Genomic DNA, 136,807 nt, shown 5'->3' with positions numbered 1-136,807 from the left:
TACCAATCGTGATTATTATCTTGACTGTTAGAATTAATGAACTTTTACAGAACCTTGCATCATACCTCCTGAGCTATATCATTTTGTCACATTGCCAACACAAACTTTAATGTCTTTTAATGAAACTATAACATTATTGTAAAGCGGAAGGAAAATTATACATTATTTTATGTATAATACAAATCTGAAAAGTGTAGGGTGCATTTGTATTCAGTCCTCATTTTATGGGTACATTGACTAGTTGATGCATTGATACTAGTGGCGTTTGCTCTAAGACTGCAAGGAAAGCTCAGCTTCCCCTAAAATGTCAAAAAATAAGTGATCAAATATATACTGCTGTGTGTACATGTCATTGACTAAATATGCGCTACTCCCCCTCCATCGGACCCTCAGTGTCTCTGGGGGTCTATGGGACAGTGGGCTGGCCTCGACTGGCCCGGACGCTCAGCTTCTGCATGATGATTGGATGATCTGTCTGAGGATGAATTCCTTTTTGATTGACAACGAAATGAGCGAATCAGCGATCTTGAAATTGAGCTTCCCCTCCTTGAAAGGCCAGCATCCGCCACTGATTGATACCCATAAAAAGATGAAATCCGTTGCAACCAACTGCCTTCAGAAGTCACCCTTGTCTAATTTTAGATGTAGTCTAAATCCATTAGTTTTTTGAAGGCCTCAGAGGTTTTGTTAGTGAACAAACTGTTACAGTCCTGAGGTGTTTGGGTTTTGATTTTCTTTTGTGTGTGTATTTTTTACTATTTCCTTACTGTTTACTTTGCTCTTTAGGTCCTGCTTTCCTTAATTAATATCCATATTCTTGTCATTTGTATGTTTTTTCCTTATTAATTCATTCTTTTGTGTTTGCTTCCTCTAATGAAGTTGGTACATTTAGAGTTATTTTTTGTTAGATCTCTGTTAGATTTTTTCTTGTATTTCTGTTTCGACTCTGCCCTGGTAATTAATCATTCAATCCTCAGCCATAGCCACCTTGCAATTGATGCTCACCTGCACAACCTCATTTTGTCCACAACCTGTACCTGTTTCTTTTCCATTTTAAGCTCCCTGTTTGTCTTTGTTCACTGCTGGATTCTTCTGTTTACCTGCCTGCTCCATGTCCGTTACTCTGGCTCATTCCCGGTTTCTCTCCATGCCTGTTGCTGCCTGTTACTCTGCCCATGCTCAATGTCATGTTCTATGGGCAACTCTTGTAAGTCTTTATTTGTTTTCATATGTAAGAACTCTTTATTCACCTCAGCCAAGCTCTGCATTTGGGTCCTTCACAAACCGAATCATGACACAAACTATATCTTGATGACCAAGAAGCAAAGCAGACATGTCAGGGAGGAAGTTGTGGAGAGCTTTAAGGCAGGGTTTGGTTATAAAACAATATTCCAAGCTTTGGACACCTTACAAAGCACTGATCAGTCTATCATCTAATAATGGAAAGACTGTGGCATAACCGCCAACCTACAAAGACATGGTGCTCCACCTAAATTGACAGATTAGGCAAGAAGAGCATTTATCAGAGAAGGAGCATGCTAACTTTGGAGGAGTAGAAGAGATCCAAAGCTCAGGTGGGATAATTGGTTGACATGACAACTAATTGCCCTACAGTCCATAAATCTGTTCTTCATGGAAGAGTAAAAAGAAAGCCAATGTTCAACTAAAACACAAAAAAATACTGTTTGCGGGTTGTCACAAGTCATGTGGGGGGTAAAAGTGGTGAAGTTTTTCAACCTATGAAAAACACTATTTTGGGTGAAAAACTACCACAGTCACCCTGAACACACTATGCCCACAGTGACACTTGAACATCCCCATAGCATCATGTTGATGACTTAAGACAAATAAAACACATTGAAGTTTGTGGTTGTAATCAGTGGTGGAAATTTGCACCTGCCAATGGCCAAATGCTAGTACACTTATGAAGTGGCAGGGAAAATTTGAACAACGCACAAGATACAGAGGCAGGTTTGCAATTTGAACAGAAAAAAACTGTGTTCAATTTGCTGACTTGTCGGGTGCAGCAATAAGCCTGAGTTGCTGAGTTGCCGCTAGTCTGCTTTAAATGCCATTATAAGTAAAAGAGGAAAAACTGAACAGTAACTTTAGTTACATGTAGAGGATTTTGCCATGGGTGGCAAAACCAGTTATTAGCTTTATTGACCAGTTACGTTTTCACATTAAACTGGTTGGTTTGGATCAGGGCTGCACAATATCAGGAAATATATTACATGTGATTCTGTAAGAAAAAAGTACAATTGATAAAGGATATGTTCAGTTGTGCAAACATTGACAGACATGTAAACGGGCGGTTGTACGCATGTTGGATATGAATTGAGAGTCATTGAGTGTCTTTTGGATGAATGCCCATGTATATTGAATTGTGTTATACCCCTGCTAACAATAACATACACTTCAAAAATGATACTGAAACTGAGCTTAAATTGCTCTGTGCATTACTCTTCCTGCTGTTGTGATTTAAACAGCTAAAAGACTTCAACTTTGAAAATTCACTGACAAAGGCTACAATACAGACTACAGAATAAAACAGCTGGCAATTTTACATGATCTATTTTACTCAAAAGCACCTTGTAGAGCAGGCGTACATTTTCCTTAGAAGGTCTGCCCACCCTTGTTGCTTTTTTTTTGCTTCTCAATGACAGTTTTCTGCTGTTTAAAGCAGAAACTACAGGGTGATGTCCTTGTAGGACCAATAATTTAAACTGGTGCTGCCTCCGTCACAGACCCAAGTTTAACCTGCAGGCGACGGCCAGATTATCAGTGGGAGGAAGAGGACCCCAGGGCATAGCACTACATGCTCCAAAGCACAGGTTTAATGCATTAATTAAATCCATCCGCATTAGTGAGACAGTCTGGCCTGTTTATGATGTGACTTTTCATTCGGCGTGGCATGAAGGTGTGTTCTTTCTGCAAACGCAAAGAACCGAGATTGACAAGGATTTTAATTGGATTAGAGTCTGTTCTGCTCTTAAAGGGCTTCTTAAAAGATAGAGAAACGGGTTGTGTACAATGAGCATGAATATTCTTTTCATGATACCAAAAGAAAAAAGATTAATTACCCAAAACCTTTTTTTGATGATTTAATCCTGTTGCAGCAGAGTTTGGAAGAGGAAAAAACACTTGCTTTAAATGATGCAAAATATTTAAATGAGTAATAAATAGTACAGTAAATGTGACACATTTTCACAAGTAGCCATAATTGAAATGTGTTCTTTCTGTCCTGTTTCCTCTGTATCCTTTTCTGTAGCTGTTCTCTTGTTTTTAAAAACATATTTTGTACAGTGGGGAGAACAAGTATTTGATACACTGCCGATTGGGCAGGTTTTCCCACTTGCAAAGCATGTAGAAGTCTTTAATATTTATCATAGGTATCACGGAATCTAAAACTAAAATCCAGAAAATCACATTGTATGATTTTTAAGTAATTAATTTGCATTTTATTGCATGATGTAAGTATTTGATCACTTAACAACCAGTAAGAATCCCAGTTCTTCTTTAAGATGCCCTCCTGTTCTCCACTCATTACCTGTAACTTTTTGAAAATTATGTATCCCTTTTTTCACATCACAACTAAGTGTTGGTTTAACACATACAAAAACAATAAATACATTTAGGTTTTTTGGTTGTTTTATGTACATAGACATCCACCTTGTAGTTTTTTTTGTACCTCTTATAGATTAGAACAAATTGAACCAACATTTTTCTCAAAATCTAGTAATGTTCCAAGCTCACATTTCTTGCAGTCTTTGAATGACCTTTTTCAAAATTCTCTTTGTTCTTTCTTCTTTTAACTCTCATTGTTAAAAAAACAAAAGATTATTTCTCTGTTCTGTTTGACTCAAATGTGTGTTTTTTTTTTGTTTTTTTTGTGAGATCAAATCATTTCACCTCAGGCTGTTGAAGAGCTCATGTAAACAGTCTTTATTCACCCAATATGAACTTTAAGATTAGCGAAGTTATTTTTGATAAAGTATCTGAGTGAAGGCTGTATTTATTTGTCACTAAAAGAGTTTATTGTCTCAGTTAAAAACCCAATTCTATTCCTCTGCCTGCCAGCAGACAAACCAAAGGCCTATACCATGAAATCCATCCTGCTACAGTATTGATTTCTCCAGCCACCTCCTAATTTGTTTCCTCTGGTAGATTAAGTCTTCAGCGTTGCTAATGTCCTCTTTCTCAAAGACCTTTGCTTGAAATTCGTGTTTGTCTGATCTTTCCTCCACTCCTTTAACTTCAGTGTCTGCCTAAGATGTTTAGTAACCCAGAGAAAGCATAAAGCCCTTTTTTGGCTTTCTGTGAAGGGATATATGTTGTATTGATGAGCGATATTAATTACACGAATAGCTCAGTGTCATAATGAGTCTCATAAGCTATCAAAACCATTTAAAGGATAAATTATTTAACTTGCTTCCTTTTCCTGGATTTAACCAAGCACAGCATCACATTTTGCATCAGTTTAAAATAATTACACAATATTTAAAAAAATCTAAGTGAACTTATAATTAAGATAATGAATAAAGGATTAACTAATACATGTAATTAATTTGATCAATAATCTCACTAAGGTCTGTCTAGCGATGATTTAATTATGTACAAAGAGAAACGTATAAATAAATCTAAAGAACAAACGTTGTAGTATTGATTTTAAAATATTCACTATAACTCAAAGACAAACGGAGGAAGTTTTGTGAGAAGAAAACAAATAAAATTTTAACTATTGTAAGAAAGTTTACCAGTCTCTTAGGAGTTTAAAACGGACAGAATCCAGATTTCTGAATTCTAACATAATAGTATCAGGCGTAAATGTTAGGAGAAAAAAAGGTTAAAAGTTATGGAACCACCCTTTGATGTGTCATCTTCAAGCACCAGAACCACCAGGGACAGAACTGGCAAACAGAACCGACTTCTGTTTATGCTCCCAGGTTCCATCAGCGTCTCGACAGAAGGCAATAATGACTTAATAAAAAAGTACACTACTGATCAAAAGTTTTAGATACACCTTCTCACTCAATGGGTCTCTTTATTTTCATGACTATTTACATTGCAGATTCTCACCAAAGGCATCAAAGCTATCAATGAACACATTGAATTATGTCGTAAATAAAAAACCTTAAATTAACTCTAAACATTTTTATATTTTAGATTCTTCCAAATAGCCACCCTTTGCTTTGATTACTGCTTTACTCTCTTTAGTATTCTCTCCATGAGCTTCATGAGGTGGTCACCTGAAATAGTTTTCCAAAGAGTCTTGAAAGAACTTCCCAGAGGTTCATTGAGAGACGGCCAAAGGTAAATTTTTCAGTCATCATAGCAAAAGGCGGCTACTTTAATGAATCTATAATATAACATTTAAAGTTTTTTTTTACAATTTTCTGTTTGCTATGTAATTCCATATATGTTCATTTACTGTTTTGATGCCTTCAGTGAGAATCTACGTACAATTTAAATAGTCAAAAACATAAAGAAAACCATTAAATGAGAAAGGCGTTCTAAAACTTGTGACTGGTAGTGTAGATTTTAGGCTCTACTTAATGTTTATTCGTAACTATGCAACATTTTATACCTTTTACTTTTGTGCATTTTTTATACCGTAAAACTATATATTTATATATAGTATATCTATATATTTAGTCAGTCAGTCATTTGCTACCGCTTATTCCATAGTGGGTGACGGGGGAGCTGGTGCCTATCTCCACACACTCATTCATACACCTAAGGGCAATTTAGAGTTACCAATTAACCTAACAGGCATGTCTTTGGACTGTGGGAGGAAGCCGGAATACCCGGTGAGAACCCACGCATGCACGGGGAGAACATGCAAACTCCATGCAGAAAGACCCCAGGCCGGGAATCGAACCCAGGACCTTCTTGCTGCAAGGCAACAGTGCTACCAACTGCACCCCCTATCTATATATTTATTTTATTTTATAGTTTTTATCATTTACCCAACAGTTTGCTCCTGATACGCTGAAATTTCACCACTGAGGGACCAATAAAATACTTCTATTCTATTCTATTCTATTCTATTCCATTCTATTCTATAAAAACAGGAACAAAAAATATATACAGAAATAAAAATTATTGGTTCTCAGTCTCAGAATTCAGCTGGCTTTGGTGGCAGAGGGGTTTTTATGATTCAAAGTCTCAAACATGAGAACATTCCTTTAAATGAATGCATTAGAAAGGATGATTCATATATGAAGGACTTTGACATGTATTGCATGTGTTTTATGTCTTGCATGCTTTCACAATGAACTCCTTAGAGCTTGCTGAGGTCATACAAACATTTAAATTTGAAAGATTCTGGGATGCCTTCTGCAGGACAAGCTGTGATTGTTGCTAAATCTAAAATGTTCACATGGGCACTTTAGAATGGACTGGGAGGAAAACAGTTATTGCATGTGAAAGATCAAATATATGTGCTGCTTGCTCTACATACCTAATCAGGAAGTTTTTCACCAAAAATCAGTTAACCTGAGATGTTTCAACTTTAATTTGACAGTGCCCCGACAATTTGCCTGGAGGACAGCATCACCAATAACAGGAACATATGGTTCATGTTACATGAAGACAATAACCTTGTTATGGGTGACATTGCTGCATCAATGTGCCATACTACCCAAATATTATGTTAATGGCAGAGCAACAAAAAGGTAATGGTGTTGTAAGACACAGATAGAAGCCATAACATATTCTTTATGTGTCTGTGGCTTTAACTGTATCAAAGGAAGCACCGTTCTGTTTTATTGTTAAAGTTTATGTTATCTTGAACATCAGCAGGATTATCTGAGTGTGCTGATCTGATTCCAAAATGTTGTAGCTATTTATTTTTTAGCAAGCCCTCATGGGCAAAACCTACCGTATGTGCATTTCGGTAACAGATGATTCAATAAAAACCCAAAATCCTGCCGTTATTGTTTTCTGCACGAATGCAAGGTTTCTTGAAAAATTATCGCACCATTATCTTGTCAAAACCTGACAGGAGCATTGTTGTTCAGAAAGTTGAGGAAGCAGATGAACCACAACATCAGCAAAGAAAACTTCTTCAGGTTTTATTTGTTTATACATTTTTATGGCAAGCCTGCATTGACTCCAGGGATTCGATGCTGGAAAAGTGATTTACTGCTGAATCTAACTGAATCATTTCTGCAGAGGTTGCTCTTTACACATCCTGCAGAAAATTATCAGCAAATCCACAATGTCAGGTGCTCTATAGAGCATGTCGTACGTATTTCTAGATTATTAGATTAAAATGATTTAACCTCCACTACAGATTTATTGGCAAAATTCTGACAGATTACACATGAACAGTTTAAATACCCAAATACAATCATATTATCAAGACTGTATCGAAAGGTTATGCTAAATCTTGCTTCCCTTAACTACTGCAATCTCGAAATTATTCAACTCCTTGGTAGAAGTGTGTAAAAGCACACATCTGTTTAGATTGTTTAAGGCTTTTCCCTTCAGGTCGGCTACAGTGCACCATTTGCAAAACCCAGCCGCCCATAGAGACAGTTTCTTCCCCCAGGCTGTCTCTCTGATCAACTGATCAACACTCAACAGTCAGATGGCCCAGATCCATACTATGCATATTCACACTAATTCAACATTGTCTTCCCCTTGTGTAATAACACAGTATATAAAATCCTTCTTATTTCCCACCAAATTTATGTTTATATTTAAAATGAGCATACATTGAAGCAAAGTGGAACCAAAGTCAAATTCCTGGTTTCTGTGCACAAACCTGACCAGTAAAGCTGATTCTAATTCTAATTCTAATTCTGATTCTAATTCTGATTTTGACCTGCAAATATAGCGTGATCTCAGACACACAGGATGTAATGAAACAAGAGCTTTATCAGTTAGATCAGGTGTTCTTGAAAAATAACTCCATAAATACCTAGACTGTTTATGGTGACATTTCATTGCATGTTAGAAATATTGCTTAGTCAACAGAATTGTTTAATAAGGTCAGAGAAGAGGTCATTGTCCTGCACAGACATGGTAAATGTTAGGAAAAAATAGCAAAGACCCTGCAGTTTCCTATTGGATGCATAACTTTGTCACCTGGAGGTGGTCAAAATCACTCAAGTGACTGCAAAAGGCCTGCAGTAAAACTTGGTTGTAGCATCCACTGAGAATTCGGTTTCTACTTTAAGGTACATACAAAACACTGAGGAGCTCCATGCCTGAACCCTAAGACATACACCACTACTGACCCAAAAGCTCTTCTGTAGTGCAGTGAAACTGAAGGTTTTAAACCTATGGATCAGTGGTATCTCTGGAGGACATGAATAGACTTAAAAACAGGACAATTGTTTCAAGCATATCAAAGTCCACCAAGGCCTGATTTCTTCCTGGAGATTTTTATGAGTTAATCTAATTTACAGTGGTGCAAATCTCTTTAAAAATAGTTTAATGTAGAATACACATTAAATATCTGTAAGCAGCAACACAAGTTGCATTGTGCAAAACGTTCCTCAACCCTTGCGCTTTAGTGCTCCCCATTAATTACATGATCTTTCCACAGTGGGTTTGATTGAAATGCACAGTTGGCACTCTGATGGAAAGAGCTTCAGTATCTGATGTTGGTTGTTTGTTAGCTGCACTCTTGTCTGGCAGTTCAAGTTAGTAGTTCTTGAGAAGTAAGCTATTTTGCTCGTATAAACAATGGAGTTTTTCAGTTGTTGCATACTAATGAAAATCCATCAAAGACAGTAATGAAGCAAACTGAAAACATTCTCGGTCTAGGGTTTGCATGAACATATTCCCAGTGGTACTGGGTTTTTGAAAGCCTGGAGGCCAGGGGAAGAAATTTCCCTGCAGTTTTATCTGACAATCTGTGGAAAATAGGCATACACATACACTATATTGCCAAAGGTTTTGGGTCACACCACCAAATCAATTGATTCTGGTATTCCAAACACCCCCATGGCTGCAGGTGTATAATGTTTGGTGTGGAGAAACATAACTGGCCTGGAAGGTTGAGTCCTGACCTCAACCTTCAACCTCAACCGAGTTAAAGTTGCTATTGCTGGCAACGATGGGTCCATCAACAAACTGGAGCTTATAGATTAAGAACAGGAAGTCATCAAAGTTCGTGCACATGTAAAGGTAAACAGACAAATATTTCTGGCAATTTTGTGTAGTAATAACAAATTAACCCATTCTGTTTCTTACGAAATATCCAGATTATTAAACTTTATTGTAGTTAGCTGGAACCAGGTGACAAAAATAGTTCAGTCAAAACTGATGGCTTTACAGAAAATAATGTTAAAACTAAAAGGAATTTGCCTCCGAGCTCTGTTAACTGCTGACACTCTGATCACTCCTGGGGCTACAAAATTACAATAAAATGACTTATTTCAGTTTGTCTGTCCAATGTCATGGTTGACTGAGCCATGGTCAGCAGAGCTACTGGTTTGCTTGATGTTTGTTTTTTTTAAACAAAAATTGGCCACTTTTTACAAAAATGTTTATAATTTGCCATGGATAACTAATTTGAATTGTAGTTCATAATGATAAAAGAAATAGGATGAAAGCATTTAATATAAATGCTTTCAGTGCCAAACTTTACAACTTCTTCAATTAAATACTTTAGACTTGTCTAATATTGTTCCTTTCTTCCAGTTTATTTTCTAGAACATGTCTGAGAGCTTTGACCTTTTGATATTTCATCTGCTCCTTTGTACCAACATTGTTCAGCTTTTGATGAAGGAAAAGGTTGATTTTCTGTCCCATTGTTCTTTACCACCCACTGAAATGTCTATGTCACCCAACCTACCATACTAACTGTGGTACACCTCAGCAGTGGGGTTTAATTAGGATTTATGCGAGTCCTGACAGGGAGCCCTGCTGACTGAGTTGGAACCGGTTTCATGATGCAATCTGGTTAGAGAAGATCATCGCAGGCTTGTTGATAGAGGCACAATGACATGACGTATTATCATTGTGTAATTTATTGGATGGAACTAAGTCTATAAAACTAAAATATTAATGCTGTTCACCTGATGCATCTTCAAACAGAAACTTTAATCCCATCTGCCACACAGGAGATTTGACTGAACTTTCCTTGGGAGAGGGACATGTTGCCTTGGTTGTTTCTAAGCTTTTCCAAGCTCTTATTATGTTAAAGAGGTAAAAGCACAGTAGAAACTGAAAGTGTATCGAGATCTATAGAAATTATTTAGACCAAACAAAAACAGTTTTGAAATAGGATTTTATCAGTTAACTTTTTCATTAAGTGAAAAAAAGACTATAACTGATAAAATTGCTCAATGAATTTACCAGTCAGAGCATATTATTTGTCAGCCATATAAACGCCAGCAGCATCAGTGCTGGTAATAATCAACAGACTAGACTCAGACTTTTCCCTGCTTTATTCAAAATAAAAAATATGAAAAGCATGGCATGCTTTTGCATTCTGCCTCCCTGGGTCAATACTTTGTAGAACCACCTTTAACTGCAGTTGAAACTGCAAATCGTATGAACTCTTCATCAGCTTTTCAAATCTTCATCCATTCTTCTTCAACACATTTGTTCAAAGTTTTCTGCCTTTCTGATGATAATGCAAACCTCCTTTATGCTGCTACCTGCTACAAAAGATCAAACTGCTTAATCTGAATATTATATACTTAGTTTATTGTTGAGCGGATAAAAATGGACAGTGAGTGCTTTCAATCTGATGATTTTGGCCCATGTAGCAAAACGTTTGGACATCAAACCATGAACCTCTGCCTCAGTCTCACGCCTTGTGCAGCCTCCAACAGGTTTTATTCCAGGATTGCTCTGTTTTATCCCATCAACTCGGACCAGCTTCCCACCCTTGCTTAAGAAAATCATCCCCACAGAATGATGCTGCCACCACCGTGTTTTGTTGTGATATGCCGTATTAGATTTCTTGCATACATACATTCTCATTCCAATAAAGTACGGTTGTGGTTTTAATACAACGTGTTTAAGGGGTATGGATATTTTTGAAAGGCGCTGAATGTATGAACCATATGTATATATGAGAAATTATTTTAATTGTTCACCACATACAACCTAGAGATAAACATTTTAAATCAGGTTATTTTGTGTGATTATCCATAATTAACACTGAAATCCACTGAATGTCACTGTTTCAGGATTTTGCCTGCCTGTTTAACAGTAGTCAGACACAACAACAACAGATCAATCAGGAATCAATACATGTGTGAGAACAGACTGAAGAATCCATGAAAAAGAACATGAATGTTTAAGGTTCCTTCTTAAGAGCAGAACATAGTCGGGTGTACTGTGAGCAGCACGTACTCTGTGTGCACTTCATAGTTGAGCGAACCAATTTCCTATACAGGTCCTTCTCAAAATATTAGCATATTGTGATAAAGTTCATTATTTTCCATAATGTAATGATGAAAATTTAACATTCATATATTTTAGATTCATTGCACTCTAACTGACATATTTCAGGTCTTTTATTGTCTTAATACGGATGATTTTGGCATACAGCTCATGAAAACCCAAAATTCCTATCTCACAAAATTAGCATATTATTAAAAGGGTCTCTAAACGAGCTATGAACCTAATCATCTGAATCAACGAGTTAACTCTAAACACCTGCAAAAGATTCCTGAGGCCTTTAAAACTCCCAGCCTGGTTCATCACTCAAAACCCCAATCATGGGTAAGACTGCCGATCAGACTGCTGTCCAGAAGGCCACTATTGACACCCTCAAGCAAGAGGGTAAGACACAGAAAGACATTTCTGAATGAATAGGCTGTTCCCAGAGTGCTGTATCAAGGCACCTCAGTGGGAAGTCTGTGGGAAGGAAAAAGTGTGGCAGAAAACACTGCACAACGAGAAGAGGTGACCGGACCCTGAGGAAGATTGTGGAGAAGGGCCGATTCCAGACCTTGGGGGACCTGCGGAAGCAGTGGACTGAGTCTGGAGTAGAAACATCCAGAGCCACCGTGCACAGGCGTGTGCAGGAAATGGGCTACAGGTGCCACATTCCCCAGGTCAAGCCACTTTTGAACCAGAAACAGCGGCAGAAGCGCCTGACCTGGGCTACAGAGAAGCAGCACTGGACTGTTGCTCAGTGGTCCAAAGTACTTTTTTCGGATGAAAGCAAATTCTGCATGTCATTCAGAAATCAAGGTGCCAGAGTCTGGAGGAAGACTGGGGAGAAGGAAATGCCAAAATGCCAGAAGTCCAGTGTCAAGTACCCACAGTCAGTGATGGTCTGGGGTGCCGTGTCAGCTGCTGGTGTTGGTCCACTGTGTTTTATCAAGGGCAGGGTCAATGCAGCTAGCTATCAGGAGATTTTGGAGCACTTCATGCTTCCATCTGCTGAAAAGCTTTATGGAGATGAAGATTTCATTTTTCAGCACGACCTGGCACCTGCTCACAGTGCCAAAACCACTGGTAAATGGTTTACTGACCATGGTATCACTGTGCTCAATTGGCCTGCCAACTCTCCTGACCTGAACCCCATAGAGAATCTGTGGGATATTGTGAAGAGAACGTTGAGAGACTCAAGACCCAACACTCTGGATGAGCTAAAGGCCGCTATCGAAGCATCCTGGGCCTCCATAAGACCTCAGCAGTGCCACAGGCTGATTGCCTCCATGCCACGCCGCATTGAAGCAGTCATTTCTGCAAAAGGATTCCCGACCAAGTATTGAGTGCATAACTGTACATGATTATTTGAAGGTTGACGTTTTTTGTATTAAAAACACTTTTCTTTTATTGGTCGGATGAAATATGCTTATTTTGTGTGATAGGAATTTTGGGTTTTTATGAGCTGTATGCCACAATCATCCGTATTAAGACAATAAAAGACCTGAAATATTTCAGTTAGTGTGCAATGAATCTAAAATATATGAATGTTCAATTTTCATCATGACATTATGGAAAATAATGAACTTTATCACAATATGCTAATATTTTGAGAAGAACCTGTATTTCCGGTGACAAATTCCTACATTTTCCACACTTTTTGTCTTCATTGGATGGGGAGGCAGAACTAATTTGCTGTGTAGCTTTGGAAAAACAAAAATAAAAGAAAGTGGTGTTAAAGACCCTTAAACCACACAGGGACGAAGAAGAGGAATACACTTGTCAGTGCGAGGCAGAGTGGCCGTGAAGCTGTGCATACTTGCTGCTCGGAGCTACAGGGGTTGGACAATGAAACTGAAACACCTGGTTTTAGACCACAATAATTTAATAGTATGGTGTAGGGCCTCCTTTTGCGGCCAATACAGCGTCAATTCGTCTTGGGAATGACATATACAAGTCCTGCACAGTGGTCAGAGGGATTTTAAGCCATTCTTCTTGCAGGATAGTGGCCAGGTCACTACGTGATACTGGTGGAGGAAAACGTTTCCTGACACCCCAAAGTGGCTCAATAATATTTAGATCTGGTGACTGTGCAGGCCATGGGAGATGTTCAACTTCACTTTCATGTTCATCAAATCAATCTTTCACCAGTCTTGCTGTGTGTATTGGTGCATTGTCATCCTGATACACGGCACAGCCTTCAGGATACAATGTTTGAACCATTGGATGCACATGGTCCTCAAGAATGGTTCGGTAGTCCTTGGCAGTGCCCATCTAGCACAAGTATTGGGCCAAGGGAATGCCATGATATGGCAGTCCAAACATCACTGATCCACCCCCATGCTTCACTCTGGGCATGCAACAGTCTGGGTGGTACGCTTCTTTGGGGCTTCTCTACACCGTAACTCTCCCAGATGTGGAGAAAACAGTAAAGGTGGACTCATCAGAGAACAATACATGTTTCACATTGTCCACAGCCCAAGATTTGCGCTCCTTGCACCATTGAAACCGACGTTTGGCATTGGCATGAGTGACCAAAGGTTTGGCTATAGCAGCCTGGCCGTGTATATTGACCCTGTGGAGCTCCCAACGGACAGTTCTGGTGGAAACAGGAGAGTTGAGGTGCACATTTAATTCTACCGTGATTTGGGCAGCCGTGGTTTTATGTTTTTTGGATACAATCCGGGTTAGCACCCGAACATCCCTTTCAGACAGCTTCCTCTTGCGTCCACAGTTAATCCTGTTGGATGTGGTTCGTCCTTCTTGGTGGTATGCTGACATTACCCTGGATACCGTGGCTCTTGATACATCACAAAGACTTGCTGTCTTGGTCACAGATGCGCCAGCAAGACGTGCACCAACAATTTGTCCTCTTTTGAACTCTTGTATGTCACCCATAATGTTGTGTGCATTTCAATATTTTTAGCAAAACTGTGCTCTTACCCTGCTAATTGAACCTTCACACTCTGCTCTTACTGGTGCAATGTGCAATCAATGAAGACTGGCTACCAGGTTGGTCCAATTTAGCCATGAAACCTCCCACACTAAAATGACAGGTGTTTCAGTTTCATTGTCCAACCCCTGTATGTCTCACATATAAAACAGTTTGAAGTAGAGACTTTTTCCCATCGAGCATTTTATTGTGCACACTTCCACCCTTGTGTCCCACAATTGTGCATTCCTGTTGATGGGTTTGTGTGCGTAGTGTGTCCCAATTTTCCAGAATGGTCTTTCCCTCCGCCCCCTTTGTTCCCTCGATCCACACTTTGGTTAAGCGCGCATTTAAGCAGACAGAATACTACCTGCAATTCATTGCTGCATGTGACGTTTTGAGCAAAAAACAATCACAACCATCAATGTAATCAACCATCAAATCTGAATAATAAGAACTGCGTAAACTTTAGACAACAAACCAATGATATATATTTTTTTACTGTTTTTCCAGGCTCAACATTTTAAGACGCTACTAGCTTCAAGGTGATTCTGGGCAGTAAGTAACCCATAACACTGAAAATGCCTTTTGAACAAACACTGGCAAAAGTCTGGTGTATAAGCCTCCTTCGATTCCTGCACTTTCTTCTCCTCAAAACAATTGCTTGTTGCAGTTTTAAAATATTTTTTAGCAGCAAGACCACAAAAACAGCAATGGGTCCCGCCATTTTTGATGTCGCAGTTACAGGGCAGAGGTGCAAGTCGATGACATAACCCCTACTGTCCCAATTCTCCAATTTTGCATGCTTGTACCCTGCGCACATCAACCCCTTCATGCACTTTTACAAAGTACCGTACATACTTCATAGATGGGCGCAGGCTGTGGTATAGGTATTGGGACAGGGCCAAAATTGAGCACGACTATGTTTTGCCCCTCATGCTTCCTAAAAATCAGTAGTGACATTTAAATGAAGAATCTGTGAAATTTTAGTAATATTAACAGTTATCAAAAAACAGATATAATGATTGTTACCTAGACACCTTTCATTGTATATCAGTGCTTTTTGTATAATGATCTCTTTCCCCAGGATATTACCAAGTGGTTTGCCCTGAACAGAAAAGCCCACTTAAAAGTCCTCCCCCTCTTGCAATCACTTGACTTTGTCGTTGTTCTTTCCCTTTGAGACTTCAACTTACAGCAACCCAACTGCTCATTATCTGTTGAATAACCCAGTCCTTTTCTGCTGCTTGCAGTATGCTATACTGGGGAGTCAGCTCTATTGTTATGTTTTCTGAAAGTATTTGAACCATCCAGATCATACAGACTTGTGACGGGGAAAGAGGGAGAAGAAGTTGGAGGGTTTAGTCCACAGACCCTCAGATGTTAAAATGTCCTCATTTGAAAAAAAAAAACTACAACCCTTCAAAAAATGTAATTTCTGTTAAAGCTTTTGTAATAAAAAAGAACAGCACTTTTTTTTCTGCCACTTACAGTATCGGTTATATGAAAAGATTTTGTAAAGCGCTTTCTGTTCCCAACTTAAGCTGCTGCACAGACCAGACATTATGTTATAGGGCTAATTATGTGGATGCAAGATCACAGCATCCACTGGTGTGTAGGTTACAGCAGACATGTCTTACTCTGATCACAGGAGCACAGACAATGGTCAGAAATAGCTAAATCATATTTGGTTGCAGTTCATCTCCAGCGTTCTCCACTATCTACTGCATCCACATCAGGAAGGAGGCGCCATCTGGGTGGAAATTAAATTGACAGTGAGCAGATGCAGGCGAACCAGATGTTACTCCATACTGTTAACCTTGAATACTCTCAGAATCAACAATCATCTCTGTTCTGTTCTCTTCATATAGCAGATCACTACAGAGATTAATGTCTGGTAATGAATCATATGTTGCAAGAAATTGAAACCTACAGCTTAAACCTGTGCAGTTATGTTGATTTTTGAATAAATCTAAGTTAAAAAGAAGTTCAAAATCCAAAATAACTAAGTCTCGAATTTGTTTCATTTTTTCTTGTAAGGCAATTTGAGTCAGATGACCTCATTATGCCTCTGCATGCCAGCAGCAAAGGAAAATCTACTGTTTTACATTGTAACAATATTTAATGTCTTCTGTTTCATGTTTTAATGTGTAATACATGGTGTAAACATAGTAAATCTCAAGTAATCATGTATTATAATATTTAAACTTGGTACTTTTGACTCTTTGGAGGATTTTCTTGTTCAGTAATTGACTAAAATGTTAGAAGTTAGAAACATATGCCAGCATTGACTTAATACATCACTGATGTACGCTCATTTAGCTTATTTTCAAATAAATCACCTCATTTCATTTGCCACCAGAATCCATTAAAGTGCCTGTGACACGCTTTTCCCCCAAATGCAGAAACTGATAGAAAACATCTTAATATTGAAGGAATTGGGCAGTAATTGACATGATATGAGGATTAAAGACGCAATAAAAGACAATTGTGACACAAAATAAGCATATTTTGATGTTAAATTTTACAAGTTGAAAGTCATCCAGAAAGTATCTGGTCATTCAATGTTTGAGCGTCAATAATAAACGGTTCAGGTAGAAGCCAAGTTGCGTTAAAAACAGCATTAATATGGTCAAACGGTGCATTGCTGGTGGTGGCAGCAATACTGCGACAGCAGCCGTTAGTCTGTACCACTTTCCTGAAGTGAAGAGGATTAGAGCGAGCAGGAAAACTGACAAGGGACAGATGGGCTGGTCCCACCAAGCACAGCCAGTTGTGATCGGAGGCCTTTTCGGCAAACTGCTTCTGAACTTCTGAATTTGCAAGAGAAACTATGTCAGAGGTCGGGATATTCGACAGACGAAGGAGAATGTTAAAGCAGATGCTATCGCCTCGATCATCAGTGCATCTGACAGGAAAAGATCACCAAAGAAAAGGTCGTTGCTGCTGTTGCTAAACGGATCAAAGCTCACCATTTAAGAAAACTTCCTTGTTGCAAAGTACATTTAGATATTGGCAGTTATTGTTAATAATTAGAAATCCAAAATGATTATTTTTATTAAAATAAGATATAAGATATATTACATGTGCAAATGATATATATAAATAATTGCTTCTCTAAAGATTCTAATATAAAGTTAAAAAAAATGACACCAGGTAGTGTCTTCAGATCTTGAATCATCTCTTGTGTCTGCTACTGCTGCTCCATGCTGCTGAGGTTCACCTCCGGTTGTTTCACTCAGTGCCGTATTTACTGTAACCCTGGATTTATACTGTTTCTGCTCTGGTCCGGTCCACTGCAAAGCCCGGAGGAGCTCCAAGAACCATACGCAGATCATGCAATATAAGCCAGAGATAAATGCAGTAGCAAACACAAAACAACTCATTCTGTGAAAGTTAAACCAGTTAAACTGCTTCATTTTTTGTTTTAAGCATCCAGATATTTTCATGTATTTTGTTCTGCAATGGGTGAGTACACTGAGTGCAGCGAAACTATCTTTGCTGTTTAATTTGGTGCATTTAATGTTTAATTGCTCGGTTTATAATACCTTACTTAAGGTAACTGACCCAGTAACTGATCCAATTAAATTTAATTTGGGAAATTTATGACCGCATATCTCAATAACTGTTCATTTCAGTGGCATAAATTTACTTTTTAAAATATTTGATCAATGTTTCCTTTCCATAAATGTAATTTAATTCATCATGATAATTTGATGTCACAGGCACTTTAAAGTTAAACAAAGTAAGTACAATAAAATTGTCTACAACAACAATCTTTAGGATTATGTTCATTTCAATCAGGAACAAAAGAACAATGTATCCTCTTTTTACCACTCTATCTAATATTCCATTGAAATAAGCAAAATATAGAATAAAAAAAATAAATATAATTGAATTTAAATAAATAAAAAGATTACCAGGGTTGTATTAACATTTAGAGTATTTGGGGGCCAAAGTTATGGATCTATAGCATTTACAAAATAATGATGATAAGCCTAATATAACAGTCAGTCATTTTCTACCGCTTATTCCATGGTGGGTCACGGGGGAGCTGGTGCCCATCTCCAGCAGTCTATGAGGCAATGTTTTCTTTAAAATTTGGATCTCAGGTATAAGTTTTTAGACAATTGGGGAAGCAGCAAGTGAAAATGATCTACATTAATAAGAGAGCCACAGAAAACAATCAGTCAGCAGACATACCATTTTTTGTTGAACTGTTTAATGCTTTCCCTGGTAAAGTACTGTTACTCTATGCTTGACATCCTCTCAGTCCATTATACCTTGTTGCTGCATTTGGCAGATGGAAAGCAGCTCTTGTTGTCAGTGCAGAACAGAGCCAAAGATACACTTCACAAAACTCTTTTCCAAGTTGCATCACAATAAATATACTATAGTACATGAAATTCCTTGGCCCGTTTGCATTTTTGCTGCTTGTGACACAAGCAGGATGGCAGAACATGCGTTAAAAACTACAGCTTGTGTTGCTGGGCAACTGGACTGGAACTCCCCTTTGCTCCCACACTGCACACACACACACACACACACACACACACACACACACACCAGAAACAGTTACTGTTTATGAACTCTCCACATTTCACTTTCTGCCACTTTCCATAACTCATGGTCCTTAACAGCAACCTGCCCTAGAGGAAACAAGAAATTGTCCCACTACTGCTTCTATGAAAAGAGATTTCAGCAGAAGATCACGTTGTAACAATCTCACTTAGGTTTAAGGTGAAGTGGTGCACAAGAAAAGTATTGGAGACAACCTCTGAGTCAATATATTTTTTAGTTTGGGTTTAGATGTTTGTCACTTTGAAGCATTCTGATACAGAAACTGATATGAAAAAAGCACCATATCTTCCTGCTGGTGGCTTCCTTCTACAACAATACATTTCTTATCGATAAAAAAATGAATTCCTGGCTTACTGTCTCTCATGATATCTTTACAATGTTGGGCTGAAGTTGTGCATCCCTTCTAAAGGCGCATCATGCTGCTGTTAACTTGAAGAGGGGGTAGTAACCAGTTGGCTACAAACTAGACATTACAGGTATAGGAGATGCTTGGAAAGATTTCTCCTTACAAACAAGAACTCTATGAAGACATTGTGAAGGACATCATCTCAATCTTGAATTATTCATTAACAAAACAAAAATAGCTTATAATGTGTAAGTTCTTTAAACGTTTGTCACAAATGAAAACTAACCATGGAGCAGGGCTTTTCCAACTGTTTAGGTCAAGCCCCCTTTAGAGCAACAACATTAATAATTCTTTCTTGTCTGTGTTGAAAATGAGAGGTTGTCACTCAATGAGACTATATGTTTTGAAAATGTTTAAAGCTGAAAAATACATAAGTAAGATACTAGAAAAGCCCTCCACCAAGGCCACTGCATCTCAGCTCGTGACGGGACGACGAACCATGTGGGATTTCCAAGTTTTCCCACCATGGTCTGGCAAGGATAAAAAATCCTTCAAAAATATCCTGAATACAGATGGTGCTCCACATCACCATCAAAATCTAATGATGTGTCCCTTGTCCTAATTCACACCTTGTCTGAAAAGTTCATCCAAATCCGTTCATACCTTTTTGAGATACAAACACACAGATGGACAGACAGCACCGACAAAAACATAACCTCCTTGGGGGAGGTAATCAGCAAAGTCCAATAAGTCCTAAGATTTTCACAATTATTATATTATTCAGACACTGACAGTATTGTGAACAAAATTAGTCAATTTTTATTTTAGCTAAGAAAAAAAAACAAAAAAAAAACACTACATTTCTGATTCTTTTGTATTCCTTTTGTTTTTCTGTAAAGTTTTAATGTTGTTTTGTCCAAGGAGTGTTTCTTTATTATAAAATAAGAAGCATAACGGAAGGACTATCCTTTTGTAAAAATAAAAGGTTGACTGATTTAGCAGACTTTAGTTACTCAAAAAATAATAAGAATAAATAATACAATTTAAAAAACGGTGCGATATTTGAAAATACATAATATTAATGCTTGGAAAAAAAAACAAAAGTTCAGTGTGTTTCTTTTTATCTTCCAAACAGCTAGTATAAGAAAGCTCATATATGACTGAAAACAAAGTGCAGTCACAGCCTTTTGTTGGTGATACAAAAAATTCATTGTTCAAACATGCACTCACCTTCCACTTTATTAGGCACACCCTACTAGAACAGGGTTGGACCTTTATTTTGTCTTCAGAGCTGCCATAATTCATCACTGCAAGGAGTCAATGTGTTTAAACATTCCTCAGAGATACTGGTTAACATTAACATGATAACATCACACAGGTGCAGTAGATTTGTCGGCTGACATCCATGATGGTATCTTTGCGTCCAACGGAAGCCAATCGGGCTTGAGATTTGGTGACTGTGGAGGCTGATGGAGTAGAGTGAACTTGTTTGCCATGTTCCCTGCTGGGGTTCTCAGGTAATATCAGAAAGCCATCGACTTTAATTTGAAAACCTTATAGTTTAGGCAGAGACTTCCAATAATTTACAAAAGCTGCTAAAAGTACATAAGTGAAGCATATTAAAAAAAAAACCTATTAATATAAGGTAAGATAACATATCTACATTAAATGAATATGCGATTAAAAAAATATCAGCTACTTTGTGTCTTCTTTGTGACTTGCATGATGCTAATTGCATTAGGAATGAGTTCGGAATAACAAAAGCCATTGTTTCACAGTCTGAACTGGTGTTAGTCATACACCTCTGACATTTGATAGAGCTAAAAGTTGCATACATTTGATGATAAAAATCCAGCCTCCATTGTTCTTCTGTCTGAACCAGTGGTTTTATAATCCAGATTCATAATGGTTGTTCCCATGGGGTGGGCATAAAGTTTGAAATTATTTAATACATCAAAGTTGTATCTCTTTATACATCTCTTCAATATCTACAGACAAAAAAAGGCCTAGAATGTTCCATTCTTTTAAAACTACTCAATCTTTTCTAATATGCCAACACACTGCAGCGTATAATTAGGCAGCCAGAATGGGAAGACAAATACTGTCTTAAAAATGGAGTAACTCTGGTATTTTGAAAACATTGCCTGGCATCAAAACACATTTGAACCTAGTTTTTAACTCTGTGTTACATAATCTTCCATGCACAAACACATTGGTTTCTCATTAGCAGCTCTGCATTTTTCTTTTTACCACAAATGACTCCTACAATTGGAGACACTAAATCACCTTTTTTTGATGTATTAAATAATTTCAAACTTTATGCCCACCCCATGGGAACAACCATTATGAATCTGGATTATGAAACCACTGGTTCAGACAGGAGAACAATGGAGGCTGGATTTTTATCATCAAATGTATGCAACTTTTAGCTCTATCAAATGTCAGAGGTGTATGACTAACACCAGTTCAGACTGTGAAACAATGGCTTTTGTAGAATTTTGTAGAATTTCATATACATTTCAGAGGTTTCTGCTCCTTCACTGCCAGTTTGAGTTTTTCCGTACAGGATCTTTTGTATTTTTTAATCATCATGGGCGGGATGCAGCTGAGAGTGTTTTCAGTAAAGTGAAAAATACTGAACAAAAAGGTTATGAGTTGTAATTTTATTCCAACTAAACTCTCTGTGCAAACATCTTGGTGAAAATAAAATTCTAAATCTGTCTGTTTTTCTGTGATTATTGTTGTATTTAGTTGCATTTATAAGTTGTGACTACTATAACCCCTATTGTCCATTGCTCAAGCTTCCTCCTCCTCTTCTTGTTCTTCATAACTGAATATGATGCCAGGGCTTTTCTTTGTTGCATTAAACATTATAGATATATTGCATGTAATCTGCCACCCCTAAAAACTCAAACGTACTTTAACCATACAGTAACCAGGAAAGCAGAACATCTGTGCAATTTGGAAGTGTGTACACTTCTCTCCAGCTGGAATACGTATGTTATGGGGAAGCCCAGTGCCTACCAATTACTCTGTGCAACTTGGTTGAGCATAGTGTATTTGTTTGGGTGTTAATATCAAAGATTGTTCCTTGAAGCTGCTTGCTGAGATTTGTTTAGTTGACAATTGCTGGAATTTTGGGTTTCAACAGTGATTAAATAGGAAACATACATTGGAGCTAACCTCGTCCTAGATGTGGATCAGATAACAGAGCTAAGCGCCCCTGGAAAAAACTCTCATCCTTGAAATTCACAATAAGATTGTGAAATCATGTTGCAAAAACCTAAAGTCACCAGATAAAAGATATATTAAATAATAGAAAAAAAATGATAGGGCAGAAAATGTTTTTTTTTTAAGAAGCCAATGCATTTTTAAAAGGGATTGCATTAAATTGTTGGTTGTGAGCCCTCACCTCGTAATTTTCAGAGGTATTTTTGCAATAGCTTTACTTCTCTGGCCAGGGTCCCTTTTTAATTTTGTAGTATATGTTTTGCTAAAAGAAGAGGAGCTTTTTAAAAAACAACTTTTTATCCAGGGAAACCGAGGTTTGCTCCCATTAGGCGATGGAAACATATTTTCTTCTGATTATTTCACTCTTGGGACATGAGCTTAATGCAAACCGAAAATAAGAAATGTATAGATACTGATAAGAAATTGGGGATGATCTCTTTTTTTGTATTTGAAAGAACTGCAACATGTTCCTGAATTTTAACCAAGTCCCTGAAACAATGGGCTTTCATTATGTCTGATTGCACAGACTGGATATATATATATATATATATATATATATATATCTTTGATCTTCATGCTGCTCAAACATTATATACGCAGAAGGAATGTAGGGCTTATTTGTTTGGACAGAGCTATAATTAACAAGAACATTCAAACTCATCCATCATAGATGAACCTGCTGCTCTTATATGAGTTGCATTAACATTAGATTTGACAATTTGTATATGAGCTCAGACTTTGTGAGAGTTGTAGTCCTTGTGGGATTTGTAGAGGATTCCTCATTTTATTATTTTTGTATGTTTAAAAAGGGTACAGTATTACATGCAAATATGCAACAATACCAATTTGGAAGATCAATTATTGACTTTTATCTAGACCAAAATGTTGCTATTATTGGCAAAAGTTTGTTATAGTCAAGTATCACCTTTACACGAGCCACAACGTCTTTGAAAGTATTGTTCCAAATTTGGGAACAGTTAATATCTAGAAACACAAAATGCTAAAACATTCAATTCAATTCAATTCAAAAATACTTTATTAATCCCAAAGGGAAATTAAATGTTGTTGTAGCTCATATTATGTCGGTTTCTTCAAAGAGTCGTTGTAGATGCTGATGGCTGTGGGCAGGAAGGATCTCCTGTAGCGCTCCGTCTTACAGCAGATCTGAAGAAGCCTCTGACTGAAGACACTCTGTTGTTGTAGGACAGTCTGATGAAGAGGATGCTCAGAGTTCTCCATAATGTTCTTCATTTTATGAAGAATCCGTCTTTCCACAATGATCTCCAGAGGTTCTAGAGGAGTCCCCCGAACAGAGCCAGCCTTTTTTAAAACATGGTTTATATTTTACACTCTTGTCTTCACCAGAGTCACCACGCTGGTAACTTTGTCTTGTGGTTAAACCTGCAATAGGCCTACATTTTGCACATAAAGCAATATCAGTGTATGAGTGCTGACTTTCTTCCTAAAATAGCTCCACCTGCTTCTTACACACTCACAAGTGATCCAAGAAACTGAAAAAAACGTAGCCTTTCGTTACCAAAGACCGAACGTAAAGTATGTCTGATGTTATGATTTGAACATGAGCGTACTGCATTATCATGGTCATTGTTACCATTTTGCCCTGTTCTGATTTTACCTGAACAAAAATGGTTTTCTTTGCTGTCCTAGTTGAGCACGCTATACGCTGAATCCCGTAGGAAGAGGTTCTTGCACTTGATGGTGGTAATTTAAGGACGTTGTTTTCTTTGTGTTGGTATTGCATTCCTGTGGTTTTGTTTCTATATTTTGCGCAGCTCTTGTGTGGCGTTTTAAATTCAATAAGTCACCCTTGGACATCGTTGAAGCTCTTTATCATCTTGAAAACTGTTCGGTGTGGAGCAGTACTCTCAAGTCTAATGATCCCTCCTTGTCTCTGTGCGTCACTCTACTGTCCGCTTGATCCCAAAGCCTGCGTGATGTCACTTTGGTCATGTGTAACCTCCTACCAGGTCCACTAGGGCAGAGGTTCCCAAAGTGGGGGTCGGGACCCCCTGGGGGGTCACAAGAAACCAAGTGGGGAGTTGCGAGATGATTTTCAGAATCATTGTGATGTAACCCCTGAGGTGTATGGAAGGACAAATGAGACAGATTTGATAAATATATAAATATATCATGAAGTAAATAAATTTACCATTAAATGTCCTATTAAATTATTTAATTGCACCATTTAATTATTTATTTATTTATATAATTAAATATACCATTCAATTATAAAACTATATTTATAATATATTATATTTGATATTTAATTTCCCTTTGGGATGAGTAAAGTTTTTTTTGAACTGAATTGAATTTATTTATTAAATAGATATATATAGAGTGAATTAATTATATGTCTTTTTAGGGGATCGATAGTTCGCCGATCAGGAGACATCAGTCTCTGGTACTGTTATTTTGGGAGGTCACGGGCTGAAATGTTTGGGAACCCCTGCACTATGGGTCTCAGTGGACAGCCAGATTCTAAGAAAATGGTTATGTTTTGTGAGGTAAGAACTGGACCAAATTGCAGACAGGTACTCGGGAGCAGCATGATGAAAGGGAAAATGTTGAATATATAACAAAATAATACAAAGACTTACAGTCTGGCACGAGGCAAACTGGGAGTGGAGCATAAGAGTCAATGAACTTAAGGCTGCACTAGAAGATCTCTTTTCATTTAAGAGGAAATTTCTGGCTTGCAATTTCAATCTCTAAGTTTATTCTTATGATATGTAAGTTTAGTTGGACTTTCTTTTTTTGAAGTATGTTTTTGTCACTTAGACAACGAGTGCGTCTTTGTATAATAAATTTGTTGTTTACTGATACCAATGATACCACCACCACTAAGTCTTTTGTGGGATTCCCATGTTTAACACAGTAATTAATTGCTCTCCTGCTGTGAGGAAAGGGAAAACCCAATTACTGCACAGTGCTGACAGATAAAGGCACCAGAATCCTTTTTATTACATATTACAATATAAAGCTGCTGAATGGAGACAAGCACGCCTGCACACAGAAGCAGACATTCCTCTACTCATTAACATTATGTTAATAAAAGAAGAGAGTGCATTGCTGTGATTAAAGCAGGCAGAAGGAGCTTTAAGTTAAAAAGCCTAAGTGGGAGGATATGCATACATGCACAGTCTGAGTGATTATGACAATTTATTACTCACTGTCAGTCATCGAAACTGCAGTATTCTGCAGCCTGATACAAGCATCCATTCTAGTTTCCTACTTTATTTATTATCTCACCTTCAACAGAGCTAGAAGGGGACTCTCTCCTCTCTGCAAATGCATGTGTTGTTGCCATGGAGACCGGGTCAAATCAAGCTGGATGCAATATGTGGCTGCATGTTGCATTTTTGGCATTAACTCACAGCAAATGTTTTTGTGCCTAAATGTTCCTTGGCTGTATTTTTACTTACTTTATATTTGTGACACTATGAGCCACAGCTTCCTATTTATTTATCATTATTTATTTCTTCATTATACATAGATTATCACTATTTTTATGTTAGAGTTTAAGCATCAAGTCAACTAAGTTTAATAACCCTTATCTTGCATATATGGCTGCCAATCAAAGGTAATTAATTTGCCAGTCAACAGAAACTGCAATAATAAAAGACTGACAACACAGAATACTTTGTACATGTTATTAAAATAGTGCTAACTGAAAGAAAATGTGACATGTTGAGCTGGTATCATGTTGCACTCTCCTCTTTTTGTATTAGCCTTAATAATATGTAAAACAAAATTGTACAGTTTGTTATTCTTATGTTAGGAGGCTATGAAGACCACTAAAGACACAAACATGGCTGTTAATTTTTTTTAATGCGTTCTAACAAATAAAGAGATCAATTGCAACATGTCATTTGTCAAAACATCTTTTTTTTTTTTGCAGAAATACATATTTTGGAGTAAATAAATTCATCACAACGTAATAAGGGCGTCAATAAAGTAGTTCTTTATTTTCTGTACATGATTCATATATATTCTGAATTTCCTCTTTTCTATTTGACAGTTTATGATTTACAACAAATCCTGTTTGAGAGAAAAACTGAATAACATGATATTCTGTTGCTCATCACAGGACATTTGTTCACTCTCACTCCTTGTTAATCAGTATAGAAGCCCTGAAAGTGAAAACAAATTTGACCTTAAAGCACCATATATGGAGTTGGTCCTTTACGGCCTGATTTTAAATTCACTATGGTGGTTTCGCAGACGTAAAGAAGATGCATGCTACAGCGGAAGTTGGAGCTCTCTCACCCGGTGGAGTACTCCCTGATCTCGGGATAGCGCATCATCATTTTTCTCATCATTTTACCGCTACTTGTTTGTTGTTTATAGTTGGTATATGTGAGAAATAAGGCTTTTGTGATTGATAATTACAGGTAGCTGAATTTAAAAACTACTTCTTTGGTGTATATTGATTTGGACAGAGTTAGCTATATTGTATGATAATCGAATGATCCTGAATGCTGTTGTGCTGCAACAATTATTTTGAAGGACACTGTCCATCTCTGCTAACAGGAAGTAGAATATTTATTAGCTTGACAGCTTGAGTTTGCAGTGCTCAAGATAGTCTAGGTGTGCTGTGAATAAATCAAGTTCTATTAATAATCAATCAGAGTAGTTTCTATGTTTCGTGTAAAGGAACATAAAAATGTTTTATGAAGGACAGCTGAGGGCAATTCCAGCATGGATCCAGTTTCTAGACAGCTCCCATTGATCTCCTCAGCTTCATTTCCAACTTCATTGTCTCCTTGCCTTCTTTTAAAGTTTAACACTTGTCAATTGAGTAGATTTTAATATATTTCATTGTTTTAATATATTTCATTTACAGATAATCTTGAGAATCCACCAATAAAGCAAAATGTCCATATATCTTCTGGCTGTTGTTTTTCCAAGTCAGAAAAATGAACTAAAATGAACTAAAAGAAAGTCAAATTTCAAATGAAAAATGTTGGGGTTTCTAATCCACCCTGATCAAAAAATCAAATATGGCTGTGGTGCGTATAAAACATGGTGATTGTAGCAGTAATAAACGTTTTCTGTCATTAAATCAGACAGCAAACCCTCTGATTTTCCTAACCCTTTCCAACTGCAACATGGTTAAGTTGAGAGTAAATTCAATCCCAGATCTGAATTCCAGCTTTTAAGCGACATGGAAGGCAGCAAAGCTCCTCTGAGCTGAGGCCTAATTTCACTCATCGATCTTCATTTAACTCTCTAGTCCAGAAGGTGGCATTAATGAGCTGGTTAAGTGACTGTCAATTAAAAAGAAGAGCAATTTGAATGCCTTCTTTACAAATATTTGGGTTTTCTTTAGTCTTTGAGCCAAATTGTACAAGATAACAAATTTCTTCACATAAAAGCGTCTTAAAATTGACATACTAGCTGTTTTCCTCTCTAAAATGAGATTTTGTTTGCAAGGTCTTTGAATCTGAGGTTTGTCATGGTTTTATGTTGGTGCATGTGTTTTTGTTGCATGAAGTCGACCACATGAAGAAATTGCAGGTGGGTATAGATAAAGAAACTTCAACACAGAGAGGGTGCAGTCAAACTAATGGTAGAACCATCAGCGATAAGGAAGAGCAACTGAATACCATTTCCAGTCTGACGATATAATTCACTTTTGGGGCATGTTCTTTTCTTTTCCTTTATAAATAAATATCAAACAGTAGTTTAGATTTTCAGCAGCCATTAAGTTTTCCACTCAGCTTAAGAGTTTCATGAAAGATATTGAACTGAAATGTTTTCATAATCTGGTGCTTGTAAATGCAGCAGGTTCCTATGGCTCTGAAAATGAAGACTGCTGATAAAAACTGTCTCTCTCTAATTATTTAAGTCAATGTTTTTGTAGGGGGTTATGACCTTAACCTTTTTTATGCTTCCTTTAAATTTGCACGCCTCTCTATGTTTTTTTCCCTGGCTTTTAATGTCAGTTCTGCAACAAGATGACCCAGAAAAACAAAATTACCCACACACTGTGCATGGTAAGCTCTGTGGCCAGGTACAGCTGAAGTTGTTGCTTTGGGGCAAAGGGTGACTGGACGCAGTCTCAATTACAAATCGTTCAGTACTGATTCCTTTCTCTCAATTGTATAAGTATGGAGTTCTTTCACTCTCACAATGCTGTTATAATTAGCAGGATCTTCAGTTGTTTGCCAAGGCCCTGCAGAGAAGCCATGGTTGCTAATGCAGCTATTATAATTCAGTGTGAAAACCCCTGAATGTGATTGAGTACATTCAGTGTGTGATTAAGCATTTCCTCCACAATAAATACAAATACTTGATAGCATGAAACTCCTCTAATTGGACTGGTTTCCTATGCCTGGGTTTAGCACCATGCCGCCACCATTTTTCAATCATTTAACAATCTTTACTGTATAAAAGAATTACATCTGGAATCCCATTTTATTTATTCTATTGCTGAATTATAAAAAAACCTTACTCCAGTGTAATGGATTGAGGGTTTTGTACTGGTCCAAGGTGCAGACAAACTCCCCAAAGCAGCATGATGGATTAGAGAAGATTTTAATAAAAAAGCAAAGACTTATAGAAGAGCTTAAAAAGGTCAGAGGATGAAGTATGGACCAGAAACAGGTATGGAGACAAACATGGGCATAGCACAAAATAACAGGACATAAGAATAAACTAGGAACCTTAAACACAAATCAGTGACTAATATAGAAATTATCTATCGATAATGAGCACAGGAAAATGAGCTGAACAATGCAAGACCTAAAGAAGATAAACAAGGAAATACATGAAGTATAAACTCAAAAGCAAAACAAAACCCAACATCTAGAGATCGTGACAGTCAGGGGATGGCAGGGATTACATTACATTAAAAGTTATTTACAAAGAAAAGGTTTATAGCAAAGTTTGCAATAAGGACTTTCTTTGCCTTTGAAAAACTGAGGCCAAATATTCTGTCATTTTTCACACACAGACTGTTGCTTTAAAGCCATATTTTGGTTAACTATGATGATTTTCCGCTTACATCTAATGAAAAAATGACATTTTAGATTAGAATATAACATCAGACCAATAAAAAAAAACATTTTTAGTACAGAAATGTGCTCTTAACTAATTTTACGTTTATTGACTGCTTCAAGAAAGTTTTATTCAAAAGGAACTTTTAGACCTCATCAAAACGCGTTCTAATTAATCTAATACAACTGTAGATTCTTTAATAAAAACACAAATCACAACCAATTTCTTTACATGTAAGGTAAAAGGCAAAATGCTGAGAGTTGCCTTACTTTTAGGCTTACAAAATCTGAAAGTTTTATTATTATCTTGTTTTAATTTGAACAGTTTACTTACTCTGACATTATTTTGTGTAATCAATTGACCATGTCTAAAGATTTGCCCAACAAAAATCATTCAGCATACACAATCCCGCTCTACTAACAAACAATCTTTGAAAGCAAAGAAAATGAATACTTAAATAAGGTAATAATACAAAGACTGAAAGTAATCACTTTTATTTATAGTCTAATGCATTGCTCCAGACAAAGTCTTTCTTACTTTTTTCTTTTAAATTAAGGAGAAAAAAAATCAGCATTAACCTTTTACACTAAATCTATTTCTTTATCTCCAGCCAGAAAACAATTATTTAAAGACATGCATCTGGCTCAAACCCAGCTGGAGGGGTTCTGCAGTTTCTTAAATACTGTTTCTTAATAAAAATACAATTAGACTATTCACAGGACAAATAACACCAGAAGGAAAATCCACTCCACTGTCCACTAGACCTGTAAAAAAATCTAAAAAAATCTAAAAAAATAGTTCATGATTGTTGTTTTTTTTTTTTTTCTCATGTAAACCACAAAGCATCGAAAAGCTGGATTTCTGCTCTGGTAAATAACAGAACTTTTTTTCATCAGTAGATCATAACTGATTCTATTGCTGACATTAGGTATAAGTTAATCTTTCCTCATGTGTTGAGTAATAATTGACTTTCTGCAATTAACACATTTATTCATGGTGTTTCTACCAGTAGGCAGTGTGAGGGGTGCATTTCCTTCTAACTGCCTGCAGTTATGTATGCTGGGATTTTCTCTGGTTGCTTCTGTTTCCTCCCACACTTGAATTATTGCGGATGCTAGCATTGGATGTCAGAATAGATGTCAGCGTCTGTGCATCCCCCTGAGAACTGAGAAAAGCTGCAACATTCCCTTCACCCCAAGCAACACGATATACAACGAATAAATAAATACCCGAATCAGACTGAAAATATGCATTTTCCTTAATTAAATTGAGACTGTACGTCCAACTAATGCATTTTTTAACCATTTATTGCTTTCTCGTTTTCTGTACAGTGCGTGGAGGCATTCAAAAGCAAGCACAGACTGTGGTTTGATGTGTAAAATGTTTTTTTTTACTGCAAAGGGAAAGGTATTTCCTCTGGAGACACATTTACAGTCCTATTCTAATGAGGCTCATTTCTCCAAAGCACCTTTTGAAAATAACAACGTTTAAGCAAGTATTAAACATACTTTTCATTAATTCCCCATTTCTGTATTAAAATGTGTTTTTATTGCTCTGATGTCAAGTCAGGTCAAGTTTATTTATAGCGCTTTTCTGCAACAAGGCACTCAAGGCGCTGTACATAAGGAAAAACATTACAATGATACAGAAAATCAAACAACATAGGTAATTAAAAAAAATAAAGAGAATAGAATGATGGATAAGAAAATGAAAGGAAAGTTGGACTGAAAACTTAACTAATAATGTTAAGATAACACATTCAAAGGCCACTCTAAACAATAAGTTTTTTATCTTGATTTAAAGCAACTTAGGGTTTTGGCACTTTTACAGTTTTCTGGGAGTTTATTCCAGATTAGTGGAGCATAAGAACATAAGAACTAAAAGCTGCTTCTCCATGTTTGGAGTAATATAGTAATATTTGGAGTAATATTCTGGTCTTAATGGTTTTAATTGTCGTGTTTTTATTAGCTATGAGCAGAAAATCATCAAAATTAACAAAAACAAAGGCTTTAAAACATCAGTCTGTGTGTTATTAATCTATATAATGTGTTTCACTTAGTGAATTGAGTTACTGGAATAATTGTAATTTTCAATAATAGTGTAATTTATTGAATAGGACTCTATATTCCAGGAAAAGAAGATTCAGAGCAGGCTGGACTTTATGTGAGTTTGCCATCGTATACAAGCAGGTGGTGATGCACACTTACCTTGTTGAATTCTGTGTAAACAATATAAGCCTAATATATTAAAATACATTAGATATCTACAGATAATGAGACAAAGGAGAAGGCGTGGCTAATTATTTTAAAAGCATACGAAGGAGATGTGTGCCACAGAACAGTCTATCAAATTAAAGTTTGCAGGAGAAATCATGTTCAGTGCTTGGTTTTCCCCACCTCTTATGGCTTTCTTTCAGTTCATCCTCTCAAGACAAATACATCTCTGTTCAGCACTGGGGTAATAAGGTTTACATGAGACCAAGGGGAGCAGAGTGATGAATAGAGCAGATTAAGAGTCCTGTCTCTCAGAATTTATTACAGTGAAGCGTACTCACAAACAAACATCCATCCGCAAATGGTGCAAGAGAAGCTTATGACTATAGATACTCGAAGCTTTATGAGTCTGTTTTGATTTCATCTGTGTAAAACGTTTTCACTACAACAGGATTCACAAATATAATTCAGTTTTTGCATCTTTTTAAGACTTTTAATTGAAATCCATTCCAGCGTTGATCGGTTGATAAAAGCAAAACCACTCAGTTCAGGTCTGACCTGCATTTTAAGCCCTTTGTGTCTAATTTGGTGAAGAATCTTTTCTCTCTGTGCTTAATAGGCACCTTTCTGTTTTTTGTTTCCACTCATGAAAATGTCAACCTTTAAAGCACTTCTCAGATCAGACACTTTATTGTGCAACTGCTTCAGAAGGCAGTGAAACAACAGCTTATTTCTGGAAAAAAAAAAATGGCCTGGCAAGCCGTGATTCATTTATGATATTCATCCTTCATTGTTCAGATGGGTCTTACCATAAATTAGTTTTTATATTTAGTCAGTTGTCATATATAAGCAGGAGCTGAATGCATGCTAATTATTGCACTAATTAGCAGATTGTAACTAAATTGAGTCATTGTTGAAGACCAAAACAGGCTGTCTGCAAGAGTTACAAAACGACCTCAAACTTTGTTGAATCATGCTTTTTTGCCATGTAGAGTCAGTATAAGAGCCATAACATCCATGTCGAGGCAGGAAGATTTTTCAAGCGCAAAGATTTGAGCAAGTTTAGCAAGAGCTATACTGAGATTGCAGCATCAGATCATCTACAAAACTGCAGCTTTTGTTGCATGTTCCCGGTCTGGAGTGGTCAGGATCTATTAAAAGTGGACCAAGAAATGAACAGTGGTGAACTGACGACAAGCTCGGTCCAAGATGCATGGGATGAGCAAAGGCGAACCCACCTGGTCTGATTCCAAAGAGAACATATCTCAGATTGATGAAGAAAGCAATGCTGGTCCTGGGAGAAATGTGTCAGAATACAAAGTGCATTGCAGTTTGTTGCAAACATAACCACAGACCAGTCAGGGGGTGGAAACTGTATCCCCTGAAAACTTAAGCCTCTGTCAGCAGAATAGTATGCCTTGCCAATGAAGCAAAAATAGTTCAGAAATGTTGTGAGATACACGAGTTTGAGGTGTTGACTTGGCTTCAGAGCCTCCAGGTCTGAGCCCAACTGACCACCTGTGGGATGTGCTGGACAGACAAAAATCAGACAGATTGATGCCTAATCTCCAACTTACAAGATCTACAGCTATTGCCTTGGTGCCATATTCCACATCACACCTTCATGGTTCCAATGAAATATATGCCTCAACGGATTTGGGTGAGTGTGACAGTAAAACTGGGGAATACACTATGCAGCTGGTCATAATTTTCTGCTAGATTGGTTTAAACTGTTTTCTAAATTCATAGGTCTTACACTATCAAATTGTTCATTTAAAAGGAACGTGCAAACACAGGCAGGTCGCAGCTAGAACTATGTGAAGAGCATGTTTATTAATGAATAAACCGAGTCCTAAACACTTACGTCATGAAAGAACCAATGCACAAAAAGAAACAAAAGGCAAACACAGGGAACAGGTTAACAAGGCGAGAGGAGAGGAGAGGAGAGGAGAGGAGAGGAGAGGAGAGGAGAGGAGAGGAGAGGAGAGGAGAGGAGAGGAGAGGAGAGGAGAGGAGAGGAGGAAAACAGCGAGCAGAGTAATCTCTAGAACAATGAACAGATTAACCTGACTGACTGAAAGTGTAGCAGCTGTGGGAGAACCTGAACTAGGCCAACTGAGGAAGGCTGACTGAAGACACAGAATAAACACAGATAGATATCAGGGAAATAACTGAAAGTGAACACAAAGAGTGAATACCTAAGCTTATTATTACATATACCCAGATTTTGAGTATGGTGAGTTAAAATAAGTTTTGCAAAGTAATTATTCAGACGGTAGACATTTTTTTTTACATTTGTCAAGCCAGTTTGGGGTTCCTTTGTGAGATGTAGAGTAGTACATTATTCGACATTTCTTTTTAAACATTTACAGGTAACATGAAGGACATGGAAAAAATATTCTAAATTTACAGACATTAGATATTTTTTATTAATAAAACAACAGTTTCTGTAATTCATGCAGTAAAGGACCAGCAAAAGTGATGTCTTGCAAGAACCAAGCTTAAACCAAGATGCATACACAATACAAATGTTCATAAATTAAAACGTCATCAAGGTCAACAAACAAAATATTTTCGCTTCACCTAAATAAAGATAGTCAGATCCCCTAATAAACAAACATACCAGAATCAGAAAAAAACACATATTCTTTAGTTAGAGTATCTAAAACAAGCCCTGTTTTAATGGGCTTTTGTTACAAACAAGTGTTTAGAAGAATCGATGCTCTCTTCTAGCTTGTCAACATGAAGATCTCTCTGTGCTTTTTTACAATCTATGAAAAATTCTGTGAAAAAAAGTTACATTTTAGTAGCTTAGTCCAGAAATCAGGCAAAGATGATACATTTACAGCCAAAAAAACAATAAAAAAGAAATTCTGTGGTGTTTATCTTGGTGACATTAACATTTTAAAAACTCTTTCATGTTTAATTCCTTTTTCTGTAATAAATACATGATGGAATCTGCGGTTTGACGTGATGTTGAAATCATTTTTGAAGTTTAAATGCTGAAACTGTCATGATCCTTGACTATTAATTTATTTATGGATGTGTTTGTCATGATCTGTTAGTGTTAGGTGTTTGAATTTCTTTCTTGTTTCTGTTTCTTTATTTAACCATTGTTTATAGTCCTTTAGTCTATTTCTGTGTTTTGGTACATTTAGATATTTCTGTTAGATTTCTTCCTGTGCGTTTCTCTGCTCTGATCCTGCTCATTTCTATTTTCCCCTCCCCTTCATTGGTCTCAGCTATTCCTCACTTCCAGCTGATCACTCTCACCTGGTTGCCATGTCTTTCTCCACACTTCCTCTCAGTATTTAAGCTCTCTACATTCATCTCTCACTGCTGGTTTCTTCTGGTACTCTGTTTCTTCGTCTGTTTTTCTGGTACTGCATTTCTTGGATTCTGTGTGTAGTCCTGTCTGTATGTGTTTTTTTTTTACCTTTCATTAAACTGCCATGATGCCCATCCCAAGTGTCTGTCTGGAGTTTGGTCCAGATATTAACAAACAAAGCCTGACATTGTCTCTCTTGGCAGTTCATGTTAATTTAATTGCTTAGTATTAGGATTTCTAGCGCTTGGTACTGTAAGCATTTTTTCTGAACCTATCTTTAATTGAAGTCTGTGTTCTACTTCCTGCTTCCCTGTTTTTTATGTTTCTAGTTTTTTTGCCTTCAGGTTGATATCTTAAGTCATTCTTGTGTCTGGTTTCTGTGTCCCTGTCTATCCTGTTTTTGCATCCAGTTTCCCTCAGCCTATAGATTGTCAGAGAAAGATATATTTATCGAGGCAGCAATGTGACACAAATACATCTTCACTGGTCTCAGAAAATTCTATCAATATTTTTTAAGCATTATGTCTGTGTTTTAAAACGCTGAAGGTTAAGAGGAAATTAGCTAAATGCAAACCAGGTCATCTTCACACATTCTCCTATTTTAACTTTTCTACATTGAAATAAGAAACAGAACATTAGCATGGATGTTCTTACCTTTATATCACCTGAGGCCTGTAAAGAGTGCCCATTATACAAGCTCAGTCATCAGACTATGACCAATGGGTTCCTGGAGTGCTTTTCCTGATATAGTTATTTCTATATAAAGTGAAATTACATCTGTTGGAAGTGAACAAAATTCCTTGTATTTTTAGTCAGAAGAGAGCTTAAATAGTGCTTTCCTTATGAAGCCTGCTCCTGTATTTCCACACATCCAGCAACACACCTCCAACTCTTATCCTTCCTTCATGAATCTTGTTCCTTAACCGTCTCTACCTGCACTGCGTCTGTCAAACTGTCACATCAGTCAACCTGAACTTTTTAGTTTCTTGTCAACATGCAGGAATCAGCCTTTCTATCCTATGACAAATGACAAACTGAGCTTTATTTTATGAATAATTCAGCAATAGGAAAAAGTGACTTTCCTATGTTGTCTCTGACAGAATATAATTCAAAAAGGTTGTGAAAGGAGAGGTAAACATTTCCCGTCGGATAGCTGCTGTCAAAGGTGTTATGGCCTGTCTCTGCAGTAAACTGCATAACTTTATGATGAGCTTTAGTTCATTGCTAAGATGTAAGCCTCTTAGTTATTTCAGACACTTTCGTAGCTCTGTTTTTACACTCCAGAGAGCTGTTTCCTTTGATTTAAAGTAAGAGACTCACATCCCTAGTTACCAAAGATGAAGAGGGGCTGAAATGAATAAAAACAGAAAGGTGGCCCAAAAACACAGCTTCAATTTAATTTATGAAGGTGTAAGTAGATATCTGTTTATTTTAACCTTGTTAGCACGAGTATGGAAATGTTCACTTGCTTTAGACAATATTTGGTTTTCGCAATAGATTTTCTTTTTACTGTTTTTGATATATAATAGCTTGTCGTCGAGGAGAAGATGCACAATAATCTTCTGAGGAGGCATCCAGCTGATTGAGTGACGTTGTATGGAACGCAGTGAGACTGGAGGCTGGACAACAGAACCATTTGCTTGGCATGACTTAGAGATAACCTGAATTAAGCAACAACACTGCTTTGTTTTTACACAAATGTATACTCCCTGGATAATGCAGTTGATTATTTACAGCTGCCAGTTCACCGTAGACCTGTAAGAGACTGTTTTTATTTTTTTGACCAGCTGTTCAGCAACATCTCTGAATCCACCTGGATGCACAAGCTGGCCAACCGCTAGATTCCTTCCTTGCAGTTGGCAAAGCAGCGAGTCTGCTACAAAATCTTTGTATTTCCCCACCTGCTGTGGAGAAATTCTGAGCTAAATCAAATCAAAAATCGAAGCTGTCCGCACTATCGCCATGAATAAATCAGTGCAGGAGTTGGTTACCATGGAGACTGCATGCAGGCTGTTGGAGAGATATTGCTGACGAAGGACTTAAGCTGATCTGTTAGTTCTCCTACTGTTTGGGCTTATAAACATATATCAGAGATGCTGCTCAACTCTGGGCTCGATGTCCTGCATATGAAGGACTATCGTACTTCAACTCCATCCTTCTTACAAGAAAAACACTATGTAATTATTCATATATAGAAAAAGACAAATAACTTTTTATCGCAACATTGAAGACAAAGTAATTCCCACATATAACTGCTCAAATATTTACAATTAAATATGGCTTTTCAAGTGAATTACAATTACTTTATAACGACCATTTGAAGAAACTTGATAGTTACATCTGGACTTTTACTGCAACACTGTATGCAGTTTTTTGCACCATCTGCATCTATTGATCTTGAAGTTAATTCCAGCCCGAAAAGTAGTTCATCAAATGTTGCATTCTTGCTGATACTTTGTCAATGAAGATGAAAGAAACTATATATTGATTCTGACACTGTGATCAATGACTGCCATGAAAAAGAAAATTGACCATCAGTACTGTATGAATGGGGGGGGGGGTCTTTAATAGATATGTTTTTGTATTTTATGCAGTGGCTTAGAGAAAGAAATTGGAGTAAATATATATTTCCTGCCTTCCAGGTAATGAATCAATACTTGAACTTATAACAGAAATACCCAGGTTTATTTTGGGACTGTGGTTAATGTGGATAATAGGTGAAAACCATAAACACTGTCTTAATATCCTATAGTTCTCTGTCAGCTCTGATTTCTTTAAACTAAGACTTGAATATTATTTTAAACTAAAAAAAAAAACAGACTTTTAAGTTGCAGTTTGTACAGCTACTGATAATCCATCAAAGTTTAGTTAGAAACAGCCTAAAAAACAGGACAGGAATGAAGGACTGTGATTGATAAGTAAAATCTAATTTTACACCTCACCTTTCCCCTCTGACCTTGTATATTTCAAAGAGCAGGACACAGATGAGGTAAGTAATTGCAGACCCCTTAAACCCCCACCATGATACACCAGAAGCAACTGTTCATCTGCCTTCATGTACAGGGGTTGGACAATGAAACTGAAACACCTGGTTTTAGACCACAATAATTTATTAGTATGGTGTAGGGCCTCCTTTTGCGGCAAATACAGCATCAATTCGTCTTGGGAATGACATATACAAGTCCTGCACAGTGGTCAGAGGGATGTTAAGCCATTCTTCTTGCAGGATAGTGGCCAGGTCACTACGTGATACTGGTGGAGGAAAATGTTTCCTGACTCGCTCCTCCAAAACACCCCAAAGTGGCTCAAAAATATTTAGATCTGGTGACTGTGCAGGCCATGGGAGATGTTCAACTTCACTTTCATGTTCATCAAACCAATCTTTCACCAGTCTTGCTGTGTGTATTGGTGCATTGTCATCCTGATACACGGCACCGCCTTCAGGATACAATGTTTGAACCATTGGATGCACATGGTCCTCAAGAATGGTTCGGTAGTCCTTGGCAGTGACGCGCCCATCTAGCACAAGTATTGGGCCGAGGGAATGCCATGATATGGCAGCCCAAACCATCACTGATCCACCCCCATGCTTCACTCTGGGCATGCAACAGTCTGGGTGGTACGCTTCTTTGGGGCTTCTCCACACCGTAACTCTCCTGGATGTGGGGAAAACAATAAAGGTGGACTCATCAGAGAACAATACATGTTTCACATTGTCCACAGCCCAAGATTTGCGCTCCTTGCACCATTGAAACCAACATTTGGCATTGGCATGAGTGACCAAAGGTTTGGCTATAGCAGCCCGGCCCGCTTCCTCTTGCATCCACAGTTAATCCTGTTGGATGTGGTTCGTCCTTCTTGGTGGTATGCTGACATTACCCTGGATACCGTGGCTCTTGATACATCACAAAGACTTGCTGTCTTGGTCACAGATGCGCCAGCAAGACGTGCACCAACAATTTGTCCTGTTTTGAACTCCGGTATGTCACCCATAATGTTGTGTGCATTTCAATATTTTGAGCAAAACTGTGTTCTTACCCTGCTAATTGAACCTTCACACTCTGCTCTTACTGGTGCAATGTGCAATCAATGAAGACTGGCTACCAGGCTGGTCCAATTTAGCCATGAAACCTCCCACACTAAAATGACAGGTGTTTCAGTTTCATTGTCCAACCCCTGTACATATATACTGTTCTTGAGTGACATCCAATTCTTAATCTATAGGGTTTAATATAATGCCGGCTCACCCTTTGCAGTTATAACAGCTTTAGCTCTTCTGGGAAGGCCTTCTACAAGGTTTAGGAGCATGTTTATGGATGTTTTTATTCTTCCAGAAGCTCATTTGTGAGGTCAAACACAATTGTTGGATGAGAAGGCCTGGCTTGCAGTCACTGCTCCAGTTCATCCCAAATGTGATCTTTCAGATTGAATTCAGGAGCAAACTTGCTCATCTATGTCTTTATAGACCTTTCTTTGTGTACTGGTGTGTCCATCCCCAAACTGTTTCCACAAAGATAGGAGCATAAAATTGTCCAAAATGTTTTGAAAGATTTCCTTTCACTGGAACCAAGGAGCTGAGCCCAACAATAATCCCCCTTTCACCCAACTTCACACTGGACAAACAACAATTACTTGACATACAGTCAAGTAATTGTTGTTTTTCTGGCAACTGAGGCATGGATGATTACTTCAGAGAACAAATATCCACTGCTCTAATGGTGGAGTAATTTTTACCACTGCATCAACGCTTCGAACTTGGAAACCCATTCAATGAAGCTCTCCACACATTGTTTATGAACTAATCTGAAGTAAATTAGGGTTGAAGGCACATTACCTATCAACTCTACATAAAGTTGGTGACCTCTGCACACTCTTTGCCTAATTTTCTTTGTGGCCGTCCACTTTGATCCTGAAATTTCCACATGGTTATAAAACTACCAACAGTTGACTGTGGAATACATAGAGAGAAAATTTCACAACTGGACGGCATTCTATCATGTCACCACGCTGGAGTTCACTAATCTCCTAAAATTGACCCATTCTTTCACAAACGTTTTAAGAAGCAGTCTGCATGCATAGATGCTGGATTTTATGCACCTGTCATCATGGAAGTGATTGGAACACCAGGATTCAATGATATGGAAAGTTGAGTGAATACTTCTAGCAATATAGCGTATTTATTTATTTATAGTCACACTACACACCCCTGACAATAAACAAAGTCCTATACATAGATTAAGCTTGAATTTCTGAAAGCTTTCGAATTTGCGTCGTTCCTGTAGAAGTGAGGAATTTCACAATTACAGTCAAACCCAATAGATCAGTAAATAGTAACATTGCGCCCCCCTGTGGCGTTGCACCAACATGCGCGCCCACACACACGCACACACACTTCTCTCAGATGCACCCAGCACAGTTATAACTTATTTATGAAACTTTATGTGTTTCATTTAGTTTGCATGCGGCACATTTGCAATTCACTAGAAAATGAAATGAGGTCATCAGTTTTACTCAACAGGAAGTGAAAAACAGAGATGCCAAATTTACAAATTACCATCACTCAAAGTTGGGTGATAGACCCCCATCTTAATTTCAAGGTGGGGGTCTAGCACAAACTCCATTTAATGTGCTTTTTTGAACTCTTTGATTATTATTAACAAAATGAATTTTAATCTATTGTTTCTATCAGTGTTTGTCAAATGTAGAAATTTTAAGGATTTAGTAGTTTAAATTTTACCACTTAAACTTGTAGAGTAGTTTGAAGGCTTCCCCCTTATTTTTCAGTTTAAACCAATGACATTGTATTTGTATTGGTTTATGCTAAAGAATTAACCACATCATTGGCTCAAGCACTGTTTCAGGACTATTGTGGCCGTTTTGATCCTACAAAACCCCCAGACCCAATAACACATATTATGGTTTTGAGGTCCTTTCCAGGAAAATGTTTGCAGCATGTTAATGAACCAGAGTCAAGGACAGAAAAATGTAAAGCGCAGCTTGGATACTATAATTGGATCAGCACCCCTCATACTCCTTCATTACCTCTAGCTTAGTGTAGGATTACTGTGCTTGTGCAGTAGGGTATGTTTATTCACTGAATGTGCTGATGTGGGAGTTTTGCTGATGGTGTTCCAGATAAACAAAAACTGTGTAAACACGTTTCACGATCTCCACTGTATTATTCTTACAATTCACTATTTAATCTCTTCTTTCGTGTTGTTGTTTCAACCATTTTTCCCATCTATATCCAGTGAAAGCAGTAAAATAATAAGCAATAAACAGAGGTGGTACATGGTTGCAGTGTGTGACATTTGAAAAAATAAAAAAATAGAAATTACTTTTTTCAGAACAATTTACATTTCTGAAGAAGGGCTAGCTTGCTTTTATACATACATGCATGATTTTAGGTTAACAGGGTTATTTAAAGGTGTAATTAAAAAGAAAATTACTTTTTCATTGTGTTTCTATGCTTCTCACTTTACGTCAGAATTTTATCACCCTCTTTGTCATGCTCCCTGCCTTTTCTCAGTTGCAGTGAATCCTCTTAGAGGTGGATTATTGGACTAGGATCTCTACACCGACAGGGAATGAGGAAGACATGGACTAAGAAAGCAACTCAGAAGGAGATAAAGACAAGGAGAATTCAAAAATAAAAATGGAGAAAACCCCCTGGCCCAAACAGAGCCATGAGTGGGGTAGAAGGTGCTGTGTAGCTGGGGTGAGTCCTGCATAGTTTCCATAGCTTTAGGCTGAATAATTTCTTATTTGTACTCTGATACTGGTTAATATGATGTTATGTTACCTGAGCCTATATTTATTAAACCTTTTCACAGCAACTTCTTAAAATATAAGCAGATTTTAAATTTGGGTTAAAGTGTTGCTGGTTAAACTCCCCTTTTCCTGTTTCAGGAAGAGCCAGCAGCGCATCACATGCTGAAGCGTATACTACCACATCCTAAGCCCACCCTCAGTGAAAAGGCAGGGAACAGACTAACCCTGTGACAGCGATGGGTTTGACCTCAATTGACCTCCTCAGCTGGAGCGTGGGCTTCGCTCTCTGCTTCTTCATGTTGTTACTTCCAGAGGCCAAAGCAGACAACCTGAACACTTCCACATCACGCAACGGTGGAGGTTCACAGTGTGGGGAGTACACAAACCAGGTACTGGTGCCTAAAAACATCATGGTCTCGGAACACATTTATTGTTGTTTATTAGTTTATTAGGAACTCCATGCGGGAGTATCTAACAATGCAGCATTTAGCTACCAAATACAATTGTTGTGCAATTAAATTATTTAGTGGGTCACTTATAGAAATGATGTGAAACCATGATTCCACAACCAAAGAGCTGTTATAAACCCTTAAACATTTAAAGTAGACGCACTACGGTTAGAAAAAGCATCACATAAAGAGTTTAACCTGTGCAAAAACAGGATATTAGGGTGAAGCCTTATAACCCTCACCTGAGATGGATTCACAAAATTGTTTCAGACAATTTTCCTTTTACCTGCACAAATCACTTGAACAAAAATTCTAGTGTTTTAAGGGATAAAATAAACTTAAATAATTTAATTACATATATGTGCATATCCTGTTATATCTGGGAATGTGGCTGGGTTCAGAATTACTCAGCATATTCACACTCATGTTAAAAAGGAGTCAGCTCACAGTTTGCAATTTAGCTGTTCCAATAAGCCATGGAGCATCCAAAGCATTAGAGGGATCTCACTGTCAAAAGGTATCAGCCAGGAGCACAGCATCAAATAAAATAATAGGCATTAGATATACCATGGAACACATGAAGACAGTCATCATCAAGTGGAGAAAATCTGGTGCAACAGTGATATTATCAAGAACTGGACATCCTTCCAAGATTGATTAAAAGACAAGAAAAAAAGTGGTCAGGGAGTCTCCTAAGATGCCTAAAGCAACATTAGAGGAGCTGCAGTAATTCCTGGCTAGTACTGGCTGTACATGGTAATCATAGACCGGGAGCAAGGATTAACATGGCAAAAAACATTCAAAACTAGCAATACATATCAGTACAAGAACATCATACCCACAGAGATCCGGTGATCTGGGGCTGTGTTGCCAGTGGTGCCACAAAACCTTCCGGGTTTCTGCCAGAAAGCTGGGGATGAAGAGGCACTTCATCTTTCAGCACGACAACGGCCTAAAGACTACATCCAAATCCACAAAAGAACCTGACAGAAATTCTGTAGTCTGATCCGAAGAGGGCTGTGATAATGACACACCCTTGCAGAGTGGGCAAGCATTGTCAGGATGATAAGACTCCTAGCCAAATAGACTGAGCGGGATAATACATTGCACACTTGTGCAACCATGGTATTTAAAATATTTTCACATTTGAATTTTGGATCCAAAAGGTTTCAGTTCATTTTTCAAAGTTGTATAGGTTATATGCCAAATTAAAAGTTTAAAAAGTCCTGAAAAGATTGATCTTGTCCAGATTTGTTACATCACAAAATCCTGGCATTTGAACAGGGGTGTCTGGACTTTTTATATCTACTGTATGTCAACCAGCAGTGGCTAAAACACAAACATTTACACATATCAGCTTCACAAATGTGTGCACATCTAACAAAATCGGATTATGGTAGCTCCTGTTCGCTGATTGGTGTGGTTTAAAATTATGCATCTGCTTGTTTGGGCTGCATTCAACACAGAATAGAATAGAATAGATTTCTCTGTCAAGCACGGGATCCCATTCCAGTCATTGCTTGGGGTTCTTATGGAAATATTGATTTGACGTGAATCAAAGAACCTAGAGGTCAAACAAACTGACCTTCCAATGTTTTACCGAAGCCTCAGCCCCTCACTGATTTTGCCCGTCACCATACAATATTCTCTTCCAGACCTGTTACCTAAAATAGCTTCATTGTTTTCTGTTTTTTGTATTTCTGTAAATTGGGATATTTGTGAATTTGCTAATCAATTACGATTTATTACAATAATTAATTTTAATGCATTATGAATGAAATGTATGCGTTTTAAATGTGTGCGAACAAAAATATAAAAAAAAAATACTTTTATAGCAAACAAATCTTTTCAGAAGGAGATTAAAGGTTAATTGATCTTGCCACAGGTCAATCAGATGAGCTGAGACATGAGATTTCTTATCTCTAAGATAGAAATAAGGGATGTTTGTTCCAGCTAGGGAAAGACATTGCAAATTAGCCCTGTACAAAAAAATTCAAGTCAGATCTCTGAAGATAAATTCATCACTTTTTTCATCATTTTTTATGGATATTTAGTAACTTCCCAGAATGTTAGAACTTTCTTTCTTATAAATGGCTGCAATCCAGACAAAAGTAATATGACCTCTGGCCAATTTAACAGCAGGGAAATATTCAGAAATAACTGTTTACTTGCAACCTCTGCATGTGACTTTAAATTTTCTTAGTGCTAATTTCAGCCCAGTCCAGTAAAGAAAAATGACAGATAAAAGTCTTTGGATTATACTTTCATCAATAACAAGAACAGAGAGCATTCTTCAAGTCAGCAGCACAGGGTTCCTTCAGGATTTTGCCTTGACCTCTTTAACAGATAATTTATTGACTTATTATTGAAAACCCCCAATAAAAAAATGTTGAGGGGTTCTTTCATAGGAATCTTCTTCTCTGACAGCTGATGGAGGATGGGATGTGTCGGCTGGTGGCCACGCTGCCTCAGCTGGACGAGAGGAGCTGCCCGGATATGTTCCGCTGCTCTGATGAGGTTTCCTACTGGCTGCACGAAAACGAGGAGAGGAAGCAGCAGATTGTGGCCCTGAAGGAGATCATCTCTGAGCTGCAGGAGGAACTCAGAAACCACCGGCATCGCATCAATGTCCTCGAGCTGCAGGTGACTAAAGCAGACGTGGGTCAGCTGTCAGGATTCATCCTTTTAAGTGCTTTGAGTTTGTCTGTAGTGACGTATGTAATAAAAATGTGACAATAATGATATTAGTGTGAGACATTAAAATAGGTCTTTGGGTAGGATGTTTGTTCTTTTCCAATATTTGATTAAATAAGATTTGATATATAATTGATTAGTTTAACATTTTAAGTTCATCCATCCTAAGATTTGTAGACCAGTTATGGTTGTAGGCTTCCCTCCCAGCATGTCCTTGACCTTAGTCACTAACAGGATTAGCGTCCTACTGCTCCACGTGTTGCCTCATGTGCTCTCAGGTGATGAGCTTATACAGAAACAGATGCTCAGCTGGATCAGTTAGTGACTGTAGGTGGATGGTAGAAAGAACTAGTGTGCAGAGGTAGAGCTCCAGGGTTTGTTGCAGAGAAACTTGGTAAATCAAATCAAGGGCATGGTGATACAGGGATTCAGAAGGACTGGTGAAACGTAGGTCTTTACTTTACAAGGACTGCAGCACAGCTAGCTGCCATAATAAGTTAGAATGAATGAATGCAAGTTTTTATTTAAGTGTCATGCACCCCATGTGCCCAGCCCATACAGGCTTTTATGACAGTGTTAGCAATAGAAGTATCCATACATTAACAGTACAAAAAAGAAGCAATATTTTAGACACGATAAAGTGCTGTTTGTCTGAGCATCCATGCTCTCTCTATAAATTTTGTCAACATAAACATCTCTTTCTCAAAAATCCTCCTCAACATATAACTCCTCAACTGCAAGAGGCAGAACACCCGCTCTCAGCTGAGCACAAAGAAATCTCTGTCTTTGTCTTGTTACCGTTAACATAAGGCTCTGTCTCAAAATTGTCTTTAAATTGGGTACCACTTCTTAGCTTGGGTTTATTGAGCACATTAAATTTCCACTGGTCTTTATATAGGTGCAAAGAGGATTGGATGGCGGACGAAGGTGGAGACCTCAGCAGCCCGATCCCTGGATGCTTAGGCTGGCTCTAGGGACGTGGAATGTCACCTCGCTGGGGGGGAAGGAGCCTGAGCTTGTGCGGGAGGTCGAGAGATATCGACTAGAAATAGTCGGGCTCGCCTCCACGCACAGCGTGGGCTCTGGAACCCATCTCCTTGAGAGGGGTTGGACTCTCTTCTACTCTGGAGTGGCCCACGGGGAGAGGCGGCGGGCTGGTGTGGGTTTGCTTGTTGCCCCCCAGCTCAGCCGTCTCGTGTTGGGGTTTACCCCAGTGGATGAGAGGGTCGTATCCCTGCGCCTTCGGGTTGGGGATAGGTCTCTGACTATCATTTCAGCCTACGGGCCGAGTGGTAGTGCGGAGTACCCGGCCTTCTTGGCGTTCCTGTCGGGGGTGCAAGATAGTGCCCCTCCCGGGGACTCCATTATTCTGCTGGGGGAACGACAGTGACACCTGGAGAGGCGTGATCGGGAGGAATGGCCTCCCCGATCTGAATCCAAGCGGTGTTTTGTTATTGGACTTCTGTGCTAGTCACGGATTGTCCATAATGAACACCATGTTCAAACATAAGGGTGTCCATCAGTGCACTTGTCGTATCATCAGACCTTCGGCCGTATGTTTTGGACACTCGGGTGAAGAGGGGCTGAGCTGTCCACTGATCACCACCTGGTGGTGATTTGGATCCGCTGGAGGAGGAGAAAGCCAGACAGACTTGGCAGGCCCAAGCGCATAGTGAGGGTCTGCTGGGAACGCCTGGCGGAGCCCTCGGCCAGGGATGTATTCAACTCCCACCTCCGGGAGAGCTTCGACCAGATCCCGGGGGATGTTGGAGACATAGAGTCCGAGTGGACCATGTTCTCCGCATCTATTGTCGATGCTGCTGCCCGTAGCTGCAGCCATAAGGCCTGCGGTGCCTGTCGCGGCGGCAATCCCAGAACCCGGTGGTGGACACCGGCAGTAAGGGATGCTGTCAAGCTGAAGAAGGAGTCCTATTGGCTGTGGTTGGCTTGTGGGACTCCTGAGGCGGCTGACGGGTACCGTGAGGCCAAGCGTGCTGTGGCCCGGGCTGTGGCAGAGGCAAAAACTCGGGCCTGGGAGGAGTTCGGTGAGGCCATGGAGAAGGACTACCGGTTGGCCTCGAAGCGATTCTGGCAAACCGTCCGGCGCCTCAGGAGGGGGAAGCAGTGCTTCGCCAACACTGTTTATAGTGGGGTTGGGAGACTGCTGACCTCGACTGAGGACATTATCGGGCGGTGGAAGGAGTACTTCGAGGATCTCCTCAATCCTGCCATCACGCATTCCGTGGTGGAAACAGAGGCTGGGGACTCGGGGTTAGACTCTTTCATCACCAAGGCTGATGTCACCGAGGTCGTTAAAAAGCTCAGCGGTGGCAAGGCTTCAGGGGTGGATGAGATCCGCCCTGAGTACCTCAAGTCTCTGGATGTTGTAGGGCTGTCATGGTTGACACGCCTCTTCAACATTGCGTGGCGGTCGGGGACAGTGCCTCTGGACTGGCAGACTGGGGTGGTGGTCCCCCTTCATAAGAAGGGGGACCGGAGGGTGTGTTCCAACTACAAGGGGATCACACTCCTCAGCCTCCCTGGTAAGGCCTACGCCAGGGTATTGGAGAGGAGAGTCCGACCGATAGTCGAACCTCACCTTCAGGAGGAGCAGTGTGGTTTTCGTCCCGGCCATGGAACACTGGACCAGCTCTATACCCTCTACAGGGTGCTCGAGGGTTCATGGGAGTTTGCCCAACTGGTTCACATGTGTTTTGTGGTCCTGGAGAAAGCATTCGACTGTGTCCCTTGTGATGCCCTGTGGGGGGTGCTCCAGGAGTATGGAATCGGGGGGCCTTTATTAGGGGCCATCCGGTCCCTGTACGAGCGGAGCAGGAGTTTGGTCCGCATTGCCGGCACTAAATCGGACCTGTTCCCGGTGCATGTTGGACTCCGGCAGGGCTGCCCTTTGTCACCGGTCCTGTTCATAACTTTTATGGACAGGATTTCTAGACGCAGCCAAGGGCCGGAGGGGTCTGGTTTGGGGACCAGTGGATTTCGTCTCTTCTTTTTGCAGATGACATGGTCCTGCTGGCCCCCTCTAGCCAAGACCTGCAGCATGCGCTGGGGTGGTTCGCAGCCGAGTGTGAAGCGGCTGGGATGAAGATCAGCTCCTTCAAGTCCGAGGCCATGGTTCTCAACCGGGAAAGGGTGGCTTGTCCTCTTCAGGTTGGAGGGGAGTTCCTGCCTCAAGTGGAGGAGTTTAAGTATTTCGGAGTCTTGTTCACGAGTGAGGGAAGAATGGAGCAGGAGATTGACAGACGGATCGGTGCGGCTGCCACAGTAATGGGGGCGCTGTGCCGGTCCGTTGTGGTGAAGAGAGAGCTGAGCCGATAAGCAAAGCTCTCAATTTACTGGTCGGTCTACGTTCCTACCCTCACCTATGGCCATGAACTTTGGGTCATGACCGAAAGAACGAGATCCCGGATACAAGCGGCTGAAATGAGCTTCCTCCGTAGGGTGGCCGGGCACTCCCTTAGAGATAGGGTGAGGAACTCGGCCATCCGGGAGGGGCTCGGAGTAGAGCCGCTGCTCCTCCACATCGAGAGGAGCCAGTTGAGGTGGCTCGGGCATCCATACCGGATGCCTCCTGGACACCTTCCTCGGGAGGTGTTCCAGGCACCCACCGGGAGGAGGCCCAGGGGACGGCCCAGGACACGCTGGAGGGACTATGTCTCTCGGCTGGCCTGGGAACGCCTTGGGCTCCCCCTGGAGGAGCTGGAGGAGGTGTCTGGGGAGAGGGACGTCTGGGCGTCTCTGCTGAGTCTGCTGCCCCCGCGACCCGGTCCGGATAAGCGGAAGACGACGAGTACGAGTACGAGTGGTCTTTATATATCTGAAACAAATCTCCTTAAGTGTTGTAATTTTGCATTGCAAATTATTAAAAAATAAAAATTGACTGTTTGTTAAAGAAAATAGTGCTAGAACATTGTTTGACCAGTACGGAGCCCGCGTTCGTTCGCAATAGTCTTTGCATTATCTCGCAATACTTTGTGGGAGACCCGTTTTTTAGATTTATTGAGTTTTATTTTGAAATCGGCCTTAATAAAATGATCTTCAATCAGACTTAAAGACAGTTATTATCCACAAGCTGTCAAACTGCTGAACTCTGGACAATATTGCTGCACGAAACCACATCTGTGACACTTTATTTGCTTATTACTGCTGCATGATGTGTACTTTTTTTGCACGCCACTTTTGTTTTTATAGTGAGTTGAACGGTTCTTCTTATCCTAAGCATTTAATCGCATTGTTGACTGCATGTTAACCTGCATATGACAAATAAACCATATCAATGCCATATCAGTGCTGTTTGTTTTGTGAGCAGTTTGTCATCTGTGCTGCTGTTCCAAATTGCACAGCTTTCTCAAGGTGATTAACAACTTTTGCGAGCAAAAGCATTGCGAGCGAACGCGAAAGAAAAACATTTCCCCCATGTCCCCTCGCGGGCTCCATAGACCAGGGATATTTACAAGATTTGTCCCAATTAAAATGTTTTCTTGTGGACCCTGCCTTCAGGTAAACGTATTAGGCGGTTCCAAAATCGAATGACAAGGCTCCCACCCCATGTCACCCTTTATAGCAGCCCTTGTGATGTGCTTATGAGCCCCTAAGAAGTATCTCATAGCTCTGTTGTGTATGATGTTACACTCAGGTGCATCTCCAAAGCCCCAAACACCTGCAGCATACAATAATACAGGAGCAACCATGGAGTGGTATGCTATAGTATGTGTATAGTATGTGGCAAAACCCAAATTTGGACACAACTTGATTTTATTAATCACACTTTCCAATGCCATCTCTGCCGATTCAGACAATACTCCTCTACCTTCAACAAATGTTATGTTCTCATGAAAAACAAAACCAAGACACTTAAAAGCAACAGAATGCATCAACCGTATTTCACCGAAGCCAAATACAGTGACTTCTGCACAGTTAGAAATGTCTTCATAACTAAAACATTTAGGCAGTTTGTAGTGACAGTGTATAGTAATTTCTTTACCTGTTAGTCTTGCTGATTGCCTGGTTTTTAAGTTGCCACTTACGCTGTTTTAATTGTCTCAGAAGTCAGAGGTCAGATCTGGGAATATAATTTTTGATTAGGGTGTGACATTATAAGTTTCCAATATTTATCTTTTCACAGTATTCAAATTTTCTGAGACACTGAACTTTGGGTTTTCATTATCTGTGTAATGAATCTATATATTTGTTTCACTTTCTGAAATGAGCGACAAAAAATATGGAACTTTTTCATGATAATTTGAGTTTTTAAGATGTACCTGTATATATGTCTGGCAGCCAAACTGGATACTGATCTTAGGGCTGCTCCATGGGCTCCAGCTTTCCCAGTTGGAAATTAACTACAGGGGACATTCTTGTTTTATTCTTGGCTGGCAATTTAAGAAATCTTACTTCCCAGGACAGAGGGAAGACACCATAATAAAAAATACTTGTTAAGAGAATCCACCTAATAAAAATGAGTGATTTGCTGCAAATGCTTGTAGTCAAAAATCATAAAGGTCCGCCACGCACAGGTCATGGTCCTGCCATGACTTTAAACTGTGGCTTCTTGTCATGAAATAGGAAATTGCTAAAACTCACACATTAAATGTCTGAACCACAGCATGATCAATACTAGCCCTAAGTTTTGATAACCTTTGATCTCCCATGTTGTTCTGGAGAAACAACATGCGTAAACATGGATGATCTGTCCATTATATTTGGATATAGAATGGCTTTTATTTTGTTTTTATTTTTATATAAAAATAAATATAGCTTGTTTTATTGTAAATGGACAATGTCACTTGTTCACTTACTGAGAAAAATGTCCAAATTGGAAAAATAAAGTATGTGTTCTACAGCTTTGAAACCTGCAATAAGGAAAAGGTCCACACATAATTACAATTTAAACCTAACATTAAAAAGATTTAAACCTAAAATTCCCCCCCCAAAAAAATCAAACTTGTAAACACAGGAAGATTCTATTAAAACATAATTTTAGGTATTTTTATCTAACAGTTAATACCTAATATTTTTGGCTTCTTTAGAGCCAGCAAATTTTTATATATATGTTTTATTTTATTTTAATTTAATTTGAGGTTGTCTTTTTCACAGCAGTATCTATTAATGGTATTCATAGCCTTATTATCAAGTATTCATAATTTTTTACATTGTTTTTAGATTCATGAAGTAATCAAATGAGAAAATAGGTTTAAAATACCAGACATTAGAATGTTAACAAAATGTTAATGTTTGTCCATAAGTCTATCTATTTCAACAATGCCTCATTCCACATTCAAACATACCGATTTAACACAATAATCTGACTTTAGTGAGGTTCAACTGTTGTATAAATTCAGTAACAACATTTATTCTTCCTACTTACAGTTTGTCTTTGTTAATCTAATCTGCTAAAGTTGTATCACTGTGTTTTTGTGTGCCTTTGTCCAATATCGACACATACTCCATCAGAGTGAGGAGAAGCTCCACCTGAACATCTCTTTGGAGCAGCGCTTCCATGATCTAGAGGTTCATTATGCTGAAGCCAGCTCTCTGCTGCATCTGCAGGGCACTCTGATCCTAGACCTGCAGGTACGCCTCCTTTCTGATGCTGCCTTGTATTATTTTAGATCATTTTTCTTAATGGTTTGGATGAGAACAGGTTTTAAATGTTAACAAATGATCTTTCTGCCTAGAATAAGCTACATAACCTGACTCTCTTAATGGATAAAGTAAAAAGAAGCTCAGACTGTTCCATCAATATTGTCCGGCCCAATCATTTACAGAATACTCAAGAAGTCCTGCACCCAGGTTTGTGTTAATGCAGTGAAATGTCACCAGGGGGAGCCAAAGGTCACTGTTTGTCTTGAGTCTTGACACACATCCTATTCCTGCAGAGATCCAGCATATGGGGAACTGTCCCATTGACTGTGCTTCCATCTACTACAACGGTGTGAGAAGATCAGGTCTTTACACTGTGGTGCCATTACTGGCAAGCATGCCTGTAGAGGTTTACTGTGACATGGACACGGACGGTGAGCGACGCCTTTTTAAAATCTGCAAAGCTGATTCTTAAATGATGTTTACTCCACATAAATAGTACATTTGAAAAAATCATTGCTCTTTGCAGTCTTTGAATCTATCAAGTGTTGGGATAAACTTGCCAAAGTTTCCCCTTTTGCAGCTTCACTGAGCTGCAGACTGAACTGATGTGGAATTAAAGACTCTTTGGAGATCTTGACCTTTGCTCGACTCCATTTCTTAAGGTGGTGGCTGGACCATGATCCAACGGCGAGTTGACGGCTCTGTGAGCTTTGACCGCAGCTGGAGGGAATACAGGGATGGATTTGGTGACCTGCATTCAGAGTTCTGGTTGGGTAACAACCACATCCATGACCTGAGCACCCAGGGAGACTACAGTCTCCGCATCGAACTGGAAGACTGGAGCATCCAGCACAAACATGCCCTGTATCAGAGCTTCAGGTGAAAGCTCTAAATTGTACACTGCCTTGCTAAAGTATTCAAACCTATAACATTTTGTTACATAAAGACCACACACCTTAATGTTTTTTGGGGAATTTATATTATAGACCAACACAAAACAGTGCATGGAAGTAAATGCGAAAGCCCTGTTTACGCTGACTCCCCTGAATAAAATCTACTGCACCCAAATGTCTTCAGAAGTCACAACCTTAGTATATAAAAGTGTGTGTAATTTAAGAAAGACTCAGAGGTTTGTTAGAGAATATTAGTAAAGAAACAGCATCATGAACACCAAGACACCCACCAGGCAGGCCAAGGATAGTTATGGAGAGATTTTAGGCAGGTTTAGGTTAAAACCTTGGGATATTGTTTTCTAACCTATAAAATTTCACTGTTCCATCAAGTGTGGCACAGCTACAAACCTACCAAGCCACTGCTGTACATAAACTGCAAGATTAATCACAGAAGCAGCCCCAGGTTAGCTCTGCAGGAGAGATGCACAGCTCAGAGGGAGAAGCTGCTGAGAATCATGCAATCTATAAACCTGGTCTTTAAGATAGAGGCACAAAGAAAAACACTGTTAAAGGAAAGAATAGGGAGGTATTATTTCAGGTTTGCCATAAGGCATGTAGGGGACACAGCAAACATGATCAAGAAGGTGCTCTGGTCAGATGAGACCAAAACTTAACATTTTGGTCTATGAAAAGAAGGCAGTGTGTAGTGAAAAACTGGCACTGCATGTCATCCTGGACATACCATATCCACGGTAAAACATGGTGGTGGCAGCATCATGATGTGGGGAAACTGTTCATGAGGGGCTGGGTGGAGCTAAAAACAGGGTAATCCTAAAAGTAACATTTTTAGAGGCTGCAAGAAACTTGAGACCTGGGTGAAGGTTCACCTTCCAGCAGGACAAACATACCCTAAAATTACAGCCAGAGCTAAATCATTTTACTACCTCTCCGGTTTTTATTTTTAAGCATTTTGAAATGCATATATCCTTTTCCTTCCGCTTCACAAATATGTGCTGCGTTATGTTGGTCTATCACATAAAATACTACCAAATATATTAATGTTTGTGATTATGTTACCATACTTAAATAGGTTTGCAAAAACTTCTATAATTCTTGTGTTACTTCTTGCTGCAGCGTGGAAGATGAGGAACATCAGTACCGTCTTCATGTATCAGGTTTCAGTGGCACAGTGCAGGACTCCTTCGGCTGGTACCATGACAAGCAGCACTTCAGTACTCCAGACACTGGGAACATCTGTGCTGAGATCTCTCACGGTGGCTGGTGGTACAACCAGTGCTTCTACGCCAACCTTAATGGAGTCTACTACCGGGTAAGCACACATAGAAAACTCCTACTATTACACTTTCAAAAACACAGGTGTTTACTTCATTTTGCCGATTCTACAGGGAGGCCATTACTCTCCAAAAGGTCGTGGCTCACTGGGTCCTGACGGGATCGTCTGGTACTCCTGGAAAGACTCGGATTATTACTCTCTACGCAAAGTCAGCATGATGATCCGACCGCGCAGCTTCCACACACGTTCATCACCCTGATCGACTGTCGCCATGACAAAGGTGCAGACAGAGGAATTAAGCCTCTCTCTGAGCAGAAAGGATGGGATTGAGAAAAACTGAACATCACTTTGCTGATTTTATTCAGCATTTTTTTTTCCCTTCGGTAGTTGAACCCAAGGAGTGAGTTCTGGAAAAGGGACATTATTTGGAATCGTTTACACTTTGCAAATGAAAAAAAGACCCATATTATAAACTTTATTATAGAGATGACTGATTTTTCCACAGTCAAGGAAAGTGTTTTTTTCTTTTATACAGTTTTATATGTTAGTTTGGTACAATTTGTCAGTTTTTGACCTTGCCAAGTAGATGTATGTAAGGTATGTATGATGTGCTGAAAAATATTCATCCTGTAAAGCTGATCACTCTCCTGAATGCAGATGGGTGTCTGAGCAGGTTTATGACTACTTTTTTCTGTTTAGTTGTTTCTGAAGCATATACAGTTAATCCATCAACTTTAAGTGAGTGTGACAAATAAACTCCTTTTAATTTGGAACTAAAGACAATTTAGTCACATTTATAATTTTAAGGACAAGACAAATTATAATTAGTTTTAAAAGAAGCATGAATTTTACAATATTTCCAATTTAGCTGAAGTTTGATTTTTCTTTTTTTTTTTTTGTAGGATCCAGACAATGAAAATGCATATACACACACATTTTTGTCAAATGTCCCTCATTTAGAGCTAGATTACACACTTCTGGTAGTCATCAACTAGCTTGGAGCCTACAATAATATGATACTACCATGACCATGCTTGATAGTAGGTACTTTTAAGATCTGAATCTCTCTCGTTGATTCCATTCTTGTCATTGTTGCCAAACAGCTCAATCTTTTTGTTCTTTAAAAAAATAGCCGAGCTTTAAGGTGGTGTTTTATGAGAAGCTATTTCTTTCTTGTCAGCACCTTCTCAGTGCATGGCCATTTAAAACTCAGTGCAGACAGCAGTGCAGGTGTTTTGTTTTTGGTTACCTAACATCCTAAAGTATTTACTTTTTTTCTGAGGGTGACAGTTTGGGTCAGATGGTTTAAACTTTTGGGCACCCCTGAGTATTTCAAAAGGACCATCATCCCAAACGCTGGTATGGATGAAGAGGCCCAACATCAACCTTGTTAAAAGGGTAAGGACTTTGCTGGAAAGCCTAGCCCAGACAGAGCGCCACCCAATAACTGATGAGAAGAGTCGTCAGATATCCAATTCTGCCAGGAACTTGTTGGTCGTTAAAAAAGTTGTGGTAAAGTTGCAGCTTTAATAAAAGCCATTTAAACAACATTTAGTGGTGCTCTATATACATGTACAGTGCTCTGAAAAAGTATTTGACCCATTATAGATTTATTCTTTTGTTTTTTCAATCGCACTAAATTGTTTTAGCATATCTTATGAAGCTTAATATCAGACATAGAGTAAATATACTAAGCAGTTTTCAAATGATCTTATTGAGCGAAAATGCTTAATAAGCTATAAATAAATTGCTCATATAGAACCTGTCTGACAACATGAAGTAGGCTAAAAGGGCTTGAAAAACAACCTAACATCCCTTGATATAAAAAAACTCAAGAACCGATGCGAAACAAAGTCACTGGCATCCATCAGTCTAGAAAGGGTCACTAAGCCGTTTCTAGGGCTTTGAGTCTTCAGTTATCCCCAGTGTCAACCATTATTCACAAATGGAGAAAACAGAGTGAAATATTTCAAGCCTTTATTTCTGGTCATTTGAGGATTATGATTTACAGATAAACACTCAAATTTCAGTGAATGTTACATAAGATTAATAAAAGGTATATTTTAAGCAGAAATGTCAGGCTTCTGAAAAGTATGTTCATTTCTATGTACTCCATACTTGGTTGAGCCTCCTTTTGCATGATTTACTGCATCACTATGGCGTGGCATGGAGACGACCAGCCTGTGGTTCTGCTGAGGTGTTCAGGAAGCCCAGGTTGCTTTCATAGCTGCCTTCAGGTCATCTGTATTGTTGGTTCTGGTGTTTCGTATCTTCTTCTTAATAACTCATAGATCTCTATGGGATTCAGGTCAGGACAGTTTACTGGCCAATCAAGCACAGTAATACCATGGTCATTGGACCAGTTTATGGTACCTGTGGAAGAGTGGACAAGTGCCAAATCCTGCTAGAAAATATAACCAGCATCTCCATAAAACCTATAAACAGAAGGAAGCATCAAGTGCCCTAAGACTTCGTGGTAGATGGCTGCATTGACTGTGGACTGTAGAAAACATGGTGTACCAACACCAGCAGATGACATGGTGCCCCAAACCATCACTGACTGTGGAACCTTCACACTGGACTTCTGTGCTTCTCCACTTTCTGCAGGCTCTGAGACCTTGATTTCCAAATTAAATACAAACATTGCTTTCATGTGAAAAGAGGACTTCGGACCACTGGGCAACAGTCCAGTCTCTAGTTGAGGAGGGGCTTGACACGAGGAGAGCAATATTTGTAGCCAATTTGTAAGATTCGTCTATGCGTAATGGCTCTCTGACACCAGCAACAGTCCACTCCTTGTGAAGCTCCACCAAGTTCTTGAATGGATTTTGTTCAACACTCCTCTCAATGCTGCCAGTATCCCTGTTGCTGGCGCACCTTTTCCTAGCATATTTTTCCTTCCACTCAACTTTCTATGAATATGTTTGGATACTGCAGTCTGTGAATATCCAGCTTCTTTAGCAATAACAATTTGTGGCCTACCCTCCTTGTGGAGCGTGTCACTAACTTCTTCTGGACATTTGTCAAGTCAGCAGTCTCCCCCATGATCATGTAGCCTACTGACCCGGACCGGGAGGCCATTCAGAGGCCTGTTGAGGTAATTAGCTGCTTAGGGTGTCGCACCACGAGTTTCCAATATTTAACTTTTTCACAATATTCTAATTTTCTGAGACACTGAATGAAGGGTTTTAAATTTATCTATTAGCAGTAAACATCAAAATTACAAGAAATAAATTCACTGTGTGTAATGAATCTACATATTTCAAAAATAAATTAAGTTATTTGTTGTATACTTATTCCACCTTGTAATCAAAATGGATGAAATACAACTTGAATCAAAAATATTTTGACATTCATGCAAAGAATGAGAATGTATGTCAAAATCTCGCCAGAACTGTATAGAACTGAAACCCATATTTACAAGAGATGTCTCAAAACCCGTTTTGAACCGATAAACATCAGAATTTCCATCTTACAGTTTGACTTTATTTTTGTCAAACCACTCTTTGATCTACGCATCAAGCTGCACCTGATGGCAGTGTCAGCCGAGGATGGGGGTGGGAAAAAGGGCCCTTTCACTTCCGCTACTAGAAGAGCACAAAAACACACTTTTCACACGGGCTACCAGCTCATTTTTATGCTCCAGCACGCCTCCGCAAGAATTTCCTGAAGTGAACAAGGACCTCAGTGTGGAGTTTCGTAAACCAATCACAAAGCAACGTAGGAATTCATTCAAACACATTCACAAATATGAATACAAATCATTGTTTAATAAATCAAACAAATTTCGCTATGCTTTTAATGACACTAAGTAGCAAATACTTCTATACATAAAATATAATGACAAGAAGCACCTGACAGGTCAAATATATATATAGATATATATATATTTATGTATGTTTACATAACATGATGTGACAAAAGTACAAAGAGTGAACAAGTTTAGATTAGAAGCTGATTGAAAACTTGACCGTGAAAAGCAAAGAAACTCTATACGTGATATAATCTCTTCAAATGAGGACACATTCTCTTCAGAGCTACAGTTGAACAGAGAAATCATTTTGCAACATCAGAAGACTGAAACATGACTTACACTTCAATAATTAAAGAAGAATTTAAAAGAATAATGAACCACACCTTTGTTTTTATTTTTCTCAATGCACATTTTGTTTCTTGACAGAGTGTGAAGTGAGGCATAAAAGTAAGGTCCAAACAGCATGTCTAGTATCTGGAAGAGTAAAAAAAAAAAAAAATGTGTGCAAAGCAGGAAGAAGGTGGAGTTTCCTGTTAGCTTTTGAGGAAGCTCAGGATGAAATCGAGTAAGGCACTGCCAGCAGTGGAAACGTAGAGGATGTACAATCTGCCTTTGGCTTTCCTGCACCTTTGTTTTAGCTAACAAAGCTGATGAAGGTTTACATGCAGCAGAAGCAAAAAATTAAATACACCTGCTGTTGGCTGAGAAATATGCAGTAAAGCTTTTATATGTGATTGTGAAAGTAGAGAACAATTTTGGTTTTTGTAGTTAGAACGTCAATGTATGACTGCAGATTGCAAAGTTGTCAGTGGTGTTTAACTCATGCAATGAAAGAATTCATGATTGCTCAAAGTGCAGCTAGGACGTTGACATCCTGTGTTACAAGCTGTGGACCTTGGACAGAGGGAAAGGCTTACGTAAGTTGTGTGTCGTATTCTATCCGTCAGAACTGCTTATCCTAAAAACCTAAACATTGAAGCAACAAAACAAGCTGGAACTGTTAGCATGGGCAGTAAAAGTAGAGAAGGGATCCAAGTACAAAAAAATGCAGAAGTGAAATTTAAATTATAACGAGCATAAAGGATGCAAAGCGAGCAAAAGCGTTTTGGCCAGGATCTGGTTTAACTTTGTGTCTAGTAGTGTGAGACTGCTCTCACATTGTAGCGAACTGACCGTGAGCTTGTCTCAACTTTGCAGCAATCTGGGGATTCAGAGAAAAAAAAGAAATTGCATTGGTAAAAACAGTCATTTATTATTTGTTTCTTTTTATTTTTGGACTCAAGCAAACTGCTTTCCAGTTAACGTGACAATGTAAAGGTAAAAGTGTAACAGACTCAAAATGAAAAGCCTTTACCGTCTCGTAAAACTTGACTTGCTCCTCTAGATACTGCTGCATGACCCTGTTGTAGTCGTAGATACGGTTGTTATGGAAGTGATTCATCTCAGCTGTGCCGCAAAACAAAAGAAAAAAAAAAAGAAAGAGGGGAAACCAGTTAGTTCAGAGAGCAGAAGATGATAAACTGCACTGTTGCAGTTTTGATGACAAACATGGAGCAGTACCTTGTAATGTGTAAGACATGGTGCTGAGACGTTTCGCCATGGTTACTTTGTCCTGAGTGGTAATTTTGTTGGCAGCCACTAGCTTGTCCCCCTCCTTCACCTTGTCTATCGCTGCCTGAGGGAATTAAATATAGAATACACACATTCAACAAAAAGAGATTATATCACGTTTAAAGTTTGTCTTTTTTTGCTTTTCACGGTCAAGTTTTCAATCAGTTCTAATCTAAACTTGTTCACTCTTTGTACTTTTATCACATCATGTTAAAAACATACATATATATATATATATATATATATGTATGAAAGATGAAGCTTTCGGACTTTAATAACTTATCGTACTGTCTCTCGGTATCTAAAAATGCCTAGTAATTTAATGATCAACACCGATCGGTATCAGGTACAAAAAAATGCCTATCAGACCATCTCTATTTTTTTGCTGGATATACTTTTGAAATAATCTTCCAAATGCTTTTAATTTAAAGACATCCAAACCAGTGGTTCCTGGTTCTGGAGAGATGCTCCAGTTTAATTTATATATATAAAAAGAAACAACTACACTGAAAAACCTATGTGGATACTACTTTTTTTGTGGTACAGGGATTATGGGGAAATATTTACCTTATGGACCCCAATGGTATCTGGGAAGCATCCAAGAAGGCCCTTATATTCATTGTTGGTCTCCATGAGGAAGTGAAGATCTTTCTTTGGCTAAAAAAATGACAAAAACAAGCGAGGATAAATGTCAAAAGGAAAGATCCTCATGGAAGAGCCTGAAATATCAGCAAAATCACCAAACACTGACTTTAGAGCAGGAAATTAGGGAATAACATGACAGGAGATAAGATAGGGAAAGTCTCTCAGATAACAACAACATGGATTCAGATTGAAATTCAGCTGGCTGAGAAGTTTTATGGTCTGCATAACAAATAAAGCAAATACCCAGCAGAATGATCTGGTTATTCTGTTCATGTAGGTCTGACAACTACATTTCTTGCCAATCCTTGACCATGTAAGGTATGTGTCTTTGTCGACAACAGATCAACTTCAGTGTCTTGGATCCTGGGATATATCCAAGTACAGCTGTAAAATATGTCTCCACACTACAGCCAGCAATTCTACAAGACGATTGGCTGGAGCAAAACAAGCTTACCAAATGAATTCCTCCTCTGAAAGCTGCCGGGACATCAAAAAAAGCCAAGAATTGACTTTATTACACAGAACATCGAACAGCCTTTACAGAAACCCAACCAGATTTGATTTTCTGCCTTCTTTAATATTTGCTTCATTATGATCTGACAACAAGGTATAAAAATGCATTCAGGAAATTTTGATAGATTATGATCAGAAATGTTTCGACCACTTCCACATCCTTGTTCATGATGAAAAAATATCCACCAATATAATCGTGACATAAGTGATGGAATGCAACATAAATAGATAATAGGAACTAGAACTGAGGTAATGACTGTCATTTATTTTTCTATTTTTACTTGTTCAACGGAAAGCAGAAGATAAAAGGTTGTGGACGCTGCTGTGGTGTTGATTGAAACTCTACCAGCTGCAGCGTGAAGAAGTCCTTCTATGTTAGAGAAGCACGCCCAGCCTGGTGACCTATTTTTTCAATTTAATCAATATGACAGACATTTTTTAAACAGCAGCTTAAGAGCTTACCTGCTCCGCCACCATCTGGGCAATCTCCTCGTACGTCTTCCCCGCCGCTGTCAGGGCATCAGTTAAAGTCGACTCACCTGCAGCAGAAGAGAGTTAAAATATGTCTGCCCACCGCAGCTGGCCACCATCTGCGTGGCAATATGCACCACATTATTTTATTACAGTTACTGGTTTACGAAAAGGAATCTGAAAATTGTAGCGGGAAAAAAAAGACCATACTGGCAAGCATCTATTGGAAAACACGAGTATGCCGCCACAGTGTGAGAGTATACCTTGGTATCCACTGCTGGTGAAGACAGAGGAGAGGTTCTGAAAGGCTTTTCCTATTCTCTGGTATTCCTTTGGCAGAGCTGCAGCAGTCAGGGAAAATCGTTCAGGACAATAAGATTTTTATGAAAACAGTCATTTCAAAAGGCGTGGCTTGTTAGTCGCAAACACTGATTAAGATTCAGAGCTGTGGGAACGTACGTCCTGTGCATCTCTTCCAATGCTCGTTTCCCACAGTGAGGACTTCCTTCACGCTGTCGTCCATGGCTTTGGTAAACTTACTGAACTGCTCGCATTTCTGCTCCCTGGGTAAGAGAAACGCACGTGGCATGCGTTACTACATGCACAGCAGACACATCAGCAACGGCTTCTGTGAACTTTTCTTTTCAGTTGGGTTTAACTCACACTTCTAAAGGATCCAGGTCTGCAGCTTCAGGCTCGATTGTGGAGAAGATCATCACGCCGACTGTCTCGTCTTTCTCCGCTTTTCTCTTACCCATCTTCCAGTCCTGTCACAAACAAACACTTATATAGTGCTTTGCAAATTTATTAGTATCCCTTTAACTTGTTCACATCACAACCACACACTTGAGCGTATTTTACAAGGATTTTATGTAATAGACCGACAGAAAGATGTGTATAATCAAAAATGAGTCACGACATGATTTTCAACTTTTTTAACAAATAATCTGAAAAGTGCGGCACGCATTTGTATTCTGTCCCCTTTAGCTTGATACCCCTAAATAAAATTTAGTGCAAGTGCCTTCAGAATTCACCAAATGTGTAAATTTGAGTCATTATTGTAAAAATACAGGTAAGGTCTCAGAGGATCGTCAAAGAACATTAACTGACAGCACCATGAAGAATGAGGAACAGAGCAGACAAGTCAGGGAGAAAGTTATGGAGAAGCTTAAAGCAAGGTCAGGTTTAACAACATCCCAAGCTTAAAACATTTCACAGAGCTCGGTTCAACCCATCATCAGTGGTAACTCTGGAGTTGCTGCATAGCTCCTCTTGAGCTCCCACAGGTTAAGTGGCAGTATGTGTTGCACACAAGAAACCTGACCTTTAAGGAACAGTGCCAAGAAGGAAGACAGTGCTGAAAGAAAGCCATGTAATTTGTCTACCAAAAGCCCTGTAGAAGGAAAAGCAAACAATGAGACCAACATTTAACTTAACCACAACCATAAATGTCCTACAAGTAAAATGCTTTGCGGGATAGGAAACTAAAACTGCACACGGTGGTGGCTGCATTATGGTGTGGGGAGGCTTTCTTCGTCAGGGACAGGGAAGCTGATTAGAGTTGATAGCAAGATGGGTGGAGTTAAAAACAGGGCAATCCCCGAAAAGACTGGAACAGTAGTTTCACCTTTCAGCGAGACAAAACCCTTAAACATACAGCCAGAGCTACAGTGGAAGGGCTTAGATCAAAACATATTCATCTGTCAGAATGGCCCAGTCCAAGCCCAGACCTACATATAAATAAAAAACTGTGGCAAGACTTGAAATTTGATGCTCTATATCTAATTGAGCTTTTTTGCAAAGGATGAGGAGGAGTTTCAGGTTCTACATATGCAAAGCTTGTAGAGAAATACTTTAATTGCACAGCAGACTTTACAGATTTTCATTATTAAAACATTTACAAATCATGCATCATTTTCCCCTATAACTCACAATGTTGCTATGCTGTGTAAAATGATATTTGTGACTGTGGTAAGATCCATTGGATATGAATACTTTTGAAAGGGACTGCACCTCAATCAAACAATAAAATGAGTATTAAATGAAAATGTTCATGGGCAAACATTTCTTTCATCCATAAAATGTAGTCATTTTGAACAGTTTAGTTTTGCAATCTCGCCATAAATATTCCTTTAAAATATAATAAAATTCCCATCACACCTTTTCATCTTTGTACGTGAGGAAAAGTTGAAACACTTCGCTGCCAGAAACTACAGGGTGTCTGCACATCCTGGACATCCAACCCTGCAACCGCTCCATGCGCATCTTAATAAACTCCTCCTCGAAACGGCCTGTAAAAACAAAAACATATTGATCTCAGTTTTTAAATGTAAAAATGCAACATACCATTTTAAATCATTTATAGCTAGTTCAAAAATGAGCTCACCTGTCACCTGCTTGTCTGGTAAAGAGGGGATGGGAATGGCTGACCCAAATTTGTCCAGAAGTCTCTCATAGAGCCAATCAAAGTGCTTGTATCTATGATTGACAGGCCGGTTTGTTGTCTGCAAACAAAAACCATCATTCAAAGACATTTTCAAATGCTTTTTTTTTTGCTGTTGCAATGTTAAGGGTCTAGTTTATTACTTAAGAGATTATTTTACAATCTGGAGCCCAATCTGTAAACTTACATTGGGTGTGATTTGGTACTCTATGTAGCTCTTCAGGCCATACATCTTGGACCCTTTTTTGGGATCAGCTACGATGCAGTCTATCTGGGTTTCTGGGTAAGACCACACTGGACCAACCTCGCCCACCTGAGCATGCAACACATAAACTTTAGAACAGGAATGAAGGACTTGATGTGCTGCAAACACATTAAGTGAAAGGAAAGTGATAATCTCACCATGATGGCTAAATGCACATCTGAAAAACACAGCATGGGCTTGCAATAAATCTAATGCTTATCAAAGATGAGATAACTAGTGCAGCTGTGGGCGTGCGGAATCAGATGAGGTTGGTGTGTTTTTCAGAAACATGTTACAACATTTTCTGATATGTTGTAGAACGTTTGTATGGGAATTTAGGAATGACCTACATATATTGGCAGCTTGTCTTTCCCTTTTGCAATCTGTTTGCAGAGAAGGTAGAGCTCAGGACCAGACTTGGAGAATCCTGGAAATCTGTTCAAAGAAAAAGGAATAAAAGTCTCCTAATTTAAATCTATGCTACAGTTTAACATCTGTTAATTTTAAAGTTACACTTCCAGTGCTTTTATGGGTTTCTTTTACGTTAGTCTTTGTAATAAACAATTTAAAGGATTTTTAAAGCCTCGTGTACTACTACGACTTAGTAATGCTTACTTATTGAGGGATATTTTCATTGAAGAAGCATGCATTCCTCCTCTTTGTATTCCACCAGCATCCCCAGATTCGGATTCTGCGTAGCCGCTAGTTGACTTCATGTCATCCCATTCATCGTCCCACTCGTCGAGCTCGGCCCCTGAGAGATGATTCAAATATTGTTGTTTTTCAATCACAGACACAAGAAAACATGACATTTAGGCAGGTTTTCCAGAAATGATTACATTTAAAAATGTTGCCAATAACAAAACTGGTAAAAGTGGGACGCTTTACGAGAAATGATGATTATACCCTTTAGGATAAGTTCACATTTTCCTTACTCCTCTGTTTTTCATCTGTGTCTCCAGATGTTTTTGTGAGCTTCAGCATCTTGGTCACTAAGATCTGGGTGAGGTGATGGCATTTTATTCAGGTAGGCTCTATCCAACAAGCTGAACATATCATTCACATGCCAAGTGTGAACTCGTGACATTCAAACTATATTTGCCAAGAATTATTCCCTTGCATATTTTCCCAACCAGATGAGCACCCTTTGAGCCTCACTCTCTTGGGTAAAGGTCAGAATTGCCACACATTTTCAAGTCAAATTACACATATTATAAAAAACATTTCCAAACTCTTAAGGAAGGAAAAAAGGGAGGAAAGGAGGAATCAAGAAAGTAAAGGACGAGGTAAGGAGGGAAGGAAGAGAAAAAGAAAGGTGTTTGGAAATACAGACATTTTCTTTCATCCTTTAATTGTCTCTCATCTTATTTTATTATTTTGTAAATTGTTATTTATGCGATCTCACCTAAAGTAGTTCGATACGACACAGTGACTGGTCATGTCTCTTATCACAGACATTGAAAAAGAAACAACAAAGTGTAGTTTTCTCTTCATCATCTCAAAACACGATTTAATGAATAAACGTGCTTTTGGAATTTCATCTCTGTGACGTTATAGTAAACAGCTGTAAATGCCAGGTTTCATTTTCCAAGATAAAGTAACATCCTTGAGTCTGAGAGCAGTTCCCCATCAGATTCAGGACATGCAGGAACAAACGATATCAAAAATCAAATCAGTTAGCATGCATTATAAAAACATTAGAGCACCTCAAACATCGCATCAAGCCGGCAGTACATCTATTTCATTTGTTGATATGACGTTATGTTAAATTTGTTCTGAGGTACATTTCCTTTCTGCTGTAGATCAGGTTTCATTTGATACGTTTTGCTGACAAAGGACAGAAACTAACAGCTGAATAAATTATGCAAACAAGTTGCTGCTGCCACAAACACCAAAAGACTGTGATGCTTTAAAGCTAGCTTTAATCCTGCACTTCCTCTGCAGTCTGTTAGAAATATAAAAACATGCAGTAAAATAAACATCCAAAATACCAGAGAAACCACAACTAATAACACTACTGTTAATCTAGTGTCAGTAATGAGCTTCAAACACATGCTTCTGAAAAAATGTGACTCATTTTGTCAGTGCTGTCACACCAAAATACGGAAACATCCATCAGGCAATAAACCGATACCTGTGTAATCAATAAGGTAAGGATATGGGTAGATGTCTTTGGCTAGGAGAAAGAAAGCAGGAAAGCCTGTTAATTTTTCTCCTTGCAGCTCATTTCCTCTGTTCCTTTTATTAAAAGAGCATCAGGAGAATAGAAAATCCAGGTGGAGTTATTTGTTCCTGTGAGTCATTAGTGAGGCTAACTTTTCCACAGTGTGGCAAAAACAGAATTATGACTCGACAGCCTGCCGAAATGAAAGCGAACTGAGAAGAACAGCTTCGATAAAGACCTGAATGTCAGTTCCTAGCCAGATGAACGTTCAGTATTATCCCGTAAACATACAGTATTCTGTATATTAGCAGACCACACAGAATCATAGTTTATGTTGTATGTTGTGACTCCAAATGAACTAATTTAGTTAAATTTGCACGGACACGGAGATAAAGATTAAGCAGTACATATGGAGTTGCTCATAGGCTTTCCTTTAGCTTTATGTTTTTATATTTTGGTTATTAAAAATATTTGCCTTAAATGTATTTATAGTAAATAAAAAATAAACAAGTATGCATAAATACTAGACGGTAAGTATGATTGAAATGTGCCTCTGTTTAAATGCCAGGTTTGGTTGATGTTGAAAGCTACACAATGATTCATTCTTGCAAAGCCTTTTCTACTTTCAGTGGAAATTAAAGCCTCCCCAATTCAGCTGAAACAGATGGAGCAACAGATATTTCTGCAAAGGTGGATGAAAGAGTCCGCTTTGATTCAAAGCCTTCAGGTGTCTCACAGAAAGATGAAATAGAGAAGGGGTTTGTTTTTCTGCCTTACAGAAACCCATGCATACAACAAAATCAAGAAAACATTGATTTCGCCAAAGACATCTGCGGAGAAGATGCGTTATTACAAAATGACAGATTTCAAGACCTTTTGCAAGGTAGAGTGACGAAATATTGCCAAATCAACATGTAGGATGACGACCGACTCCTACCATGGAAGAATAAATGCTTACACTGAATCAAAAGGTGCTTCAACTAGGTTTTAGTTTAAATGTGTGCACACTTACCCAACCAGGTTATTTTAGATTTTTTTTCTATACGTTTCCCTCTAACTCATTAAATTTTTTCATTCCACAAGAACCCACCATTTTAACAAGGGCGTGTGCAAGAAAATGAGCATTAAAACCTAAAACATGTGTGATTAAACCATCTAAACTTCAGATTATGAGACAGATTTACAGAAATGTACAAATTGGCACCTGCTGAGTTGCGAGTTCGGGTCTAAAACTGTGCTGATCAACAAATGCAGGAGCAACCGGCTGATTTAAATTACGAGACAGGCATTCTACCAGATGCAGCAAAAGTTACAAGATTACTACCACATGCAGGAATGAAGAGCTTGTCATTTATGACCGACGCACAGAACGGTTTTCTTTTTAGAAGCTATTTAAACCTGAAAGTGATCCGCTGCTCAGGGATTTAGAATATACTCCTGGTTCACATCAGGAGAGTTTTTATTGGATCTACCGTACTGAATAAGCTCCTATAGTCACATGAATGCCACAAGACCACAGTCTTCTGTTTAACTAAATGTAAATGTTTTATTTTTTTATAGCTTACAGCAAATACAAGTGAGTAGTAAAGTTGGCTCCACGTGAACTCAGATCATGGAAATTATTTGCACCAGTAGGCCACTTCTTACCTTAGATTTAATTCTAGAGGAAATTATAATAAGCTGCAATGAAATATAGTTGAAACCAGATATTTACAAACACCGTACAAAATACCTCTTTTTGCTTGTGGCCGACATTAAATTCCACTAAAGGTTTCATGTTTTAAGTCAGTTTTGGTTTACTTGCTAAGAGTTGTATTACTTTCTTCACACTAAAAAGTTTAAACCATACTACTTCCTCATGTGGCATCATGAAAAAAACCTACAGAAATCAGCCAAGATATCAGGAAGAGCATTGTGGACCTCCACAAGTCTGGTTCATACATGGGTCCTGAAGTTATCATATTCATCTGCTCCATATCACTATGTTCATGTCCAACTATCATAACATTCGAGAGATACTAGTTCTGTGTCCCAAAGAAGAAGATATTTTGGTGCTAAATGTACATAGCAACCCTAGAACAAAAGCTAAAGACCTTGTGAAGATGATGGCTGAAGCTGGTAAGAGAGCGTCATTATCTACAGTAAAATAACTCCATGGAGGTGGCAGAATCATGTGGTGGAAGGTGTTAGAAAAAAGATGGCCTCATGAGGAAAGAACTTCATGATGAAGCAGCATTTCAAGACATCGGCCTGGAAGTTAAGGCTGCGACACAAATGCACCCTAAAGGACTACGACCCCAAGCATGTCAAAGTGGCTTAGGGAGACAAAGAGATGATAGAAAATTAGTGAGTAGAGCTGGAAAGACAATTGTACCAAATACGTATGTAAATCTTGGAATTTGAGGATCTTCGGTATTCCTAGCTAACCTAAAACAGTAAAATGTTAAGAAATTATACACAAAACACAAGACTTTTCAACTATATTTCACAGATGTTGTCCAGAGGTTTTAAAACCCACAAAACTACCATCTAAACACACTTTAAAACTCCTCTGAAATCATTAATTCGTGACATTAAGCCCTACATACACAGCTGCTGTTAAAACAAACAGTTTTTTACCTGGTCCTTGGTAAGCCTGAGGGTGACCCTGTGATACAGAGCCCCAGGGGTCAGCAGCACTCGTCCCTGTCTGAGTGCCCTCTGGATTAGACGCCCAGTTGTTGTTGGAGCCCCCCGAAGGGTCTGCATTCCACGCTGACCAGGGATCGTTACCATTGCTAGCCTGGGAGAGACATACAGACAAGCTGTGAGGGATGAAAGGCAGGACTGTGACGGCAGAGAGGAGACAGGACATACACTGCCTGTTCCATGTGAAGCCGACAGTAGTCATGAATCGACATGCTTTTTCAATGTTGTCCTTCAGAGATAATTCAGCAACTACAGCTTGGTCTATGTATGCTGCTTTTTGAATGAGCTATCATCTAAATTAGATCAAATGTTGTATATTTGCAGAAAGATACATGCTCAAACGTACATACCATCGCTTAGGTCACCATATTCTCACTTAGAGGCTCTAAGGGAAACTCCATGCCATGCTTCTTAAACTTGCAGATAGAAGCATGCAACAGTGTTTGTCTGTGTGTGTCCTTTGTAGGTTAAAATGTGCATATTGCTAACCAAGCTAACAAAGTTTTTTATGCAAACTGGTGCAATCAGAAAGTTATCACTTTAATGCAGTTAAGGAATAAAACAGCCATGTGTTCATTTTTGAAATGGAGCACGTTTTACTGTTGTTCACATCGTCCCAAGAAACATGTGGCTGTTTATAAGGAGGTCATTTTATTAATCATTCAGAATAAATGAATTCAACAGTCTCTGAATGAACAGCAGGAATGCATCAATTGATCGGCTGGTGCCTGGAATCGTCCCGTTTCCTGTTTACTGGTTAACTGGTTGGAAGAGCATGAGTCAGTAATTATCAGACCATTAACAGCAGACTTACAGTTAAGCAGTTCTGCTACCATTAAGGTGTTAAAGGAAACCGTTTTCTACACAGGATATGTCTGCCATTTCATACATGCTAACATTTAACTAGCTACCATTAAGGTGTTAAAGGAAACCGTTTTCTACACAGGATATGTCTGCCATTTCATACATGCTAACATTTAACTAGCTACCATTAAGAATTCATTTTACTTTGGGAGAAATGTTCGAATTAGTAACAGAGAGGTTGCTCCATTTTATCCTGTGGATAACTTCCATTTGCCATGAAATATGTTCGATTTAAAAATGTTTGCAGTATGTTTTGTTTGTTTTGTTACAATATTTTAGCTTTATGTTACTGAGGACCATCATGCAGCACAACGAGTGTAATGTCGCCTATTCTCCTAACAGGAACAAATACGAATGCTATGTATTTATCAACAAATCAAAGCTTTTCCCCTAAAAATATTACTTTAGACAGAGCTGCAATTAACAAATCTAAACAAACTGTCAAATTTGTGCACTCTTGTTTTGAAATTAGCTAAAAATGATGCTAAATTTTGACTAATGAACTAGATATAATGCAATAATTTGTACAAATACTTCCATTCAGTAACTCAAAGGATATCAGGGCAGTACAAAATTAGAAAATTATGAAATTGCAATACTGAGCAACTTAGGCCCTTTCACCAGTGTCAGGCACGGCCATTCACTGCAGGGAGACTTCATCACAGCCTGAATATATTATTGGCATTCAAAGAGCAAATGCAAAAAACCAGTGCAATGCACAGACAGTGGATTTATTAATAATGCACACACTGATATAGCAATAACACATTTTCAATATAATTTTGCAGCCCTAGAGGATTTTATTTGAGATCACCAGTAACTAAAAGGAGAAAACTGATTTTTAACTGTTGAGTTTTGGGGTTTTTCCTGTAAAAAAATTAAGATCATTCAGGTATTTCTTTGAATCAAATTGTGAAAAAAACATATTTTGAATACCAGTAATTATAGTTTTTTTGGGGGGATCACAATCAGTTCAAATCTGTATTTCCTGGGCTTTAAAAAAAGAGCAGGAAATCGTAATCAGTCTTTAAAACTGCAATCAGTGCATTTCTATTAAACATTGCTGATTCATATTATCCAGTGCTGGTGATGATTTGTGTGATCTGGCAGCATTCATTTGTCTGCTCTGTGGTGCAAGGTGCAAGAAGAAGGTGAGATCATGCGTTTTTTAAGACAGTGTCGAAGCAGATCAAACAGAAGACCTAGGGGTAAGAATTTCTGAGGGCAAGAAGGCTCAAACTAATGCCTCTTGTCACGCTCACAACCCCCAAGTGGCATTTACCTCCTCGGGGGACGGGAAGAAAGGGGAAACTGGGGTGTCAGGGGTGTCTGGCACGGGACTCAAACCCCCAGAGTCCACCTTGAGGGGAATAGAAGGTGAGATCAGTACAACGTGCCTGCAGTGCAGGTTAAAACTGAGCAGAGAGCAGGTTAAAATGATGCTTAAATGTATGTGTTTGAATAAACAGGACGTTATAAGAGACAAAAGCTGACACATTTCCTGTCGTGACTCTTAAACATACTGTGGCCAATACATTTTCACTGATAAAGCAGTGTGCTTATTTTCTATGGAGGTTTCTGGCTGCTTACGACAGAAGAGACCACTCAACGTATTTCCTCTCAGTTCTGCATTACTAGTGCATAAATGCGCATCAGTCAGAAATCTTATCTATCTTAGCAGCTGCTCTCACTTCTGCATCCGGGGGTTCACAGAAACTGGACAAAACTGTGAATCAAACTTGGTCAGCTCTTACTTCTGCCTTTTTCCTTTCCTTTAACATCACTCCATCATATAGTGCATCATAAAAAGATAAAGACATTGTATGTTTGTTATTTCTCACAACCACAAATTTTAATAGTTAGCATTTTATTGGGCAGACCAACACAAAGTAGTTTTTAATTGTGAATTCTAATTTAAAACCTTAAGAGTGTAGTGTGCATTTGTATTCAGCCCCCTTTTTAGTCTGATGCCCCAAAATAAAATCTAGTGCAATCAATTATCTTCAGAAGTCACAAAACAGAGTGTATCTGTGTTTCATTTAATGTCATAACAAAGGCCTCAGAGAACATTCACTGACACATAGCATCAGAAAGACCAATAAAGACACCAGACAGGGAGACCGCAAATCAGAGAAGTAGCCAAGGGGCCTCAAGAAACTCTGGAGGAACTACAGACATTCACAGCTCAGGTGGGAGAATCTGTGGAAAAGACAACTGTTGAGTCACGGACTCCAAAAACACTGCACGTCAACATGAAAACACTGTCCCCATGGTGAAACATGGTGGTGGCAGTCTCATGCTGTGGGAAAGCTTTACAATTGCCTTTTGTAGGGCTTGAGCTATTTTTATAAGAATTTGCAAAATTCCAGCCTCTAAAATGTGCAAAGCTGGTTGAGACACAGTCCCAAAAAACTAATACGTACTGACAGAGAGGGTGAATATATATATATTTACACACCTATGTGTATATAAACCCCATTAATCATTTTCCTTCCACTTCAGATTTAGGTGCTACATTGTCCTGGTCTATCACATAAACTCCATCCAAAATACATTAAGGTTTGTCTTATGACAAAATGCATAATGGTTCAAGAGGTACAAATACTTCTGCAAAGCACAAAGAACAGAAACATGGCAGGTGCTCTCCTTGCAGTGGGAGTTGTTGCTTGTAAAGGAAAAGCAGTCAGTTGTGTACCAGAATCTCCCCAGCGTGGCACATTACCTGGTTTTGTGCAGGTGTTGATGCAGGTGCAAATGTATCAAAGACAGAAAGGTCTGGATATGCAACGTTTCCTGTATTTGAAAAAGGGGCTGTCGTTCCTGCTCCTGGGAATGCAGGAAATTCCTTATTGAGCTACAAATGAAAGAGAAGAAAAAAAACTGTCACATTAGGGAAAAATCCAGGTAACTCACTATGATTTAATGATTTTTGAAGGTACGTTTCTCTACGGTAACGTGATCGTCTTCTTGGCTGACCTCTCCAGGCTTTGCAATCGTGACAGCACAGGCTGGTGACTTTCACATATGCTCTACCACTCAACCACAGTGCAATGCTCTTCAGCACCATTTCATTTTCTTATCCCCTACTTTTATCAGCATAATAAAACGGCATAAATAGTTCCCTCTTGAGAAACAGACTGCTGGCATTTATCAATAGCCAAAACATGAACTGCAAGTTTGATTATCATCTGTAGGTTTGTAGAGTTGGGCATGAGATCAAAACAGCCCTGGACCAGCTGGGGAGGTAACTTGAGGTTATGCAAGCTTGTTTGGACAATTAGAATAGTTTAGTCTACCAATGTCTACGACGTACACACACAGGCGTTACTCTGGGAGTTGTTCTCAGAACATTTTTAGCGAGAGGCCCAAACTGTTACCATCCCAAACTCTACTTTTATTCAGCGTCTGAATGTCTATCGAGTGAATCATATCTGCCGATGCAGTCAGAGTAACTGGATAAACTGGACACACACACACTCAAACACACTAAAAACACCCTAATCAGCAGATCCCTGAAGGAGGCACGTCCTGTTGTTATTTCAATGTCAGGCGAAGAGACAGGACCACGGCATGCATCCTGGTCTCTGATACGGAGGCACACACTCTTCTCACACTGACCTTGCAGCAAGCATCAATCTGCCTTTGTTTTTATTTATGCTGGTTAAACGTTCATGTCAAACATAGTGTGTGTGTGGTGGGATGTGTCCAGAACACTACTAGTTTCATTGCCTGGGCTTTATGGCTTACCTCAATGTAATCTTCAGGCACCAGTCCAACCTCTCCTCTTGAGTTCTGTGCTTCAATCCAACCGCCTCCAATATTCTGGGATGAAAAGAGAGCCAGCAGAATATTAGTACAAAAAGGCTGAGAAAGTATAGGGGAAGATAACTGGAAAATAATTACTTTAAGCACAGATTTACACATGGAATTGATTTTCAAACCAGGAAACAGATCTTCTCCCCTGATCTACAATACAATAACAAAGTACTGAGGTAGCTCCTAGTGACGTCATTCTAAGAAAAATCTTAGTATTTCTTAGAATGAATTCGAAGACTTTTCTTAGAATTTTCCCTCGGTAAGATAAAAATTATTAACAAAGCATCTTAGGCCTTAAAAGAGCTCCTAACGTGATGAAATGTTAAGAGTAGTGAGGAGGACTTTTAGTGACACTAAGAGTGTTGTAAGCAGAGAAGATGGTAGAAAGACAGAGAGAAAGGAGAGACATTTTCCTAACGATGAACGCTGCCAGCTCAACCACCCCCTAAACAGTGAGTGCATGAGCACATAAACTTCCATAAGAATCATAAAATTATTAATACAGAGATAAGATAAACCTTATTATCATCCCCCTGGGGCAAAATTACATAGTTTAGGTGGCAGGACAGATTAAAATTGTACCTCGAGAAAGGTAGTATTACAAAGGACAAATAATAAATAGAAACAATAATGAATAACCATGAATAAAAAGTGAACAAAATTACAAATATAGTACAAAATTATTTAAAATTTTTGCTGTCTGTAAAATGTTTTCATAAAATAAATTTGGAAAAAATTGGAAAAACTCGAAAAAAAATATTTACATAAATACAAACTCTAGACAACAGGACATTAATCTAAGCACTATATAAATAGAAAGAAGATGTAAATGATGTGAATAAGTATTTGCTGTATTGTACATAATGATGTCAGCAGCCTAAATGGTCATCTACAACGCTCCCCGTCTGTAGAAACGTTCTTTGGTTTGCTGCTATCTCCTCTCTAGCTTCTGATCACAGCAGGAACCAGAGCTGCTCCCGTTCCAGACTGGTGCTCAAAGCAGAGGGAACGACGCATTGATCTGCTGGGAATAACTGTTTGTTCGCACCGTAATCCCAGGACCAAATTTACCTTTCAACACCCCTCTGTTCTCCTCCACCAGCAGGCTCTGCTCCTCTGTTCAGTTCAGTTTTCTCAACATTTTTTTCTCCATTTTATTTTGCTCATTTTACTAAACTAAACCTTATTATACAAGAAGCAGATCACAGTAAAATGCTGAATTTTAATATTAACATGAAATGAATTAATATGAAGAAGATGCAGTTTGAAAACGACCAGCATGGCGAGTAAACATAATAAGCAAATCAAAATGACAAGCACATAAATAAGCTATGTTCAAACATTTTGATGCTGTGTGACAATTAATTTAATCAAAGTTTTATCATGATTTTGTTTTTTTGTTGTTTTCTTTTAACAACCAATCACAGCTCTTAGAGGACAGCGTCACACCTAGTAACTGGGTCAACCACACCTCCTCACTAAGAGGAATTTCTGTTGTCTCCTCGCTCAGAGTCGCTCTCAGCAGCGCACAGAATCAGAGTCCTTGCCAGGATGTTTAGGCTAAAATAGGAGTTCTCTGAGAGGACTCTGTGAATCTCTGTGAATACGGGCCCTGGTCTTTCTGGAAGAGTCGCAAGTGTGTCTTTCTGCAGTTTGCCACAAGCCACGTAGGGGAAACAGCAAACATATGGTAAAAGGTTTTCTGGCCAGATAAGACCAAAGTTGAGCTTACTGGCCTACATGCAAAACAGTGTGTCCTGGAAAACCAACAGTGCAACCCTGAATACACCATCCCAACCTTAAAACATGGTGGTGGATGCATCATAGTGAGGGGATGCTTTTCTTCAGTAGAGACAGGGAAGCTAGTCAGATTTATCGAGAGATGGGTGGGGCTAAATACAGGGCAACCCAGGAAAGTGCAGCATCTGAGATATTCTGGGGCAGAGGTAATCCATCCAGCAGGACAACAAATTTGAAAAATCAATGTTCACAGACACTTTCCAATCTGAATGAGCTTGAGCTAGAGTAGCTCAAGCTCATTCAGATTGGAAAGAAAGCTGGTAGAGATATACCACAAAAGACCTGCAGCAGTTAAAGGAGGCTCTACACAGAATTGACAAAGAAGCCCTGAAAACAAATGCCCTTCCTTGCATTGGGTCCATCACAAAAAGAAATCGGAACAAAATATATTAGAATTTGTGATTGTAACGTAACAAAAAAAAATCTGGAAGCACTAGATCCTCTATTAGGTCTATAAATGTACCAGCTACCAGGAACTCTCCTCCACAACCTTTTTAATTGGAAAAGAAAAAAAACACCAACCCTTCCTGATTTAGTTATGGCACACGTAGATTAGAAAACTATGTAGGTCAGAAAGGAGCAAGTGATCTTTAAACTGTTGGCAACTCACACTAATGACATCATGTTTGCTCAGTCATTTGTTCCCCTGTCGTCCTTTCTTTCTTCTTTTGTGTGTAATTTATGAGACACCACTTGAGCAACAAGAGATCATGTGATTTTGCTCTGTACAGCCAAGTCAGTTTTAAAAGCAAAAACCAGAGACTTCTTAGACTTTCAAATAACACCTAATCTAAAATGAACCTTCCTCTGTGGAAATGCAAATAAATCTGAGTACAATTTTTACACACAAATGTGTGAAAGCCTGCATCCTGCGTAGATTCATAGGACAGCGATTTAGTACTTATTTTTACCTGATTGGTGATAGTGACTGTCTCGCCTTCTTTCACTGTCAGTTCATTGTTTCCAGGCTCAGCAGTGAAGTCATATAAAACCTGTGCCTGAAAAACAAACAAGAAAGGATGATCAATGGATGCGTTCCTTAAACATTAGTGTATGTTCAGGACGTTCGATGACTACTGTGGCAAGCTAACAGTTGTAAAGGGAAGTCGGGTTAAACACAAACAGGCCAAACGAGTTCGTTCAGGCAAGTCGTGCTGCTGATTATTGGCTAATTTCAAGATTTATCCAAAACAAGACAAGAATCATCACATAACCAAATTCCTCTCACATCTAGTCACATCTGCTAATTTTATAGTTCCCTCTGCAACCACAAGAGAGCAGATATAAATCACCCGGTCAGCAGCACAAAAACGTGCAGAGAAACTTCTAGCAGTGGAGGAATGTGAGGCCGAACGGAGACCTGCTGTAGTTTTAGCATGCAGCCTTCAAAAAGTCATGTTTAAAAACTGGGATTATGTACAAGGGCAAGTCATGAATGTCACTAAAAAACAGCCTCGGCGTTGCAGGCGAGCTTATTTCTTTTCAAGGAGCATGACAGGATTTGCATAAATGACAACCTTATCTCCTATGTTAACATTTTTGGTAAGGATGCCTTTACTTTTATAACTCATTGTGTCCAAAGTAAGACATTTATCAAGCATGGAAACCTAAGAGCATTTTTACACCTATAAACTAAAGCAGGAAAGTTCATCTGGTTGTTCTGTTTTTTTAAAGGGCTTTTTTTACAGTACTGATTTATACCAAGAATGAAAATAACTTAAGGTTTCAAAATTATAACTAGAGCTGCAACTCTGCATTAAAAGGAGCCAGTTGAGGTTCTTCATGAATCTGATCAGCATGTCTCCTGGGTGTCTCCCTTTGGAGGTTTTCCAGACGCGTCCCACCTGGACAAGACCCCAGGAAAGAGACCCAGAACTCGCCGGAGGAATCGCCTCCGACCTGGGAAGACATTGAAATCCACCAGACTAAGCTGGAGAGTGTCGCTGGAAAGAAGGATGGATGAGTTTTAAATCTGCTAAAGTTTTTTCTAAAACCGTTCCTATGATTTATCTTACTTTTAAAAGGGTCCCAGAGAAAGTGTGACCAGAGTTTCCTCCGGTTTTATCTGGCATAGAGTAACAACACGGTGCCCCTTCTCCACTAGTTCCGGCACAAAGCCAATCAGATAACTGAAAGAAGGCTTTTACGCTTTTTCCTTGCTTACAAGATAGTCAAACATGCTACTGGAAACCTCATATGTTTCAGGTTGTGTCGAAATCACAGACACTCATTTTGTAGAAACTAAAGACATGGCATCCATCACTCATTAGGCTAATGTCATTTCAAAACTGCGTCTGGCAAGCTTTAATTAGTATGCCTGTTAAACAGCCAAATGCTTGCAAGCTAAAACAGCAGATAGCCCAACTAATTAACCAGCTAACATCCACTTCATATGTTTGTGTTACTCTATCAAAGGAAAAAAGATATAATATTGTACACAATAAGCACTTGTAAACTACACTGTGGGTGTTTGTGCTATATTTATGCTTAAGTATATCCATCAAAAACAAACAAACAATAAATAAATGTCATTACATTCTAAATGCCATAATTAATATGGTATATCATTCTAGCAGCTGAAGGAATAACTACTGGTTTACTATTTTAAATAAAAACAATAAAATCACTTTACAAATTCTTGTTTAAAGAAAGGTTTGCTGTAAATACAGTGACGTTGTGGCATATTTATTACCATAGGTTAACATACTGTGACAATCCCATGCCTAGAATATGAAAATAACTGAACTTTATTTTACTTATTAATAGTAATAAAAATGGAAAAAGTTAATTCTGTGACAAGGAATTACTTTTATTGGCAAAGGTTAAACCAAAAATAATATTCATATTACAATTCTGCTCATTTTATTTAACTGATAAAATAATAAATACAAATATTTCATTAAAATTTGAATGTTTTTATTGAATATTTTTCCAGACATAAATTATACTGGTTACGTAAGTATACCCAGCATTTGAAGGCATAAATGCATCTAAAGAACCTTTATACCATTCTGAACTTTAATGATACTATCCGGTTTTCAACTCATCCGGATTTTTCTCATATTCATAGTAATTCTCCCATGGCTGCACCCGGAAGACTACATTTCCCAGAGTTCTGCGGAAGTAGCAATGACCCGATCTGGGGAGGCTGTAAAATGTCACAAGACAGTTTCAAGACGATACACATTTTCCATGTTTACCAAAAGCATTTGTTTCACTTTTAGTACATCTACATGTGCCGTAAACAGCCACGCGTTTATGAAACACTTAAAAAATGCGTTTAATTTGAAATGTAGCTTTACGTAAGATTCACAGCAACACTTGACAAACTACAAGTCTGACAACCCGAGTCCATTGCTAACACAAACACTGAAAAACAACTGTCAGTGGAAACAGACAGGACCGAGATCAATATGGCTAAATCTCACAGAAAAGTTAGTATTCCTACCTTTAACGCCATTGTGGCAGCATTGATCAATCATTACAGAAACAGGCCCTAGGTTTTGTTTTTTTCAAGATTTCCAGTCCTCAGCTGGTCATCTCTCCCGCCCCCCCTCCGCCGCCGCCGCCGCCGCCGCTGCTCTTCAACTGTTGCTGGCGAAGAAAACCTCCACAAGTCCTCCCTTCCCCGAGTCTTGACGACACGGTCCCCAACAAACGATTAAAAACAGTTCAAAGCTTTAAAACCAGGAGAGAAAACAAGCAAAACTGAAAGACGGAGCTCGGTCCGGAGCGAGAGAGTCAAGTTTGAACCGCGTAAAGAGTTGCTGACAGCGCGGAGGGAGTGACCTGAGATAGGCAGAGAAACCGGAAAGGTAGTCCAGGTCCGATAGGACTCCTCACAGACTGACCTCTGAAATATTTCATCCGAGAAAATCTGGAAAATAAAATGTTACTCGGCTTTGCATAAATAACATTTAAATATTATTTATATTTTAATACCTACCTTTACCACTACTTTTCTACCTACTTGAATTACTACTAAAATATTAATAAAATATAAACATATAGATGTAAGTAAAATATTTAAGGCATGTTTCTAAATAAAACATATTAATTCCATTAGTTGTTTGAAATGTTAGACTGTTTTAAAACATTGACCTCTTATTTTTACTTGTGATTATTGTCATTGTTGCTGCACACTAATCTTTTTTATGTACACTAATCTTACCTATCTGAACCCAGCTGTCTGAACCTGTTGTAGATAGTTTAAGTGGCTGTGCTCGGCAGCGGCTAAGGAGTGACCTCATCCATGTTTACCCTGAGTTAATTTATTGTTCTAACGTCTCCCCCTGCTGGACTACATTTGACATTACAGCGCAAGACAAGATTTATTAGCCATTTATTTAGACACTTAACCTCAATCCTTGGCTGTTCTTGGTAGAATGATACACTGGGCAAATCCATCCTTCTCCCTCATACACCAACCAAAAGCCCCTGTCCATCCATCCATCCATCCATCCATCCTTTGTTGTGGTACATGCTGGACAGGTCACCATTCAATCAATGTACAATACAGTACCTCAGAAAGAAATGCCATAAACTCACACCTAAAGGCAATTTAGAGCGACCACTTAACCTAACAATTGTGTTTTTCGTCTTTGTCAGCAATACCCAAATAGTGTCCATGCATGAACAGAGAGAACATGCACAAAAACAGTAGTTTTTTAGGATGTAATTAATCAGAACCAATAAGATCTTGAAAGAAAAGAAATGTACCTTGTTTTATTCTCACAAATAGTACAAAGGTTCCACAAGCCACAAAGTGAAGTTAAAGACTTATTAGTTAATGTTGAATTCAGATGACCTTTGATCAATCAATATATTTAAAATTACAAGCTAGTCTCAAGCTAAGGTAATGTCAGAAAAGGAAAACAACAACAAAAAACTAATAGAAGAAAGGTTTCATCTATCTCAAATTCTGTTTTAAATAATCTCCTAATGATAAAAATGTCCCGTTTTAGATTTTAAGGTACAGTACAGACCAAAAGTTTGGACACACCTTCTCATTCAAAGAGTTTTCTTTATTTTCATGATTATGAATATTGTAGCTTCACACTGAAGGCATCAAAACTATAAATGAACACATGTGGAATTATATACTGAACAAAAAAGTGTGAAACAACTGAAAATATGTCTTATATTCTAGGTTCTTCAAAGTAGCCACCTTTTGCTTTGATTACTGCTCCGCACCCTCTTGGCATTCTGTTGATGAACTTCAAGAAGTAGTCACCTGAAATGGTTTTCACTTAACAGGTGTGCTACAAAGAAACTGGCTCACATGAGGACGGCCCCAGGAAAGGAAGACCAAGAGTCACCTCTGCTGCGGACGATAAGTTCATCCGAGTCACCAGCCTCAGAAATCGCAGGTTAACAGCAGTTCAGATTAGAGAACAGGTCAATGCCACACAGAGTTCTAGCAGCAGACACATCTCTAGAACAACTGTTAAGAGGAGACTGTGTGAATCAGGCCTTCATGGTAAAATAGCTGCTAGGAAACCACTACTGAGGACAGGAAACAAGTAGAAGAGACTTGTTTGGGCTAAAGAACACAAGGAATGGACATTAGACCAGTGGAAATGTGTGCTTTGGTCTGATGAGTCCAAGTTTGAGATCATTGTTTCCAACCACCGTGTCTTTGTGCGGCGCAGAAGTGGTGAACGGATGGACTCTACATGCCTGGTTCCCACCATGAAGCATGGAGGAGGAGGTGTGATGGTGTGGGGGTGCTTTGCTGGTGACACTGTTGGGAATTTATTCAAAATTGAAGGCATACTGAACCAGCATGGCTACCACAGCATTTATCAGCGGCATGCTATTCCATCCGGTTTGCGTTTAGTTGGAACATCATTTATTTTCCAACAGGACAATGACCCCAAACACACCTCCAGGCTGTGTAAGGGCTATTTGACCAAGAAGGAGAGTGATGGGGTGCTGCGCCAGATGACCTGGCCTCCACAGTCACCGGACCTGAACCCAATTGAGATGGTTTGGGTTGAGCTGGACCGCAGAGTGAAGACAAAAGGGCCAACAAGTGCTTAAGCATCTCTGGGAACTCCTTCAAGACTGTTGGAAAACCATTTCAGGTGACTACCTCTTGAAGTTCATCAACAGAATGCCAAGAGTGTGCAGAGCAGTAATCATAGCAAAAGGTGGCTACTTTGAAGAACCTAGAATATAAGACATATTTTCAGTTGTTTCACACTTTTTTGTTCAGTATATAATTCCACATGTGTTCATTTATAGTTTTGATGCCTTCAGTGTGAAGCTACAATATTCATTGTCATGAAAATAAAGAAAACTCTTTGAATGAGAAGGTGTGTCCCAACTTTTGGTCTGTACTGTACATATAATTAAATTGAGTCCAAATTTCTTCAGATATCAGATGAATAGTCCCTTAACCTGGTGCTAACCAAAGATGCACAGCAAAGCAGCAATATTATGTTATAGTGCTAAAGCAGTGCAAAACAGTGGGGACATGCCCACTTGTATGGAGGACCAATCCTGACTTAATTACGAATAAATACATATATAAACAAATGACTCAATAAAATCATTACTGGGCCAAAAAATAGCTAGTAATATAAATTAGTGAGCCATTAAATGCAACAGAAATAATAAAATAATTAAAGATTTATTCAATAATTAATCAATTAATCAGACATTAATACATATTTAATACTGGCTCGGTAACCTGGGAGATTGAAGGCATTGTTACCCGTGCTCTTCATAGAGAACCTGACCCTAGACCTCCTCCACAAGCTAGCCTCTATGTCCCATCTTCTGCCCGTTCTCAAGTTATTTACTGGTTTCATACCTCCAGATTCACCTGCCATCCAGTGTCACCTCTGGTTATCATCCCCAGTCAAACAGTAAGACAGAGCGTGTCAACCAAGAAATACAACCCACTCTCTGACCTCATCCAACCCGTCCGACTGGAACCATTTTCTTCCATGGATTGAATACGCTCACAACTCACAGGTATCTACTGCCACCGGTTACTCTACTTTTGAAGTCTCCCTAGGTTACCAGCCGCCCCTCTTTCCATCTGATGAAAAAGAGATCTCAGTCACATTCGTCGCTGCCGAAACATCTGGACCAACACCATTGTAGCCCTCAACCGCACTGCTTCTCAGAATAAGAGAATTGCCGACCGCGAATGCACACCAGCACCCGAATACCGACCTGGACAACAAGTTTGGCTTTCTTCTCGAAACATACCGCTAAAATCTATGTCAAAGAAACTTTCCCCCAGATACATCGACCCTTTTAAAATCCAATCCATCATCAGTCCCACCACTGTCCATTTCCAGCTGCCTCCGAGTTTCAGGATTCATCCCACATTCCATGTCTCCCAGATTAAACCAGTCCATTCCAGCACCTTGTGCCCTACGTCCGAGCCCCCTCCACCCACCCGGGACATTGATGGGCACCCAGCATACGATGTCCGAAAGGGTGATGTCTTGTCGTCAGACTCTCTACCAGAGGGCTTCCTGTAGTCAGCTGCTGGGCTGAGCATGTCACCTCCTGTTGCACCTCCTTGCAAGTGCAGCTCATCAAGTGCAATCAGCCTTATTCCACTGGCATCATAAAGGAGCAGGAAGCCAGTCACTCTTTGCCTGAGTGTTAACCATCACCGGTAACGTCAAGCCTCCTTCTGAGCACTTTTCTGAGCATTTCCCTGAGCATTATTCTGAGCTTTTTGCGAACCAACCTGAGCATCCCACCAGAACCATCTGATTTCTCACCTGAATAACCTACAGTAATCCTTGTGTCTCTCCTCTCCTGAAGGTATAACCTAAGTTCCAGTTCCTACTTGCAGTTTCTCCTTTGAACTTACCTCTGCCATTACAAGGACCTCCGCTGTTACCTGGATCTCATTCCTGCAACTGGCTTCCGTCCCGCTGACCAACCTATCCATCTTCAACCTCGTCTTCTGCACTACCTGTTCACCCAGCACCACTGCAGTCTTCAGGACCCTCTGGATTTCACCAACGCTGACTCCCGGACTCCCTGCTGTTAACAACCCCATCAACCACTCACTTTCCCCTGGCGGACCACCACACATCATCTAGTGAGCTCCTTTCTTCTCCCCTTCTCCATTCTCTGGATTCCCCTTCTCACCAGTATCTCTCTTTCAGAGCTCCCGGTTCTCCATGTTGCTGTTTCCCCCCTGACTGGACCCTGCTGCTGCACATTACCCATTGTATTCAATAAATATCATTTAACTGATTCTGATTCTCCTGAGAGTTTTCCTGCATGTGGATCAGAAGCTTTAAAAAATGATGACAGTCAATCCTATCTGACTATGTTTCAACTGTATCTCTTTTAATGTAGTTTATCAACATGCATTTTCTCCAATGATCAAGTCCTTCAACAAGTTATTTGGCACTGAAAAATTCATTTTTTTAACCTAAATGATTTGCAGATTTTAGGGTCATTAACTAGAGTGATACTTGTTCACATTCCTACAAAATGAGATTATATTGGCTTAAATGAAGTGTTTGATATTTGAGAATGTTTCAAGGAGATAGGGATATAAGAAAGATACTGAGGCTTTCAGTTTTGCCCTCTCCTCATCACCTTCTAATATTTCAAATTCCTTAATTCATCTGGACTCAGTGAGAAAATATGCTGCTGCTGCTGCTGCACATGGGTAACATTTAACCTGAAGTTATGATCTACTGGCCAAAAGAACAAGGAAAGGCTTGACCGAGGGTGTTCTGAAATAATCTGAAACCTTTAACACAAGAGCTTAGAGAGTTTCACTGTGCTGATATTACTCAGAAACATTCGAATATGTGGAAAATTCTATCTAATATATACACATAAAGCTAATGTAAGTTTCAGCATCGAAGGTTGTGGCGTATTTCTTGGAAATTCAACAGAAAACAAATACAAACTGATGAAGCATTTTCTGGCCATATCGCTTGAGCTCATCTAACAGTGCAGGTGTGTCACTGCAAGGGGTGGGAGGGTGTTTGGCAGCTCCATAGCCTTTGTGCTCAGTTTCAAGATTTCCAGCCTTCCAGAGACATCATGCCTGCCCCGCTGTGTTTTGTCTCCATCTTACTGGCCTGGACGGCGGGATCTTGGGCCACAGACCATAACCTGCCTTTCATGGAGTACCTGGACGTGAACCATCTGGTCTCCCTGAAGTGGGGATTCGATGATGCTCAAGGAAACATAACATTCCAACTGGCAGTCAACACCACAGGCTGGGTGGGCTTTGGTTTGAGTCCGACGAGACATGGCTGACGCAGACATTGTAATGGGGGGACTTGGACCCACTGGGAGATATTTTGCAGTAAGCACATACTTTACACTTTAGGTATTATCTTATCTTGTTCATGTACAACAGAAATAAGTATTTATTGGTGTCTTAAATGCCCTTTTTCTCCTTATATCTATTAGGATTATTATGCACTAGAGGATGCCAAGCCTATAATGGATGAGGAGCAGAGCTACACCCTTCTCTCCATGAATGAAAATGATGGAAAAACAATAATGACTTTTCAGAGGTCCATCGAGACTTGTGATGACAAAGACTTCCTTATCACTGTAAGGCATTTTATTTGACACATCTAGGATTACAGCAGATGCAAAGTAGATAAGACCACAACTATAGGCCAGCATGTTATAATTTGTTTTATTCAATAAGCTTTCACAGCTAAAAGCTGCCAGAATAATCAATTGTCAGCACCAGATCGCATTTTACTAATATTACCTTGTAATTAGACTGTGATGCATTAATCATCGGTAAACAGCAAATTAATCCTCTTTGTTACACAATATTTTGCTCTCTATTTGTTGTCTATAGCCCATTTATTACTAGACCAAGGGTCAGTTTACAGCTTACGTTTCTCACATGTCACAATGCAAAATCTACTGTCTTTGTTAGACTTACCATATCATGCCTTTACAGCCCCAATAGTTTGAGTTCCTCATGGGATTTGGCTTTCTATTGAAACTTGTGAAACATAATACAGTTCTCATGAAAAAAAAAAAAAAGTATGACTTTTATGGTGTTTCTGAAAAGCTGTTCTGCTTTTTAATGTTCTTGTAAAACCCTCTTGTCCTACAGGCTCAGCCTATTAAACTAATCTACGCCTACGGCACAACAGATGACATCAAATACCATGGGAGCCGCAGAGGCACCAAAGAAGTAAATCTGCTCAACTACAAGCCAAGGACCACCCCACCTGATGCCAAATATCTCAGTGTCAAGGTGGAAAATGTAAGTGAGAATGGCAGAAATGGTAGAATAAACATACCAATACACAAATGCATAAATGTATTATATTATCTTTTCAGTAATAAATCAGAAAACCCCTTTATTGTTTCATTTTTGAGCATTTATGTAAAAGAAAGAAAGATGGAGAAATGAATGAAAATAATAAAATAAAGGACGGAGACGTGGCGACAGACCACCAGTCTAGGCATGATCTGGTGGAGTGGAAACAGAAATACAGATGTTGCTTTCTCACAAATCTTTTTTTTTTTTTTACATATCATATTACTGTTGAGTTAATATCTGATTATATCTATTGCCATAATGTTTATTATTTGCAGATCACGCTCCCTCCCAATATCACCTACTATCACTGTAAAGTAATGAAGCTTCCAGACTTACCTACAAAACATCATATTTATCGGGTAATGTTCCTTCCATTAAAGTAAATGTTACTTCTCTTTTGTAAATTCTATACAAAATTAAGTAATTTCTTTAGATTGAAGTGTTTTGATAAATACAGTACCTTCCGTACCTTTTAAAGTTTTCACATTTCGTCATGTTACAACTACAAACCCCAAGTATTTTGTTTTGAGTTTACTTCCATCCATCCATCCATCCATTCATCCATCCAGCCATTCCCTTGCTTCACAGTCTGGATGGTGATCTCAGACTTGCAAGCTTCCCCTTTTTCATCCAAAATGTCAGTGGCCAATCAGTAACATTTTGATTTAATCAGACCACAAGACGTGTCTGCAAAAAATTAGGTATCTGTCACTAAGTGCAGGTGAAAACTGTAATTTCTTTTTTTACATATCTTTTTGAGTAATGGTTCCTTACCCACTGAGTGGATTTGCGTCCATTCGATTATGGCCTTCTTTATTTGTGGATAGTGACACCCTTTTACCATCTTCAGCCAGCACCTTTGTTAAAGGTATTTTGCTTTAGTTTCACTTGTTCTTTTAATTTTGGAAACTCCTCTCAGTCACTTGATGGACTCCAATTCTTGAAACAGAAATATCCCAGAAACCCTCCATATAAACAGTCTCAGTATAAACATTTTACAATTTTGAGGAGTAAAACCAGTAGAAGCTGGTGGATCACACCATGAACACAATGTTTAGAAATTTTAAAGGCTAACAGAGAGAGAGAGTTCAGATTTCCTTGGCACTAAGCAGCTTCATTTCCCAACCTGTCACCCAGCACACACACATGTTCACATACACACACTTGCGGAGGTCTGTGATAATGACATAATTGTCCCAGAGCACACAACCATGCAAATGGGGAAGATGGTTTGTGTTGCCATCCGTAGGTCTCTGCCATCTATTTCCATTATTCTAATGCACTGCTACTTACGACCTGCTTTTACACGATTAACAGTAAGCACAGAGATGATTGGAGACAGATGGAATGTGTGGTGTTTGAGAAAACCATTTTCTCATCAGTAGTTGTCCAGGTTTTTAGAATATATCACAAATATTTAACTTTTCTGGTGTAAGGCATCTTCATCATTAATCTCAGAGGAAAGTTAGAGCAAGTAAACAAAAAGGTTGAACTACTCCTTTTTGTCCACACCTCTGATTCCATCCTTTCTCCTATTCTTCTCAGCATCTCTTCCTCCCTCCATATTTTCTATATGTGTGTGTGTGTGTGTGTGTGTTTAATCTTGAGAGAATGGGCTGTTGATTCTGGTCTGTTCCTTGGCTTTCCATCTCGTGGTCTTGGCCCAGGTCTGATGTCTGTGATTGGATCGGAGGGCTTTTGTGGTGGCTGATGGGACAGAATTAAGCCAAGTGGCACACAGCAAGCAAGCTCCGTGGCAGGCAGATGGACGGAAAGTGAAAGAGCTGTGATTTCTCATTGTGTCCCACCATCTTTTGGGGTGTGTCTCTTTTATAAATTCTATACAAAATTAAGTAATTTCTTTAGATTGAAGTGTTTTGATAAATACAGTACCTTCCGTACCTTTTAAAGTTTTCACATTTCGTCATGTTACAACTACAAACCCCAAGTATTTTGTTTTGAGTTTACTTCCATCCATCCATCCATCCATCCGGTATCCCAAGGCGTTCCCAGGCCAGCCGAGAAACATAGTCCCTCCCGCGTGTCCTGGGTCTTCCTCTGGGCCTCCTCCCAGTGGGACGTGCCCGGAACACCTCGCTAGGGAGGTGTCCAGGAGGCATCCTAACCAGATGCCCGAGCCACCTCAACTGGCACTTCTCGACGTGGAGAAGCAGTATCTCTACACTGAGTCCCCCCCCGGATGACCGAGCTTCTCACCCTATCTCTAAGGGAGAGCCCAGACACCTTGCAGAGGAAACTCCTTTCGGCCGCTTGTATCCGTGATCTCGTTCTTTCGGTCATGACCCAAAGCTCATGACCATAGATGAGGGTAGGAACGTAGATCGACTGGTAAATTGAGAGCTTCGCTTTTTGACTCAGCTCTCTCTTCACCACGACAGACCGGTACAGTGCCCGCATCACTGCTGACGCAGCACCAATCCTTCTATCAATCTCCCGCTCCATTTTGGCTGCGCCTAGAAATTCTGTCCATAAAAGTTATGAACAGAATCGGTGACAAAGGGCAACCTTGGCAGAGTCCAACCCTCACCAGAAACGAGTCTGACTTACTGCTGGCAATGCGGACCAATCTCTGAAACCGGTCGTACAGGGGCCTAACAGCCCGTATCAAAGGGTCTGGTACCCCATACTCCTGGAGTACCCCCCAAAGGATTCCCCGAGGGACATGGTCGAATGCCTTCTCCAAGTCCACAAAGCACATGTAGACTGGTTGGAAGAAACTCCCCATGCATCCTCCAGGACCCTACTGAGGGTGTAGAGCTGGTCCAGTGTTCCACGGCCAGGACAAAAAAGACACTGCTCTTTCTGAATCCGAGGTTTGCCTATCCGACGGACCCTCCTCTCCTAGAGTCCCCAAATAGACCTTACCAGGGAGGTTCAAGAGTGTGACTCCCTTGTAGTTGGAAAAAAAAACTTTTTGAATAGGGGGACCAACACCCCGGTTTGCCAATCCAGTGGAACTGCGATGCTGCAGAGTCGTTTTAACCAGCACAACCCTACAACATCCAGAGCCTTAAGTAACTCCAGGTGAATCTCATCCACCCCTGGGGCCTTACCGAGGAGCTTTTTAATCACCTTGGTGACCTCTGCACCTGAGATTAGAGAGCCTGCCCCAAGGTCCCCAGGCTCCGCTTCCTCAGTAGAAGACCTGCCGGTGGAATTGAGGAGGTCTTCGTAGTACTCTGCCCACCGACCCACAAAGTCCCAGGTTGAGGTCAGCAGCACACCCTCCCCACTGTAAACAGTGTTGGTGGTGTACATCTTCCCCCCTGAGGCACCGGAAGGTGGACCAGAATCGCCTCGAAGCCACACGGAAGTCGTTTTCCATGGCCTTTCCGAACTCCTCCCATGCCCGAGCTTTTGCCTCAGCAAACACTCAAGCCACATGCCGCTTGGACGACCGGTACCCATCAGTTTCTTCCGGAGTCCCACAGGCCACAAAGACCCAATAGGACTCCTTCTTCAGCTTGACAGCATCCCTCACAACCAGTGTCCACCAGTGGGTTCGAGGATTGCTGCCGCGACAAGCACCAACAACCTTGCGACCATAGCTCTGGAAAGCCGCCTCGACAATGGGAGGTGTGGAACATGGCCCACTCGGGCTCAATGTCCTCCACCACCCCTAGAACGTGTTTTTTAGCTCTCCCCGGAGGTGGGAGTTGAAGTTCCGCCTCATGGGAGACTCCACCAGGCGTTCCCGGCAGACCCTCAAGATTCGTTTGGGTCTGCCAGGTCTGACCGGCATCGTTCCCCACCATCAGAGCCAGCTCACCACCAGGTAGTGGTCAGTGGAAAGCTCCGCTCCCCTCTTCACCCGACAGTCCAAGACATGCGGCTGTAGATCAGATGACACGACAACAAAGTCGATCATCGAACTGCGGCCTAAGATGTCCTGGTACCAAGAGCACATACAGGTCCTTCTCAAAATATTAGCATATTGTGATAAAGTTCATTGTTTTCCATAATGTAATGATGAAAATTTTACATTCATATATTTTAGATTCATTGCACACTAACTGAAATATTTCAGGTCTTTTATTGTCTTAATACGGATGATTTTGGCATACAGCTCATGAAAACCCAAAATTCCTATCTCACAAAATTAGCATATTTTATCTGACCAATAAAAGAAAAGTGTTTTTAATACAAAAAACGTCAACCTTCAAATAATCATGTACAGTTATGCACTCAATACTTGGTTGGGAATCCTTTTGCAGAAATGACTGCTTCAATGCAGCGTGGCATGGAGGCAATCAGCCTGTGGCACTGCTGAGGTCTTATGGAGGCCCAGGATGCTTCGATAGCGGCCTTTAGCTCATCCAGAGTGTTGGGTCTTGAGTCTCTCAACGTTCTCTTCACAATATCCCACAGATTCTCTATGGGGTTCAGGTCAGGAGAGTTGGCAGGCCAATTGAGCACAGTGATACCATGGTCAGTAAACCATTTACCAGTGGTTTTGGCACTGTGAGCAGGTGCCAGGTCGTGCTGAAAAATGAAATCTTCATCTCCATAAAGCTTTTCAGCAGATGGAAGCATGAAGTGCTCCAAAATCTCCTGATAGCTAGCTGCATTGACCCTGCCCTTGATAAAACACAGTGGACCAACACCAGCAGCTGACACGGCACCCCAGACCATCACTGACTGTGGGTACTTGACACTGGACCTCTGGCATTTTGGCATTTCCTTCTCCCCAGTCTTCCTCCAGACTCTGGCACCTTGATTTCCGAATGAGATACAGAATTTGCTTTCATCTGAAAAAAGTACTTTGGACCACTGAGCAACAGTCCAGTGCTGCTTCTCTGTAGCCCAGGTCAGGCGCTTCTGCCGCTGTTTCTGGTTCAAAAGTGACTTGACCTGGGGAATGCGGCACCTGTAGCCCATTTCCTGCACACGCCTGTGCACGGTGGCTCTGGATGTTTCTACTCCAGACTCAGTCCACTGCTTCCGCAGGTCCCCCAAGGTCTCCACAATCTTCCTCAGGGTCCGGTCACCTCTTCTCGTTGTGCAGCGTTTTCCGCCACACTTTTTCCTTCCCACAGACTTCCCACTGAGGTGCCTTGATACAGCACTCTGGGAACAGCCTATTCGTTCAGATATTTCTTTCTGTGTCTTACCCTCTTGCTTGAGGGTGTCAGTAGTGGCCTTCTGGACAGCAGTCAGGTCGGCAGTCTTACCCATGATTGGGGTTTTGAGTGATGAACCAGGCTGGGAGTTTTAAAGGCCTCAGGAATGTTTTGCAGGTGCTTAGAGTTAACTCGTTGATTCAGATGATTAGGTTCATAGCTCGTTTAGAGACCCTTTTAATGATATGCTAATTTTGTGAGATAGGAATTTGGGGTTTTCATGAGCTGTATGCCAAAATTATCCGTATTAAGACAATAAAAGACCTGAAATATTTCAGTTAGTGTGCAATGAATCTAAAATATATGAATGTTAAATTTTCATCATGACATTATGGAAAATAATGAACTTTATCACAATATGCTAATATTTTGAGAAGGACCTGTATGGACACCCTTATTCTTGAACATGGTGTTAGTTATGGACAATCCATGACAAGCATAGAAGTCCAATAACAAAACACCACTCAGGTTCAGAATGGGAGGGCCATTCTTTCCAACCACACCCCTCCAGGGCTCACACCCCTCCAGGTCTCACTGTCATTGCCAACATGAGCGCTGAAGTCCCCCAGCAGAACAGTTGAGTCCCTCGGAGGGGCGCTCTCCAACACCCCCTCCAAGGACTCCAAAAAGGGTGGGTAGTCTGAACTGCCGTTTGGCGCATAAGCACAAACAACAGTCAGAACCCATCCCCCCACCAGTACGCGGAGGGAGGCTACCCTCTCGTTCACCGGGGTGAACACCAACGTACAGGTGCCGAGATGGGGGGCAACAAGTATGCCCACCTCATCTTGGCGCTGCTCACCTGGGGCAACTCCAGAGTGGAAGAGTGTCCAACCCCTCTCAAGGAGACAGGTTCCAAAGCCAGAACCGTGCGTCGAGGTGAGCCTGACTAGGGCTCACCTCGAGCCCTAGTCAGGCTCGAGGTAAGCCCAGCCACCAGCGTGCCCCATCTCCAGGCCTTGCTCAAGAGCGGTGCCCCGGTGACCCGCGTCCGGGCGAGGGAACATTTTTTCCATCTACGGTAATTGTCATGAGGGGTCTGTGGGCTGCGTTTTGTCTGATCCCTCACCTAGGACCTGTTTGCCTTGGGTGACCCTACCAGGGTCATAAAGCCCCTGACAACATAGCTCCTAGGAACATTGGGACACTCAAACCCCTCCACTACGGTAAGGTGGCAGCCCAGGGTGAAGGCTGACACCTTACTTCAACAAGTTTACTTCAACAACGCAAAGTTGCACATACTGGTGAAGTCGATGACAAAGGACAGATGTTTTTTTTTTATGGGAAGAAACTTGAGCCATCAGAAACTGAATTTGAATTTCTCAGACTGAATCTGTATTTGGGTAATTTGAAATTAAATGCATTGGTTTGAAAATGAATTTCACTTAATTGAAACTGAATTTAATGGTTTGAAACTGAATTCATTTGCTGTGAAAATATATTTTGTTGAATTGAAAATTCAGTTTCACTACTTCAATTTCAGTTCTAAAATTCAGCTTTTTGTGTCTCACATCCGGGTCCTTGAAGCCACAGATTAAACAAACACAGATTCACCGATTCTTGGATGTCATTCACTATTGCTGCGTCCAAATTGAGGGGCTGCATTCTTTGAAGGACGCATTTGTTGGCCGATTACGTCATTGTGAGGCAATGAAGTCTACAACTTCGCAGGCTCCTCCAAATAAGGCCGACAAATGCGTCCTTCTTTTCCCCAGATATGAAGGATGGGTCCGGTGTATCCTTCGTGGGCCACCCTATCCCATGATTCATTGCGGGTCAAAGTAGATTGTGGTAACGGATGTAGCAAAGCCTGGAGGAGAGGGGAAAGCTGTGAATAAAGTTGGATATATTGCGCTTTCTGTGAAATAAAATTAACTTGTATTTAGACTAGAATGTAGCTGTGTAAACCTGAAATATCTGCTCGGTTGATCAATATTTCACTTAATTCCACACATGCTCCGACGTGTTCGGAGACGTCCGCTTCTGCTGCCCTGACACCGGGCTCACAGCAGACTCGCCTCGCCAGCGCACAGCTGACCCGGGGGGTTGAGGTGCGATGAACCCCGAGAGAACAGCTTACTCACGTTGTATTCAAGCTCCTGCTGGGTTTCCCCAATGGATGGAAGTTAAACACAGATATAATTCAGTCAGATAATATCTAATGTTGATGTTTGGTTCTTTTATTTTTATGCTCTACAAATAAACTGATTTAAACGTTGTTCCTAAAGTTAATATGTTAGTGTTTAAATTGTTACATTTTTACAAATAGATTTACACAATTTTTTTTTATCCATGAACACAAAACTTTAAAAATTTAAATGGCTGAATAATGAACAAGATTATAAAACAAGAAAATAAGCCATTAGGGCTCCATTTGTTCGGCTTCACTCTGTGCTTCACGCTATCACTGTTGCTAGGCAACATAAATTACGCTGAGGTAAAGGCAAGATAAACGCAGACCGACATAACACTGGCCGCACCATGCTAATCTGGCATGTTTAGCTAATAGCTACAGGTAGCATAACTGTTGCTGTTTGACCGTCATTTGTTTAGATGACTTCTTATAGATGGTCATTTGACTTGGTGATGGACATCCGCCAAACTCACGTATGCTACTGCTCCAGCTCAAAGTGCCGTAAAGGAAGTTTAACCTGATGTGAAACGTAAATCGGTGAATCTATGTTTGATTAATCTAAGGCTATCCTTGTGTGACACAAAAAACTGAATTTTAGAACTGAAAGTGAAAGTAGGCAAACTTTTTCAAAACAACGAAATACATTTTCAATGCAAATTAATTCAGTTTCAAACCAATTAATTCAGTTTTCAAACCAATAAATTTAGTTTCAAACCATTAAATTCAGTTTCAAATCAATGCATTTAATTTCAAATTACACAAATACAGATTCAGTCTGAGAAATTCAAATTCAGTTTCTGATGGCACAAGTTTCTTCTTATATTTTCTTAGCAAATAAAATCTGTGTTAATAAGTGTGATGGTCATTTGTATTCCGCTTTTCTGAGTCAAAGGTTTATTTAAACATCATTTACTGTTGCAGTTACAGCTGCAACTCCTTCATCTAATGAATGATTTTTTGTTTTTGTTTTTGTTCATTCTTCATCGCCTAATTGCTCAAGCTTTGTAAGGCTGGGTGGAGAGGACCGTGTAGAGCAATTTTCAAGCATTGCCACAGATGTTTAATTACATTTAGGTCTGGACTTTGACTGGACAATTCTAACACGTGAACATTATTTTATTTGAACCATTCCATTTCAGCTCTGGTTGTCTGTTTTTACTGTCATTTCCTGCTGGAATGTGAACCTTCACTTGTCTCAAGTCTTTCAAAGCTTCTAACTGGTTTCCTTTCAGACTTCCTTGTATTTAGCGCCATCCATCTTTCTATGAACGCTGACCACCTTCAATGTCTCTGATGAAGAATAGCATCTCCACAGAATGATGCTTTCACCACTGTGTTTCACTATATATGTGGTGCATAGTTGTCCAGTATAGATTATGTTATGCATAAAATTTAACTTTGGTCTCATCTAACCAGATCACTTTCTTCCACATGTTTACAGTGATTCTCCTACTTGAGCTGTGGATCTTTAAAGTTCCTCCAGGGTTAGCATGGGTCTGTTGGCTCCTTATCTGATTAATTCTCTACTTGCCCAGCCTTCTCTTGGTAGATTACATTTGTGCTATACCAATTCTGATTCTGGATGCTAGCTTTTAACAGTGCTCTGAGATGTCCAAAGCAATTGGTTGCTTTGGGGGGAATGATACAAATTTACACCACACTTTTTAGATTTCCATAGTAAATGACTTGTATAATTTTCCCGTCACTTCACAGTGCTGTACTACTTTGTTTCAGCCTACTTCACACAAACTCCATTTGAATACACTGAAGTTTGTTGGTGTAAAGTAACAAAATGTGAAAACGTTAAAAGGGATATGAAATATTTGTTAGCACTGAAACCTTTTTTGCTGTTTGAAAGATACCCTTACCTTCTAGTTGCAAACATAAACTATTATATTACTGTTAATGCAAAGTTAATCATCAAAGAACACTTTGACAAATACATTTAACCTTCCCTTTAGGTTGAGCCAGAGATTGATCACAATGACGTCGTCCATCACATGCTGCTTTACCACTGTCCCTCTTGTAAAAGAACCATATGATAAACCATGCTACAAGGGTGACAAAGGAGACGCCTGCTTTGGAGTGGTGGCTTCATGGGCAGTAGGAGGAGGAGTAAGGGAAAATTAGATTAGATGTGACATGTTTTATTTGATCTTTCTGCCTGTATTTTGTATATATCAATGCAAATATGCCTAAATATTTTAATGTCATGATTCTGAAATGACTTATCAATCCATACATCTTTGTCTGAATTGTTAGGCCTATGAGCTTCCTGAGAACACAGGTATTCCTATAGGAGGCGTAGGCAATGACACATTCTACAGGCTGGAAATCCATTACAATAATCCACAAAAGAAAGAAGGTAACATACCTGTGAACATGAGCACTTTGTGATTTTAGCTTTGCTTTAATTTATTTCCTTTTGATACATAGGTATTAAAGACAGCTCAGGACTGAGGCTTCACTATACAGACCAACTTCGGCAGTATGATGTGGGCATTCTAACCACTGGAGTGTTTCCAGTGAGCGAAATGCAGTACGGGATCCCTCCAAAAGCCACCCATTTCAAGTCATATGGCATCTGTAATGTGTCCTTGTTTTCACAGGTATGAAACTCTATATGCAATAGATATGAAAGAAATCATATTACTTATTCTGCACCTACAATCAGGGACCTCCAAAAGTATTTATAACCCTTGAACCTGCTTACATTTTGTTACAATAAAGCCCACAACTTATTTAATGGGATTTTAAATGGTAGATTAAGATTATGTAGTGTGCAATTGTTGGAAAGGACAAAATTTGTCACGCAAACCACAAATCTGACCTTTATGGAGTTGCAAGATGAAGGACAACGGAATCCCCTTTTACAGTTTGCCACAAGCCTTTTCCTTTAACTTCACAAGTACGCTCTAGATTTTTTGTGTATCGCATTCCAAAAGAATAGAATGTATTGAATCTTGTGGTTATAACGGGATAAAATGTAAAAAACCTCAAGGAGCATGAATACTTTTGCAAAGCACTGTGTTTTAATGCAAGTTTTCCATTTCCACCAACAGCTTGTGAACCCCATCCCTGACCTTCAAGTATTTTCAGTTCTCTTGCACACTCACTTGGCTGGCAGGAAAGTCAGAGTGGGCCACTTCAGGTGAGAAAAACAACATGAGTACTTGCTTCACGCCAGCCACCCACTCTCTAAGCTGAGGCGTAACATCATACCAAAGAACATAAGTTTGATCTCAAAAACTGAATATTTGGTTGAGAGCATAACTTTATATACATGGTTGATCTCTGTAGAAATGGAAACCAAATAGATTTCATGGGAGTAAGTGAAAACTACAACTTTGACATGCAAGAAATTGTCAATTTAGGAAGCATCAAGACAATCAAACCGGTAAAATTTATTAATTTCTTTCAGCCAAAAACATGTTTAGTCTATGATGAAAGTAGTGTGGACTACCATAATGACAAATCGCTTGTTTCTTTCATTTCAGGATGATGAGATCATTGTGGAGTGCACATACAATACTGCAGATCGCACTAAAACCACTTTGGTGGGTCAGGTTTGATGGAGCAACAGATGTAACAGAAAACACAAATAGCAAAAAGTATTGTATTTCAGGATACCAGAAACCAAAACACATCAAAATGGCAGTAAAATCTTTCATTTTCATTTACAGCCATGATTTAAAACATGCTTTATCAATTCTTTTAATATAAAAATCTGATCTTTACCAGGTTCTAAAGTATTTAAACATGATCAGTTTGCAAATCCAGGCGTCACAGATTCTAGCACGCCATTATTTATTAAAAAAAAGACAAAGCCAACATGGAAATATCTGTAAAAAACAGGGACAGCCCTCAAAATACTACATATGTACAAAATGTGGTGAAGCCTAGAGATTAAAGGGGGCATTTTTTTACTTTCAATATAAACGTAATTAAAGAAGAAATGAAAACAGTTTATTGTTTTTAGATTATGCGCTATATAGGAAAATTAGGAAGTACAGGGACATAGATTCATTACATACAGTTATATATTTCAAGTTTTGATTGCAGTTCCTTTTGATGAAATTTAAAACAAATAAAAACCCATGATTGAGTTTCTCAGTAAATTTGAAGAGAACATAGAGCTTGACAGTTGCCAATTTTAATTGAAGGTTGAGTGGAAGGAACGTTTTTAGGAAAAAAAAAAAGTTGCACAAGAAACAGGAATAATTACAGCTATGAGAGGATTGGCAAGGCATTGATTTTGCGTGGCTCCAGTGCTTCAAGGCCCACCACACACAGACACATCAAGAACATGAGCCACAACTCTGGAAAACAAGATCCCTGGAGCCTGAAGTAAGAGGGGACAGGCACATAATCCAAACTGCTTGAGGTGCAGTCACTGAGGGTTTGCAGAGCCAGGTTATCTGCTGGTGTTGGCCCACTGTGTCTTCTCATGTTCCAAATCAGCGCAGCCGTTCATATAGAGGCTGGTTTCATTTTCCAGCAGGATTTGTCTGACCTAAATCCTGTAGAGAACTTTTGAAATGAGGGCTGATTGTCTTCATGACACGCTGCACTGATGCAGTGATTCATGCAAGAGAAAGCTCACTAAGTATATACTTTAAAGCACATGGGCATTATTTTTTAGTAGGCTGTATTAAATATTACATAGTTTTATTATTGGTCTCATGTAACATTTTGATTTTCTGAGAAACTGACCTTGAACTCTTGCATTCTATGTACTGTGAATCTATAACTTAAGCTTTAAAGTGAAAGACTGAAATAAACTTTTTGAGGATATCGTAATTTGTTCAGATGCACCTGTATAATGCAACATTGCAGTACTTGACTTTAAAATATCTACAACAGATTTTTGTGATGATCAATGTGTTTCACAAACAAATAATCTTTTATTTCACATTTCTGCCTTTCAGATGGGTTTGTCCACCACTGATGAGATGTGTCTGGCTTTCCTGTTCTACTACCCTGCAATCAATATTACTTCATGCACCAGCCGCCCAAATACATCACTTCTATCCAACACAGCTCATCAGTAAGACCAATGCAATCAAATGCTTGATGTTTTTGCTGAGTTGAACCATTTATACTGTAAACCTCTGTTACAAAGCTGTTGCCTTTTTTAATATTTCTCCAATTACTTCTGACAGAATAGCTGAGTATCAGAGCTTGATAAAAACCCTGCCACAAGTTCAGTACATCTCTGATGCCAGTGTAAGTCAATCGTGTTTTCCATGGTCATTTATTTCCCTCTCCAGGTTGAGCCATCATAGCGTTAAACAATTAGGCTCAGTGTCTCTACAAAAATTTTGTAATTTCACAATATTTTTATTAAATGGATTTTTGTTCAGTTGTAATCAATCGGATTTTTCTCATTGCTTCATCTCTTTCATTCATTTTGTTATACTGGCTCTTTTTTTTGGGTTAAATTTACATATTTTATCTACAGTTTATTTATAAGTCTACCACATTATGTCAAAACATTCGTACAAAATCAAACATACAAGAAGATTTGTGATTGTCTCTTGCATATTAACAAACTGAGGTATTATTTACATTGAACAGCTTCTGTTATTTTTACAGAGCGATTTATTGGTCTACAGGAATGGCACTGTCAGGGAGCTAATGAAGACGCCCACTACTGCTTGCAAAAATACAAATGGTGCAAGCACATTTTGCTCTTTCTGGATGGTGAAGGCAGGAGTTGTCATCCTTCTGCTCCGTTGGTTTGCTTCAATGTAGAATGAACTTAGAATGCCAACTTAGAAAAGAAAGAACAGTCAGTTTGGAATGATGTAGACCATTTAGAACCGCAAGGATGGTAATGAACAACAGAGATGCTAGCAAGTAAGACAGATTGTTTTCAAGAACAGATAAATTTTGTTTTATATATATATATATAAGATTCAATGGAAGCTTAGTAGTTGGAACATTTTTCTATTAAAAATAAAAATAAAATCTGATTTAAATTTATAATAAAATTGTTTTTTTTTTCTGTTTTTTCTGTACCCCAAAGCAATGGATTTCTTCCTCTAAATGATGGTATTAAAATAATAAAATGTTGTACATAAATAGAAAATATGCCTCTCAAACATCTACTTGTAACTCACACACTAAAAATCTAAGGTACTTACATCATACATGTCCTGTGTCAGTAAATTGATCTAGATTTCTAGTAATAATTAACAGAAACCACAATCTGCACTCAACAAATGGTTGATTGACTTAAATAAAAAGGTTAATGCAAAACATGAACATAGTGAGTCCATGTGTTTTATTCTTGTTAGTTTTCTGTTAATGAACACCTAAAAGAATGAATATAAAACATTATATTAAACTGATTAATTTATTTTGGTTATTGTATACTAGTGCCGCCCTGGTTCCCCTACTATACGTAGTACCACAGTCTTTCCTCAAGGAGGCGCTCTAACTTAGATATGTCACCGAATGAATGTGTACGGCTAGCCGGCTGGTAGCTTCGGCAATGTTGTCATTATCAGAATGATATCACAGCGGGACAGAGGAGAACTCGCTCGGTTTTATACAGTGACAGATCCTACAAGGCACAAAAAAGGCTACACTGTGTATAAAGTCACCGCCAGGGTGAGTAAACCGAGGCTAGGCTTTGTGACAGCTCGGGTAATGCTAAATGTTATTAGCTAGCTGGTTAGCTAGGGCTGTGCTAGCCAAGCCAATGAGATGAAGATTTTTATAGTGAGAACAGCTAATTACCCGTCGAGGGCGACTTTACATCAGTGACAATGTATATTACCTCCATAGTTTAAATGCTTTAAGTGTCGGATAGCATTTGTCCGTGGTGAGTTTCTCATTTTCAAACAATAACATTTCTTATGAATCAGATTGTTAGACATCAAAAAGTCTAGAACATTGTTACACAAGGTGACTGGATTAACTGAAAGCAGAAAATAACCTCTGTGTTTTATGCTGTCACAGTAAGCCCATATTTCTGTATTAAATAAATGTTTTATTGGCCTGATGTAATATTCTAATCGTCTAAGAAATGAAATGTCTTGTTTTATTAGCTGTAGGAGGAAAAAAAGGTTTGCAAATATTATCCGGTATGTAATTAATCTGTTTAATGTGTTTCTCTTGGTGAACCGAGTCACTGTAATCAATGAACTTTTCTGAATATGACTATAAATACAGTGTCTTACAAAAGTAAGTACACCCCTCACGTGTTTGTAAATATTTTATTACATCTTTTCATGGGACAATACTGAAGATATGAAACTTTACAATGTAAAGTAATCACTGTTCAACACCAAAATTAACACATCTGAGACATTGTAAATCATTAGATTTAGTGATAATGGGTGACTGGCCACATTTTGGACATTTTCACTGAGGGGAGTACTCACTTTTGTTGCCAGTGGTTTAGAGTCTAAACCACTGGCAACAAAAGTGAGTACACCCCTTAGACAATAATGGCTGGGTGTGGAGTTATTTTGAGGGGACAGAAAATTTACACTGTTATACAAGCTGTACACTGACTCAGCTAAACACAGTATTTGCAAGGAATATTCTGATTGCATAAAAAGACCTGTCTATGATTGGCTGGTGGTGTGGTTCAAATGTTAAACAACAGTGAGAAGAGACCCCCTGATGGGTTAACAATAAAATGAACACATCTGTACATGTGCTATTCTCAAATCTCAATCCGAATTTACCGCATTAGTTACCATGACAATAACATCCCTGTGTGAACTGAAGCACTTTTATAAAACTAAAGCCTCTTGTCAAACCTGAAGTTACCTCGCTAAGCTGCTAAATCCTACTTTAGGGCACAGTATAAGTAGCTCATGAAATGCCACAGTTGTGTTTTGAGGCATTTTGTATTTTACTGTGTTTATTTTAAGATTGAAAGATTTTATATATAATGTTATATATAAATTAATTATATATATGATTTGTTATACTTTATTAAGCATGAAGTAAGTTCGAAATATTGAAAGTTATCCTGTGATTTCACTATTTCACTATTCATTCAGGCACCAGAGCTCAGCAGTAGTTTAGTAACAGTTCAAAGAAGAGCTGCGTTTCTTTGTCTCCCCCTAGTGGCCATGATGTTTACCATGATCTTGGAGATGTCCCGTTCTAACACAACAGACTTTCGTCATTTGCTTCATAATGAAATCCTTGTGACACACTGGGTTGTTCACCCTGCTCATTCTTACGACGACCCCACTAGAAAGTCTCTATCCTGAAAAAAAAAAAAAAAATCAGCTCTTCCTTTTCTTTACAGTCAATCTCCCGGAAGAACCCAGAAGATGTCCAAGAGGTAAAACATGTGGCATTTGTTTTGTATTTCTGTGTGTAAATAGAAGGTGATTTTGTTTCTGTAAAATGTTTTCTACCAGTTTTTCCACCAGTAGAATTGAATTGCAGCTATTTAAAAAAATGTAAGTAATGAAAACCAGGCAGGGACTAGATACAAATAAGGTCTGTGTTGTTGTCTTTCCTGTTTTCTCACTTTACCGACAAGATGTTATGATCTAAAACTACCATGTTTGTGTTACAATAGTTCTATTATAAAGCTTTGATTTAGACCAACATAGAGAATGCTTTACAATGTTTTATTTTCTGGAGATTCTTTCTGATAGTTGCAAGTGGATCATCTCATCTTTATGTCAACAAAATGAATGTCCAGTTTGTACTCATTGCTACATAGATTTGTTTTTGCTCTGCAACTACTTGCATGTTACAAGTCTCATGTCTGCAAAGCTTCATCCACCCCACTTGACTATGTATCCATTAATTTGGATTAGAAACACAAGCCTGCATTGAAAATGGAGGGGATTTCAACTTTCCCTGGAACCAGAGCTAATTCAACAAGTATGATGTCGATTATGTTTGTTTCTATGAGAGTTACGTTTTGCCTCTAAGCACTACATTCCTCCATAACTGAGTAGACCTTGAGGTAGGCAGGGATGATCTGCCTAGTTTCCCCTGAACTAACTGGACGTGTGAGGTTTTAAAAAGCCAAAATTATAATCTCAACATCAGGACATTATGTTTTATTGTAAATAACTTCTTTATCTGTGTTTACATGCAGTAGATGTAGCTTCAATTTGAGGGTTTATTGCAAAAGATGAATAAAGGATTTTAAGTTATCAGATAAGTTCGATTTGTTTTGGCGCTCAAATTTAATCAATACTTTTTGAAAGAAATGGCCAAAACATGTAATATTTGTTTTGCTTGCAAATCATAAAGGATTTTCGAAAGATTCAGACATGGTGATAAACCTGCATTCACAAACATCTTGTGTTTGGTCATTAAACTAATTCTTTTAAACATTTTTAAACATAAAAATATTGATTATTTCTCTTTAGTAGGAGTCCTCTCTGTCTCCTGCCATGCTCTCTGTTCCTGTCTCCACAGATAATTGTATGGAAGAGATACAGTGATTTCCGGAAGCTACATCAGAACCTCTGGCAGCTGTACAAGAATGTATGCGGCCAGTCTGAGCTATTTCCTCCCTTTGCTAAAGCAAAAGTATTCGGTAAGACACTAACCTTATTTACTCATTTATTTCAGATATTGACTCTGATAATTATTTAAAGAACATAGACGATATTATTATAAATTTTTTTCTTATTTATGCTTAAGAGGCTTTCTACTGAAAGGATCATAAAGAATTATCTTAAATGAATAGAAAATACACTTTAATGCCTTTTTCCCTTTATTTAATAATAGCAATTACTTTTAAAAAGGAAATGAAAACAATTATTTTTCATAATATGTTGTTGCTCTACCGTTTATTTCTACTGTTATAATATGAAGTCATACTAATCGGGAATTTAAGGATGGCTGGTTGAGTGTGAGTGGTGTTAGTTAACCTCCTGCAACTTTTAGTTACCAACTTTGACATTTTAACACTGTACAGTCCTTTTAAATTTATTTGTCATGTTACAAAACCTGGGCTGCACGGTGGCGCAGTTGGTAGCACGGTTGCCGTGCAGCAACTCCCGGCTGGGAGCCTTTCTGCATTGAGTTTGCATGTCCTCCCCATGCATGCATGGGTTCTCTCCGGCTTCCTCCCACAGTCCAAAGACATGTCTGTTAGGTAAATTGGTCTCTAAATTGCCCTTAGGTGTGTGAATGAGTGTGTGCATGGTTGTTTGTGTGTTGCCCTGCAATGGACTGGCGACCTGTCCAGGGTGTACCCCGTCTCCCGCCCGTAGACTGCTGGAGATTCCCCGCGACCCACTATGGAAGAAGCGGTATAGAAAATGACTGACTGTTACAAAACTAGCTTTATTTAGTTCAGAGGGATTTCAGGCAACAACACAAAGTATTGCGGAAATGGGAAGTGGAAGGAAAAAGCCACAAGTTTTTCAAACATTTTCGCAAATACAAATTTAAAAATTGCAGCTTGCATTTGTATTCAGCCTCCCCTTGTAGGTTTATTGGGCTATGTCTCTACCAGCATTTTGCTTTTAAAAGGCTGGTAATGTTTCCTGTTGCTCTTTTCAAATCCTCAATCCCTCCCATCCTCAATGGAGAGTGTCTGTGGGTATCAATTTTTGAAGTCTTCCCACTGATTCTTAATTGTAATAAAGTCTGGACTTTTACAAGCTGGTTTTTGTATTGTTGTCCTGGCTTTATGTTGAGAACCTTCCTGTTGAAAGGTGAAATCTGCCCCATTCAAGTGTTTGGTAGCCTCTAGCAGCTTTTCTTCCAGGATTGTTCTGAATTTAACTCCATCCCTCTTCCCATCAACTCTGACCAGCTTCACCGTTCATGTAGAAGAAAAGCACCCCCACAACATCATGCCTGTGGAAGTGGTGCATTTAGGATGGGGTGCAGTGTGTTGTCCTCTACAAACCAACCTATGAGGGCATCATAGAACAGCTGTATTTCTACTGAGATGAACTGATCTGTATAGTAGTCCAGTGACTTCTTAAGGCAATTATTTTTTCTTATAATAATAATTCTCGAATTTATTTCAAGGGATCAGAGAAATTATGGGCTAAACACAGATGGTTTTGTGGTAATGAGTTTTATTTGTTAAATGTTTTGAAAATCAGGTTTCCTTTTCATTTCACTTCACAGTGACCTACTTTGTGTTGATCTATCATTTAAAATCTCAATAAAATGCATTTATGTTTGTGGTCATAATGCAACATGTGAAAAAGTTCTAATGGTATGAATACTTTTGCAAGCCAATGTTTACTATGCGAAAACAGTGTTTTTAAGTGTCTGTGTGCAAATAAAGGTCGATTCGATGAGTCCGTGATTGAGGAAAGAAGACAGTGCTCTGAGGATCTCCTGCAGTTTTCTGCAAACATTCCTGCTCTGTATAATAGTCACCACATACAAGATTTCTTCAAGGTGTCCAACAATTTGTGCAGAAATAAGTATCATACCAGGTAGTGGAGTTATTTGTTTATTTATTCATTTATTTTTATTTTTCCTAGGGCGGTGAAGTCCACGACGGCTCAGAACTCATTGGTCCAGCTGAGCCTTTTTCTGACTTCCTGGCTGACAGTTTATCAGACTGTAGTTCTGATGGTAGGCATACATATAACACTTCCTCAAATGTTTCTTTTTCTGACGTATAAAAACCTATAAGTTGTGTTTTTCAGTACAAAGAGACATCAGTGGTGCTGAGGATTTGACTATTACATCTGAGTATGGAGGTAAATCAAGTAGAATTTTTTTATTTTGGTGAAATGTCCTATGATTTGTTTAACATCATTTTACTAGCTGTGTATGTCTTGTCTTTTCAGGCCCTTCCAGTGACAGCGACCTGACCTCCTTGGCAGTAGATACAGACTCTCTGGCTGGGTTGGATGATGGCATGGCCTCAGGTAGCACCTCCCCAAACCAGCCACAGGGGGGAGTCACCAACATCAGCAGTAGCTGCAGTCCTCGTTTGCCCTCACTGCGTGAACGCCGCGCCCCGTCACCTGCCCCCGTCCCCGCCTCTTCAGCCCCTAACCCAGAGGTCAGCTGGCCAAGTTCAACGCCGCTCTTTTCCCGCGGTCTAAGGAAAACCAGTGGCGCCAACACTAGGGACGTAAAGTCGGACTACCTCGAAAAAGCCAGTGAACTGATCAGTTTTGCTGTACAAAAGGAAAAGGAGCAGGACTACCAGGCAGCTTTTTCATACTACCGCAGTGGAGTTGACTTGCTGCTTCAAGGAGTACAAGGTCAGAGACTTCAGAAATATTTACTACAGGAAGTAGACTTGAGACAGTTCAGAATAGTGGACCTCAATGTGCTGGATATTCAAATAAAATCTTAGTTCAGTCCTTCTGCGTTGTGTTTTTAATTAAACCAAAAGTAATAAATAATGTATTTGTTATGTGTACTTTTATTGTTGATCAAGCTAGCAAAATATATGCAAGCATCTGATATTTCCAAAAGGTTGTGAACAAACCTAGCATGTTTCATGACAGACATAAGTTAAAAACCCGAAATGATACAACAGAACAACTCAGCTGTACACCGTTCTGCTTTACTGTTTCTGCTGAAAGTCTTGCTCTCTCTCACTCTCTCACAGCCTGAAAGACTCTAAATGTTGTAGAAAATACTGTTTATTTTCAAATAGCTTCTATCTATTTCCTCTCACTTCATCTGTAAGCACCTCACTGACACTGGATCTGGTTTGCCTCAAGTCTTCGTCTCTTAATAATAGTGTATTAGCGCTTAAGTATGGTGCATTCGCTGATCAGATAAAGATCCATTTTTTTGAAAAGCAGATTTTCAAAGCACAGATTTGATGACCGACAGGTGACTCAGACTTTAAAAAATGTGCTCTTTAACATCCCTCACCTAAGTGTGAACACAAACTGAGGTGCCCTAACTCAGACTATTCAAACATCTAACTTGCTTAGATTTCAGTGAATAAGAGACTGGCTTTGCCTTTGTGTAAGGATGTTTTTTTTTTTTATTGGCAAAAAAATTGCCTAATTATTTACTTATAAGTAACCTATTAATTTAAATGTTTTCGGTCGCCTCTCTTCAGGTGAACCAAGTGCCGCGCGACGGGAGGCAGTGAAGAAGAAGACTGCTGAGTATCTGATGCGTGCGGAGCAAATATCAGGTCTGCATCAGAGAAGCAATATGGGTCAGGGATCAACGCAGACCGTGGTGAGTGGTCATTGCTCTGTGTTTGGTTTATGAAAGTTTTTTTTTTTTTTTTTTTATATCTGCTGTTTTTAAACACAATGTTTTAATCCAGTTTCTTTGCATTTGTTAGAATTTAAGCTTTTTTTGTGTTCTCAAGGCCTTTGGAGCTCAGTGCTGTTCCTCCTCAAGCACAGGAGGGCAGCAGAGTCCATCTGATGAGCTGACAGCTTACAGGGTGATAGGGGTCATTAATAAGGTAAGCTTACAAAATCTAACCTGCATAAAAGCATTTAAATTTGTTTTGAGGTTCTTTAATTCCGAAAAATGGGTTGCACGGTGGCGCAGTTGGTAGCACTGTTGCCTTGCAGCAAGAAGGTCCTGGGTTCGATTCCCAGCCTGGGGTCTTTCTGCATGGAGTTTGCATGTTCTCCCCGTGGATGCGTGGGTTCTCACCGGGTACTCTGGCTTCCTCCCACAGTCCAAAGACATGCCTGTTAGGTTAATTGGTCTCTCTAAATTGCCCTTAGGTGTGTGAATGAGTGTGTTCATGGTTGTTTGTGTGTTGCCTTGCGATGGACTGGCGATCTGTCCAGGGTGTACCCCGCCTCTCACCTATAAACTGCTGGAGATAGGCACCAGCTCCCCCGCGACCCACTATGGAATAAGCGGTAGAAAATGAATGACTGACTGACTAATTTCGAAATGTAGTCATGGAGTGAGCCTCCTAGGTCTTTTATAAGGTCAAGTTCCTCTGCTTAGGAAATAAATCTGTCTGTGGATGCAGTGTGATTTAAGGTTGGATTGTTTTTTTAAATGATAAGAGTCAGGTCAAGCTAGCGGTCATTTATTTCATGATAACCCCCCATCTAAGAATGCGGAGGGTATCCATCTTCAGATTTCTCCTCCTTGTGTCCTATCCTCTATTCTCCCATCTCTTTTATCCAAGGCAGTAAAATGTAATAGATTTACCAGATGTATGGCAAGGGCTGAGTGTGTGTATGTTTAGCGTCAGTTATGACTACCACAAGGTCAGTTTGGGTAGTTGGTCCTCTCAAACAGCTGCCGGCGAAGCAACTTCACCACTCAGCCATGAAATGACTTGGCACGAAGCTCCGAGAATGACACACAACATTGAATCGATGATGCTCCGCCTGCATACACACACAGACACACAGAACCCTAAGGAAAATGTTGACACTACACCAACACGTGTCGTTCCCCGCAGTATTTCAGAAACTGCTCAAGTGCAATGCAAAAACAATTTATGCATTATAGACCTGGTCTCCTCCTTCTACGTCCTACGTTTTTTATTTTGAATGAGGACAGAGGGGACAGATGGCAGGAGCTCCTCACCCTACTGCCCCCTTCTCTCCAGCTCCCCACTCTCTTCCCTGATGTTTAGTTCTTAATTATATTAGCACCCTGGCTAGCACTGCCACTCTGTTTACTCACAGCTCCATTCATATCCATTTAGCCCGCACCTGTTTAGTCCCAGTCAGGGTCGCCTGGCAAGAACAACGCACACACTGGGTCACACACATATGCTCAAGTTCTCCCGCGAGGTGGTTAGAGACCTGAACAGCAATAGGGAGATGTCAGGGAAGAAAGTGGAAATCATGGATTGAAAGTAAAGAACAATGATAAATTATTAGACTTGTTGGAATTTGTTTGTTTCTTGATGATATGGAGAGGATGTTTTAAGTGTCTTCCATGTCTGGATAAGTATGGCACAAGATACCAGAGTATGGAAAAATGTATTTGTTCCTCATCTTTTTGTCTCAAAGTTCCATCCATCCATAAAGTGATCAAAAGAAAATACTGATACTGTTATAATGATATTTGTGGATGTTCTCATTGAACCAGCAGTGGAGAGCACACTGTCACTTTTTAGAGTTTGAAAACATCACCAATTTAAGATACTATTCCTCAGCATAGTTTCTGTCATTGATAACGATAAATGAAACAATAGTTGCCTATATAGGGGGAACCCACGATAATGTTTATAAACCCATTTTATCTTGCAGTGACCCATTTCTGTCATTTTAGAACCCGGATGTCTTACTTACAGGTCCTTCTCAAAATATTAGCATATTGTGATAAAGTTAATTATTTTCCATAATGTCATGATGAAAATTTAACATTCATATATTTTAGATTCATTGCACACTAACTGAAATATTTCAGGTCTTTTATTGTCTTAATACGGATGATTGTGGCATACAGCTCATGAAAACCCAAAATTCCTATCTCACAAAATTAGCATATTTCATCCGACCAATAAAAGAAAAGTGTTTTTAATACAAAAAACGTCAACCTTCAAATAATCATGTACAGTTATGCACTCAATACTTGGTCGGAAATCCTTTTGCAGAAATGACTGCTTCAATGCGGCGTGGCATGGAGGCAATCAGCCTGTGGCACTGCTGAGGTCTTATGGAGGCCCAGGATGCTTCGATAGCAGCCTTTAGCTCATCCAGAGTGTTGGGTCTTGAGTCTCTCAACGTTCTCTTCACAATATCCCACAGATTCTCTATGGGGTTCAGGTCAGGAGAGTTGGCAGGCCAATTGAGCACAGTGATACCATGGTCAGTAAACCATTTACCAGTGGTTTTGGCACTGTGAGCAGGTGCCAGGTCGTGCTGAAAAATGAAATCTTCATCTCCATAAAGCTTTTCAGCAGATGGAAGCATGAAGTGCTCCAAAATCTCCTGATAGCTAGCTGCATTGACCCTGCCCTTGATAAAACACAGTGGACCAACACCAGCAGCTGACACGGCACCCCAGACCATCACTGACTGGGTACTTGACACTGGACTTCTGGCATTTTGGCATTTCCTTCTCCCCAGTCTTCCTCCAGACTCTGGCACCTTGATTTCCGAATGACATGCAGAATTTGCTTTCATCCGAAAAAAGTACTTTGGACCACTGAGCAACAGTCCAGTGCTGCTTCTCTGTAGCCCAGGTCAGGCGCTTCTGCTGCTGTTTCTGGTTCAAAAGTGGCTTGACCTGGGGAATGCGGCACCTGTAGCCCATTTCCTGCACACGCCTGTGCACGGTGGCTCTGGATGTTTCTACTCCAGACTCAGTCCACTGCTTCCGCAGGTCCCCCAAGGTCTGGAATCGGCCCTTCTCCACAATCTTCCTCAGGGTCCGGTCACCTCTTCTCGTTGTGCAGCGTTTTCTGCCACACTTTTTCCTTCCCACAGACTTCCCACTGAGGTACCTTGATACAGCACTCTGGGAACAGCCTATTCGTTCAGAAATTTATTTCTGTGTCTTACCCTCTTGCTTGAGGGTGTCAATAGTGGCCTTCTGGACAGCAGTCAGGTCGGCAGTCTTACCCATGATTGGGGTTTTGAGTGATGAACCAGGCTGGGAGTTTTAAAGGCCTCAGGAATCTTTTGCAGGTGTTTAGAGTTAACTCGTCGATTCAGATGATTAGGTTCATAGCTCATTTAGAGACCCTTTTAATGATATGCTAATTTTGTGAGATAGGAATTTTGGGTTTTCATGAGCTGTATGCCAAAATCATCCGTATTAAGACAATAAAAGACCTGAAATATTTTAGTTAGTGTGCAATGAATCTAAAATATATGAATGTTACATTTTCATCATGATATTATGGAAAATAATTAACTTTATCACAATATGCTAATATTTTGAGAAGGACCTGTATTTCTTTTCAATCTTAGCAAGTGATGGTATGTTTTCACTGCAGGTTCTTCTGGTCATGGACAAGAGAACACAGGAGACGTTCATCCTCAAGGTATGTGTACTTCTGTGTTTGTGTGTTTTTGTGTATGTTCTGCTGCTTGCCTGTCGTCCTGTCTATGGGGGTGAAGTGTGCCAGAAGCCCCTGTGTGTGACCGGCGTAATTGATTCTAATGGACCTGTCTCTGTCAGCTCCTCTGCTCTCAGGTGTGAGACGTGTGCCAGATGCTAACGCACCACTGACTACACACACACACACACACACACACACAGGCAAACCCACACATTTTTTTTCATGAGAAAACTTAATGTGTGATACTCTTTTAAATCAGTTGCTTTATAGCTTGATGAATCCAGCGACTTTGGGTTGCCCTGGGGTGCACAACACTTTGTTAATGAACAGTTTCCCTGTTGCTGTTTTCTCATTTCTCACTGAAACCCAACAGCTAACGTAATCCTTCCTTTCCTTGTCTATTTTGTTGTGTAACACATGTTTTGTTGTAGGGACTGAGGAAAAGTAGTGACTGTGGGCAGGCTAAGAAGACTATTATGCCTCTGGCCGTGCCCCACATGGTGCAGCTGAGAAAGTTCATCATCTCTGAGGACACTGTTTTCCTTCTGCTGCACTACGCTGAGGGTGAGGCATAACTATTCTACATATATGTTTAATCTTCTCAGCTTCTTCTTGTTTTTACCCTCACTCATCAGATCTCCTGCCCTCTCTGTGCCCTTGTCTCAGACAGATGTTTTATTGAGATGGGTGTGTGTCACAGGTCATTATTCTGAATACCAGGTGGTGTCATGCTTCATTAGCTATCGCAACACCTGGACCTCCTTACATTCTACTTACTCTAGGATGTGTATGTATGCTGTGTTCATAAAGGGAAATACCACTATATTTTATACACTTCATAACCTTTTTTAACCCAGTGTACTCCATAATTAAACTTTGCTAACATTAGTAGCAAATACTGACCCCAATGTAGAGTTGTTTACAAGTTTGTTATTCAGGGTTGTGTTACGATGCAAGATCTGGATGGGCCGAATGAGGGCAGACAGGCATGCAAAGGGGAGGCAACAACACTTGGATGGGTTTACTTTCTAAGGCATCGAGCTGCCCCGCCACTTTCATCATGGCCTGAACTCCATATTCATTCTAATCACACACAACAGATGCTGGCTTCTAGCTGCTCTCCTTGCAGCTGCATATGTTTGTGTTTGCAGGGTTCCTGCAAAGTCTGGAAAAGTATGGAATGTTAGGGTTTTCAAGGTATGGATGAGTATGGAAAAACAACAAAACCAACATGTCCATCCTTCGCTCCCACTCGGGCAATCTGCAAAAGTATGCGAACTTTAAATAAAAAATGCATAGGACCTCTGCAGTTGTCTTTCCATACTGCTTGGTGCATCCGTTGCTAACTCCCATTGCTAACTCTGTAGTATAAGGCATAGTTTACATCTGCGTTAACATTTGATGGGGATATTCTCAGCATGATAGTCAAATTTAAAAGTAAAAAAAGTTTTTTTCTTGAGCAAATGATTCTTAGACTGAATTTTCTGCATATTTTAGGAGTTAATGCAATATAATTGTAAACTTGTGTAGGTTTTTGACACCTTCCTTCCTTCCTGTGTCCTAGATCCATTACTTCCTTGTATCCTACTTCCATTCATTCATTCATTCTGTCATCCCTTCCCTCATTTCATGTCATCCTTGTGTCCTTTCTTCTACCTCTATTCATTTCTTGTGTCATTCCTTTCCCCCCCCCCCCTCCTTGTACCCTGCTTCCTTCCCTCCTTCCTTTCCTGCGTTCTACTTCATTCTTTCTTGATTTCTTTCTTTTGTTGCTGTTTTTGCCAGGTGCCATAGTTGAAGCTTGTCTGGTGTTTAAATATCTGCCATAAATTGAGGAAGAACTTTTCTGTTGTATTAAATGAACGTCTGAAGGAGCGATTTCTCTAGAAAGTTGTGTCTGGAAATGTATGGGCTTTTTACAGTAATGTCTGAAAATGATGAATTTCATGAACTTTGTAAATATTTACCCTGTAAACTGCAGGTTAGTCTTCAGATTTGCAGAGTTACAGGAAGAAAAGATAATGTGAAAAGTCTAGGTCTGACCAAAAGGTCATCATTATAAGATTTCATTGTCAGTCAAACCAAAACGTTTACACATTTCATGATGGATGCTCGCATTTTGAAACCAATTAAACAACACATTAGGACATTGATTTACTTCCAAAACCAATGCAGGCATGTTTATGAAATCAGAGCTTATATTGTGTGTGGAAAATACACAAAGTAACGCCTTAAAGCCGAAATATGAATATGATGATTCTAATTTCTTTAATAAGAAGGAGCTCTGATTCAAAATTGAAAATGTAGAGTAATATTGATCTTGTTGAGTTAATGAATTTGTTTTGGGAAGTTTGTATTTAGTGGAGGATAGCTGTAACTGTTTTTAATTGGGACATTCTTCCAGCCTTATTAGTTCTTCTATCCTGCTGTCTACTCCCTATTTCTTTATTGTAACTCTGTGCTTCATTTCTCTTTAGGTGGGAGGCTGTGGTCTCACATAGGGAAGTACCTTTGTAATTCCAGTGCAGAGGAGAGCTATGACATTCCTTTCATCCAAAAGAGCCACACAACGGCTGTACATTCTCCGCACCATAAAATACCACAGCTGGATGTAGATTCTGCCAGTTGTGATTCAGAGCCTAATGCTGGTTCAGATCCTGCTTTTGACCCCCAGAAAGAAGGAGAAATCCCCTGTGTGTATCCTGTTAAAAGTGCCGTGCCCGCAGGGCTCCACGGACAAATTGGAGCTCAGTGTGACTCTGGGGCTACTTCCGAGGAGGAGTGCACAAACAGCTATTTGACTCTTTGCAATGAGTATGAGCAAGAAAAAGTAGAACCAGATGCACTTGAAGAAGAAGGTGATGAGAAGAGCGAGCAGGAAATGCTCTCTCTGGAGGTGCCTAATGCAACCGCAACAGCATCTTCATATAGTCGTTCACTCCTCAGCAATGACAGCCTTTCTTCTACGGGGGGCTCTCAGGAACTTGGCTTCTTCAGTGAATTTTCTGACAAGAGCGGACAAACCCTTGAAACTGACCAAAACCGCATTAAAGGTCATGATCATAGTGAGGTTTACAGCCCTTTACGTTCCCCCACCGAGCCTCTCTCTTTGGATCAGTCCAAGCACACACCAATGGAGTTTTTCCGCATTGACAGCAAAGACAGCGCTAGCGAGGTTACTGGCCTCGATTTGGGAGAGCACTGGCATTCTCAGAAGCAGCCCCCTCAGTTTTCCACATCCGATCTTGGTTCCGAGGTCACTGAGGAACTCCCAGAGCTCGCTCAGGAGGTAAAGGGCCCAAGCTTGGAGTTTTGGAGGTTGGACTGTAGCGATAAGGGGTCTAATGAGTCGGTGCCGGTCATCTCATTTAAAGAGGCAGTAGTCGAAGATGAGGGTCACCCACCAGACTTGTTGGTCAATCTTCCTGTAATAAGTGGGACTGTAGACTTTACACAGGAGGAACTAGAACCTTCAGGGGTGTGTTTTAGCCTTGAGGCTACAGCCTCACCTCAAAAGTGTGTCCAGCCTGATGTTCTACAGCTTCATAACCAACCTGAGGATCTGGAGGAGCAGCCACTGGAACAAGAACTTTCATCTTTCTCTACAGCCTCTGCAACTTGTGACACTAGTCTTGCATGTACTTCTCTATGGGACGACAATTTGGCATTTGGACTTGAGGCCTCTGACGAAGTCTTTGATCAAGATGACAGCCAAAGCAGTGATCACCATCTTGAAACTGGTGTTTTAAGTGAGAAACCCCAACCCTGTACGACAGGAACAACAGACTGTGCTCCAGTCCCCGTTGACAGCAGCATAGCCTCTGTCCCAGCCGTGAACGGTACTGAGGCTTGTGCAGTTGTTGAGCATTTATTAGGTCTTGATGGGGAATCATCAAGAGTCAATAAAGCCACAGGCAGCAGCGACTTTGACAAAGAAGTGTCACGGTTGTTTGCAGAATTAGACGAACTGTCATTGGCTGCCACTCAGGCTCATATCCCAGAGGAGTTTGTGCGATGCTGGGCAGTGGAGATAGCGACGGCCTTGGACTGTCTGCATCAACAGGGCATCATCTGTCGAGACTTGAATCCCAGTAACATCCTGCTTGACCATCAAGGTTAGAGATATGAGTTATTGATTCCCTTTACTTATAGAGACTTTTTGAGCTTTCTTTTTTGTGCTTAGGGTTTTGTTCATTTGTCTAAGTTGAGATTGCATGCTGATCTGACAATGTGAATACATAGATGGCCACATGCAGGTTGTGTAATGCTGGAAGCATGCTAGTAATGCATTTGATAAGAGGATGATTAGGGCAAGATACTGAATGCAGTGCCTTGCAGATACATTCACATTTTGTCTCTTTTAGCCACAAACCTGAATGTATTTCATCTGGATTTTATGCGATAGACCAACACAAGGTAGTGCTTATGACGTAGAATTCAAAAGATGCATGTTTTGTAAGTTTTTTTAATAAAAATGTGAAAATTCTGATTACTTTTCCTATCCTCCCACCACAGCATGGTGCTGCCATCACCATGATTCATAGGAGGATTGATTGTGTGTTCAGGGTGATATGCAGTGGTATTTTTTAGCATTTCGCTTATAGGTCAAAAAGGTCAACCTTGGTCCAGTATGACCGCAGCATCTTCTTTAACATGTTTCAGGTGTCTCCCACATTGCCTGTTGCCAACTTCAAATGGAACCTCTTATGGTTTTTGTTTTTTACAATAATTTTTTTCTTACTGTTCTTATGCCATATTTGTAGAGTAAACAACAAAAGACTCTGCCACCTGAGCGGTGAATCGTTGCTTATGTGCCAGACTCTTTCTGTTCTCAGATGATGGATGAAGCAGTGATCAGTGAGAAGCTCAAGGCTTGGGTTATGTTTTACAGCTTTATTCTACTTTCACCTTCTCCCAAACCTTAATCTATGACCTGTCTGCTGTCCTTCAGTTTTCCATTTGTGAAAAAAACAAAAGTTTGTTATTACTAAGCACTACTTTGTGTTGCCGTATGACATAAAATCCCAGTACAATGCATCAAATTAGAGGTTAAAACATGTGAAAATGTTTAAGGGCCGTGAATATGTTTGCAAAACTCTGTATACTACAGATTTATAAAAAACAAAAAACATAAATATCAGATAATTCAGCTGATATGATTCTTACTTCTAACCTTTGAAGTCAAGTTACACTTTTCTTGGACCAACAGTGAGCCTTTAGCACTTCATCACGAACTAGTTTACCAGACTGTAGGCTCCTCTGCCGTACTTTTAGTATGATGTCAGATTCCCCCTCAACAACTTCTTTTGTCTTCCTACAATCATCTCTCTTTGCCTCGTTATCAACAAGCGTCTAATTAGCTGAGTGGCTGTTTTCGTTTCCCTGGTGGTAATTATTGTTCTAAAGGGCCCATCAGTGGCCTAGTGTGGTGCATCAGTCTGGCTAGCTGAGGCTAATGGCTACGGCTACCTAATGACACCATTAGTTCTAATGATAGCGTTAACGGGTAGCCGCTAAACAGGAGTAATCGCCAGGGCTGTTTGCTTGAAAAGCTCACAGAGGGATGTAGAGGGGTAGAAAGGAATGGAGGAAGGGAGCTCCAAATGTCTGTGAATAGTTTGGAAAGTTGAGTTTTTTCTTCTCTCCTTAGGGCATGTGCAGCTTACCTACTTTTGTAGTTGGAGTGATGTGGAGGAGTCCTGTGACAAGGAGGCTGTGGCCAATATGTACTGTGCACCAGGTGAGAAACCCAAATCCTTTTAACACTTGTCTTGAATAATTCTTTATAAGACCCATTTTGTATGTTTTTTCCTGATAAGGCTGGAATTTGGCCACTTTCTCACACTCATCAAACTCAATACAGTCAAGGTTATTCCTTTCAAGCATGGAGCAAAGATTTAGTTTTTCATCGTATCATTTTGTTTTCCAGACACTCTGATGAACACTACTGATGAATGCTGATAAATTGAAGCATTCAGTTTTTAAAATAATGGTTAGGTTTCTTGTTTTGCATACTTTTGTCAGGAACAATGGCACCATTGGAAACCTGAGGAAGAAAGAATTTGCTTTATTATGAAGAAAATTTTTTTTATTGGTACTCTTGATTGTTGAAGTTTCTATGCATTTTCACCTATAAAAATGGAAAAATCAGAAAATGAAGTAACCTTAAGAATATTCCCATTTATGTTTCAAAGCATCTGTCCCAAACATTTATCTGATTTTTATCAAACACAGAAAGTGCATCAAAGTACATAATGTGTTTCTAGACCTAAAATGGTTGGAATCATTTTTTTATGCATTTATTGATTGGGTCCATAAAATCATTTCTTTTTGTATTTGACCAGCTGATCACCGGTCAGAACCGATCAAGGGGAAACGGGCTAATTATGATCTCTGCATGGGCCTCAAACTGAACAGAGGAATCTGTAAAGTTTAACCTATATTTACCACATAAACTAGAACTTACACACTGTTTTGCTGTAGTGGGAACAGTTACCAGTTGCTGTCAGAGTTGTTCAATTACTTCAATGATCTTTAAGATTTTTATTTTCAGAGAAAATGTCTAAACTGGTTTGCAGACAGTCTAAACTGGTTTGCACACACCGGCTGCACGGTGGCACAGTTGGTAGCACTGTTGCCTTGCAGCAAGAAGGTCCTGGGTTCAATTCCCGACCGGGGGTCTTTCTGCATGGAGTTTGCATGTTCTCCCCGTGCATGCGTGGGTTCTCACCGGGTACTCTGGCTTCCTCCCACAGTACAAAGACATGCCTGTTAGGTTAATTGGTCACTCTAAATTGCTCTTAGGTGTATGAATGAGTGTGTGTATGGTTGTTTGTGTGTTGCCCTGCGATGGACTGGCGATGTGTCCAGGGTGTACCCTGCCTCTCGCCCATAGACTGCTGGAGATAGGCACCAGCTCCCCCGTGACCCACTATGGAATAAGCGGTAGAAAATGACTGACTGACTGACTGGTTTGCACACCTATACTCATTCCTTCTGTACAAAAACTAATACAGATCTAGTTCTCTGTATTATGATCTTTGGATAAAAGCTTTTCATAAGTTCCTAAATACTGTCTAATGTGGCTTGACTATTCAAAAAAGCTAAAAAATAACAAAAACTGTGGCAGTGTTACAAATTTGGAATATTCAATCTATTTAGTTCAGACACCTTTTCTTGCTGTAGTTTTTGTTTGGTCCTTTAGAGGGCGGTGTTGGGCTACAGTCAGTCAGTTAGCGCTGTAGTGTGTTGCTCCCAGCTGACTTGTGGCAGCTCTGGCATGCTGTTTAAAAGCTGCCTAAAACAAACTGCTGCTAGACTACAGCTTCGAGTCGCTTTTTAGCATTTCTGTGTGGGTGTGGGAGCCCGTTTGCTCGTGCATTTGACTTCTACAGGTTGCTTTTTTCCCCCACTATAATATTACTGTGAGCATATGTCTGCATACTGGACTGCTTATTGTAATAACTGATTTATTTAGATTGCATAGAATTGACAGCTACTAACCGGAAACTGGGTGAAGCACCTTCAAACTTACTCACTGTTACACACTTTTACATAATGTTTTATTCATCTTCTCTCATAAGGACTGCTAAATCCTTATTTTCAGTAGAAGGTACGCTAACTGCAGTACATAACATTTTGAGAACGATGGAAAGCTCAAATTTGGAGCCTGTATATTATGATTGTGCAGCTTAGAGCCAAGTTGGTAAATAGGCCTGAGATTCTAACTATATAACCTTGAGTAAAAAGACCATGTTGTACCAGTATTTCTCCATTTACACTAAATAAATAAAAATGTATAATGATATATTAACGTATTAATTCTTACTGCTTCTAAAATAACATAACATTGTTTATTACAGTACCATAGTGCTGCTATTGGCTGCCTAACAGCTTCCTTGCAGCTTGCCAACTGTAGTCTTAAAACAGCATTACCTTAATTAAAGTGATCCTGTTTTGAGTTTCCACACCACGACAGTCTCGGTTTTTACAACTGTAAATATTTCTGAGCAGCCAAATTTGTCTTTTTCTTGTAAGCGAGGGAAAAGCGTGGCAGACTTTTTAAGCCAGCTGACCAGCAAGACCCAGAAACAGGTGGGGTGCAGCCTATTCTCCATATAGCAGGAAAAAAACTCGGGTCACTCCAGCGTTTTCTTCTGGCATCGTATTAAAAGGACTTTAGAAATGGTGTGAGAGGAAAGGCTGGTAACTGACCTGTGCCTTGTCGTAAATAGAGACACGTCTGCTGTATAAATAGTATGAAAAATGACATCAGATTCCTAATCTGATACCTTTTTAAGAAGGAGTTCAATAGGTATCATTCTGAGCATGCTTGTCCTCTGAATGTCGGACATTATGGAAATCTGTGTATCATCCATGCAGTTTAAATTTACATTTGTTTTCATTTTGTTTTGAAAGCTTCCGTGCATCACAAATTGAAATCATATTGCTAAATGCAGCCATTTTAAACTGCTGCCTTTTGTGGATCTAAACAGCCCCACTAAGCAGAACAAAAATCTAACTCTACTTTACACAAGGTGTGAAACATCTTGATAGTTTACGCTTGATCCCCAGTGGATTATTGGATGTAATGCATACTATTTCCCAGCAGGGGGTGTGTTGCGATGCTGTGAAGTTGAAAGACCACTTGGACATTTATTGGCTGTTCTCTTGAATCACAGGCAACTTCCTCTCTTTATCTCGTTTCTCATTGTTCACATTTACCTTAAACTCAGTTATGACGCCACATCGCAGAAACAATGCCTTTCCCATACTGATATTTTAGTCCATGCTCCCATACATGCATGCAGTCATTATATGTAAGTACAGGAGAGAACACACGCACACACACACGCACCCCGATGCTGAGGTTAGCGAGTGTGGGTCTCTCCTGCCCTTGTTATGTATTGCTGTTTATCCAGACAGGGTCAGCTCTAGCTATGGCTTCATTCTTGATGACAGATTTATGAGTGTTTGCCAGAAACCAAGCAGGACGCCTGCTGTGACTGAAGCACCCTGTGTGTATATGTGTGTGTGTGTGTGAATATATATATGTATATATACCTATGTCAATTTGTATATGTGTGTGTGTGGGGGGGGGGAGGAAGACAGCATGTTTTTTTTTTAAACACACTCATTCACACCCAAAAAAACACGGGAGTGTACTTGGAAAATATGGCGACGGGGAATTAATCTGTTTATCCTGCACTTGTGCTTATTTATTTTCTCACTGTTGTGTCATTACAGATAAACATCAGATGGCTAATGTTTTGTTCACTGATAAGGAGAAAAAAGGCTGTTGACTTTTTTTTCTGTAGGACAACCTCGTTTGAGCAGAAAGGGGAATTGTTTATTGTTCTGTTTATAAGGAAGCAAAGCTGAAACTGATTGTCTTGGTCATCTAAGAAAAGGGAAATTTGGTTTTCTTCCTCTCTGAGGGAACAGTTACTGAGGACTCCATCGTCCTTGTTTTGGATCCTTTTACCTACTCAGCCAAACATGATCTAATGGAAGATAAAAATTTTGTTCCCCTTTTGACACCGGCTGTCGTTTCATTGTTTTGAAAGGCTGTTCAAGGAAGGCATGACCTGGCAGGACTTCTGCTTTATTATTTAAACTACACGTACTCTTACTTCACAGTGAAGACATGTAACACGAGTCGTTATGAACAGATAATTTATTTGATTATTTCTGCTCATTTAGTTACATCTTTGGACATTTGGTGCTTCTTTTTATTGTATTTATTTGTTTATTCAGTGCAGTGGTAGCATTCCTTCCTTATGAGTACATTCTGGCTGAGTGAGGGGCTTTATTTTACGTTGTGACAAAACTACAAGACCCAGAGTTTCACTATTTCCTGTAAACCCTTGAAATCCTGCTCTTCATGAAACAGTTTTTTTGTAGTTTGTTTAGTAACTTAAAATAAAAATGTTCTTGTTACATTTTCTAACATTTGCCCACATATTGGTGATTAATTAGGTTGTACAAGTAAATAACATTTTATTTTCCTCTATCAATGTAGGTCTTCAATTTAAAACATAGGGTTTCTCTCTGAAGATGGCAGGAATCTATATTTACACATCCTTCCAGTGTCACAAGGCATTCGCAAAGCTGTCCTGTTTGTTAAGTAAGCAAGCACAGGTGCACATTTGTAAATTCATGGAAAAGTTCATTTATTTTGAAATTTCAATTCAAAAATTAAAAGTTAATGCATATAGATTAATTCATAGTGTTATGTTTAAAGCATTTATTTCAGTTACTTGTGATGATTATGGTTTACAGCTGATGAAAAGCTAAAATAAAATTTTTCAGCAAATGTTATATTACGCAAGGCAAAAAAAAGGCATTTCAAATAGAAATATTATGTAATACACATGCTATGGCCTACACAGTCATGGGGTAGATGGCTGAGTTGTCCTGCACATAGTCCCCGACATCGTCCTCTAGGAGGGTAAACCCACAGAGGATTGTACTCAATCATGTTAATGGAAAGTTAATTGGAAGGAAAAAGTGTGGTAGCAAGGCATGGATCCGGTAACGGGGATGACTGCAGCCTTAAGAGGATTGTGAAGCGAACCCAATTGAGTAGTTTGGGGCCGTGGACTGAGGTTGGTGTCAGAACTTTAAGAGCCATCACACACAGACTTACCCAGGACATGGGTATGAACAGAACAAGACATGAACAGAAATAATCACTGGCAGGCGGATTTTTGTCAACTGGAAGGGCAGGACCTGCGCAGTTCACGGCCTCAGTCTGAATCCCAATGAGAGGAATTGAGTTTTTGATATATAAAGAAATCAAACATATGCTGTTAAACCAGAATTAAACTGTGGTTTAGTCCTTCCTGTTGGTCAACAATAACAAATTGTATTAAATACCAACCATCCAGTTTGAGAACCACAAGCCTTCAAGAAATTACATTAGTTTTTTCTCCTTAGATTTCACAGGAGATCTTCATTCCCCAGGTGCATTGCTCATAATTTTTGCCAGAATTTCCTGGTCCAGAACCGAGAGACAGAGTCTTTAGTTTTCAGGCTCCTGTCTTGAACTAGGTCCCAGTTGTTATCTGGAATGCAGATTTCCCCTTCCTGTTCCTGTTCTCTAACTAGAGATGGACTTTTCCTGGCTGATACAAATTTCCAAATTTCTCTCAGGTATGACCTGCTGATTCTGATTTTGACCAATTCCGATTTATTTTACTTTGAAGGACTATAAAACACACAAGAGAAGAAAAATGTGTGCCAGTCACACCATGAATCCATTTGAGTTTATGTTTTAAAGTGCTATTTTCTCTGTTGTACTACCTTTAACAATCTGTGTGTGTTTGTCTATTGTGTCTTCACCTCTTAATATCTTATGTGAAATGCTTTCTATTGTTTTGAAGTGTGTCGGGAAAGCTTTCATTACTTCCCACCTGCATGCAGTTTACTTCCTCTATTTATGACAGCTGTCAGTTTAGCTTTTAGGGAAGTCTGTCTAAGAGGAGAAGAGAGAAAGTTCCTTATGGCGCACATGAGAAATGAGGTGGAGTGTGATTAAGATACAAAGTAGGAGATAACGTCACTGTTGGGTGGAAAGAGAAGAAGAGGCCACAAGCTGGAAACTGTGCTAAGTAATAAACCATGAATCCCACTTGCAGCAATGGGTTTATGGATGCCGGTGATCCTCCCTTCCTATCCACTTTTTCTCCACCCTGTTCGCTCTCTTCCTTGCTCTGACAGAGAAGTAAGTGTGGCCAGCTCCACTGTGCTCCCCCTGCAGCTCCTTAGACATTAATCCATTGTGATGACATCGACCTTGCTCTGAGACGCACACGCTTGTGTATGTCCAGCATCTCCCCTCCAGCTCATAACCACACAGGTATCAGTGGTCCGTTCAATGACGATCTTCTCTCCTTGGCTGTCAAAACAGTGGTCCTGGGAAGCCCTAAAGACTGGTTGCTCAGTTAGCTGTGCGTATGTGTGTGTGTGTGCGTCTGTGTGTGTGTGCGTGTGGGACATTCAAGTTGTATCGTAGCCCTCTCCAACCTTGGCTGCAAAGAGAGCTGTGCAGGGCCCCGGAGTTTTCCAGCAGCCTCCAGGAAACGAGGGGTCTTTGTCTAAAGTGCACCCCCAGCTGAGGAGCCTGGTCCCTGGGCACACACAACCGTGACCCTGGGTCCCGGCCCTCTGGGTGACCAGGCCCCCCCCCATCCCTCTGGAGAGTGAAGAAGAGGCAAGCTGAGCAACACATGAGGCCATCTGGTTCCCAGCGGAGCCAGCATACAGCAGCTATGAATGAATGTCACTCTTAGTATCGTTCAGCTGTGGAGTCCTGCAGCCTTTGGTAATGACGGCTGTCAGGCTGAGTGCAGATTGGTGGCTGGTCTGACTTCTATGTTACCTATGGAAGGATATTTGATCTTCTCGTGCTTGAAAGATCTGGCTGTCTGGGGTTATGATTTCAATGTAAGATAATTTATGAAAAGTTGATGGAGCACAAAAAATAAGTAAATGTGATCAAACAAAAACGTTTACTAAAATGTATTTATGTATTCAATTAAAACCTTCCTAATTTTTATGTTTGGATGGCAAATACAGTTTTTAAGAATTTTTATTACATTTAAATATGAACTGCCTGTATGTAAAAGATAATTACGACAAGCCTTACCTAAAGACATAGGTCAGGTTAAAAAATGAAGAAGGAAAATGACACATATAGTGTTCGACTGTTACCATGTCTTGGTGTGTGTGTTGTATGAGTGTGTGTGTTTGCGTTCGGGGTCAGGTCATGCAGATGGTGTGAAGTTGCAGCACAGACGGTTTCCTCAATTTAACTGCTTTTTATTATGCAAATTGTCCTTCAATGAAGACACGCACTAGGAGTGTGTGTGTGTGTATGTGTGTGTGTTTAAGAGAGAGAGAAAAAGAAGAGACTGTGTCCATGGTGCTCATTTTATTCTGATTGTATAAATTCATGTATCAAGTATTTCAAGATGACAGAAGCAGAGTTTAATCTAAAACAATTAAAAGGGAAAATGCAGAAAGTAAACAAGACATTTCAGGATCAGTTGGTGCCTTCAGCTAAATCAAATATCTATTTTCTCAACACGAACTGTTTTTTACCCTGTTATTGTATTGATTATTTCTGTCTCTTCGTTTGCCATTGTCTTCAGAGGTGGGAGGGATCAGTGTGGAGACGCCGTCCTGTGATTGGTGGAGTTTGGGCGCCATCCTCTTTGAGCTCCTGACAGGCATGGTGAGTCAAAACAGTATTGACTGTGTTCCTTAGGTGTTGTGGGATTTCTGTAGGTGTCTTGGCTTTCAGCTCTCATACACTCTTTATGGTCATGCCAGGTGGTGTGTGTGTGAGTGTGAGAGTAAGAGATTCTGCACGCGTGTCTGTATGTTTGAGTGGGTGGAGTTGGCTGTTTTTTTTGGGGGGGTGAGATTTGTGTGTGAGGTGCATCTTGGCTGCAGTCTCGTACTCCGGTTCTCAGGGAGTGCCAGGGGTGTCAGTGTGACTTTCTCCCCCAGCCTGAGCTCCATCTGCTGGGCCACTGGGTCAGCTCTCCCCGGGCCTCTCTGCTGGCTCCTGGAGCAGCGCTGGGCTCAGGGCACGCTGACCTCAGATCAGCGTGAAAGGTGAAGACCTGGGCAGCTCTCAGGATGCTGCAGCTTGGCTGTTGAAGGATCAGAGGGACCATCTTTCAAGATGGGCTTGTGAGGAAGGGAAACATATCCATAAATACAGTGTAGTGCTAAAGAATTCACACCCCTTTTAACTTCTGTTCTTTTTGTCAGCAACAAACTTCAATGTGTTTTACTGAGATTTCAGCCCCATTTACTCTGGAACCCCTAAATAAAAGCCAGTGCAGCCATGTGACTTCAGACGTCACCTCCTTCTCTTCATTTGTGAAGAGAGTCCACCTGCGTGGGTTTAATCACATTATAAAGATGTGAAGAGAGCTGTTCTGTGAAGGTCTCACTACACTTCTAACAAACAGCATCAGGAAGAACAAGGAACAACAGAAAAATCAGAGATATAGTTGTGAGGACGTTTGAGGCAGATGAGGTTAGAAAACAGCCTTAGGCATATTACTGAGCACTGTTCAATGTATCATGTAAAAACAGTATGACACAACTACAAACCTACCAAGAGAGTCCAACCACCTGAACTGACAGGCTGGCCAAGGAAAACATTAATCAGCAGGGGTGCGTAACGGTACACAAAAACCACGGTTTGGTATGTATTCTGGATTTAAAGTCGCTATTTGGTACTTTTTCGGTACGTTGTCAAGAAAAGCTCTAACTGGAGATTTGGTTGTATTTTTGTCAATGAAAAAAGTAGAATAAAGAGGCAGAGACAATGCCTGGATAAAAAGCATCGTCTTATAACCTCTTAAAAAAGGTTAGTGTTAATGTTTTGAAAGATTTATATAAGACAGCGCCCATATTTGAAAATAAAGAGTTTAAATCACTTTAGAGTTGTTTTGATATTTCAACAACCTAGTGTCCCAGCTGTACCTGAATGCAGCATAGCCATTTGGACATCAACTAATTTTTCTCCAGCACTAATGGTGTTTACATTTAGATTGACATTTTTCAGGTGAGTAATTCATTTAACTGCAGAGCGAGGCACATAAGCCTATTGCTGTTGAAAGATGTATACACTGACAAAAAGTTTAGGTTTTATCCAATGTAGCTTAACGAGAAACCTTAATGTTCCCAAGTAGCAGAGTTTAGTGATGGCTAGGGGAGTCCTCTCTGTTTTGTTCTACATATGAACATTCTGCATGAGTTCGGGTATAAAAGAGCGCTGCATTCGTTCGTTGCCGAACTGACAGGGCTGTAGCGGGTATTTTCAAAAAAAATGTGTGTACTGTTGGACCCCTGCTAATCAGGGAAGCAGACAAAAGGGTCATGGTGACCCTGGAGGAGTGATGCACTCTTTGCATTGATCGGCAGCTCAGGTGGGAGATTCTGTCAACTATTTGTTGTGGCCTTTTATAGAAAAGTAGCCAGAGTTTCTCAGGGTTCAAAACCGTTGATGTAGGAGACACAACAAACATGTGAAAGAAGTTCCCTTGTTAGATGTGACAGATCCTAATTTTTTACCCTTCATGCAAATCACCTTGTATGACTGAAAACTAACACTGCACATTACCATGAACATGCTATCCCCACAGTGAAACACGGTGGTGGCAGCGTCATGCTGTTGGGATGCTTTTCATGAGTAGGGCATTAAAGCAGGCGAGAGTTGATGGGATAATGGATGGAACTGAATTCAGGGCAAAACTGGAATAAAACCTGTTTACAGCTTCAAAAAACTTGAGACTTAGGCGAAGGTTCACCTTCCTGCAGGACAACGAACCCACATACACCCGGAGCTACAATCGGTCCTTAGATCGAAGCATGTTAATGTGTTGGAATGGCCTAGTCAAAGTCCAGACTGAAATTCAAATAAGAATCTATCCAGTTATACATATAGGAATATATACAGTTTGAGCAGGCTGGTAGGCATACCGCAAAAGACTTGTAACTGTAACTGCAGAGGCAGGTGGTTCTGAAAAGTCTTCATTGAGGGGAGGAAGGGTGGTGAATACAAATGCACATCACACTTTTCAGATTTTTAAATATAAAAACAACTTTGAAAACCATGTATGCTTTTCCAACCGCTTCACAATTATTCAACACTTTGTGTATTGGATTACATACAATCTTACTAAAATACATCGAAATTGGTGTTTGTAATGTGTCAAAATGTGGAAATGTTCAAGGAGTGTGAATACTTCTGCAAGGCACTGTACATATTTATCAGATTCCAACTATAATGTCTGCTATGGAGAACAAATAAATCCAGAGTATCAAGTGCAGTCATTGAGTGCAGGTGCTGTCTCTCTTCTATCTTTCATTGTCTACCTAATTTGAATAAATTCTAATTGTGCTCGAGTTTGCTTACGTATCTTCTGTCCATGTTGGGTTAATGTTATTATGTTTAACAATACACACTTACTAACCTGGGTGGAAAAAAAAGGAAAGAAACCCCACCACACAGATGTCTCCTTTGATGATTATGCCTATGTGCAGCCTTGGCAAGAACACACACAGGCGCACACGGTGTCTCTTGATCCTTGCAGGATAAGATCTCGCCTAAAGCAGTCCGAACCGTTGGTAGGAACCCAGCCAGAAGTCCTCGAGCATCTTTCACGGGAGGCAGAGAGGCAACTGCCCTAACTTTTAGGAATGATACTCGCAATTCATGGCTTTTACTTGCTGCCGTGTTCCAGCATTTCTGTTTTCTTTTTTTTTTTTTTTGTTTGAAGCGGAAATAAATTATTATAGGCAATTATTGATACAAATGGTCCATATTCTGCAGCTAAAAGGTCAAACTTCCAATTTGACTTGGTCGTGTTTGACTTTGAAAAACAACTTAAAATGTTCTGCATGAATGAAGTACAACCTGACCAAAAACAACAATGTTTTTATATTTTCTGTGACTTTCCATCTGCCTGGCTCCCACAACAGTTCCAAGAAAGAGCAACAGCAGTGAGATCATTAACTTGCTGTTTGTGTGATCAGTGTTGTTTCAGGTGCTCTGACTCTGTGGTCTCCTCCTGTCTGTCCAGCTCCGATGCTTTACTGCTGACTTAGACTCTGCGGGTGTCGGACCATTCTGTGTTTTACATTGATGGTTATCTGCCTCTCTTCTTTCCACTCCTCCTCCTACCCTGTGCACAGTCTCTGCTGAGCTGCCACCCAGCAGGAATTGGCCGTCACACAGCTCTCAACATCCCAGAGTGTGTTTCAGAGGAGGCCAGATCTCTGCTGGAGCAGGTGAGAGGCCACACCTTCACAAAATGAGGGATTCCCAACACTGATAATTGATTTTATTGTCATTTTTATTGGTTTGGGGTGAAATTTGAATCTACACTTGCCCCTTTATTAGGTACAAATGTTAAGTTGCTTAACACAAATAGCAAATCAGCTAATTGCATGGCAGCAACTTAATGCATTTAGGCATCTAGACTTGCTGAAGTTCAAACTGAGCATCAGAATGGTTAAGAAACGTGGCGTAGGTGTTTTTGCTGGTCTACTGGGATTTTTTTTCATAGAGTCATCCCTCAGTTTTACAGGGAATGGTTCGAAAAAGGAGAAAACATCCACTGAGTGGCAGCAGTGTGGATAAAAATGCACCTAACTGCCTTCACCTATACCAGAAGGTCAAGAGAATTGGCAGACTAGTCCAAGACTATAAAAAAGGCCCAATAACCACTCGTTACAACCAGGGAATGCTCACCAAATTGGACAATGACAGAATTGAAAAATTATGCCTGGTTCAGTGAGTCTCCATTTCAACTGCACCATTTGAACGGTGGGGGTCAGAATTTGCTGTAAACGACCTGAAAGCCCCGGACCCATCCTGCACCAACCACCACAAACAGCTCTTGCTGGGGGTGGCGTCATGGTGTGGAGAATATGTTCTTGGCACATTTTGGACCAATTAGCATTGATTGAAAATAATTTGAACACCACAGCCTCCCTGAGTATTGTTCTACTTCCATCCGGATAATGTCACAAAGCTCAAATCAACTCAAAGTGTTTTATATACTCCAGTGGTCTCTGCAGTCACCAGATTATCCTAATGTCAGCATTGTACATATGTTTTTATTTATTTATATTAACAGGCCTTTCCTGGATGACCTTAAAAACTACATTAAATGGCAGAAAAACAAATGGAAACATTATATTATTACAACAAAGAAATGATGTTAATGCCTTTTGTTTAAAAAACAAAAAAACGACCTTAAATGATCATCAGTGTATGTATGTTTCCAGACAGATTATGGGAGATAAATAAACATAGTCTACTCCTGATGGACATGTCCTTAATAGCAGTGCTGGCACCACGCTGTTGTCTTAAAGCTAATTGCAAATCCTCACAACTGCTAATCTTTAGATGTACATTAATGGGGTTAGCTTGGATTTCCCTCTGCTTAATGCACAATAAATCTGACATAAATGATGTGTGGAGGTGCTATAAAGGTGTAGTTTCTATTTAATGTTTCTTTTTTTTAAATCCCCAAGTTGTAAATAATAAGAACTTATCTTTGATAAAAGTACATTTTGTTTTTGCTTTGTTGTTTCTTTTTGTTTTTTGCAAAAATTTTATCTTTTCCTTATTAGTTTTCATTGCTTTTTTTTCCCTGTTCATCAGCACTCTCTAAATGCTGTTTTTTCTTGCACTAATACCTGCATGTCTGTTATGGTTCAGCTGCTCCAGTACAACGCAATGGAGAGACTGGGAGCTGGCGTGGGAGGAGTTGATGACATCAAGTCCCACCCGTTCTTTGCCTCAGTGGACTGGCCCAAATAGACGGGAAAGCGTTGAGGAGCTGTGCAGACGGACTGTGCTCAGCGAGCTCCCGAACACTCGTGCAGTGGATCGTATCTTTCTACAAACCCGTGTTAAAATGGCAGGTTTCTGTGATGTATACAAATGAAACAATGATCAATTATTTCAATTGTTTTCCACCTTTAATGTTACAGATAAACTTTACAACTCAACTAAAAAACAAATAAATCTGCTAGAGGGAAATATGTAAAAAATGTTAAAAGCTGCAATAACCTGGCTGCAAAAGTGTTCACACCCTTAAACTAATACTCTGTTAAAGCATCATTCAATACAGTTTTAGCATCCCGTCTTATTTGGTGACTATTAGCATGCTACATCATGACTTGGTAATATTTGCCTCCTCTACCTGCCAAAAGTTCTCCAAATCTGTCAGATTGTGAGCACATATCTTCTCAGGCATCTACAGGAGACTCCAAAGATTTTCTGTCAGATTTAATCCTTAATTCTTTTGTGGCGTTGTCAGTATTTGTGGATTTTGATGAAAAAATGATGCTGAACAGTAAAACCTTGCCTCAGCTTCAGGTGACTGTTGTCGGATGTAGAGGAAAAACTAGTGCTAACCAGAAATCCCTGGAGCTCCTCCAGTCTCAGGCTCTTGGCAGTCTCCACATCGAATTTTAGTAAGGTCCCTGCTGGTTGACATTTTTTTCAATTATTGGCTGTCATAACTGTTAAATGGTATATAGATTATGCTGAGGGTTTTTTTGTACCCTTCTCCTGTCTGATACCTTTTGGAACCTGGACTTTAGCTAAAAGATGCAAAAGAGAAAATGATAAATAGGACAGCTGAACTTTATTTAAGATTCACTATAACTGATGGCAAGTATTAGTTTAAGGGTGTGCAAATCAGGCTTTTGTAGCTATTTATTGGTTTTACATATTTCTCTCTAAGAGATGCATTTGTTTTCAGTTTATTTTCCATTTATGTCACTTTAAAAGTGGAAATACTTCTGAAAGTCTCAGGTGGGTAGACTTTTTCCATCCGCCATACAGTGAAATCCAATGCCTTTCTTTACAAATCTTTAATCATGTTTGGAGTTTGAGATCACAAGTGTGATGTTTTCCCTCTTTATCTCATTGACTGTGAGTCATTTTGTGCAGGGAGCGGTGCGATGGTACCGGGTAATAATTCACTACAAAGCTGTCGCTTTTCCACTCCGTCTCATAATATCTTCACTACATTGACCCTGTGTCAGGAAGACCTCATTATTGACACAGGCTTATGTCATCTTCCCATTTTGTGTTTCTCTGAGACTTTGCTCATTCCTCATGAAGCCCACAGACTGACTGACGTGAAACTGTGTGGCTTTGCTTTGAAAAAAAACGAAATCTGAAAACCAGCCAATGAACGGCAGCATTATTTGACACTATGCAAAGGAAAAATACTCAGAAAAAGGGGATGTTTGTTGTTGATTTTAGTCATAGCCTGAATTATTTAATATATTAGTGCAGAGAAAAGGCTCAGAAGTAGAGGCTTCTCTACTGGAACCTGGGAAGGCCTCAAACGCGTATTTATAAACGGCCCTTTTACAGTTTAAAGATATTTTTATGATTGTCGGAGGAAACTCTGTCCTCTAGTCTTCAACCCTGCATTTTGTGCATGTTGGATTAGGATAATTCTGATATATTTAATACAATGAAAAGTCTGTGTGACATTTGTCTTGTAAAAAATATCCTTAAGGATGTTTTGTTAAGTAAACTGCAAACATGTAGAAATCTTGATTATGTCCAACTGTGTCAATCGCTTGCCAGTCAAAATATTAGTCCGAATGCTGGAGCAACACATTTACTGATTTGCCATACAGGTTTAAAGCTGATTTTATGATTTCTACTGTGACTGGTTTACATCTTTATAGTTACAGACCTTATCATTTATCACTTCTTTATCATTATGAGCTGATTCTCAGAACTTGCGCATTATAAACATGTCTCCACTGTAGATGCTACCCTTTTCTCTTCACCAAACATGGTGAAAACATTGTAAATTGCCAGCTTTATTAACATTCTTTTTTTAATTAGAAACATTATGGTCGCTGCAGATTTTCTGTTATGCTCACATTTCTCCATGCTCTGTGTTGTGTCAGTGCACCTTCTAGAACAATAAACCATACCTGGATGATTAACGTGAACAGCGGTAGTGCTTATTGTGCAGATACACTGTGTGTGTGTGCACTGTGTTTGTTCTCAGGCTACAACTTGTCTTATCTGCTGCAGATGATGCTCCTAGAAAGCTGCTGTCACTCCAGTTGATCGTCACATCGGCCATAATGTGAGCTGAAGAAGACTATAGTTCATACCCAGCAAGTGATGCCTTTAGGATTCTGTTAGTGTGTTTGCCGCCTTTATCTATGCACCTGCTTAGCTGTGTGTCACTAAAAGCTAATATTAGGAGGAAATACAACCTGGTTCATGCAGCTGGATCTGAATAGAATTTACAAGTTTGATGTATTCTGTAATTTCTCTCTTTAATGCTGATTGTTGCTGTTTACAGCTAATGAAAATCCAAAATTCACTTCCTCCAAAAATTTGATAATTATATAAGAACAATGATTAATTATTCTTAATACAGGAATGTTACTTTATGAGTTTCACAGTCATGGGAAAGACTGTAGACTTCACAACAAGGAGCATATGCCACACACGGTCATTGCTAAAGAAGCCTAGTTTTCACCGAGCAGTATCTAAATAATAATGGAACGTTAAGTGGAAGGAAAAAGTGTGGTAGAGAAAGTGAGTCCACATACAAGCAACATAGTTAACTTCAGCTTATAGTGGCTTGTGACACAAAGTCCATATAAGAGCTTGGGAGAGATTGGAACCTGGAATCAGTGCTTTAAGAGCCACTCCACACACAGGTGTATCCAGGACATGGCCTCAACTGTTGCATTTCTTGTCTTAAGCCACTTCTGAACCAGAGGCAATCAAAATGAACGGGACTTTGCTCAGTGATCCAAAGTCTGGAGGAAGAGTGGAGAGGCACTAATCCAAGTTGTATGTAGTCCCACGTGTTTCATTTAGTCAAAAGTCAGCGTAGCCATCTAGAACATTTTAGAGCACTTCATCATTCTCTCTGCTGAAAAGCTTTATAAAGATACTGATTTTGTAATTAAACCGTGGTTTATTGATTGTATTGACCATGGTGTCACTGTGTTTAATTGCTTGGACCAGACTTAAAGCTCATATAGAATCTATGGATTATGGTCAAGAGGAAGATGAGAGACACCAGACTCAACAACACAGACAAACTAAAAGCTTGAAATTCATTGAGAAGGATCCCAGACTGAGAACTAATATATATTATATATATAATGTTCATTACATGAACATACTTTTCAATTGGCTGACATTTGTGTTAAAATCCTTTTTTATAGGCCTTATGAGTAAAGCTACTAAAATTAAAGTTATTTTTGATTATTTTCTGAATAACAGAGATCCACCTGGATTCATGCAATGTTTGCATTAACATCTCTTTCTTGAGTAGTTCTGATCCTTTTGTAGTTAAAATGGTTCCATTTAATAATAAATTAATCTTTAACAAAAAAATGGAGAAGATAAGACGATCCTTGCTGCTTCCATATGACTTAGGAGGGGAAGTTGCAGCTTGGTTACTCCCCCTCCTAAATGTGTTTAAGTTATCATCTCTAAGTGTGACCTCCATAAAAGCCAGGGTCTTGACAGCTTGCTTGTCAGAAATATGTGTGTGTGTCACACAATGCCAAAGAAAGACATCAGCAAGAACCTTAGAGAAATAATTGTTGCTGTCCATCAATCTGAAAAGCATTGAAAGGCCATTTCCAGACAACCTGAACACTACACTGACTGAACCTATCTTCCCAGGATTAAACTATACTAGCTGGTTAAATTGTAAAGTTCATGACAATATGTTTAGAAAAAAAAAAAAGACATATAACTTGCCTGCAATGGTTGCCATAAAAAATCTCTCTAAAAAAAAAAAAAAACCATGGAGTAGTTTGGCAAAGTTGCATGTGAACAAACCAGAAGACATCTGGAACGAGGTCTCCTGGAAATAAACATGCCACTGAAGTGGAGATTTCTGGTCATAATGTCCAGCACCGTGTTTACTGTAAAGCACAGGGGTGAAAGGGTGAATTCCTTGACAGTAATGTGAGCCTGACTATGTTATACAGAAAATTATGTCTTTGAGTTATTCCTAAAAAAACAGTGGCTCTAAAAAGTATAAAATCATGGCATGCGATTAGTTTTGTGGAAACATCTTTTCTATTTTGACCTAATCTTTGTTTGATAGAGATTGACAGAATAGAGTCTGATGGGATTTTGTACGACTGAGGATAGCTGGAAATAATTTTAGAACTAGATAATTTTTCTTATGTCTTCACGTGTAAATATCTAGAATTAAAAGAGTGTGTACTTGCTATCTTATCTTGATCTGGAGTACGGGGTGTCCAGAATCTTTTGACAGCATAATTCAAATTGATAATCAATATTTTCTTGAACTAGTTTTAAACAGTTTAAATTACATCATAGTTATGTAAATCACAATAAAAGAAAACGGTGTTTGCAAGTGTTATTAAGTGAAAGTTAAGACCTTTCTAGTACAGCAGCAAAGGTCCCAGGGTCGGGAACCCCAGACGGCTGCAGCGAGGACCAATAGCCACCATATATGGGGCGCACGCTCTACCTCTACACCATGCACCGCCCCACTATGACCTTTTTTAACTAACATTTTAATAAATTCCTTGACAACTTGTGTGAATAGGGCATACCTTAAACCCATTACAAAGGAGAATGCAGTGAAGCCAGTTTGAGGATCACAACTCTCCTGCAGTTTGAGCATTCTGTGATAATTTGCTGAATTAGTTTTTTACAAATACTTTTGTTTTTACAATAATTCAAACCCCCAAGATCACGTTTAAAGGTCCTTCAGACAGGCGTAATTCTGAACAGAACGCAACATAAAACCCCTTTCGTTTTGCAACAAACCCCCAATGGGTTAAAAAAAATTGGATTTTGATTTATTTCAGTTATGTAATACCAGGTGGAAAATGCTCTAAAACTCTTAGTCCTAAACAGGTTAAGAGCTGTTAAGGACTAAAATTATGAGCATTAAATTTAGACTTTGCAAAGGATGAATCATGATTTTTGGGAATAAAACATCCACTCCAAAAATGTTATTGACATCCTGAAATCCAAACATAAAAAAGTTTATTTGAGATCCATTGCACTGAATGTGAACTCGTTTCTTCTGTCACTTCTACCTGAAATGACACATTAATACACTCACAGGTGGAGTTGTTAGCTATGTCGTGGCACATTCCCTTGTGTCAGCTTTACCGCCATGGGGGTCAAGAGTGTGAGCTGATTAGTGCTTGTCATAAGACCTGTCTCACATTACACACACTCTCAGGGCAAGAGGTTCACTTCAGCTCACTGCGGATCGCTGTCAATCTTACTCAGCGGAGATGGGACATGTGCCTTCGGTGAGTTCATGAACGCTGCAGGAATTCCTCTAAGCATATTTTATGTTCTTCATACAGACTGCATTTAATTCATTTTCTGACACTATGTGGTTTAGGGGTTAAATACAAAAAACAGTAAGATTTCTACATGTTTTAGCATTTATTGTAGCTTTTAGGGTGAGATAAAGGAACCTTGACATATTTTTAGAACTGTTTTCCTACGGTATGATTTTAAAAAAATTTAATTTAGAAAAAACATCTCTGCATTTTGTTGCTCATGTCATCAGTAAACTTAGTAAATGGCATTTCGAGAGTATAATCTGATTGGGTACATGGAGCTGAATCCCAAAACTCCATAAAACCGCTAAAACCCTTTTTAACATGAAGAACAAAGGTGCTTGAGCTTCAGTTGTGTCTTTTTGTATGTGAACCTGGAGAGATGGATTTGCCTGGTCAGAGGGAAGATAAAGAGGGCACAGCAAGGACTACCATGATGCAACACAGGCCTTACTTTCTGAGCCTTGCAAACATTAGCAGGGCCTGCAGGCTGAATTGACCCCTGAACCCCTTCTGAAACTTCCCAATGTCCTCTTCCTCTCCAATTTTCTCTCTCTGGTCTTTTCCCACCTCTGTCTCCCCTTAAACGTAAGTCCCCAACGCTTTCACACAGAGGCACCAGTCAGCGCGCAGCAGCCAAATGGCCTGCCCTCTGCTTCATATTGCTGGTGGTCAGGTTTTGTTTTTTTGTCTTTTACGGTTTGACTTTCATTCACAAAGTCCAGGAGGACTCGGATAGCCCAGGGACAGACACACATACACATACACACACGTACACTTGCACCAAGCCGAAGAGTTGCGCTGTGAAACCTCGGGCATCTTCTCCAGCTTCTGTCAGAGCCATGATGTCATTATGAGGAGACACAATGCCTCTTCATCATCCCCCATTCACGCAGTCTCTCTCACACACACACATCCTTACCGCTGTATACACGCTAAGACACACACAGACTTCATGGTCAAACACATCAAGACCAGCGCAGAGCTAGATACAGGTGAAGACTGCTGTGAAATAGGTAAAAAAAAAAAAAAGCGCAGGTACATTAAAATTGAGGATTGGACCTTTCTTAATTTGCAGGAAGCACGCATGCCTGATGAGGCCTGAAGGCATTAAGATGTCCTTTACTATTCTCCTTCCTTAAATAAATAAACAATACATCATACAGTTTTAAAGGAGAGTACAGTACAGCACAGCTATAAACTGAATTTAAAATGTAATATCTACAGAGCTTTGTAGCGCCAAAAATGTGCTCGTATTATAAATGTTTTTTGGGTGGAATTGTAGTTATGAAAAAGTAAAAACATTACTAGGGTTTTATCTACTTTGTAGATTAATGTTCTTGGGATATATATATATATATATATATATATATTTATTTATTTATTTTTTTGTATTTATTTATTTATTTTTGTTTGCTAATTTTTCCATTCTGCACTTCTCGGTGTTGATGTATCACATAAAATCCTGATGAAAATACATTCAGGTTTATGGTTATAACGTGACAAAATGTGGAAAAGTTCAGGGCTGTCAACACTTATGCAGAGCTCTGTAACAGTTGTCTTATAGCAATGCATCTTTCAAAACCATAATGCAGAAAAATAATTTTTAAGCTTCTATTTTAAATGTAATAGAGTTGTTGACCAGTGTTCCTGATATACATAACAAAAGACATAATATCAATATAATACTGACCCCCACCACTCTAGAGAGCATTCAAACATTTTGTTTAAAACTGTTTCCAGTCCATAATAGGTGAGGTCTCTGTAGATAAAAATAAAGGTCAATCTAAATCTCCTTCTGGTCTAACTTTAATTAACTGCTGTAATACTACATGTTAAAGTGGGTTCACTGCTCTTGTGCCTTAAGGCTGTGTCACGTTTAAATCTGATCAGATAGCACAAAGCAGCTCTGTCTCTTGACTTAGCTCCTTTTATTGGATGGAACATGTAAAGCGCTCCTCTTGTAATAAGGTTACTATGTGAAATACTTCATCTGTAAGCTTACAATCAATTTCTCATTTCTGCTTCAGCCAGAGATTAACTATAAATTGAGCATAATGTCTCAGTGATCTTCTGAACAGATCACCCAGTTAGTCTCTCCTCCTGCAGTGGTCCCTCATTAGCTGCATGGAGACTGAATGTGATCTGATCTTTGCCTCAAGACAACACGACAGGTTCACTGATAGGCCACTTGAAAATTGTTTTTTTATTCTGTCGGAAATCTACATTGGACTGAGAATTTAACAGTATTTCTAGGTGCAATTGACTGCAGTATTTATAAATAAAAGTAATTTTTGCTGGAAAATATGTTTTTACATCTGGTGTATATACAAAACCTAACTGTTTTCTTGCAAATAATGAAACATAATTCCAAATTAACCAGATGAAATAAAGCAAAATATAACAAATAAGATATTATTTAAAATTAAATACATCCTGAACTAAATGAAACTATTATCAGTTTCAAATTAATTTCAGGGCCCAGATGATGTCCGTTTATCCTACTGTGTCACATATAATAAAGAGAAATCTTTTTTTTTATCCCACAAGGAATATGGCGGTCAAACCAGAAAACAGAATATAGACCTTTAATCCTAATCCTTTGTTTAAATTATTTGAAAGCTTCCTAAAATATTTGTGTAGTTTTACTTTGGTTTGCTTTTGTGTGTGTAGAGTTTGTTGCAAAAGTATTCAGGCCCCCCTTGAACCTTTTACATTTTCTCACGCTACAACCACAATCTTCAGTGTACTTTATTGGGATCCTGTGAGACAGACCAACAGAAAGTAGGACATGATTTTTCAAGGAATGTAGGACAATACATGGTTTTCAAAACATTTTACTAATACAAATCTGAAAAGTGTGGAATGGACCCTTTATTTTAATACCCTTAAATATAATAAGATAGCAATCATCTGACTTCTGATTAGCTAATCCACCTGTCTGCAGTTTAATATCTTTATAAATCCAACCGTCCTGTGAAGGGCTAGGAGGTTTAGTAGAAAACATTAGTGAACAAACAGCATCATATACAGGTCCTTCTCAAAATATTAGCATATTGTGATAAAGTTCATTATTTTCCATAATGTAATGATGAACATTTAACATTCATATATTTTAGATTCATTGCACACTAACTGAAATATTTCAGGCTTTTATTGTCTTAATACAGATGATTTTGGCATACATTTTGGCTCATAAAAACCCAAAATTCCTATCTCACAAAATTAGCATATCATTAAAAGGGTCTCTAAACAAGCTATGAACCTCATCATCTGAATCAACAAGTTAACTCTAAACACCTGCAAAACATTCCTGAGGCCTTTAAAACTCCCAGCCTGGTTCATCACTCAAAACCCCAATCATGGGTAAGACTGCCGACCTGACTGCTGTCCAGAAGGCCACTATAGACACCCTCAAGCAAGAGGGTAAGACACAGAAAGAAATTTCTGAACAAATAGGCTGTTCCCAGAGTGCTGTATCAAGGCACCTCAGTGGGAAGTCTGTGGGAAGGAAAAAGTGTGGCAGAAAACGCTGCACAACGAGAAGAGGTGACCGGACCCTGAGGAAGATTGTGGAGAAGGGCCGATTCCAGACCTTGGGGGACCTGCGGAAGCAGTGGACTGAGTCTGGAGTAGAAACATCCAGAGCCACCGTGCACAGGCGTGTGCAGGAAATGGGCTACAGGTGCCGCATTCCCCAGGTCAAGCCACTTTTGAACCAGAAACAGCGGCAGAAGC

General features: G+C 39.5%; 4 protein-coding genes and 1 long non-coding RNA gene across 7 annotated transcripts; 4 read left to right on the top strand and 1 right to left on the bottom strand.

The window, feature by feature from the left end:
• The first annotated feature begins 41,584 nt into the window (after positions 1–41,584).
• si:ch211-203k16.3 (angiopoietin-related protein 7) lies at positions 41,585–57,303 on the top strand. The gene is made up of 9 exons (XM_047388013.1): positions 41,585–41,718; positions 41,910–42,160; positions 44,648–44,863; positions 51,386–51,505; positions 51,610–51,724; positions 51,811–51,948; positions 52,180–52,396; positions 53,545–53,740; positions 53,817–57,303. The coding sequence occupies exons 2-9, from the start codon at positions 42,008–42,010 to the stop codon at positions 53,961–53,963; spliced, it is 1,302 nt and encodes a 433-aa protein (XP_047243969.1). The 5' UTR covers positions 41,585–41,718; positions 41,910–42,007; the 3' UTR covers positions 53,964–57,303.
• Positions 57,304–57,453: 150 nt separating this feature from the next.
• Positions 57,454–78,465, bottom strand: snx9b (sorting nexin 9b). 2 transcript variants are annotated; one of them, XM_047388011.1, is made up of 19 exons: positions 78,166–78,465; positions 75,629–75,715; positions 72,849–72,923; positions 71,824–71,955; positions 70,384–70,461; positions 68,169–68,331; positions 64,001–64,139; positions 63,736–63,820; positions 63,329–63,454; positions 63,085–63,202; positions 62,859–62,989; positions 61,362–61,465; positions 61,158–61,261; positions 60,962–61,039; positions 60,690–60,766; positions 59,637–59,726; positions 59,019–59,133; positions 58,813–58,904; positions 57,454–58,659 (listed from the first exon to the last, which is right to left on the bottom strand). In XM_047388011.1, the coding sequence occupies exons 1-19, from the start codon at positions 78,175–78,177 to the stop codon at positions 58,612–58,614; spliced, it is 1,854 nt and encodes a 617-aa protein (XP_047243967.1). In that variant the 5' UTR covers positions 78,178–78,465; the 3' UTR covers positions 57,454–58,611. The 2 variants fall into 2 exon arrangements, with proteins under 2 accessions (XP_047243967.1, XP_047243968.1); XM_047388012.1 differs by lacking the exon at positions 70,384–70,461.
• On the top strand, positions 78,439–82,945 carry LOC124881984. Its single transcript, XR_007041791.1, has 3 exons — positions 78,439–78,532; positions 81,541–82,791; positions 82,859–82,945. It is a non-coding gene; the product is annotated as an uncharacterized LOC124881984 (long non-coding RNA).
• Positions 82,946–83,754: 809 nt separating this feature from the next.
• On the top strand, positions 83,755–98,556 carry LOC124882270 (DBH-like monooxygenase protein 2 homolog). The gene is given in 15 exon segments (XM_047388545.1): positions 83,755–83,959; positions 83,961–84,024; positions 84,132–84,278; positions 84,802–84,954; positions 85,290–85,373; positions 94,251–94,312; positions 94,314–94,404; positions 94,552–94,654; positions 94,726–94,898; positions 95,352–95,440; positions 95,590–95,686; positions 95,787–95,846; positions 97,218–97,336; positions 97,452–97,515; positions 97,885–98,556. Coding segments are annotated over 15 exon segments (1,668 nt in total). The 5' UTR covers positions 83,755–83,756; the 3' UTR covers positions 98,044–98,556.
• A 181-nt stretch (positions 98,557–98,737) lies between these two features.
• On the top strand, positions 98,738–130,704 carry rps6kc1 (ribosomal protein S6 kinase polypeptide 1). 2 transcript variants are annotated; one of them, XR_007041796.1, is made up of 17 exons: positions 98,738–98,904; positions 100,565–100,600; positions 101,701–101,821; positions 103,538–103,653; positions 103,740–103,833; positions 103,908–103,961; positions 104,052–104,474; positions 105,293–105,417; positions 105,554–105,652; positions 109,115–109,162; positions 109,612–109,744; positions 111,658–113,295; positions 114,831–114,920; positions 122,335–122,417; positions 125,900–125,995; positions 127,434–127,635; positions 129,789–130,704. XR_007041796.1 is itself a non-coding variant. In XM_047388065.1 (16 exons), the coding sequence occupies exons 1-16, from the start codon at positions 98,803–98,805 to the stop codon at positions 127,533–127,535; spliced, it is 3,360 nt and encodes a 1,119-aa protein (XP_047244021.1). In that variant the 5' UTR covers positions 98,738–98,802; the 3' UTR covers positions 127,536–129,703. The 2 variants fall into 2 exon arrangements, 1 of the variants encoding a protein (XP_047244021.1); XM_047388065.1 differs by lacking the exon at positions 129,789–130,704 and having other exon boundaries at positions 127,434–129,703.
• The last annotated feature ends 6,103 nt before the right edge of the window (positions 130,705–136,807 follow it).

The sequence above is a fragment of the Girardinichthys multiradiatus genome, chromosome 15, assembly GCF_021462225.1.
Source record: "Girardinichthys multiradiatus isolate DD_20200921_A chromosome 15, DD_fGirMul_XY1, whole genome shotgun sequence".
In the NCBI taxonomy this organism is placed as follows: Eukaryota; Metazoa; Chordata; class Actinopteri; order Cyprinodontiformes; family Goodeidae; genus Girardinichthys; species Girardinichthys multiradiatus.
Note: the sequence above shows the minus strand (reverse complement) of the source record. Positions and strands in the feature narration are given on the sequence as shown.

Bases quoted from the DNA above. Each gene is read 5' to 3' on its own strand.
- rps6kc1 (XM_047388065.1), top strand. From the start codon at position 98,803: ATGATATCACAGCGGGACAGAGGAGAACTCGCTCGGTTTTATACAGTG. The intron at 105,418-105,553 runs GTGAGTGGTCAT...TGTGTTCTCAAG, and splicing joins AGGGATCAACGCAGACCGTG to GCCTTTGGAGCTCAGTGCTG. The intron at 114,921-122,334 runs GTGAGAAACCCA...CATTGTCTTCAG, and splicing joins CAATATGTACTGTGCACCAG to AGGTGGGAGGGATCAGTGTG.
- snx9b (XM_047388011.1), bottom strand. The intron at 63,821-64,000 runs GTAAGCATTACT...TTCTTTGAACAG, and splicing joins ATGAAAATATCCCTCAATAA to ATTTCCAGGATTCTCCAAGT. The intron at 58,660-58,812 runs GTAAAGGCTTTT...CTGAATCCCCAG, and splicing joins AAGTCAAGTTTTACGAGACG to ATTGCTGCAAAGTTGAGACA.
- si:ch211-203k16.3 (XM_047388013.1), top strand. From the start codon at position 42,008: ATGGGTTTGACCTCAATTGACCTCCTCAGCTGGAGCGTGGGCTTCGCT. The intron at 51,949-52,179 runs GTGAGCGACGCC...CCATTTCTTAAG, and splicing joins CTGTGACATGGACACGGACG to GTGGTGGCTGGACCATGATC. The intron at 52,397-53,544 runs GTGAAAGCTCTA...TTCTTGCTGCAG, and splicing joins GCCCTGTATCAGAGCTTCAG to CGTGGAAGATGAGGAACATC.